Genomic DNA, 144,179 nt, shown 5'->3' on the forward strand with positions numbered 1-144,179 from the left:
TGTGTCAGTGTCCCGGTGTGTCAGTCTCCCAGTGTGACAGTGTCCCGGTGTGACAGTGTCCCGGTGTGACAGTGTCCCGGTGTGACAGTGTCCCGGTGTGACAGTCTCACAGTGTGACAGTGTCCCGGTGTGTCAGTGTCCCAGTGTGACAGTCTCCCAGTGTGACAGTGTCCCGGTGTGACAGTCTCACAGTGTGACAGTGTCCCGGTGTGACAGTCTCCCAGTGTGACAGTCTCCCAGTGTGACAGTCTCACAGTGTGACAGTGTCCCGGTGTGACAGTGTCCCGGTGTGACAGTGTCCCGGTGTGACAGTGTCCCGGTGTGTCAGTGTCCCAGTGTGACAGTCTCCCAGTGTGACAGTGTCCCGGTGTGACAGTGTCCCGGTGTGACAGTGTCCCGGTGTGACAGTGTCCCGGTGTGACAGTCTCACAGTGTGACAGTGTCCCGGTGTGTCAGTGTCCCAGTGTGACAGTCTCCCAGTGTGACAGTGTCCCGGTGTGACAGTCTCACAGTGTGACAGTGTCCCGGTGTGACAGTGTCCCGGTGTGACAGTGTCCCGGTGTGACAGTGTCCCGGTGTGACAGTCTCACAGTGTGACAGTGTCCCGGTGTGACAGTGTCCCGGTGTGACAGTGTCCCGGTGTGACAGTCTCACAGTGTGACAGTGTCCCGGTGTGTCAGTGTCCCAGTGTGACAGTCTCCCAGTGTGACAGTGTCCCGGTGTGACAGTGTCCCGGTGTGACAGTGTCCCGGTGTGACAGTGTCCCGGTGTGACAGTCTCACAGTGTGACAGTGTCCCGGTGTGTCAGTGTCCCAGTGTGACAGTCTCCCAGTGTGACAGTGTCCCGGTGTGACAGTCTCACAGTGTGACAGTGTCCCGGTGTGACAGTGTCCCGGTGTGACAGTGTCCCGGTGTGACAGTCTCACAGTGTGACAGTGTCCCGGTGTGACAGTGTCCCGGTGTGACAGTGTCCCGGTGTGACAGTCTCACAGTGTGACAGTGTCCCGGTGTGTCAGTGTCCCAGTGTGACAGTCTCCCAGTGTGACAGTGTCCCGGTGTGACAGTCTCACAGTGTGACAGTGTCCCGGTGTGTCAGTGTCCCGGTGTGACAGTGTCCCGGTGTGACGGTGTCCCGGTGTGACGGTGTCCCGGTGTGACGGTGTGACGGTGTCCCGGTGTGACGGTGTCCCGGTGTGACAGTGTCCCGGTGTGACAGTGTCCCGGTGTGACAGTGTCCCGGTGTGACAGTCTCACCGTGTGACAGTCTCCCGGTGTGACAGTCTCCCGGTGTGACAGTCTCCCGGTGTGACAGTCTCACGGTGTGACAGTCTCACAGTGTGACAGTCTCACAGTGTGACAGTGTCCCGGTGTGACAGTCTCACAGTGTGACAGTGTCCCGGTGTGACAGTCTCACAGTGTGACAGTCTCACGGTGTGACAGTGTCCCGGTGTGACAGTGTCCCGGTGTGACAGTGTCCCGGTGTGACAGTCTCACAGTGTGACAGTCTCACAGTGTGACAGTCTCACAGTGTGACAGTCTCACAGTGTGACAGTGTCCCGGTGTGACAGTCTCACAGTGTGACAGTCTCACAGTGTGACAGTGTCCCGGTGTGACAGTCTCACAGTGTGACAGTCTCACAGTGTGACAGTCTCACAGTGTGACAGTCTCCCGATATGACAGTGTCCCGGTGCGGCGGTGTACTGGTGTGATAGTATCCCGGTGTAACAGTCTCCCGGTGTGGCACAGTGCTGGTGTGACTGTGTCCCGGTGTGACAGTCTCACAGTGTGACAGTCTCACAGTGTGACAGTGTCCCGGTGTGACAGTGTCCCGGTGTGACAGTGTCCCGGTGTGACAGTCTCACCGTGTGACAGTCTCACCGTGTGACAGTGTCCCGGTGTGACAGTCTCCCGGTGTGACAGTCTCACGGTGTGACAGTGTCCCGGTGTGACAGTCTCCCGGTGTGACAGTCTCCCGGTGTGACAGTCTCCCGGTGTGACAGTCTCACAGTGTGACAGTCTCACAGTGTGACAGTCTCACAGTGTGACAGTGTCCCGGTGTGACAGTCTCACAGTGTGACAGTGTCCCGGTGTGACAGTCTCACAGTGTGACAGTCTCACGGTGTGACAGTCTCACAGTGTGACAGTCTCACAGTGTGACAGTCTCACAGTGTGACAGTCTCACAGTGTGACAGTCTCCCGATATGACAGTGTCCCGGTGCGGCGGTGTACTGGTGTGATAGTATCCCGGTGTAACAGTCTCCCGGTGTGGCACAGTGCTGGTGTGACTGTGTCCCGGTGTGACAGTCTCACAGTGTGACAGTGTCCCGGTGTGACAGTGTCCCGGTGTGACAGTCTCCCGATATGACAGTGTCCCGGTGCGGCGGTGTACTGGTGTGATAGTATCCCGGTGTAACAGTCTCCCGGTGTGGCACAGTGCTGGTGTGACTGTGTCCCGGTGTGATAGTCTCACAGTGTAACAGTCTCCCTGTGTAGCAGTCTCCATCTGTAACAGTGTCCTCCTGTGACAGTGTCACAGTGTGACTGTCTCCCCATCAAACACTCCCAGGAAAGGGACAGCAAGGAGTTACTCTCACTTTCTATCTTCCTCTCTGACTCCCTCTCCATCATCCTTTCCGACTGTCACTCTGTCTCACTCTCTGACTCACTGTCTATCCACCTCTCGTGGCTCACTATCTACCTCCCTCTGTCTGTCTTTCTCTCTCCTTCTCTCTCCCCTCACTTCTCTGAGTCTCTCTATCTCCCTCTCTGACTCACTCTCAATCTCCCTCTTTATAAAAATTGTTACTCACCGACACAGAAGGCAGAGATAATGAGCAGCTCACAAGCCCATCTCATATTAAAATTACACATCGCCATTGAGAGGGACAGAGAGGGAAGAGGAAACGTTTGAGATTGTGAAACAAGGAAGCGATTGGAGCGGAAAGACGAAATACAAGCAGCCTCTGAAAGAAAGTGCACCACACGGAGGCAAATACACTATAGCCCCCATACCGCAGCCTCTCGGTGCACTCTCTGTAGCCCTACATCTGAGTCACCCCCTCAGACTACCATCATCATTCGCTGTGGCTCCTGTCTCCATCCCAAAGCTGGGAGGAGGTCCTGTCCACTGCTGCAGTCGGGAGGTCAGGGGGGGCCTGCCCATAAGCAGCATGGATGAAAAGAAGGAGAAAGCGGGCAGAGAGAGTAAAAGGGGAGGGGAAGACAGGTTTGGGAGAGGAATTTTCGAACAGCCTTCAGTTTCAAGAAAAGAGACCATCAATTTTTCTGACAGGGCGGGCGAGGAGGCGTGAGCTGGTGTGAGTCAGGACTAATGTTTCAAAGTACTCCTAATGATGGAGGTCAGAGCCTTTGGGTGGCAGTCATTGAGGGACACTGCATGAGCTTCCTTTGGTATCAGGATGATGGTGGTCAGCTTGAAGCAGTTGGGGGACTTTGAATAGTAGCAAGGAGACGTTGAAGATGTCAGTCAAAATTCCCACTGTCTGGTACGCAGAATCCGAGTGCAGAGCCGGGGATAAAATCCGGGCCAGTCACTTCCTATGGGTTCACTCTTGGAAAGGCCGATCTGGCGTCTGCAGCAGGGGCCGAGGGTGAATACCTAGGCTCATGGTAAGGCCAGGAGATATCAAACTGCGTCACTCAATCATACATGTTTCACAGAATTAAATTATCTTGGGTGCAAGATAATTAGGGTGTATTTCTATCTGGAACATCCGAAAGCATGCCAAGTTGCCATGGAAGTGGAACGTGAGATGCGAAGTTTCTCTTGTTTAATATTGCTCGCTGTTTTTCACAGAAGACAGTTGAAAATTTGGAAATTGTGCAGTTCTCTTGGGCTAAATAGGAGAGTAGCTGCAAAATCCATCCAGCTTTGAATAGATTGAGAGCCTAAGACAACGTGGGATACCTGGATATAAAATGTGGGGATTGAAATATTTATGCTGTAACCTTAAATATTTGAAGGGGTTCTACAGTTCAGCAGATGGAGCTTTGACCCCAGGTATTAGAATGTATCTGCATGTTAGCAAGAAATAAATGACCAGTACAGCGGAGGTGGTAGACGCAGACACGTTAGTTATAATGAAGGATTGATGTTCTGGTCATATTCAGGGATTTGGGTTATGGTGATGTATTAAGGTTCCTGGTGAACATTTGGGGTTATAGTCAAGCATTGGTGTTCTGTGCGGGATTTAGGTTCTGGTGAGGAATATGGGTTACAGTCAGAGTTTGGGCTTTTGGTCTGAGATTGAGATTATGGATATATTTGGACAGGTACCTGGATGGGCAGTGAGCAAATGGACACAGACTGTTAGAAAATAGATGACAGGTTAGACAGAGGATCTTGATTGGTGCAGGCTTGGAGGGCCGAAGGGCCTGTTCCTGTGCTGTAATTTTCTTTGTTCTTTGTTCAGGCAAAGACTAAGGGACCATTTCACCTAGCCTCTTTGCCTGGCCCATAACAGCCAGCCTAACCTCCTAGCTTCTGTCAACTCTCCCCCCACACTCCCCCTCCAACATGTTCATCCTCAGCGTCCTCCAGTGTCACAGTGACTCGGAAAACAAATTTGAAGAACAACACCTTATCTTCCTCTACATCGCCGAGGCCAGACGCCAACTCTCCGACACCATCTCCTACCGCCCCCTCGATCATGAACCCACACCCGAGCACCAAACCATCATCTCCAACACCATTCACGACCTCATCACCTCAGGGGACCTCCCACCCACAGCCTCCAACCTCATTGTTCCCCAACCCCGCACGGCCCGTTTCTATCTCCTTCCCAAAATCCACAAACCTGCCTGCCCTGGTTGACCCATCGTCTCAGCCTGCTCCTGCCCCACCGAACTCATCTTCACCTATCTGGATTCCATTTTCTCCTCTTTGGTCCAGGAACTCCCCACCTACGTCCGTGACACCACCCACGCCCTCCACCTCCTCTAGGACTTCCAATTCCCTGGCCCCCAACACCTCATATTCACCATGGACGTCCAGTCTCTATACACCTGCATTCCGCATGCAGATGGCCTCAAGGCCCTCCACTTCTTCCTGTCCCGCAGGCCCGACCAGTCCCCCTCCACCGACACTCTCATCCGCCTAGCTGAACTCGTCCTCACCCTCAACAACTTCTCTTTTGACTCCTCCCACTTCCTACAAACTAAAGGGGTGGCCATGGGCTATGCCTGCCTCTTTGTAGGTTACGCGGAACAGTCCCTCTTCCGCACCTACACAGGCCCCAAACCCCACCTCTTCCTCCGGGACATTGATGACTGTATCGGCGCCGCCTCTTGCACCCCAGAGGAGCTCGAACAGTTCATCCACTTCACCAACACCTTCCACCCCAACCTTCAGTTCACCTGGGCCATCTCCAGCACATCCTTCACCTTCCTGGACCTCTCAGTCTCCATCTCAGGCAACCAGCTTGTAACTGATGTCCATTTCAAGCCCACCGACTCCCACAGCTACCTAGAATACACCTCCTCCCACCCACCCTCCTGCAAAAATTCCATCCCCTATTCCCAATTCCCCTGCCTCAGCCGCATCTGCTCCCACGATAAGACATTCCACTCCCGCACATCCCAGATGTCCAAGTTCTTGAAGGACTACAACTTTCCCCCCACGGTGATCGAGAACGCCCTTGACCGCGTCTCCCGTATTTCCCGCAACACATCCCTCACACCCCGCCCCCGCCACAACCGCCCTAAGAGGATCCCCCTCGTTCTCACACAGCACCCTACCAACCTCCGGATACAACGCATCATCCTCCGACACTTTCGCCATCTACAATCCGACCCCACCACCCAAGACATTTTTCCATCCCCACTCTTGTCTGCTTTCCGGAGAGACCACTCTCTCCGTGACTCCCTTGTTCGCTCCACACTGCCCTCCAACCCCACCACACCCGGCACCTTCCCCTGCAACCGCAGGAAATGCTACACTTGTCCCCACACCTCCTCCCTCACCCCTATCCCAGGCCCCAAGATGACATTCCACATTAAGCAGAGGCTCACCTGCACATCTGCCAATGTGGTATATTGCATCCACTGTACCCGGTGTGGCTTCCTCTACATTGGGGAAACCAAGCGGAGGCTTGGAGGCCGCTTTGCAGAACACCTCCGCTCAGTTCGCAACAAACAACTGCACCTCCCAGTCGCAAACCATTTCCACTGCCCCTCCCATTCTCTAGATGACATGTCCATCATGGGCCTCCTGCAGTGCCACAATGATGCCACCCCAAGGTTGCAGGAACAGCAACTCATATTCCGCCTGGGAACCCTGCAGCCTAATGGTATCAATGTGGACTTCACCAGTTTCAAAATCTCCCCTTCCCCTACTGCATCCCTAAATCAGCCCAGTTCGTCCCCTCCCCCCACTGCACCACACAACCAGCCCAGCTCTTCCCCCCCACCCACTGCATCCCAAAACCAGTCCAACCTGTCTCTGCCTCCCTAACCGGTTCTTCCTCTCACCCATCCCTTCCTCCCACCCCAAGCCGTACCCCCATCTACCTACTAACCTCATCCCACCTCCTTGACCTGTCCGTCTTCCCTGGACTGACCTATCCCCTCCCTACCTCCCCACCTACACTCTCTCCACCTATCTTCTTTACTCTCCATCTTCGGTCCGCCCCCCCCTCTCTCCCTATTTATTCCAGTTCCCTCTCCCCATCCCCCTCTCTGATGAAGGGTCTAGGCCCGAAACGTCAGCTTTTGTGCTCCTGAGATGCTGCTTGGCCTGCTGTGTTCATCCAGCCTCACATTTTATTACCTTATCTTCCGCCTGGGCTTCCTATAGCCTGGAGGACTCAACGTTGAGGTCCCCAAATTTCAAATAACCTATCCAGTCATCCTCCAGATCCCATTCCAGAGCCATCTCCTCCCTTCCATTCCGCCTTCTGACCCTCCCTTCCAGCCACCAACCAGATTCATCCCTCTCATCGACCAACCAGATTACCATTTCACTACCCCCCCTCCCACCCCTTTACCTACAGCTCCCCCTACCCCCACATCTAGTCTGAAGAAGTGTAGCACCCTAAACGTTGACTTCTCCTTTCTGCCAAATGCCGCCTGGCTTGCTGTGTTCTTCCAGCATCCTTACAGAATAGCAGACCTACTCTATAATCTCAATCTCAGACCAAAAGCCCAAACTATGACTTTAACCCATATTCCTCACCAGAAACACTAAATCCCACACAGAACACAAATGCTTGACTATAACCCCAAATGTTCACCAGGAACCTTAATACATCACCATAACCCAAATCCCTGAATATGACCAGAACATCAATCCTTCATTATACCTCCAAATACTCACTGTAACTTTAATCCCTTATCCAACAAATCCCTGATCATTACCAGAACACCAATCCTTGAATATAACCCCAATCCCTCATCATAACCTCAATACCTCACCATAACCAAATCCCTGACACTGATAAAAATAACAATCCTTGAATGTAACCCCAAACCTCCACTATAACCTTAATCCTTTGCCATGATCCCAATCCCTGAACAGATCCCCTGACAATAACTCCAGACCCTGACCAAAACCCTAATCATTGACCATACTCCAACCCTTCACCAGATCCCAATCTTTCAATGAAACCGCAATCTCTGACCTTGGCCATACCCCAACGTCACCAGTCCCCAATCCCTCACTCTAACCTCAATCCTTCACCATAAACTCAATCTCTGATTTTGATCATAACCCAGTTCCTCACCATAACAGCAATCACATTTCAGACCCTCACACTCCACGTAGCCCTCTTTCATCTCAGGTTCATCCTCCATTCAGACCTCTCCATTTCAGACCCTCACTGCTGGTTCCTCCCATCTCAGCTGCTACGAATTTTTCTGTGGCTATGAATGTGCTGGTTCCACCATCTCTCCCTGTCTGGATGATATCTTTCAGTGCAGTGTTTGCCAGGGTCAGAGAGGTGGAAGATACCTGACGAAGATGCATGCGAACAATCCATCCCATGACATCATAAGGATTGTTTCTGGAGCATAGACGCCAACATAGCTGGGTTGACCTCCTATTGCAAGACACGCGAATCCTCAGCAAAAAGCAAAAAAGAATCATTGTCTATGAGTGAACAAATAACATCAATTCATGCAGGACTCCTTTAATCCTGTAGCACCCAATGAAACACATTCACAACCTATGAACTGATGACAGCTCCACTTCTGAATTGTGAACCTCCAGTGCTCAGGGAACATTGTCAACCACACCAATATGGTATCTGAGCCAAGCAGCAATGCCTCAGGTCTCTACCTGCCATGGAAAATCTGTGATCCTCAACCACTTGAGGATAGCCTTGTTGAAGATGTGACCACTTAATTTCTCCACAAGTGGAATGTGAGGAACAGCTCAAATTATCTCTCAGGACAAGAATTCAGTGTGTAGGGCATCAACCTGACTGTGGCGATCACAGTCAGGTTGTTGCCCTACACACTGAACTCTTGACCCGAGAGATCCCTTCCTGGTCATTGCAAGCACTCACACTGAGTCAGCTGAAGCTGTTGGTTGAATCAAACTACTTCCCCAATCATACCAACTAAAACTTTACGGAAGGAGTATTCATTCCCCCCCACCCCACCATTGCCAATGCAGAGTAACAGAAAGGTCCAGGCCCCATCATCCTGTTGCTGAATAACACTGATCTTGACATCATCTGTTTGTACGTCTAACTTTGGTGGCTCCTACTCCCATCCTGGTTTCCAGTAATGTCCTGCACCGTCTTGCTTCACCTGGCCTTCAGTCAGACTGCCTACCAATGCTGACCTGAGGGGAAGAAGTGAGAATGCTCTCAAAATCGTAGTGAAGCCTTCCCTAGCCCAACATTCCAACCAATCTCACTCAAGTCCTCTTCTTCACAACTGAAAGTCTCTCCATGAGCTTCTTACTGAAAGGAAATGGACTGGGAAAATTGTTAGTCTGTATTTTGCTGGTATTTGTTTACTCAGTCTAGAATTTTATTCAGAGGAAGTGTTTGTGATTCTCTCTCTCTCTCTCATTTCAGTTTTGCTTCCCACTTGGGCTGATGTGTGGTTGTGATTTACTGGATTGGTCCCAGAAATGTGGGATTTTCTTTCATGCAAAGGGACCGCAGCCATTGGGATTGTTTTCCTTAGAACGGGGAAAGCTAAGGATGATTGCATTGAGGCACCTAACATAAGGAAGGGTCTTTCTTGATTATGTTAATAGGGCAACACCATTTCCAATGACAGGAGGGTTAGGAACCAGAGGAACACATTGGAGAGAATCAGTAAATGATCCCGAAGGGATGAGAGGAAATGTTTCGATCCAGTGAGTGGTTGTGATCGAGAATGTGGTACCTAAAAGGATGGTGGAAACAGATTCAGTGGGAACTTTCAAAAAGAGGGGATGCGTGGAAACATTCGAATGGGAGAAATTTGCAAATCAATGGGATAAGAGCAGAGAAATGTTGGGTTAATTAGAATACTCTACAACAGCCAGCATAGGCATGATGGGCTCAATGGCCTCTACCTGTTCTGGATAGTTCTATAAATTTAAATAATACCTTCCACATCTGAGCTTGTTTCTTTCATGCCCACTGACTGAGTTCACTTGTTCCTTCAGCTCAGAGTCAGGCCGCCTGTCCACTGGATCCCTGGGTCGATCAGACTCCTAAGCTCTGGAGCTCCCAGACATGTCAACGGATTATGAGGTTGTCTAGATAAGATCATCACATGACATCAAAATGGCAAGTGGGAATGTGAAATATTTTGGCACTAAAGGAGTTAAAGAAAAGGATACATTTTCATCCGGAGACCTCAATCTCTAAATCAATGACTTTCAGAGAGAGGACGGTGGGGTTTATGAGATGATTTAACAAAAGATTTAGGAATTTAAAATTAAGAATCAGTTCAACTGGCCGTGTGCAGTGAGTGAGCTTTTATCCGACAAGCCATGAACTGCAAGATAGAAATAGAAGGAGACCATTCTGCCCCGTCATATGTGTTCCACCCTTCAATAGGATCACGGCAGACATCCCCATATTTCTTGATTCCATTTGTGCCCAAAAATACTATTGCTGTCAATTTGAATGTACTCATCAACTGAGAATTCACAGCTCTTTTGAGTAGAGATTTACTCCTAGTGAATGAAGAACTTTCTCCTTATCACAGTCTGAAATGGTCAATCTCATATCCTTAGTCTGTGATTCCCACGCTCCCCACTCTCCAACCACAGGAAGCAGCCTCTTAGCATTGATTTTGTTGGACACTAAGAATTTTAAGCTAATCATTATACTAATCACTCACTAATTCCATATCGATGAATGGTTGAGTGGAATGACTTCTTTCTGTGCAGCAGCCATATGATTCTGTAAGTTGTCACTCCAAGTCTAGTATAGAGTTGGAGGATCTGGTCATGTTAATCAAAATAGATGAAACAACCTTGACATCTTGTGATATCAAGTAGTTGAAGTGTGAAGTCATGGTTTCTTCTTCACAATTCTTGACTCTCCGCACAGGGACCTTTAAATTAAAACGATCACATTTCCTCATTTATCTGTTCCCTTCCTAATGAGGAAGTTGCTGCTGATGATTTCACCCACAGCAACTTTTATTTTGCTAAGATTTGGAATCTGTCACTATCAACCTAAATAAACTGTGAATAGGCAGTTAACTTGTAGCACTACGAATAATAAATCGGACATGGAATACCAAATATAACAAAGATAGCCTTAACTGTCAGAGCTTCAGGGGAGACCGCTTGCCCATATGGCCCAAATTCAGCCGCACAGTACTGCTGAGCTTGGATCTTCCTCGGGCTAAATTCTAGCCCTTTTGCCTCAAGGATGTAGCAGATTCTGTATAGAAACTAGCTTCCATAGAAGTAGGGTTTCACCCATGCAACCTTCCAAAACCTACTCGTTAAAGTTCTGTCTGTTGAGGTGGTGTGGATGTGCGGAAATGCTTTTACATGGCATGCCATGGCTGATTCTGGACATCCAGTTGCTCAGAAACAAAAAAAACGTCAACAGTTGGGAGCATTCAATGCCTGTGAATCCAGATGTCTAATTCAGCTTACTCATTGCCTCTCCACTCTATCTCTTCTGTTTCTTCTGATCTGATTGTGACACTGCTTCTGCATTTAACTGTCCTTTATGTTGCAGTGAATTTGCTTCATATTTGGTATTTCTTTGAGGACTAGGTTTTGAAGGATTTTGCAGATGGCTGGATTTTTTTACTTCACAGCAGGTTTAAAAGATATTGGAATTTATGTCCAAGGCTTTTGGGAAATCATGTGATTTGTGCTAATTGCTGCTCTAGGTTGCTTGAACTCACTTAAGGAAACACACCTGACAGTTTAATTGCTATCCTGTTTGAACAGTGTTTGCAGAGTTGGGTTTGCTAATTTTGGAATTTGTTGGGAAAGTCTTCTGAGAACAACGTTCCCATACAGTGTCTTCTGCTCCAAAGCACCTTTGCAGTGAGTTTGGTGAGAAACCAGTTTGTGTTTCTGGTAGAGAGTCACTGAATGTCAGAAACCATTGTCAAGAAATAATGAAAGCCCATTAATTTACTTTGTAGGACACGTAGGAATCTGGAAGACTCAAGCACATGTAATTTGATATTTTTACAGGCCAGTTCTTCTCAAGAATGTGGTACAGTTTTGTAAAATGTGCAATATGTGACAGATGATGGGAAAATCAAAGAAGTGCAACCAGATTGGCACCTTATATTTCCATGCCAGTTTTTGAAGAACCATTTAGTAATGTGTTAGTAGTTTGTATGTGACCTTTGCTGAATTGAAATCAGGACATCAACATATTATTATGATTATGGATGTGTCTACTTGATTACTAGAAGTCACACCCCTGAGAACAATCATTGCTAAGATTGTGGAGAATTTAACCCAGTCCTTCACTGATACAAGTTACTGATGGAGATCCACTTTGTTCAAGATTCCTATTTAATGTTTTAGATTTTTCAAGAAGCTATGAGTACTCAGGCTATAACACAGGTAAAATCTTCAGCGTGCTACCCAAAGACACAACAGCTTTAAAAAAGGTTAGAATTGTGATCAGAGATAATGGGAGCTGCAGATGCTGGAGAATCCGAGATAACAAAGTGTGAAGCGGGATGAACACAGCAGGCCAAGCGGCATCCCAGGAGCGCAAAAGCTGACGTTTCGGGCCGAGACCCTTCATCAGCTCTCTCATCAGCTAAACACTAATTTACAGATTTTACAGATGTGCCATTGAAATCATACTGTCCAAGTGCATAGTGGCCTGGTACGGAGGCTTCTCTGTCCAGGACCATGAGAAACTACAGAAAGTGATGTGCACAGCCCAGACTATCAGAGAAACCAACCTTCCATCCATGGTGTCCATGTACACAGAACCTTGAAAGTTGCCACCCAGGTTGACAGGGCTGTTAAGAAGGCATACAGTGTTTTTGCTTTTATTAATAGAGGGATCGAGTTCCGGAACCAAGAGGTTATGCTGCAGCTGTACAAAACTCTGGTGCGGCCGCACTTGGAGTATTGTATACAGTTCGGGTCACCGCATTATAAGAAGGATGTGGAAGCTTTGGAAAGGGTGCAGAGGAGATTTACTAGGATGTTGCCTGGTATGGAGGGAAGGTCTTATGAGGAAAGGCTGAGGGACTTGAGGCTGTTTTCATGAGAGAGAAGAAGGTTCAGAGGTGACTTAATTGAAACATATAAAATAATTAGAGGGTTAGATAGGGTGGCTAGGGAGAGCCTTTTTCCTAAGATGGTGATGGCGAGCACGAAGGGGCATAGCTTTAAATTGACGGCTGAAAGATATAGGACAGATGTCAGAGGTAGTTTCTTTACTCAGAGAGTAGTAAGGGAATGGAACACTTTGCCTGCAACGTAGTAGATTCGCCAACTTTAAGTACATTTAAGTCGTCATTGAACAAGCATATGGACGTACATGGAATAGTGTAGGTTAGGTGGGCTTCAGATCGGCATGACAGGTCAACACAACATCGAGGGCCGAAGGGCCTGTTCTGTGCTGTAATGTTCTATGTTCTATGCTCTATGGACTCTACTTACATAGCTCGCTGCTGCGAATAGACAATAGACAATAGGTGCAGGAGTAGGCCATTCGGCCCTTTGAGCCAGCACCACCATTCATTATGATCATGGCTGATCATCCACAATCAGTATCCTGTTCCTGCCTTATCCCCATAACCCTTAATTCCACTATGTTTAACAGCTCTATCCACCTCTTTCTTGAAAGTATCTAGAGAGGTGGCCTCCACTGCCTTCTGGGGCAGAGCATTCCATATATCCACCACTCTCTGGGTGAAGAAGTTTTTCCTCAACTCTGTTCTAAATGGCCTACCCCTTATTTTTAAACAGTGTCCTCTGGTTCTAGACTCACCCATCAGCGGAAACATGCTTCCTGCCTCCAGAGTGTCCAATCCCTTAATAATCTTATATGTCTCAATCAGATTCAGAAACAAAGAAACCAAGAAACCTACAGCACAGGAACAGGCCCTTTGGCCCTCCAAGCCTGCGCTGATCAAGATCCTCTGTCTAACCCGACATCTATTTTCTAACGGTCTGTGTCCATTTGTTCCCTGCCCATCCATGTACTTGTCCAAATATATCTTAAAAGTCGCTAACATGTCTGTGTCTACCACCTCCACTGGCAACCCGTTACAGACGCCCACCACACTCTATGTAAAGAACTTTCCATGCATAGCTCCCTTAAACTTTCCTCCTCTCACTTTGAACTCATGACCCCTAGTAACTGAGTCCCCCACTCTGGGAAAAAGCTTTTTGCTATCCACCCTGTCTATACCCCTCATGATTTTGTCGACCTCAATCTGGTCCCCCCTCAATCTCCGTCTTTCTAATGAAAATAATCCTAGTCTATTCAACCTCTCTTCATAGCTAGCACCCTCCATACCAGGCAACATCCTGGTGAACCTCCTCTGCACACTCTCCAAAGCATCCACATCCTTTTGGTAATGTGGTGACCAGAACTGTACACAGTACTCCAAATGTGGCCGAACCAAAGTCCTATACAACTGCAACATGACCTGCCAACTCTTGTACTCAATACCCCGCCCAATGAAGGAAAGCATGCCATATGCCTTCTTGATCACCCTATTGACCTGCGTTGTCACCTTCAGGGAACAATGGACCTGAACACCCAGATCTCTCTGTTCATCAATTTTCCCCAGGATTTTTCCATTTATTGTATAGTTCGCCCTTGAATTTGATCTTCCAAAATGCATGACCTCGCATTTGCCTGGATTGAACTCCATCTGCCATTTATCTGCCCAACTCTCCAGTCTATCTATATTCTGCTGTAATCTCTGACAGTCCCCTTCACTATCTGCTACTCCACCAATCTTAGTGTCATCAGCAAACTTGCTGGCCAGGCCACCTACACCTTCCTCCAGATCATTTACATATATCACAAACAACAGTGGTCCCAGCACAGATCCCTGTGGAACACCACTGGTCACAGGTCTCCAATTTGAGAAACTCTCTTCTACTAGAACTCTCTGTTTCCTGTTGCCCAGCCAGTTTTTTATCCATCTAGCTAGCACACTCTCGACCCCATGTGACTTCACTTTCTCCATCAGCCTGCCATGGGGAACCTTATCAAACACCTTACTGAAGCCCATGTATATGACATCTACAGCCTTTCCCTCATCAATCAACTTTGTCACGTCCTCAAAGAATTCTATTAAGACATGACCTTCCCTGTACACAACCATGTTGCCTATCACTGATAAGCCCATTTTCTTCCAAATGGGAATAGATCCTATCCCTCAGTATCTTCTCCAGTAGCTTCCCTACCCCTGACATCAGGCTCACTGGTCGATAATTACCTGGATTATCCTTGCTGCCCTTCTTAAACAAGGGGACAACATTAGCAAGTCTCCAGTCCTCTGGGACCTCACCCGTGTCTAAGGATGCTGCAAAGATATCTGTTAAGGCCCTCGCTATTTCCTCTCTTGCTTCCCTCAGCAACCTGGGATAGATCCCATTCGGACCTGGGGACTTGTCCACCTTAATGTCTTTTAGGATACCCAACACTTCCTCCTTCCTTATGTCAACTTGAACTAGAGTAAGCAAACATCTATCCCTAACCTCAACATCCATCATGTCCCTCTCCTTGGTGAATACTGATGCAAAGTACTCGTTAAGAATGTCACCCATTTTCTCTGACTCAGCGCATAACTTTCCTTCTTTGTCCTTAAGTGGGCCAATCCTTTCTCTAGTTACCCTCTTGCTCTTTATATATGAATAAAAGGCTTTGGGATTTTCCTTAACCATGTTTGCCAGTAATATCTCATTCCCTCTCATCCTTCTAAACTCAAGTGTATATAAGCCCAGTCGCTCCAATCTTTCAACATATGATAGTCCCGCCATTCTGGGAAATCACCTCATGAACCTACGCTGCACTCCCTCAATAGCCAGATTGTCCTTCCTCAAATTGGAAGACCAAAACTGCACACAATATTCCAGGTGCAGTCTCACCAGGGCCCTGTACAGCTGCAGAATGACCTCTTTGCTCCTATACTCAATTCCTTTTGTGATGAAGGCCAGCATGCCATTAGCTTTCTTCACTGCCTGCTGTACCTGTATGCTTGCTTTCATTGACTGACGTACAAGAACACCTCGATCTTGTTGTACTTCCCCTTTACCTAACTTGACTCCATTTAGATAGTAATCTGCCTTCCTGTTCTTGCCACCAAAGTGGATAAGCACACATTTATCCACATTAAACTGCATCTGCCATGCATCCGTCCATTCACCGAGCCTGTCCAAGTCACCCTGTATTCTCATAACATCCTCCTCACATTTCACACTGCCACCCAGCTTTGTGTCATCAGCAAATTTGCTAATATTACTTTTAATGCCTTCGTCTATATCATTAACGTATATCGTAAACAGCTGCGGTCCCAGCACCGAACCTTGTGGTACCCCACTGGTCACTGCCTGCCATTTATCACTACCCTTTGCTTCCTGTCAGCCAGCCAATTTTCAATCCAAGCCAGTATTTTTCCCCCGGTACCATTGCCCTAATTTTGCTCACTATCTCCTATGTGGGACTTTATCAAAGGCTTTCTGAAAGTCCAGGTATACTACATTCACTGGTTCTCCCTTGTCCATCTTCATAGATATATCCTCAAAAAATTCCAGAAGATGAGTCAAGCACGATTTCCCCTTCGTAAATCCATGCTGACTCTGACCTATCCTGTTACTGCTATCCAAATGAGTTGTAATTTCATTTTTTATAATTGACTCCAGCATCTTTCCCACCACTGACATCAGGTTAACCAGTCTATAATTCCCTGTTTTCTCTCTCCCTCCTTTCTTGAAAAATGGGACAACATTAGCCACCCTCCAATCCATAGGAACTGATCCTGAATCTATAGAACCTTGGAAAATAATTATGAACGCGTCCACAATTTCTAGAGCCACCTCCTTAAGTACCCTGGGATGCAGACCATCAGGTCCCGGGGACTTATCAGCCTTCAGACCTAACAGTCTATCCAACACCATTTCCTGCCTAATATAAATACCCTTCAGTTCGTCCATTACCCTTGGTCCTCCAGCCACTACTGCATCTGGGAGATTGCTTGTGTCTTCCCTAGTGAAGACAGATCCAAAATACTATTCAACTCATCTGCCATTTCCCTGTTGCCCATAATAAATTCACCCGTTTCTGACTTCAAGGGCCCAATTTTAGTCGTAACCATTTTTTTTCTTTTCACATACCTAAAAAAGCTTTTTTGGTCAGTTTTCCTTCATACCTCATTTTTTCTCTGTGTATTGCCTTTTCAGTTATCCGCTGTTGCTCTTTAAAAGCTTCCCAGTCCTCCGGCTTCCCACTCATCTTTGCTATGTTATACTTCTCTTTTATCTTTATACAGTCCTTAACTTCCCTTGTCAACCACGGCCGCCCCTGCCTCCCCTTAGGATCTTTCTTCCTCTTTGGAATGAACTGATCCTGCACCTTCTGCATTATATCCAGAAATAACTGCCACTGTTGTTCCACTGCCATCCCTGTGAGGGTATTGTACCACTGAACTTTGGCCAGCTCCTCCCTCATAGCTCCATAGTTCCCTTTATTCAACTGCAATACTGACACTTCCGATTCTCCCTTCGCCCTCTCAAACTGCAGATTAAAACTTATCATATTATGGTCACTACCTCCTAATGGCTCCTTTACTTCGAATTCCCTGATCAAATCCGGTTCGTTGCACCGAAAAGGCAGCCAACATCGTCAAAGACCCATTGCAACCCGGTAATGATCTCCTAGGCAGAAGACACAGAAGCCTGAACATGCCTGAGCAGATTCAGGAACAGCTTCTTCCTGGCCATTATCAGACTGATGAATGGACTCTCTTGCCTCAAATAGCACTCATCTTGCTAACATTGATCTCGCCTTGCACATACCCTGTGCAATATAACCAGTATGCCTCTGTCTGAGTCTTTTTGATCCGTACGATAAGATCTTACTATGATTTGCCTGTACCGCTCGTAAACTGTATTTCAGTGCATGTGACAAAAAAATCAACAATCATGTAAAATGTTGGAGTAAAATTAAGACTTGAGAAATGTTAAGATTGCATAAGGTGGTATAAGGGGTAAGGAAGAGTGAATGTATTGTAATTCATGTTTTGTTGTTGGTCTATCACATATTTTGTAAAGAAATACATTTCTGAAATAGTATTTTATATATTTAGGGGTGATGGACTGTAAAGACGGTATAATTTTATTTTTACCAGATTTATTTATCATCATGGGCTAAAATGAGAAAAGAACTGTTTTAACAAAGCCAAGGATAGCTGTAGGTTTTGAAGGCAAGTCACTTGACTTGTTCGAGGAGTGGTTAAAGTTTGCAAATGAACTAGAGCTGAGGGGAAGCGTACTGATGGACTCTTGATTGGTGTAAGTAGCTGATTTATCAGTGGACTACTGGCCAGATATCAATGACACATTTTCCAACACCCATGTGTTTGGGGCTGTAAACAAGATACAGCAGAGTTATCAGGTTTCTACCAGCTCAGAAGGTCTATATGTTCTTTGACATAAAAGCCCATTTTGCCTGAAGAAAACCAGCTTATCTTTCCTTCAGCAAATTGTGACTTTTAACTCATATGTAAAAGACCTTCCATAAGTGAACCAGCCTTTCTGTGCATCTTGCAAAGCAGTGGAAGCATCTGGAGATGGATGGACGAGATACAGTGTTCTGACCAGCACCAGAATGACAAGAATCACCTCAGTAACCCTGAAGAGGAACCACTGAACTGCGATCCTGTACCCGCAGCACATTTTAATTAATGTCTTGTGTGTACCTGTGTGTGAGTATGTAAGTGGGAGTTTATAGGCTCAATTAAGTGGTTTTCCAACACGTATTGAATCTCTGTTCCCACCTGAGCTTGTTCTTTTTCTGACCTCAACTAATAGCATGCTATTTAATCAGTCCTGACTCCTCCACCGCCATCATGCTCAGCTAATGAACTACAACTAGGAGTATCGCTACAGATTAACTAGTCATTCCTGAAGAGAAACAGAAGTTGCTGTAAAAGCTCAGCTGGTCTAGTAGCATCTGTGAAGAAGAATCAGAGTTAATGTTTCTGATCTGGTGACCCTTCCTCAGAACTGATGGTAGCTAGGAAAATGTCAGTTTAGATGCAGAACATAGAGTGGTGGGAGGGGGTAAGAAGTAAATAATAGGTGAGAAGAAAGAGAGAGAAGAACAGTTAGACAAACAAAAGAGTTGATAACGATTTGGATAGGAGGGTGAATAGCTGTTAGTGAAGACACCAGACCTAAAACTTTAACTCTGATTTTTCCTGAAATGCTGCCGGAATTACTGAGCTTTTCCAGCAAATTCTGTTTTTGTTCCTGATTTACAGAATCTGCAGTTTTTTTTGGTTTTTAAATGAAGGACGGCTTAGTGACAGGATACCGGCCTCTGTGCAGTTATTTCGCGTCCTCAGCACTCTAACAGGACCCTCACATTCATTGTCCCTTCTCCAATTATGAGATCATGGTGCCTAATGGTCCCAGTATTTCTGTGTTAGTGTATAAAATTGCAAAAGGTTTTTTTTTGAGAACTTTCTCCTCCTTTTATCTCACTTTCATTATATCTGCCCTTCTTACCTTTAAACACACTTTCTCCTCCTCATCCTCTTGTCTAAAATGTTACCTTTTCTTTATGTTTATGTGACATAATCAATGCATCTTCTTGCAATCAGGAGTATTTATGAGATCAGTTACTTTACTGTCCCTTCAAACTACCTTTGAATTTTACTTTCAGCTGTTCACCTTGCGAAGGCAACAATACCAACAATTCATCTCCCATTTTGAGCATTCTGGGTGATGAATGTTTATCTGCCCATTCTCTTACTTTCATTTATGGAACTTCTAAATGTTCTCGTTCTGCTACCCTACTTATTACAGTCTTATGACTCCTTTGAGAAACATGGACTCAATCTAACATTAAAGGTTCACCTTATCAAGTCAAGGGCTTCTCCCTAATCAGTTTCAAATGGACCTCAAATCACATGACCACAATCAATTCAATCGGATAAAATCCGGTAGATTCCTTTGAACCTCTGGTAGCAGATAATAAGAAAGTCAGCTGTTAGTCATGCTCTTGAAAGTCTGATGTTCTGCCCGATTGTGGATGATAGACTTTTGACTTTCATTGTTTATATCTAAACTATTGATTTCCTGGAAAATATTAAACAATGTTTTTAATTCAATTTAATCATTCAATTGTAAACAAAATTAAAATTACAACTGTTAGGCTGTGTCTCAGTTGGTAGTCCATAATGAGTTTTAAAAAAACTTGTGTGCAGAAAAATCAAAAATTGGAGCAGGATTTTATCAGACTGATGCCTGGAATGACAAAGCTGCTATGTGAAGAGAGACTGGATTAGTTAGGATTATAATCACTGGAACAAAAACAATGTTGTTGGAAAAGCTCAGCAGGTCTGTGAAGAAGATATCAGAGTTAATATTTCAAGTCTGGTGACCCTTCCTCAGAACAGCCATTTCTGGGCATCTGCAGTTCTATTGGTTTTTATAATCACTGGAGTTTGGAAGAGAAGTGGTTGGTGGGGTACGCAGGGTCTCATAAAACTCTATGAGATTCTAACAGTACTGACAGGGTTAAGACAGGAAGGAAATTCCCAAAGATTAGGGTGACCAGTTTAAGGATATAGGTTATGCCGTTTAGAACTTAGATGAGAAAAATTTCTTTACCCGAGACTGATAAGCCTTTGAAACGATCAGCCATGAAAAGCGGTTGAGGCCAAAATATTGAATGTTTTCAAAAAGGAATTAGATATAGTTCTTAGGGATAAAGGAATCAAAAGGTGTGGGGAGAAAGTGGGAACAAGGTACTGAGTCAGTTGATGAGCTATTGCATTGAGTGGCGGAGCAGGCTAGAGGGCTAAACGGCCTACTCCTGCTCCTATTTTTCGTCTTTATGAAGTCTTGGCCTTCATGCCTGCATCTTCTGTATTCCCATGTGTCCTGTCATAGTAATTCTACTCACAATGCTTCATTATGATATCTGCACAGGAGCATTATTTGTTGAACAGTGGTCCGTTCTTCACCTTCAGGTCTGTGAAAATGTCTCCACTTCCTCATCAGACCTCTGTTTTTAACATAATAACACTCTGGGACTCATTCAGCCTCAGCTTCAGTGTGAGGTTTCTGTGCTATCTGTTTTAACTCTGGATCTACTTCCTGAGTCTCAATCCATGAAGATGTACCAAACACTTATTTTGAAATATCCTTATTCTTATGTAGAGTTTCAGCTCCCCTAACACCTTCATGTGGCATTACAGATACCTCTGGTGATGGACTTTGTCTTGCCATTGTTCTGAACGTAACACGGAAAAATGCTCAGAACATGTTCCTGCAACTGTTCTGTCTTTAGTTTCAACTGGAGTTTCCATGGGTTTTCATTTCTGCCAAATCAGTCCCAGGAGTAAATAAGCTGCATCCACAGATTATTTCTTAACTATTTCAATTATCACTAGTGCAGACAACAAGTTGCACTCCAATTGGACCTTGTAAGATGGAACAAGGATGTACTCTAACTCTCTCATTTACCAACACTTATGCTTTCATTGAACTCTGGAGTGAAAATGAAATCCTTCTTCAACAAAGAGAGTTGAGTAGCCAATGTGCCCCTTTGTGTAGTACCTTTAAAGAGAAAGGAGATGTATTCGTTTCTGACAAAAATCCTTCAAATCTCTCACTTACCCTTTGTATTTCTTCTGCACTCACCGCATTCTCTATCTATAGCGATTGTAACGAGGGCAGCCAGGTGGACCTCATAGAATATGAGTTTGCAGATTGGGGCTTTATTCTTGTCCAATCAGGGAGCCCTGGCTTACAAATATAAACAGGAGTGTTAGGCGTTCTGAACACTCTAGGAGCCTGCTTTGAGCTACTTAGGCCAGTGGTGCATGTTATGCATACATAAACAAAGGGTGACTTGGTGACAGTCTACCAGCATTTGTAGAGTTATTTCAGTGGTGATGAGAGAAAGACATTTCAGGCATCATGCCACTATTTGGGAAGAGTTAGTTGTTTGATTCTCCTGTCGAAGACTGGGCCCAGTATGTGGAAAAAATGCATTGTTTTGGGCAAATGACATTGGGGGAGGTGAAAAGCAGTGAATAATTCTCCTGACAGCTTGTGGGACCCACATTGTTTTCATTTGTTAAAAGCTTAACTAGGTTGTGGCACCAGATTATTAAATCTTTCAAGAGTTGACGGATTTAGCTCAGGAATACTCTGACTCCAAGCCTCCTCTAATTCTGCGACGCTATTGGTTTCATTTGGCAATTCAAAAACCAGGGGAATTTGTATCGGGATTTTTGACAAGATTAGGACAAGTGGCAGAGGCATATGATTTTGGTTTAACCCTAACAGATGCTGAGACACTGTTAAGTATGTGGGATATGCAAAAGCACCTGCCAACTGCAGCCCATCTGGACTTCAAATGGACACTACGACTGGCTTTGTCATTAGAAAATACAGAAGTGGAGCTTAACAGTTACCAGGTATTCCAACAGAAGTGGATATCCTTGCAAGGTCAGCTGAACTGGGGGAACACCACTTGAGTGAAAGCAATTAAACAGCCTCCTCAGGACAGAGGGACTCTAGGTCAGGCCACAGCAAGACACCAAAACAGAGCCAAGCCTCGCCAAATGATTAAAATTTTCTTCCGGGTCTGGGCCAACAGGCCATTGTAGTTGCTGCTGATATGTGGACGTGATACAGCAAAGAGTCCCACTAGGCCTGAATTCAGTAAGAGAACTCATAGACCAGTATCCAGGAGAGTGCATGCTCTGGAAAAACCTTCTACAGTTGGTTTGGAACAGTTAAATTGCTCAACAACATCCAAATCAGAACCAAGCAAAATAAACGTCTAGCTAAATGGTCACCTTCAAAGGAGGTCAATACCAGCGTGGCCGTATCAGTGATTGCGGAACCAGTCTTTACCAAGGTTTGTTCTGAATTCCAACTCTTAAGTTTCTGTGAGACCTCACGCAAGCTGAGAATCTAAACCAGGGAAACTTTACAGATCAAGGGTACTACTTCAATTCCAGTCCCTTAGCACAAGCAGCTGGCTCGGTTACCACTGATTGTAGTAAAAGGCTCAGGCCCAAACTCGATGGGGCAAAATTGGTTGAGAAAGATTCAACTTGATTGACTCAATATTTTTCAATTACAAAATGGCTGCCCGAGTGATGACCTGATGAAATACCCAGAAGTTTATCAGGAAGATCTAGGGATTATCAGTGGGGCCAAGGCCACCTTAAATGTTGACCAAGAAGAAATCCATGATTCTGCAAGGCCCGCTTAGTGCCATTTGCCTTATGGGCAAAGATAGAGACAGAAATCAGCAGGCTGGAAAAAGAAGGAATCGTGAAACCAGTCCAGTTTGTGGTGCGAGCAGCATCTGTCATACTGTTTGTGAAGCCCAACAGATCAGTTCACTTTTGTAGGGATTTCAAACAAACGGTAATCCACTTTTTGCAGCTGGATAAATACCCAGTCCCTAGCATAGAGGACTTAAGTTGCAAAACTGGCTGGGAGGTTTGGGGGTGGGGTGCCTGTCCTTCACAAAGTTGGATGTCAGCCATAAATACCTGCGATTGCAATTAGATGATGATTCCCAGAAGGATGCTACAAATACATAAAGGTTTATACCAACATACGAGACTGTCTTTTGGTATCATCAGCCTGTGCCATTTTCCAGTGGATGATGGAATACATTTCACAAGGTCTACCCGGGTCGCCATTTATCTAGATGATGTGCTAATACCGGAAAGATGAATAAAGAGAATTTAGAGAACTTGGACATAGTGCTAAATGTTTCTCCAAGGTGAGTGTATGCCTGAGGAGAGAAAAGTGTGTGTTCCAGGCATACCAAGTGATCTTCTTGGGCTACAGAGTTGACAAGACTGGGTTACACCAGTTGCAAAATAAAGTGAGGGCAATCAAACGTGCCCTGGCTCCCAGATCCACACCAGACCTTAGGTTTTTCCTTGGGTTGGTGAATTATTATGGAAAACTCCTATGTAACCTGGCCTCCATCCTGTCTCGCTTACACGATGTAGCCTTTAGAGAAATGAAAAAGGAGCTCTCATCATCTCAGATGTTGGCGTACTACGATCCCAAGCGAGATGTGGTGCTGGCATGTGATGTCTCCCCATATAGTATTGGGGTTGTCTTGGCTCACCGGTGGCCAAATGGAGAGGAATGCCTGATAGCATGTGTTTCCTGGACTTCGGCTGATTCTGAGTGAAGATATGCCCAGCTGGAGAAGGAAAGTTTGGTGGTCATCTATGGTGTGAGAAAATTCCATCAATTTCTTTACAAATGTAAATTTGTAATAGTAACTGACCACAAACCTCTGCTGGGGCTCCTTAAAAAGGGCAGATCCAAGTTACCCATAGCTTCAGGTCAAATTCAGCAGTGACTCTTATTCTGATGCAAACAATTAAAAGTTGGAAACCTATTCGGAAGACCAAGTGGCAAATGTGGATTACTTGAGCTACCCCAGCTGGTGAATGCTCCACCAGAAAAATCTGTTTTGATTTTAAACTTTCTGTACACCCTTATGATCACCATTGACAATTTCAGACTGCAGACACAAAATGATCCTATCCTGGCAAAACCAAACCAGCTGGTGGTGATGGGGAAATGAAAGGGCCATCACAGCCAGAATTGAAACCTTTCTGGACCTGGTGAGAGGAGATCACCGTAAAGAATGCAATATTATTATGGGTAGCAAGATTGATTGTCCTGAGCAAAGGTCACTGCCAGATAGTGGCTTAGTTCCATCAGAGTCATCCAAGAGTGTCCAAAATGAAGATGTTGTTGAGAAGTTATGTCTGGTGGCCAGGATTGGATGCCGACGTAGCAACATTGGTGGGCCAGTACCCAGAGTGCCAATAAGGACAAACATCACCACCAGCAGTTCCCCTATATCTATGGGAATGGTTGGGTATACCCTGGACTTGATTATGCATCGATGATACAGGTCCTTTCATGGCTTCCATGTTCTTAGTCATTGTGGATGTCCACTCAATGTGGTAGAACACGTGTAGAGTTCATTCATCAAACACAGGGATGATGATTTAAAAGTTGTAAGTATCTTTTGCAATGTGCAGACTCCTGGAGGTGTTGGTCACAGACAATGGGCCGTCATTTACCCACAGACAATTCAACTATCTCCCAAAGTTGAATGGCACTCAGCATGTAAGGATAGCTCCATACCTTCCATTGTCCAGTGGTCTGGCGGAAAGAGCATTCAAACTTTGAAGGCCGGCTTAAAGGAACAATCTATTGTTTCAATCAACTACAAACTGTCCTAGTTCCTGTTTGATTATTGGACCACACCTCATGCAAATAAAGGGACAGCTCCAACAAAGTTGCTAATGGGGGCAAGTTACCACACCAGGTTAAACCTGATCTTCCTGGACCTGGAGCGGAATGGGGGAAAGGTGAAACGGCATCAGGTATCCCAATGCCGGACACAAGGTGCATCTAAGCGAGAGAGGCAGCTTACTTCAAGGTGTGAAGTTTGGTGTTGATTCTGAACAAGGCCTCACACCCAACATGCATTGTCTGACCTAAAATGTCACCTCTTCTTTACGCTGATAAAAACCTTTCGTTCTCTCAGGACCATGACTTGAAAGGATCAAAGGTGTGGTCCTCGATACCCGCATCGCCCCCAGTAATGCCTTTCTCTTTGCAGGTTTTGTGGAACATTCTTCTTCCAATCCTAATTACTTTGCCATCTGTTTCTGGTTCAGAGACAGGAAAACAGGACTACTGGACTTTCAAAATGGCTTTCAGCTCATCAGTTTTTTGCGTATACATATTAATCAATTAAAATCTTCTAACTGATTAAAGATTTAACAGCTTCTTAGGTTTGTTCGTACATCCTCATCAATGATGTAAACCTTTTTTACCTCCAAATTCTGTATCTGATACTGTCTCTTTCACTTACACCTGAAGAAGGACTGAGGCTCTGAAGGCTTGTGTTTTCAAATAAACCTATTGACTATAATCTGGTGCCATGTGATTTCTGACCTCATCATAGGCTGTATTCAAATATGGACATTCTGGGTGTTCCAGAGATGTGGATCCAGAGGCTTACCTGTAGCCTGAGGTGCTGGGTGAGGAGGCCTGAGGAGGTGCTGGGTGAGGGGACCTGAGGAGGTGCTGGTTGAGGGGGCCTGAGGAGGTGCTGGGTGAGGGGGCCTGAGGAGGTGCTGGGTGAGGGGGCCTGAGGAAGTGCTGGGTGAGGAGGCCTGAGGAGGTGCTGTGTGAGGGGGCCTGAGGAGGTGCTGGGTGAGGAGGCCTGAGGAGGTGCTGGGTGAGGGGACCTGAGGAGGTGCTGGGTGAGGGGGCAAGAGGAGGAGCTGGGTGAGGAGGCCTGAGGAGGTGCTGGGTGAGGGGGCCTGAGGAGGTGCTGTGTGAGGGGGCCTGAGGAGGTGCTGGTTGAGGAGGCCTGAGGAGGTGCTGGGTGAGGGGGCCTGAGGAGGTGCTGGGTGAGGAGGCCTGAGGAGGTGCTGGGTGAGGAGGCCTGAGGAGGTGCTGGGTGAGGAAGCCCGAGGAGGTGCTGGGTGAGGGGGCAAGAGGAGGTGCTGGGTGAGGAGGCCTGAGGAGGTGCTGGTTGAGGGGGCCTGAGGAGGTGCTGGGTGAGGAGGCCTGAGGAGGTGCTGGTTGAGGGGGCCTGAGGAGGTGCTGGTTGAGGGGGCCTGAGGAGGTGCTGGGTGAGGGGGCCTGAGGAGGTGCTGTGTGAGGGGGCCTGAGGAGGTGCTGGTTGAGGGGGCCTGAGGAGGTGCTGGGTGAGGGGGCCTGAGGAGGTGCTGGTTGAGGGGGCCTGAGGAGGTGCTGGGTGAGGAGGCCTGAGGAGGTGCTGGTTGAGGGGGCCTGAGGAGGTGCTGGGTGAGGGGGCCTGAGGAGGTGCTGGGTGAGGAGGCCTGAGGAGGTGCTGGTTGAGGGGGCCTGAGGAGGTGCTGGGTGAGGGGGCCTGAGGAGGTGCTGGGTGAGGGGACCTGAGGAGGTGCTGGGTGAGGAGGCCTGAGGAGGTGCTGGGTGAGGAGGCCTGAGGAGGTGCTGGGTGAGGGGGCCTGAGGAGGTGCTGGGTGAGGAGGCCTGAGGAGGTGCTGGGTGAGGGGGCCTGAGGAGGTGCTGGTTGAGGGGGCCTGAGGAGGTGCTGGGTGAGGAGGCCTGAGGAGGTGGTGGGTGAGGAGGCCTGAGGAGGTGCTGGGTGAGGAGGCCTGAGGAGGTGCTGGGTGAGGGGACCTGAGGAGGTGCTGGGTGAGGGGGCCTGAGGAGGTGCTGGGTGAGGGGGCCTGAGGAGGTGCTGGGTGAGGGGGCCTGAGGAGGTGCTGGTTGAGGGGGCCTGAGGAGGTGCTGGGTGAGGGGGCCTGAGGAGGTGCTGGGTGAGGAGGCCTGAGGAGGTGCTGGGTGAGGAGGCCTGAGGAGGTGCTGGGTGAGGGGACCTGAGGAGGTGCTGGGTGAGGGGGCCTGAGGAGGTGCTGGGTGAGGGGGCCTGAGGAGGTGCTGGTTGAGGGGGCCTGAGGAGGTGCTGGGTGAGGGGACCTGAGGAGGTGCTGGGTGAGGAGGCCTGAGGAGGTGCTGGGTGAGGGGGCCTGAGGAGGTGCTGGTTGAGGGGGCCTGAGGAGGTGCTGGGTGAGGGGACCTGAGGAGGTGCTGGGTGAGGAAGCCCGAGGAGGTGCTGGGTGAGGGGACCTGAGGAGGTGCTGGGTGAGGGGGCCTGAGGAGGTGCTGGGTGAGGGGGCCTGAGGAGGTGCTGGTTGAGGGGGCCTGAGGAGGTGCTGGGTGAGGGGGCCTGAGGAGGTGCTGGGTGAGGGGGCCTGAGGAGGTGCTGGTTGAGGGGGCCTGAGGAGGTGCTGGGTGAGGGGGCCTGAGGAGGTGCTGGGTGAGGGGGCCTGAGGAGGTGCTGTGTGAGGGGGCCTGAGGAGGTGCTGGGTGAGGAGGCCTGAGGAGGTGCTGGTTGAGGGGGCCTGAGGAGGTGCTGGGTGAGGGGGCCTGAGGAGGTGCTGGGTGAGGGGGCCTGAGGAGGTGCTGGGTGAGGGGGCCTGAGGAGGTGCTGGGTGAGGGGGCCTGAGGAGGTGCTGGGTGAGGAAGCCCGAGGAGGTGCTGGGTGACATCGCAAGCTACAAGGTGAAGCAACGCCCCAACGCCCTGTGTTACTGACTGTATTTCTAATGGTGTTTACCCTGCATGCCTGGACTATAACTCAGCAACTGTTTTCTTGTAGAGTCCAGCTGCGTCCAGATATCACTTAGTAAATACACTCATCCAGTGTCCAACTGTATCTCCACTGATACTCATTTGGTGTTTCCTCACGCTATCACATCTAAGAAAACATTTACGTTCACCTGATCAACTTGAAAGATGACAGACACCCTTCAAACAACAATGCGTCATCTTCACTAACATCAAGCAAAGTGAGAAAAAAAACTTTCCACCTTGTGGTCTGGACTTTTAACTTTTAGAATTTTGTTCGCCCTGCCTCTATATTTTTATCCACCTATTGCATATGTGTGAAACCATTCAACTTCTGTCTGTCTGAGTTGGGATCTGTGTGCGTGTATTTTGGGTTTTAAAGTTACAGTAATTAAGGTGCATTCATTAGAAACAGTTTTATTTCTGCTCCTGTTGAAGTTGTGCACTTCCTGCAGACTAAAGGGGTGGCCATGGGCACCCGCATGGGCCCCAGCTATGCCTGCCTCTTTGTAGGTTACGTGGAACAGTCCCTCTTCCGCACCTACACAGGCCCCAAACCCCACCTCTTCCTCCGGTACATTGATGACTGTATCGGCGCCGCCTCTTGCTCCCAAGAGGAGCTCGAACAGTTCATCCACTTCACCAACACCTTCCACCCCAACCTTCAGTTCACCTGGGCCATCTCCAGCACATCCCTCACCTTCCTGGACCTCTCAGTCTCCATCTCAGGCAACCAGCTTGTAACTGATGTCCATTTCAAGCCCACCGACTCCCACAGCTACCTAGAATACACCTCCTCCCACCCACCCTCCTGCAAAAATTCCACCCCCTATTCCCAATTCCTCCGCCTTCGCCGCATCTGCTCCCACGATAAGACATTCCACTCCCACACATCACAGATGTCCATGTTCTTCAAGGACCGCAACTTCCCCCCCACAGTGATCGAGAATGCCCTTGACCGCGTCTCCCGCATTTCCCGCAACACATCCCTCACACCCCGCCCCCGCCACAACCGCCCAAAGAGGATCCCCCTCGTTCTCACACCACCCCACCAACCTCCGGATACAACGCATCATCCTCCAACACTTCCGCCATCTACAATCCGACCCCACCACCCAAAACATTTTTCCATCCCCACCCCTGTCTGCTTTCCGGAGATACCACACTCTCCGTGACTCCCTTGTTCGCTCCACACTGCCCTCCAACCCCACCACACCCGGCACCTTCCCCTGCAACCGCAGGAAATGCTACACTTGTCCCCACACCTCCTCCCTCACCCCTATCCCAGGCCCCAAGATGACATTCCACATTAAGCAGAGGTTCACCTGCACATCTGCCAATGTGGTATACTGCATCCACTGTACCCGGTGTGGCTTCCTCTACATTGGGGAAACCAAGCGGAGGCTTGGGGACCACTTTGCAGAACACCTCCGCTTGGTTCGCAACAGACAACTGCACCTCCCAGTCGCAAACCATTTCCGCTCCCCCTCCCATTCTTTACATGACATGTCCATCATGGGTCTCCTGCAGTGCCACAATGATGCCACCCGAAGGTTGCAGGAACAGCAACTCATATTCCTCTTGGGAACCCTGCAGCCTAATGGTATCAATGTGGACTTCATCAGCTTCAAACTCTCCCCTTCCCGCACCGCATCCCAAAACCCGCCCAATTCGTCCCCTCCCCACACTGCACCACACAACCAGCCCAGCTCTTCCCCTCCACCCACTGCATCCCAAAACCAGTCCAACCTGTCTCTGCCTCCCTAACGTGTTCTTCCTCTCACCCATCCCTTCCTCCCACCCCAAGCCGCACCCCCATCTCCTCCCTACTAACCTCATCCCACCTCCTTGACCTGTCCATCTTCCCTGGACTGACCTATCCCCTCCCTACCTCCCCACCTATACTCTCTCCACCTATCTTCTTTTCTCTCCATCTTCGGTCCCCCTCCCCCTCTCTCCCTATTTATTCCAGAACCCTCACCCCATCCCTCTCTCTGATGAAGGGTCTAGGCCTGAAACGTCAGCTTTTGTGCTCCTGAGATGCTGCTTGGCCTGCTGTGTTCATCCAGCCTCACATTTTTATTAACTATGAGAAGGAGTTGGTCAAAGCAGGAGGGTGCTGTACTTAAATGTGTGAATATAAAAAACAAGGTAAATGAATTTGTAGAGTGTGAGGCAGTATTGTAAGATTGCCACTGCAGAGGTGGATGCCAGGAATCACTATCAGATGCCAAATGTTCAATCAATTTCTGTCATGCCACTGCAGTTACGAATATAACACAATGGCACTGTCGTCATCATACATCTTGCAGGACTCACACTCAAAATATAAAAGGAGCTACAACTCTCAGCAGCTCACTGACATTTCATCGCAACAAGGAGAATGTGCACAGAGACAGGGACTCAAGTGCAAATGGTGACTTCTTGAATGTAACTCATTTTTGAGTGCAGCCCTGCTCAAATGCTCTGGTCAGATTTCCTGGCCTCAACCAATGTGACTGTTAACATCAAAAGGTTTTCAGCAGAAAGAAGCCACGATGCACATGATTGATGCTTCTCTTAAGCTGAACAGCATTGAGAGGCTTCATCTTAACACTCTAAGTGTTAATGCTAAATGATGGCTTAGTTATGAAAGAACTAGGTAACGAATGATGTTTGAATTAACTTAAGCTTGGAGAAGTCCAACCCACCAGATGTTACATATATTATGTTTGTGAATGGATCTGCTTCCCATTTTTGCCTCAATAGATTGAGTTTATGAACATAATCCCAGCTGCAATTGTATACAGCTTTGGTGAGACCAGACCTGGAGTACTGTGATTATTTTGCCTCATTAAAGAGGAAAGGATGTAACAATATTCTCTCAAGGGCGTAGATTGTCTCATGACATAATTCAATTAGAAGAGGTGTACAGTCTCAGGAGTTTCGAAAAATATGAGGTGAACTCATTGTACAGAATGCACAGAACAGAGCAGATGTGCTGAATGTTCTCTCACTGCTGTAATAACTTTGTGACTCTCCATTTTAATGAAGAAGTTGGGTGTGGAGATATCCTGTCTGACACACAGGAGACAGCAAATGGGCTGAATGATCTGTTTCTGTGCTGGGAACTCTACGTCAGCCCCCCACAGACTGGGACAGAGAGGGAACAATTTTTCTCACCCATAGGACTGCTACTGCTGAGTGTAATTAGGATCTTTCCACAATGAGACTTAAAACAGACATATTGTCGTCCATCTGTGACCTACAGAAACAGACCATTCGGGCCAACAAGTTCTTGCTTGTAGTCATGTTGTATTCTGGGGAGAGATTGATTGTTGAGGTTCGATGGTTTCATACATGTAAATATCATATGGTTTTGGATGTCTCTGGAGTTTAGAGGAATTTGAGGTGATGTCACAGAAACATGAAATTCTTATAGGGTTTGATGGAGTTGGTGGGGATGTTGAGTGTCTGTTTTATTCCCAACAAGAGAGCCTGGAACTGGGTAACAGGGAGGATGAAAAGGCAGTGGTTGCAGTATTAGGTAAGGGGTCATCGCTGATCACTATGATGAGGAAAAATATCTTCATCCATCAACAAGAAAACATTCATCAGCTAGTGAAGGTTACACTCATGTGATAGAGTCTCACTGACTCTGATGCTTCCTTTCCTGAGTCCAGTTCTACAATTGCCTTGTAATCCCCACATCTCCTTCCATCTGTCAATGATTTTGAGACTGACGTTTCTGGGATGAAGATTTGTCTGTTTCTTCTCCTCCTCAGTGCCATATTTCACTTGCCCACATGTGTATGGAGCTATTTTGATGCTGTATGAATATTGTTTCCAGACAGTCTCATCATCCATCAATCTGTTTGGAACGACAAGTGGTAGGGAGACTGGTTGACCCAGGGATGTATGCACAGAGGGACAGATGACTGTGAACTGAGGGAACACAAGGATACAGTTAGTCAGTGTGGAACAAGGCAAGCTCAGTCATGGAAGGCAATATTACATAAATAGAAAACTCCCTGTTGAATACCTCAAGAAAGGTTCACAAAGAATTACTTCTGAACTGAAGCCCCTGATAACAATGAGAGAAATTGTGGCAAGTAACTAATGCAGTGGTTAAGTAAAGAGGAGAATCATTCTGCATTGTCCCATCAAATAGTCCCAGGACAGGGACAGCACAGAATTCAATACTACATTGTCCGTATCAAACATTCCCTGGAAAAGTACAGCACAGGGTTAAATACAGAGTAAATCTCCATGTGTACTGTAACAAAAACAGAAATTGTTGGAGAAATTCAGCAGGTCTGGCAGCATCAGTGAATAGAAAGCAGAGTTAATGTGTCAGGTTCAGTGACCCTTCAAAACAGAATATTCTACTCGTACTCATATTCTAGTACTTCCATCCTTATTAATATTTTAGTGATTCGTCACTGTTTTATGTATTCTTTCCAATCTTCTGACTTGCTGCCCATCTTTATAGAATTATATGTCTTCTCTTTGAGTTTGATACTGTCTTTGTCTTTTGTAGTTAACTGCAAATGGAGGTCCATCCCTTGGAATTTTTCTTATTCATTGGAATGTATTTAGTCTGTGCATTTTGGAATATCTCCTTAAATGTTTTCCACTGCTCTCTATTGACCTATCCCTTAACCTAAATTGCCAGTTCACTTGTGCTAGCTTCGTTTTCATGCCTTCATAACTGGCCTAGTTTAAATTCAACATAGTATTCTTGGATCCACACCTCTCCCTTAAACTGTAAGTAATGTTCAGTCATATTATGGTCACTATTGCTCAGTGGCAATTTCACTACAAGGTCTGTAATTAATCCTATCTCACCGGTCAAAACTAGGTCCGCTATAGTCTGCTGTCAGGGTGCTGCCATATCATGATGCTCTAAGAAATTGTCCTGAAAACATTCAATGAATTCCTTATCTAAACTACTTTTTGCCCATCTTATGTTTCCAGTCTATATATTGGTCAAAATGCCCCATGATAATTGCTTACCCTTTTGACAAGCTCACCTTATTTCTTTCTTGATGCCTGTCCTACTACCAGAAGGGCTGTATACAACTGCCAAGTGACCGCTTACCATTGGTCATTTCTACCCGAACTGCTTCTGTATGCTGGTTTTCTGAATTTGGGTCATCCCCATCTATTGCACTAATAAAATCTTTAACTAACAGAGCCGTGACTTCGCCTTCTCCTAGCTTCCCGTTCTTTCTAAATGCTCTACCCTTCAATATTTAGGTCTCAGTCAAGGTCATTCTGCAGCCATTATCTCAGTAATAGCTACTAGCTCACACTTCTTTATCTCAATTTGTACTCTTAGTTCATCCATTTTATTTCAAATGCTACCTGTATTCAAATACAGTGCCTTAAGCTGTGTCCTTTTATTATTTCTGTCATCTCTAGCATATCTGCTGATTTGCTGTTACATCTATATTTTCTGTTCCTTCCTGTTACTGAATGTTTAACATTTCCCGCAGTAACTTTTTTTCCTGTGTTGCATTTTCCCCACTCCTCGACTCACCACAACATCCCAAATTTGGGCCTTCACACTCCCTAGTTATTTTAAAACCCATTCTACTGTTTAAGTTATGCAATTCAGGTATAGACAGTTTCACCATCACAGATCCTACTTTCTCCACTGTTGGTGTTAGAGTCCCACAACCTGGAGTCTGTTTCCCCCACACCAGTCTTTCAGCCACACATTCATCTCTCTAACCTTGTATACCCTGTACCAATTTGTATGTGAGTCCAGTAATAATCCAGAGGTCATTACTTTTGAAGTTCTGCTTCTTAATTTAGTGCTTAGATCCTCATACTGACTATGCAGAATGTCTTTCTGAGTTCTATCTATGTTATTGGTGCCTGCGACAGTTGGAACCCTCCCCTACCACTGCAAGTTCTTCTCCTGAATCATGGCACTGGGCAAACAACCCAACTAACTAGACTCATGCTCTTTGCCACAGCAAACAGTCTTTCCCTAGCTATGCGGTCCTGTTGACCTCTCCATTCCTTTTTGCTCCTGTCTGCTGGATGGCTTCCATAGTAACAAGGTCATTTCGCTCATCCGTCCCACATCACTGACCGCACCCCGCGCCCCCCTCCCCCGCACCCCCTCGCCCGCATCTAAATGACTTCATAGAACTTCATTATCCTTTGGAGAATTGAGAGGCTCACACTCCTGCACTTCTGTCCTCTGAGTCTACTCACCTGCCTTACTTGTAATCTGCTGTGCCTGACCACTGACCATATTAGAATATCCTACCCTAAGAGATGTGACTGACTCTTAGTACAAAGAATCCAGGAAATCTTCCCACTCCCTGATGCATAACAGTTTCTGTAGCTCAGTCTGCAGATCATAACTCTGAACTGAACTGCTCAAACGTCTACCATGCACAGCAGATATGTTTGCCCTGGATAATGATATTCTTGAGCTCCCGCATGTTGCAGCTTTGACACACCAGCTGTACTGACATTTTTCAGAATTTTTAATCAATTATTTACTTCGTTATTCAATTATTGATCTTGCATTTATGTCTTATGTTAACTCAACCACTAATGCATATGTCATTTAAAACTAGCGAACAGAATAGGTTTCAACCAGTTAAACAGGCGCTCATTGTTGATAAATGTTTGTGTCAATTCTGATGTTTGACCTTCCTGCCTTCAAATGCTGCTTTTCCAGTTTAATATAGAGTAAAGCTCCCTTGACACTGTCCTCATCGAACACTCCCAAGACAGGGACAGCTTGGGGTTAGATACAGAGTAAAGCTCCCTCTACTATTTGAAACTGAGCTGTCCCCATCAAACATTCCAAGGGCAGGAACAGCACAGTGTTAGATACAGTGTTTTTTTACTATTGTTGTTTCTGGCCTAGCCAAAGCTTAAAGAATCTAAGGGCTTCAAAATGTCTTGGAGATGGTTTTTCTTTACTACGTAAAGGTAAAGACACCTTAGCCCTGCTATCTTAATGGAGAGAGAAGACTGGTGGTGGTCTAACCAGAGGGTCACCCCACGTCAGGCAAGGGGAGAGGTTGAGAAGGAGACTCCTTCACGATAATCTCAGGCTCCACAGGAATTAACCTCAATTGTTGATGTCGTTTCTCCCTGATGCTAGCTCACAATGAAAAAACAAAAGTCTGAATAGCTGATTCTACACTGACAACCTGAAAAATGTCGTGGTTAAATCTGACCAAAATGGAGGTTGCTACGTGAACTTTTAGCAGTAAATGATGGCAGGAAGTAGTTGACATAAAGAAAAAAATGCAGAATGCAAGTGATCTTAAGGAGGAGCGAGGGAGAAATAGCGAAAGCAATAGATAGAGAGATGAACACAAAGTGGTTATAGGGACAGAGAGAGGATAGCAAAATGGGTCATTGCTCATTATTTCAGGGTGTAGGCTAGTAAAGCTACAAGTGAGTATGTGAAAACCTGATTGGCATCTCAACCAATTCCGTGCCTTTGGAAATGGAATGGGTTGTTGAAAGTTTTTTTTGTTATCAATAAAGGGAGCATGGAAAGTCACATAGAGTAAATGGAAAACTCTTCTTATATGTGAGTTTGACTTCATAAATACAGGCAGAGCTATAAGCAGTGGTAGGAAACTGAATAAAGGAACAGAATGCGTCATGTGTGGTTGGAGCAAAGTGTGTAAAGTAAAATTAAGAGAGATATGTCTACAATAGGCGTCACTCACAGAGAAGAGTATGAGGGAGGAGGAGTGGGTCTCTCAAACAGTACAGAGCGAATGAGGGGGTCACTCAAAACAGTAAGCGAAATGAGGTGTCACTCCATTAAAGGGGTACCGAGAAACCGAGATAGTCTGGCACAGAAGGAATCACATAATTGGCCGGATACGGGGAATGCTCCGAGAGGCTCTACACAGCCTGGGGTACGGGGATGGTATACTTGTCTAAGTAGGATACATTTTCTTTCAGATGCATACGTCTTTCCGTCTAACCTCTGATGAAGGGTCTAGGCCCGAAACGTCAGCTTTTGTGCTCCTGAGATGCTGCTTGGCCTACTGTGTTCATCCAGCTCCACACTTTGTTATCTTGGATTCTCCAGCATCTGCAGTTCCTATTATCTCTCCTCATTTTGCAGTCTGGTTACTTCCTCCTCTCTCTCGATGGCGATGTGTCATTTGAATCTGAGACGGGCTTGTGAGCTACTTATTATCTCTGCCTTCTGTGTTGGTGGGTAACAATTTTTATATCCATTTTAATTTAAAGATCAGCTCGCACATGTCCTGAACCTTTCCACTGCACATACATGTAAAGACTATTCCGCCCACTGTGCTTATCGAACTGGAGGATTTAACCTGGCAAATTGTCTAAAATCCATTCCGTCTCAGCTTCTCCTTTATTCCCTGTCTCTCTGGCTCCACCCATGGAACACTATAAGTTCCATCTTCAGCTCCATCACATTCAAATTCCTCATCCTTGATCACATCCTCCCTACGTAGGCTCAGCAAATAGGCTCTGTGTCATCTCAGGCCTGTGGTTTCTTGCTCTGCTTTGACCTGTTCATGCTGGACTAACTCTTCCATCACTGGGGCAGCACAGTGGCTCAGTCGTTAGCACTGCAGCCTCAAAGTGCCAGGGACCCAGGTTTGATTCCAGCCTCGGGTAACTGTCTGTGTGGAGTTTGCACATTTCCCTGTGTCTGCGTGGGTTTCCTCCGGGTTTCTCCCACAGTCCAAAGACGTGCAGGTTAGGTGGATCAGCCATGCTAAATTGTCCATAGTGTTCAGGAGTGTGTGGGTTATAAGGGGATGGGTCTGGGTGGGATGCTGCAAGGGGCAGTGTGTGGACTTGTTGGGCCAAAGGGCCTGTTTCCACACTGTAGGGAATCTAAATAGACCACATTAGTGAATGTGCAGGTGAACAGCTGTCTGATGTGGAAAGCTTTTTTTGGGGCCTGGGATGGAGGTGAGGTGGAAGGTGTAGGGGCAGGTGTAGCACTTCCTGTGGTTGCAGGGAAATGTGCCGGGGATGATGGAGCTAGTGGGGAGTGTGGAGTGGACAAGGGAGTCATAGAGAGTGGTCTCTCCGGAAGGCAGATAACGGTGGGGAGAGAAATATATCCTTCATAGTGGAGTCAGATTGCAGGTGGCAGAAGTGACAGATAATGATGTATTGAATCCGGAGGTTAATGGGGTGATATGTGAGGACACGGAGGATTCTGTCTTTACAGAGAGAGAGAGTTCTGTCTTTGTTTTCATTGCGAGGAGGGGGATGCGCTGTTCCCAATGTGGCCTCCTCTACATCTGTGAGACCAAACAGAGGCTTGGAGACTGCTTTGCAGAGACCTGTGTTGGGTTCACAATAAATGACAACACCTCTAGTTGCCAACCACTTCAACTCACCCTCCCACTCCCTGGACAACATGTCCATCCTGGGCCTCCTCCAGTATCACAACGATGCCACCCGGAAACTGAAAGAGCAGCACCTCATATCCTGCCTCGAGAGCCTACAATCCAATGGTCTCAATGTGGACTTTACTACCTTCAAAATCTCCCCAGTCCTGGCCTCATCCCATGACCAACCCTCCCCCTTATCCCTGCCTCCTTGATGTATCCATCGTCTCTCCCACCTATCCACTCTTCCAACCTCACTGACCAATCCCCACCACTGCCTATCTGCACTCACCTATCACCATCCACCTACCTTCCCCAGCCCAACCACCCCTCTGAGCCCCCTTCCCCTCCCCCATTTCTGAAGAAGGGTCCGGACCCGAAATGTCAGCTTTCCTGCTCCTCTGATGCTGCCTGGCCCGCTGTGCTCCTCCATCTCCAGACTGTGTTATCTCAGAATCCAGCATTGGCAGCTCTTACCATCTCTCAGTCGGCAGGGCGCCTGGTCTCTGATGCAGAGGAGCACTCACAATGTGCATTCAATTTCTGAACTGGCTCAGGTTTCCATTAAACTTCCTCATTGTTAACCTTGTCCCCCAGGTTAAAATACCACCAGTTATCATCCTCTCTCTCTCTCTCTCTCTCTCTATGAGGAGAGTCTTCACTTTGCATCTAACCCCGTGCTGTCCCTGTCCTGGGAGTGTCTGATGGGGGGGACAGTGTAGAGGGAGCTTTACTCCGTATCTAACACCGTGCTGCCCCTGTCCCTGGGAGTGTCTGATGGGGGGACAGTGTAGAGGGAGCTTTACTCTGTACCTAACCCCGTGCTGCCCCTGTCCCTGGGAGTGTCTGATGGGGGGACAGTGTAGAGAGAGCTTTACTCTGTATCTAACCCCATGCTGTCCCTGTCCCTGGGAGTGTCTGATGGGGGGACAGTGTAGAGAGAGCTTTACTCTGTATCTAACCCCATGCTGTCCCTGTCCCTGGGAGTGTCTGATGGGGGGACAGTGTAGAGTGAGCTTTACTTTGTATCTAACCCCATGCTGTCCCTGTTCTAGGAGTGTCTGATGGGGGGACAGTGTAGAGGGAACTTTACTCCGTACCTAACCCCATGCTGCCCCTGTTCTGGAAGTGTTTGATGGGGACAGTGTAGAGGGAGCTTTACTCTGTACCTAACCCCTGTGCTGCCCCTGTTCTGGAAGTGTTTGTTGGGGACAGTGTAGAGGGAGCTTTACTCCGTACCTAACCCCCGTACTGCCCCTGTTCTAGGAGTGTTTGATGGCGACAGTGTAGAGGGAGCTTTACTCCGTACCTAACCCTGTGCTGCCCCTGTTCTGGAAGTGTTTGATGGGAACAGTGTAGAGGGAGCTTGACTCTGCAATGATTAACTTGCCTGATTTCTGTACATTGTATCAATAATTAGATCCAAAGCAATTCTTGTCTTGTTCCACACTGACTGACCGTGTCCTCTTGTTCCCTCAGGTCAGAGTCAGTCCTTATATCTGCCTGTGAATGGATCCCTGGGCCAGTCGGTCTCCCTACCTGTAGAGGTGCCAAACAATACGACGGTTTCTGAGGTTAGCTGGACACAATCTTCAACCAAAACCAAAATTGTTGGATTGGCAAGAGGCAGCATTGAATATTTTGGCAGTGAAGAGTACAAGAAACGGATATATTTTCATCCTGGGAACTTCAATCTCCAAATCAGTGACTTACGGAGAGAGGATACTGGGCAATATGAGGTAACTGTAACTGTAACTTCAGGAAAACAAACATTTGAGACAGTTCAACTGGATGTTTACGGTGAGTAAAACTATCGAACCTGCCTTGCTTTCACCTCTTATGGACCCTGTTTCATGATGGGGGGAGGTGATTTCCTAGTGGTATTATCACAAGAGCGATAATTCAGACCCGGGTTCGAATTCCACAAACTTCTGGAATTAAGTCTAATGATGATCGGGAAACCATAGCGAATTGTCTGAAAAACCCATATTCGCTAATGTCTTTCTGTGATAACAAGGTGTGGAGCTGGACGAACACAGCAGTCCAGGGCAATGTGCCACTTTTAATTACCTGGAATGATCCTGCCATTATCTCTCTGCCTGTATATTCTGTGCCTGTGTGCCTCCCTCCACTTCACCTGACAAATGCTTGTGATGTTAAGCAAACCTGTTGGATTATAACGTGATGCGATGGGACTTCAGATTCTGGGTTTTCCATGTTTTACTAGGATCGTCTGGTCTCAGACGACCAGCTCCTTGCTCCTGGGGCTGGACATAAAGGAGACTGGGGTCCCAACCCCCAGGAACAGAAAAGGTTAAGGGACAGACAGTGGGAACTGCAGATGCTGGAGAATCTGAGATAACAAGGTGTGGAGCTGGATTAACACAGTAGGCCAAGCAGCATCAGAGGAGCAGGAAGACTGACGTTTCGGGTCTAGACCCTTCTTCAGAAATGGGGTCTTTCTGGAGAAGAGTCTAGACCCGAAACGTCAGCTTTCCTGTTCCTCTGATGCTGCTTGACCTGCTGTGTTCCTCCAGCTCCACACTGTGTTATCTCGGATTGCCCAGCATCTGCAGCTCCTGCTGTCTCTGGGTGTGTTTCTGCACCTTTTTGAGACTCTATTGAGATGAAACGTGTTACGAACCAGCGCAACGTTATCCTTCAACAGCAAACATGGGGAGGAAAGGTGAACAGCTTTCAGATGTTTGCAAAAGCGGTTGCAAACTAGCCCCTAGCAGTAGGAACCGACGCCAGGAAACATGTTCGCACTATTACATTTCGGTAACATTGACCTGCCCGAGACATTTCCCAGAGTTGTTCCCAGCAGTGAGGAGTTTGGGTCAGGAATATGCTTGCCCGAGACTATGGAGGAAGCTTTAAACAAAATACAGGGAAAGCACGAGGCTGTTGTAGAAGGGAGTCCGCGCCAGGCTACAGTTGGGGGGGTGGGGGGCGGTGGTGGGATTTCAGGGGCTGCCTTCCCTTGGGATTTTCCTGCTGCTGTGCAGATCTCCGATGCCTTTCCACTCCCACGATTTGCAGAGGCGATGGTCAACGTGAATGCCCGGCTTGAAGGAAGGATGCCGAGGAGAGGGGCCACAGCACGGACACCAGAGGCTGACCGGCCGGCCGCTCGCTGACAACGCTGCGAAAACGGGAGTCACAAATAAAACGGGAAACACAGCTCGCTGCTGAGCCCCGGCCACAGCGTCGCGGGCGTCGTGTCCTCCGAGTGACTCGCCCATCGCCAGCTCGGCCAAAAGCAAGTGATGCTGGGCCGAGCGAAACCACAAAACCCCCAGACACAGACCCAGTGCAAACACGGCAGCCAGGAGCATGAACGTAAAGGCGGCGGAGAGGCATAGCCCCATCAATTTGTCCACCAAACACCAGACAGAAAGGCATCAGTTCCTGCTCACACCAAGAAACAACTAGTAGCAAGCCACCCAAAAGACTGGCAACGTTTCAAACTGTTGAGTCTCCCTGGTCGGACGGAACTGTTCCAAGTTCCAGAAAAAAACAGCTAGAAAGGGAACGATGACAGGGTTCACCTGCAGACCAAGCTCCCTTGGACCTTCCGAGGAGGCAGGCTCAGCCAAAGGCAGGGGCTCGCTCCCCCCACCCACAGGGAAAGAAAGAGAGGAAGCAGCTTCTCAGTCCCACAGAGCCAGACAGAGAGGGTCTGCGTAAATCTACGGCAGACTCAGGAACATGAGACCTCATTGTTGTGCCGCCTGCTTAGTGCCAGGGTTTGAGACATCTGCTCAGGGCTGGAGAGCAGCTTCCATTGGGATGGGGAGGATACGGTCATCGTGGTCTTAGCCCATGCCAAGAATGTAGGCGAACAAAGAAGGGCATTCTGCATTGTCATAGTGAGGAAGTATGCGCCAAGTTAAGAACCTGAACCTCAAAGGCAATAATCTGTGAATTAATTCCTGAACCTTTGTATGTTGGCAGAGTGAAACTCAGCATGTGAGATGAATTTAATGCTCGAAGCCTGGTTTGGGAGAAGTGGTTTCCCTCTTTGGGTCATGGGTACAAACACTGGGAAATGTGAGAACTGTGCTGTTGTGTCAGTTCTCCACCTAAGTATATGGCTGTTCTAGTGACCACCAGAACTATGGAAGTAGAGAATATTTAAATTCGCATCGTGGCAGGGAAAAATCAAATTTGGGAACATATAAATAGAAGAAGGGAAGAGAGAGAGGCATCGACATGGCAAGTGAGAAACCTTACAAAATGATTATTTAAGAGTAAATCAACAACTAGAGGTGACAAAAATAATAAAATGGCCAAAACCAGATGCTTTGTACTTGAATGTATGTAGCATTCAAAACAAAACCGATGAAATGAGCGCATATATAGAAACACATAAATACAATCTGGTCAAATTTGTACAGAAATAGCTGGTGAAGGACATGAATGGGGAACTGAATGATGAAGAATAAAGGGCATTTAGGAAGGACAGAAAACTCAGAAGTGATGGAGAGGTGGCCCTGCTAATTGATGATGGAATGAGCACAAGAAAGAGGGATGAGTTTAATTTTAAAAGGAAGGACATAGAAGTGGTCTGGGTCAAGAGGAGAAAGGATAAATGCCAGAAATCACTGCAATGGCATGGTGGCTCAGTGGTTAGCGCTGCTGCCGGACAGTGTCAGGGACCTGGGTTTGATCCCAACCTTGGGTGACTGACAGGGTGGAGTTTGTACATTCTCCCTGTGTGTGCGTGCATTTCCATTGGGTGTTCCTCCCACAGGCTGGTTTCCTCCAACAGGCCAATGATGAGCAAGTTAGGTGGACTGGCCATGTTAAATTGTTTGTGGTGCTCAGGATGTGTAAGTTATGTGTGTTAGCTGCAGGGATAGGGTAGGGGGATGGCTCTGGGTGGAAAGCTTTTGGAGGGCCAGTGTGGGCATGTTGGGCACAATGGTCTGTTCCCATGCTGTGGGAATTCTGTGTTCTATGATCAGTGGCAGCGGTGTGCAGGCCACTAATAGCTACTAAACAGTAGGATCGAGAATGAGAGAAGAAGTGGAAACGTGTCAGAAAGGACATGGGAGATTTTATTCTGCATGTAGATTGAGCAATGGTATCATTGATTCAGTCTGTCTGATTAGCCATTAACCAACTCCAAGATAGTCAGCTCCCTCATTGGCTCAATGACATATTGCCCCAGGAAACAGTGCATAATGCTGTCTATGAATTTGTTGTAGGTTACTATTTCTTTCCAACTTGATTAACCCAATCAACATAAAGATTAAAGTCTCTCATAGTTATTGTTTTATCCTTTTCATAGGCTCCTTTATTTGTTGATTTATAGCCTATCCTGCAGAGTGGCTACTGTTTGGAGGTCTGTACACTCCTCCTAGCAACATCTTCTTTCTCTTGCTGTTTTCTCTCTCCACCTAAATGGACTGTACGTAGTTCGAGCTGAAATTATCTCAAACAATTGTCCTCATTTAATCTCTTATGAGTAATGCTCCCCCACCACCTTTTCATCCCTCCTGTCTGTCTGAGAGGTTGAATATCCCTGAATGTTAACTCCTCAGTTTTGATCTCCTTGTAGCCATGTTTCCATAACGGCTAAGAGTTCATATCCATTTATCTCAACTGGCATCAATTCATCCACTTATTCTGAATGTTTTGTGCAATAAGGTTTTAACGTTGTCTATCAGCATATTTCACCACACTTCTACGAGTCCTCATTGCAATGTGACATTCACACATTCTGTCCCTTTTTTCTGACCATAATCAGCCCCATCACTAACCTGCAATGCTCCCTTCTCCTTTACCTTTGGCTTTCTAATTTCCCATACAGCTGAACTCTCCAAAACTGGAGGCCAAAACAATGCACAGTTCTCCAAGTGTGGTCTAACTGAGAGATGTGGAGACCAAAACTGTGTACAATGCTTCAAGTGTAGTCTGACTGAAGAACATAGACGCCAAAACTGTGTACAATGCTTCAAGTGTAGTCTGACTGAAGAACATAGAGGCCAAAACTGTGTACAATGCTTCAAGTGTAGTCTGACTGAAGAACATAGAGGCCAAAACTGTGTACAATGCTTCAAGTGTAGTCTGACTGAAGAACATAGAGGCCAAAACTGTGTACAATGCTTCAAGTGTAGTCTGACTGAAGAACATAGAGGCCAAAACTGTGTACAATGCTCCACTGTAGCCTAATTGAAAGATGTGGAGCTCCTTAGAGTTGCTTCATGCTCCAAGTGTGGCCTTACTGAGGGAAATGGAGACCAGAGCTTCTCTGCTTTTCAATTCTCTCTATTGCTGAAGTGGATTTCAGTGCGGTAAGTTGTGAAGAGACCATATCTTTTTATTTCTCTGTTTTTAATTCTAGTCTGAAATGTGAAAAAAGGCCTATTTTAAGAACCAAAGATTGTTGAAGGATTGCTGCATTTTCTAAGACAATTTACCTGGCACCCATTGTTAGTACTGCTTATACTGCTGCTTGTTCAGGCAGTGGGGGGATGTCTAGTTACACACAGGCTGTGTGCAGATGAAGATTTAATCAGCAACAAGTAGATGCATGGTCGGTGAAGTGGCATGGTGGCAAGTTATTGATGGTAAAGGCCTCCTGCCTGCTGACAACGATGTGATTGGCTCTCATTTAGCTGAACAGGTTATGGATATGAAAGTTTCAGGAGAGGTCTTGTGATCTCTAAGAGAGAAGGAGCTGTCCCTTTTCTCTGTCGTAATAACTACCCCAAGCCTGAAGAAAGCCACGTGCTGTAACTTGTGAATTTTTTAACCAATATGTCAGAGACTTCATAAGTGTGAACCTGTCACATTGTACCTCCTGCACAGAAGAGAAAGTTACTAGAGGAGGAGAACCAAGGAGACAACGAAAGAATCAAATCCGACAAAACAAAAACTATTGAACTGCTGTTCCAGTCTTCACCATCACCCATAACCACCACGCTATTTTACGCCTGTCTGTGCATGTAAACAGAGGTGGAGTTTGTGAGTGGGAGTTAGAATTTGATGTTGTAGAGTTATATGTATGTAGTTCCTAATTGTATATCTGCAGTTGGAAACAATTTATGGATAAATATTATAACTGCTGTTAAGTAAAGCAACATGATCTGTGATTTTTATCCATGTGGTCCAAAAAACAGGTAAATTGAGGATTTTGTGAACTTTTAAAGAAAAATCTTTAACATCTTATGATGCCCCTGGGAGTAGTGGGGTGTGATTTCCAATGTGATAGCTCAGTGAGGTGTAACTATTGACAAAATCACAGCTTTACCAACCTGCATGAGTACAGTTAGAGGTGGTTCATGTGCACCTTGAGATCCCTTTGCTCAGCTATCAGCACCTCACAACTCACCAGATTGAAATTAATTTCTTTAAGAAATGCTGATATTGCTGGTGAAGTAAGTTCTGTGTAAGTGATGGTGCCATAATTTATGTTGCTCATAGTCACACACTCATTCACCCTTTGCGCATGAATTTACTCATAATGATACCTGTGACTTGTTTGAACTTAATGTATGAGGGAAAGTGTCAATGTGTCTGATGGAGAAATGAGCAGGAATGAAACTTTCCCTGGTGTCGGTTTGAAGTGGGGGGATTGTGCTAGGAATTGAGTTACAAACAAGGGTTTCCAGCGCTTCCTCATGTGTTTTTGCTTTTCAAACTGAATTTCAGAGGCTGTGACAGGAACAAACGTCAACATTGTAAACATTGCTAAGTGCAATGTGACGCTGAGGTGCTCCGTGAACGCAGGCAGTAACGTCAGCTTCACCTGGTGGAGGGGACAGGAAGCGTTGGGAAATGAGCTCACCCATCGTGTCTTTGAAAATGGAGAGAGTTCACAGCTTTTGTTCACAGCAGAGCCCAATGAGAGAGCTGTGAGATGTGAGGCCAGCAATCCAGCCAGTCACAAAACGGCAGAGATCAAACTGGAAGATGTCTGTAAGGGAAGTGTATCTGGTGAGTGTCACAGAAAGCAATAAGCTACTGCATTCAGGCATAAAGCCTGTCCTGGGAGTGTTTACTGGGGGACAGTGTAGAGGGAGCTTTACTCTGTATCTAATCTCGTGCTGTCCCTGTCCTGGGAGTGTTTGGTGGGGCCAGTGTAGAGAGAACTTCACTCTGTATCTAACCCATCTGTCCCTGTCCTAGCAGTGCTTAATTGGGACAGTGTAGAGAAAGCTTTACTCTGTATCTGACCCCCATGCTGTCCCTGTCCTGGGAGTGTTTGATAGGGGACATTGTAGAGGGAGCTTTACTCTGGATCCTACTCCATCCTGTCCCTGTGCTGGGAGTGTTTGATGGGGGACAGTTTAGAGAGAGCTTTACTCTGTATGTAATCCCATGCTGTCCCTGTGCTGGAAGTGTTTCGTGGGGCATTGTAGAGGGAGTGTTAGATTAGATTCCCTACAGTGTGGAAACAGGCCCTTCGGCCCACAAGTCCACACCGCCCCTTGCAGCATCCCACCCAGACCCATCCCCCTATAACCCACACACCCCTGAACACTACGGGCAATTTAGCATGGCCGATCCACCAAGCCTGCACATCTTTGGACTGTGGGAGGAAACCGGAGCACCCGGAGGAAACCCACTCAGACACGGGGAGAATGTGCAAACTCCAAACACATAGTTACCCGAGGCTGGAATCGAACCCGAGTCCCTGGTGCTGTGAGGCTGCAGTGTTAACCACTGAGCCACCGTGCTGCCCTTACTTCCAGGTCAAAAGAGTAGAGAGGGCTTCACTCAGTATCTAACCTTGTGCTGTTCCTGCTCTGGAAGCGTTTGATTGGGGCAGTGTAGAGGAAGCTTTATTCTGTATCTCACCCCTTGCTGTCCCTGTCCTGGGAGTATTTGATGGGGGATAGTGTAGAGGGTGCTTTAGAACATGGAGCATAGAACATTACAGCGCAGTACAGGCCTTTCGGCCCTCGATGTTGCACCGACCTGTGAAACCAATCTGAAGCCCATTTAACCTACACTATTCCATTATCATCCATATGTTTATCCAATAACTATTTAAATGCCCTTAAAGTTGTCGAATCTACGACCATTGCAGGCAGGGCATTCCACGCCCTTACTACTCTCTGAGTAAAGAATCTGCCTCTGACATCTGTCCTATATCTTTCATGCCTCAATTTAAAGCTATATCCCCTCATGCTAGCCATCACCATCCGAGGAAAAAGGCTCTCACTGTCCACCCTATCTAATCCTCTGATCATCTTGTATGTCTGTATTAAGTCACCTCTTAACCTTCCTCTCTCTAACGAAAACAGCCTCAAGGCCCTCAGCCTTTCCTAGTAAGACCTTCCCTCCAGACCAGGCAACATCCTAGTAAATCTCCTCTGCACCCTTTCCAAAGCTTCCACAGTCTTCTTATAATGCAGCGACCAGAACAGAATGCAATACTCTAAGTGTGGCCGCACCAGAGTTTTGTACAGCTGCAACATGACCTCATGGCTCCGAAACTCAATCCCTCTCCCAATAAAACCTAACACACTTTATGCCTTCTTAACAACACTCTCAACCTGGTTGGCAACTTTCAGGGATCTATGCACATAGACACCGAGATCCCTCTGCTCATGGAGTGTCGACAGTGTCGAGAGAGCTTCACTATCAGTTTAGTTTCAGCTTAAAAGGGTAGACAGAACTTCACTCTCTATCTGCCCCTCTGCTGCATCTACACTGCGAGTGTTTGCTGGGGATGGCGTGGAGAGAGCTTCACTTTCTGTTCACTTCCATTTTAAGACAGTGAAGCCAGTCTTGCTCTGTATCGATCCCTGTGCTGTCCATGTCTTAGAAGTGTTTCATGGGGGCAGTGTAGAGCGAGCTTTACGTTCCTTTAAAGAAACTGGAAGTAGCTTTACTCTGGATCTAACCTTGTGTTGTACCTGCTGTGGGAGTATGTGATCGGGTCAATGTTGAGAGCCCTTCGCTGTTACTTTACGTTAAGTTTAAAAGAGGAGAGAGATTCCCTGTGCTTTACCTGCCCTGGGAGGGTTTGATTTGAATGGTTTTTACCAAACGGTGGGGTATGTTTGGGAATGGCGGGGACGGTAGTAAAGAAAATGGAATGCAGTGTTCACCGCTAAAGTTGTTGAAGTCAATCTTGAATCGTGAATGCTGTAACGGGCCTGATGGTAAAGTGAGGAGCTATTCCTCCAACCTGCTTTCATCTTTGATAGCATGTGAGTGAGATAGTACGTTGAAATAACAACAGCCCGGAAATTTATTCTAGGACATATTAAAAAGACTGTGGCAGGAAGGGATAGAGGGGTGCTTCCCAAGGTTTTTCCATTCATAACCTCATTTTGAGGATTGAAAATTGTTGCAAACCCCTAATCCCAATTGGGAACTATAAAGGAAGGGAGAGAGACCGTGAGAGAGAGGTGGAGGTATGCTGTGTTGGTGTGGGCTTCTCTGTTAGTATGCAGCACACTTATTATAGCCTAGAACTGCATGACTGTCATTGCTTACTCGGGGGTGACGGCCCCAAAACATCTTCTGACCTGGCTTGGGTCTCAACACCCACTTAGGGAAGTGCCAACACATGATGTGCGAAGCTAAGAGTCAACCAACAGATCAGACAGAATTTAGAAAGAGACTAAAAGGATCAGAGTAACGGCTCTGTGCCTGAACGCATGTACCATTTGAAAGAAACAGATGAACTGGGAGGATAAACAGAAATGAATGAGCCTTACAGAGCCTGGGCTGCAGGATAACGTGGAATGGAACCTACAGGAAATTTAGGAATGGCTCAAAACTAGAAGAAGGTGGAGGGGTATCAGTGTTGGCAATGATGATATTAAACAATAGAACAGGATGGCCTAAGAGCAGGATGAAATTCTGAAGGCAGAGCTGGCTGAAGGGAGTTGACAAATTCGGTTATATGATAGGTCAAGACACGTGAGGTGGCAGGCGTTGCAGGGAATATTTCTGAATGTGCAAAATAGATCCATTGCAGTGAGTAAGTAAATTATCCAAGGCTATTACATTAATGCTCAAACCGCAACATTACAGTCAGTCTCCAACTGATAGCAAAAGGGTATAATTGTGCAAAAACAGGCAACAGATAAAATAAGGGAGTGTCAAGGGTTAAGTAGAAAAGGCAGGAATGTGGTGTGATGCAGTTCAGATTAGGTGCGATCATTTTGAATAGTGGAGCAGGCATGAGGAGGCAGATGGCCTATTCCTGTCCCTATTTCTTAAGGTCTGATTGTCTAAGTTTGGACACAGCACAAACACAAGAAAGAATGGCCATAAAATTAAGAAAATTCGTCAAGATACAATCATTAACACGGGGGGAAAGGAGGTGGAGAGAGAGAGGAGACAATGAGGGACAGTGTAAGAGAGCTAGAGTAACATCAGGAGGGATACAGTCACTAACACAGGGCGCTGGGGGGGAGAGGGGTTACTGAGTGACAGTGTGAGGGAGAGGGATTAACATCAGGAGGGATACAGTCAGTAACACAGCGCGCTGGGGGGGAGAGAGGTTACTGAGTGACAGTGTGAGGGAGAGGGATTAACATCAGTAGGGATACAGTCAGTAACACAGGGCGCTGGGGGGGAGAGGGGTTACTGAGTGACAGTGTGAGGGAGAGGGATTAACATCAGTAGGGATACAGTCAGTAACACAGGGCGCTGGGGGGGAGAGGGGTTACTGAGTGACAGTGTGAGGGAGAGGGATTAACATCAGTACAGATACAGTCAGTAACACAGGGCGCTGGGGGGAGAGGGGTTACTGAGTGACAGTGTGAGGGAGAGGGATTAACATCAGGAGGGATACAGTCAGTAACACAGGGCCCTGGGGGGGGAAGGGTTACTGAGTGACAGTGTGAGGGAGAGGGATTAACATCAGTAGGGACACAGTCAGTAACACAGAGCGCTGGGGGGGAGAGGGGTTACTGAGTGACAGTGTGAGGGAGAGGGATTAACATCAGTAGGGATACAGTCAGTAACACAGGGCGCTGGGGGGGAGAGGGGTTACTGAGTGACAGTGTGAGGGAGAGGGATTAACATCAGTACAGATACAGTCAGTAACACAGGGCGCTGGGGGGGAGAGGGGTTACTGAGTGACAGTGTGAGGGAGAGGTATTAACATCAGTAGGGATACAGTCAGTAACACAGGGCGCTGGGGGGGAGGGGGGTTACTGAGTGACAGTGTGAGGGACAGGGATTAACATCAGGAGGGATACAGTCAGTAACACAGGGCGCTGGGGGGGAGAGGGGTTACTGAGTGACAGTGTGAGGGAGAGGGATTAACATCAGCACAGATACAGTCAGTAACACAGGGCCTTGGCGGGGAGAGGGGTTACTGAGTGACAGTGTGAGGGAGAGGGATTAACATCAGGAGGGATACAGTCAGTAACACAGGGCGCTGGGGGGGAGAGGGGTTACTGAGTGACAGTGTGAGGGAGAGGGATTAACATCAGTAGGGATACAGTCAGTAACACAGGGCCCTGGGGGGGAGAGGGGTTACTGAGTGACAGTGTGAGGGAGAGGGATTAACATCAGTAGGGATACAGTCAGTAACACGGGGTGCTGGGGGGGAGAGGGGTTACTGAGTGACAGTGTGAGGGAGAGGGATTAACATCAGTATGGATACAGTCAGTAACACGGGGTGCTGGGGGGGGGAGAGGGGTTACTGAGTGACAGTGTGAGGGAGAGGGATTAACATCAGGAGGCATACAGTCAGTAACACAGGGCGCTAGGGGGCGAGAGGGGTTACTGAGTGACAGTGTGAGGGAGAGGGATTAACATCAGTAGGGATACAGTCAGTAACACAGGGCGCTGGGGGGGGAGAGGGGTTACTGAGTGACAGTGTGAGGGAGAGGGATTAACATCAGTAGGGATACAGTCAGTAACACAGGGCGCTGGCGGGGAGAGGGGTTACTGAGTGACAGTGTGAGGGAGAGGGATTAACATCAGGAGGGATACAGTCAGCAACACGGGGCGCTGGGCGGGGGAGAGGGGTTACTGAGTGACAGTGTGAGGGAGAGGGATTAACATCAGTAGGGATACAGTCAGTAACACAGGGCACTGGGGGGGAGAGGGGTTACTGAGTGACAGTGTGAGGGAGAGGGATTAACATCAATAGGGATACAGTCAGTAACACAGGGCCCTGGCGGGGAGAGGGGTTACTGAGTGACAGTGTGAGGGAGAGGGATTAACATCAGTCGGGATACAGTCAGTAACACAGGGCGCTGAGGGGGAGAGGGGTTACTGAGTGACAGTGTGAGGGAGAGCGATTAACATCAGTAGGGATACAGTCAGTAACACAGGGCGCTGGGGGGGGAGAGGGGTTACTGAGTGACAGTGTGAGGGAGAGGGATTAACATCAGTAGGGATACAGTCAGTAACACAGGGCCTTGGCGGGGAGAGGGGTTACTGAGTGACAGTGTGAGGGAGAGGGATTAACATCAGTAGGGATACAGTCAGTAACACAGGGCGCTGGGGGGGAGAGGGGTTACTGAGTGACCGTGTGAGGGAGAGGGATTAACATCAGTAGGGATACAGTCAGTAGCACAGGGCGCTGGGGGGGAGAGGGGTTACTGAGTGACAGTGTGAGGGAGAGGGATTAACAGCAGTCGGGATACAGTCAGTAACACAGGGCGCTGGGGGGGGAGAGGGGTTACTGAGTGACAGTGTGAGGGAGATGGATTAACATCAGTAGGGATACAGTCAGTAAAACAGGGCATGGGCGGGAGAGGGGTTACTGAGTGACAGTGTGAGGGAGAGGGATTAACATCAGTAGGGATACAGTCAGTAACACAGGGCGCTGGGGGGGAGAGGGGTTACTGAGTGACAGTGTGAGGGAGAGGGATTAACATCAGGAGGGATACAGTCAGTAACACAGGGCGCTGGTGGGGGAGAGGGGTTACTGAGTGACAGTGTGAGGGAGAGGGATTAACATCAGTAGGGATACAGTCAGTAAAACAGGGCATGGGCGGGAGAGGGGTTACTGAGTGACAGTGTGAGGGAGAGGGATTAACATCAATAGGGATACAGTCAGTAACACAGGGTGCTGTCGGGGGAGAGGGGTTACTGAGTGACCGTGTGAGGGAGAGGGATTAACATCAGTACAGATACAGTCAGTAACACGGCGCTGGGATGAGAGGGGTTACTGAGTGACAGTGTGAGGGAGAGGGATTAACATCAGGAGGGATACAGTCAGTAGCACAGGGCGCTGGGGGGGAGAGGGGTTACTGAGTGACAGTGTGAGGGAGAGGGATTAACATCAGTAGGGATACAGTCAGTAACACAGGGGGCTGGGGGTAGTGGGGTTAGAACATAGAACAGTACAGCACAGAACAGGCCCTTCAGCCCACAATGTTGTGCCGACCATTGATCCTCATGTATGCACCCTCAAATTTCTGTGACCATATGCATGTCCAGCAGTCTCTTAAATGTCCCCAATGACCTTGCTTCCACAACTGCTGCTGGCAACGCATTCCATGCTCTCACAACTCTCTGTGTATAGAAACCGCTTCTGACATCCCCTCGATACTTTACTCCAACCAGCTTAAAACTATGACCCCTCGTGTTAGCCATTTCTGCCCTGGGAAATAGTCTCTGGCTATCAACTCTATCTATGCCTCTCATTATCTTGTATACCTCAATTAGGTCCCCTCTCCTCATCCTTTTCTCCAGTGAAAAAAATCCGAGCTCAGTCAACCTCTCTTCATAAGATAAGCCCTCCAGTCCAGGCAGCATCCTGGTAAACCTCCTCTGAACCCTCTTCAAAGCATCCACATCTTTCCTATAATAGGGCGACGAGAACTGGACGCAGTATTCCAAGTGCGGTCTCACCAAAGTTTTATAGAGCTGCAACAAGATCTCACGACTCTTAAACTCAATCCCCCTGTTAATGAAAGCCAAAACACCATATGCTTTCTTAACAACCCCGTCCACTTGGGTGGCCATTTTAAGGGATCTATGTATCTGCACACCAAGATCGCTCTGTTCCTCCACACTGCCAAGAATCCTATCCTTAATCCTGTACTCAGCTTTCAAATTCGACCTTCCAAAATGCATCACCTCGCATTTATCCAGGTTGAACTCCATCTGCCACCTCTCAGCCCATCTCTGCATCCTGTCAATGTCCCGCTGCAGCCTACAACAGCCCTCTACACTGTCAACGACACCTCCAACCTTTGTGTCGTCTGCAAACTTGCTGACCCATCCTTCAATCCCCTCATCCAAGTCATTAATAAAAATTACATACAGTCGAGGCCCAAGGACAGAGCCCTGTGGAACCCCACTCACCACTGACTTCCAGGCAGAATATTTTCCTTCTACTACCACTCGCTGTCTTCTGTTGGCCAGCCAATTCTGTATCCAAGCAGCTAAGTTCCCCTGTATCCCATTCCTCCTGACCTTCTGAATGAGCCTACCATGGGGAACCTTATCAAATGCCTTACTGAAGTCCATGTACACCACATCCACAGCTCAACCCTCATCAACTTTTCTAGTCACATCCTCAAAGAACTCGATAAGGTTTGTAAGGCATGACCTACCTCTCACAAAGCCGTGTTGACTGCATTTGATCAAGCCATGCTCTTCCAGATGGTCATAAATCCTATCCCTCACAATCCTTTCTAACACCTTGCAGACGACAGACGTGAGACTTACTGGTCTGTAATTGCCGGGGATTTCCCTATTTCCTTTCTTGAAGAGAGGAGTTACATTTGCCTCTCTCCAGTCCTCAGGTACGAGTCCAGTAGAGAGCCAGGATGCAAAGATCTTCGCGAGTGGTGAAGCAATTGCAATTCTCGCTTCCCAAAGCAACCGAGGACAAATCTGGTCCGGGCCTGGCGACTTGTCAATCTTAATGTTTGACAAAATTTTCAGCACATCAGCTTCCTCTATCTCTATCCATTCCAGCATGCACACCTGCTCTTCAAAGGTTTCATTCACTACAAAGTTCGTTTCTTTCGTAAAGACAGAAGCAAAAAACTCATTTAGGGCTTCCACTACCTCCTCAGACTCCACACACAAGTTCCCTATGCTATCCCTGATCGGCCCTACTCTTTCCTTGACCATTCTCTTATTCCTCACATAAGTGTAAAATACCTTTGTGTTTTCCCGGATTCCTTCTGCCGAGCCTTTCTCGTGCCCCCTCCTGGCTCTCCTCAGACCATTTTTGAGCTTCTCCCTCGCCTGCGTGTAATCCTCTAGAGCTGAACTTGACCCTAGCTTCCTCCACCTTATGTAAGCTACCTTCTTCCTTTTCACTAGAAGCTCCACCGCTCTCATCATCCAAGGTTCCTTTATCTTACCCGATCTTGCCTGTCTCAGAGGGACATATTTACTCATCACTCGCAACAACTGTTCCTTAAACAGTCTCCACATGTCTATAGTGCCTTTACCATGGAACAATTGCTCCCAGTCCATGCTTCCTAACTCATGTCTAATCGCATCATAGTTTCCTCTTCCCCAATTAAATATCCTCCCATTCTGCCTAATCCTCTCCTTCTCCATAGCTATGTAGAATGTGAGGCAGTTAAGGTCACTATCACCAAAATGCTCTCCCACCACAAGATCGGATACCTGCCCCGGCTCGTTTCCGAGCACCAAGTCTAGAATGGCCTCTCCCCTCGTCGGCCTGTCAACGTACTGCGTTAGGAAACCCTCCTGAACACACCTTACAAAAACAGCTCCATTCAAATCTTCTGCTCGAAGGAGGTTCCAATCAATATTAGGAAAGTTAAAGTCACCCATTACAACAACCCTACTGCGTGCACACTTTTCCAAAATCTGTCGACCTATGCTTTCTTCAATCTCCCTGCTGCTATTGGGGGGCCTGTAGTAAACCCCTAACGAGGTGACTACTCCCTTGCTGTTCCTAATTTCCACCCATACTGACTCAGGCAGATCTTCCTCGACAATGGAAGCTTCTGTAGCTGTGATACCCTCTCTGATTAGTAGTGCTACACCCCCTCCTCTTTTCCCCCCTCCCTATTCTTTTTAAATGTTCTAAACCCTGGAACATCCAGCAACCATTCCTGCCCATGAGAAACCCATGTCTCTGTTATGGCCACAACATCATAGCACCAGGTACTGATCCATGCTCTAAGTTCATCACTTTTATTCCTGATACTCCTTGCATTAAAGCAAACACACTTTAACCGATCCCTTGGTTCCTTCCCAGGAAAATCCTTCCCACTAGCTGGTCTACCTCTTGCTATTGCCTCACCTACATCAACTCTCACCTCTGGTATACAGCTCAGGTTCCCACCCCCCTGCCATACTAGTTTAAACCTTCTCGAACTACTCGAGCAAACCTTCCACCCAGGACATTGGTCCCCTTCCAGTTCAGATGCAACCCGTCCTTCTTGTACAGGTCCCACCTTCCCCAGAAGGCATCCCAATTATCTACATATCTGAAGCCCTCCCTCCTACACCAGCTGCGTAGCCACGTGTTCAGCTGCGCCCGCTCCCTGTTCCTCACCTCACTATCTCGTGGCACCGATAGTAAACCAGAGAACACTACTCTGTTCGTTCTGCACTGCAGCTTCCATCCTAACTCCCTGAAATCACTTTTTATATCCTCAAACCTATTTCTGGCTATATCATTAGTGCCAATATGTAACACCATTTCTGGCTGTTCGCCCTCCCCTTTTAGAACCTTATACACCCGATCGGAGACGTCCCGGACCCTGGCACCAGGGAGGCAACATACCTTCCAGGAATCCCGATCCTGACCACAAAATCTCCTGTCGATTCCGCTAAATATCGAGTCCCCTACCACGAGTACTTTTCTATTCTGCCCCCTTCCCTTCTTTGCCACAGTGTCAGGCTCAGTGCCAGAGAACTGACTGAGTGTTACTGACTGACAGTGTGAGGGAGAGGGATTAACATCAGTTGGGATACAGTCAGTAACACAGGGCGCTGGGGGGGAGAGGGGTTACTGAGTGACAGTATGAGGGAGAGGGATTAACATCAGTAGGGATACAGTCAGTAACACAGGGCGCTGGGGGGGAGAGGGGTTACTGAGTGACAGTATGAGGGAGAGGGATTAACATCAGTTGGGATACAGTCAGTAACACAGGGCGCTGGGGGGGGAGAGGGGTTACTGAGTGACAGTGTGAGGGAGAGGGATTAACATCAGTCAGGATACAGTCAGTAACACAGGGCCCTGGGGGAGAGAGGGGTTACTGAGTGACAGTGTGAGGGAGAGGGATTAACATCAGTCGGGATACAGTCAGTAACACAGGGCGCTGGGGGGGAGAGGGGTTACTGAGTGACAGTATGAGGGAGAGGGATTAACATCAGTAGGGATACAGTCAGTAACACAGGGCGCTGGGGGGGAGAGGGGTTACTGAGTGACAGTATGAGGGAGAGGGATTAACATCAGTTGGGATACAGTCAGTAACACAGGGCGCTGGGGGGGGAGAGGGGTTACTGAGTGACAGTGTGAGGGAGAGGGATTAACATCAGTCGGGATACAGTCAGTAACACAGGGCCCTGGGGGAGAGAGGGGTTACTGAGTGACAGTGTGAGGGAGAGGGATTAACATCAGTCGGGATACAGTCAGTAACACAGGGCGCTGGGGGGGAGAGGGGTTACTGAATGACAGTGTGAGGGAGAGGGATTAACATCAGGAGGGATACAGTCAGTAACACAGGGCGCTGAGGGGGAGAGGGGTTACTGAGTGACAGTGTGAGGGAGAGGGATTAACATCAGTAGGGATACAGTCAGTAACACAGGGCGCTGGGGGGGGAGAGGGGTTACTGAGTGACAGTGTGAGGGAGAGGGATTAACATCAGTAGGGATACAGTCAGTAACACAGGGCGCTGGGGGAGAGAGGGGTTACTGAGTGACAGTGTGAGGGAGAGGGATTAACATCAGTCGGGATACAGTCAGTAACACAGGGCGCTGGGGGGGAGAGGGGTTACTGAATGACAGTGTGAGGGAGAGGGATTAACATCAGGAGGGATACAGTCAGTAACACAGGGCGCTGGGGGGGAGAGGGGTTACTGAATGACAGTGTGAGGGAGAGGGATTAACATCAGGAGGGATACAGTCAGTAGCACAGGGCGCTGGGGGAGAGAGGGGTTACTGAGTGACAGTGTGAGGGAGAGGGATTAACATCAGTCGGGATACAGTCAGTAACACAGGGCGCTGGGGGGGAGAGGGGTTACTGAATGACAGTGTGAGGGAGAGGGATTAACATCAGTAGGGATACAGTCAGTAACACAGGGCGCTGGGGGAGAGAGGGGTTACTGAGTGACAGTGTGAGGGAGAGGGATTAACATCAGTCGGGATACAGTCAGTAACACAGGGCGCTGGGGGGGAGAGGGGTTACTGAATGACAGTGTGAGGGAGAGGGATTAACATCAGGAGGGATACAGTCAGTAGCACAGGGCGCTGGGGGGGAGAGGGGTTACTGAATGACAGTGTGAGGGAGAGGGATTAACATCAGGAGGGATACAGTCAGTAACACAGGGCGCTGGGGGGGAGAGGGGTTACTGAGTGACAGTGTGAGGGAGAGGGATTAACATCAGGAGGGATACAGTCAGTAACACAGGGCCCTGGCGGGGAGAGGGGTTATTGAGTGACAGTGTGAGGGAGAGGGATTAACATCAGGAGGGATACAGTCAGTAACACAGGGTGCTGAGGGGGAGAGGGGTTACTGAGTGACTGTGTGCAGGAGAGGGATTAACATCAGTAGGGATACAGTCAGTAACACAGGGCGCTGGGGGGGGGAGAGGGGTTACTGAGTGACAGTGTGAGGGAGAGGGATTAACAGTACTTAATTACTTGGACTGAAGATGCAGAATGGTTGCCAAGTGAGTGTGTGAGAGAGGACTATTTGAGTAGATGCATATAGCAGCTTATTTGCAATTTGCATTGATCTAACTGAAATACTTTCTTTCCACCTACAGACTTTTCAACGTACTTACCTTATGTTGCACCTATTGTGGTTATACTATTTCTCTGTCCTGTGTGCTATGTTCTGAAGAGACAAGTTACTTTGTGGAAAACATCTTTGCATGATGAAGGCAAGTTTTGAAACCAAGTTTCCATGGCATGAGGGCTTCTGATGTTGGTTTGAGTGAGAATTCGGCAGTATCAATTCTGGGAAAGCAGGAATGAGGAGAAGGGGTCATTGAGGTTTGGGCAGGAATGATGGCAATTTGAACCAAAGGGTTCACTCTGCAGGGGAACTGAGATCCATTCACAGGCACACACGCAGACAGACAGGCCCTGAAAGACCCCATGCTCCAGTAGCGTCTGTCCCTCCCACCAGGCTGGAACCGAAGTAGGTACGATACCAGACAAGGGTAGCGGCCTGTACTGGCCACAGGAACTTTACACAGATTAGATAAGGAGTGGGTGGAGGTGAATAGAGTTGAAGTTCACCCAGGTTCATAATTCTCATCACTCTCCTGGCGAATCAAGTTATATTCTGAATAGAGAGGTAAGAAAGTGAAGACACCTGTAGTGGAATGGCAAACCTACAGATGGCAGTGAGTAAACTGAGTGCAAAGCAGAGTAAACTGACTCGACTGGAACTGAGTGCAGGTGGAGAGTTGGCGGGGGTGATCGGAGGAACGACAGGCTGTGAGCAAGTGCCCCGAATGGTGCGGCTCCATCAGTAAATGCCATGTCATTCACTGGTGTCTATTTTTCCATTTCAAAGCTTCAAAAAACCAGCAAAAAATGCAGCATGTTACGGATAACCCATCAACTGTTTACTCTCAAGTGCAACCGATATCTAGAAAACATGAAGAAAAATGACCTCCTCCAGAAGGAAATGAAATGGTAATGGATAAACAGGTGGAGTGGTGGGTGCGTTGGTGAGTTGGGGAACACATTTCACCCCCAGAAGCTGAGTGTTTACTGGTTCACTGAGACCCCTCCCGTCACAAAGACATTCTGTCTATCTGTATCCCAGCCCTAGAATTACACGTATCGCATAATCCTCCGTTTTCTAGTGGGGAAATGGCTGCCTTCCTTGACTAGATAAATTTCAGTGGTAGGAACACAATCATCTTCAAGCCCCATTCCTAAATCTTTGAGACACACGCCCGCACACACGTGCACGCACACATATTCCCTACTCCAATGAGGACAGAACATTACTTCACTTTCACTGGGTCAGACTCCCTGCAAATAGCACTGAGGGATGTTCAATAGCATTGACATTGGAATGAGGATGGAGGAGTGTATTTGTACTCAAAATAACAAACGATCACTTACACAGGTTTCCATATACTCAGTTTCCTGAATTTCTAATATAGACATCCATACATACCCACAATGCATCATCTTGTTGAGATGGATATCATCTGTTCTGTTGCAATGTTTCATTCAGTGTGACTCCCAATAGCAACTGAGAATCATTTCTATTACAAACTCGCCCAACACCATTGCCCCAGTGTAGGGTGAGTGAGTAGATTCACCAATTACACACCCTCAGATTTCACTGTACACACGCACACACGTACCATCCTCTACTGCCACTGTATCCAACTATCCCCGAGCCGGTCTGCTGGGCTTTCAACGGTATTACCAAAGCTGAATGCCCAGTATCAACACTCTAGGGATATGATTGACCAGAGCCTGAATTGGCTAACCATAGGACTAGAAGATGGGGATACTGCAGTGAGTAACTCACCTCCTGACTCCCCACAAAAGCCTGCCCCACCATCTACAAGGCACAAGTCAGGAGTATGATGGAATACTCCCCATTTGCCCTGGATGGGGCCAGCTCCAATAACACTCAAGAGGTTAGACACCAGCCAGGACAAAGCAGCCCCCACTCGATCGGCACCACATCCACAAACATCCCACTGCGCACCCCCCCCCTCCCCCCCCCCCGGCCCCACCACCACCACTGACGTTCAGTCGCAGCAGTGTGTACCATCTACAAGACGCTCTGCAGAAATTCACCAAAGATCCTCAGGCAGCACCTTCCAAACCCCACGACCCACTTCCATCCAAAAGGACAAGGGGCAGCAGATACATGGGAAGCCCACCCCCTGCAAGCTCCTCTCCGAGCCGCTCACCATTCCGGCTTGGAAATATACCGCTGTTCCTTCACTGTTGCTGGGTCAAAATCCTGGAATTCCCTTCCTAAGGGCATTGTGGGTCTAAGTATAGCACATGGACTGCAGCAGATCAAGAAGGCAGCCAATCATCACCTTCTCAAGGGGGGCAATTACGGACGGGGCAATAAATGCTCACCCTGTAAGCCGCGCCCTTGTCCCACAAAGGAATGAAAATGAATGTCTGTGCTTTTGTCGCAAACCCGACTTTTTGTTTTTTCTGCAGAGTGTAATACACAATGACACTTGTGAGTTACCGACCACAGTGTATGATACCATCAAGCCGCCTGGAAACTAGAGCCTACATCACAGGATTCAATTCAGGATAATCTCAGATCCCTGCCTGTTCTGTACTGTGAGGCCAACCCAGCCTGGGTGAACAAGGACGGAGGACAAGATTAGTCCTTAAGAGAGTCTGTGTGTGTGTGTTGTGGGAGAGAGTGTGTGTGTGTGAGAGAGAGTGTGTGTGTGTGTGTGTGTGTGTGTGTGTGTGTGTGTGTGTGTGTGTGTGTGTGTGTGTGTGTGTGAGAGAGTGAGTGTGTGTGTGTGGGAGAGCCTGTGTGAGAGAGTGTGTGGGAGGGATAGAGAGTGCGTGTGTGTGGGAGAGAGAGTATCTGTGGGAGGGAGAGTGTGTGTGTGAGAGAGAGTGTGTGTGAGAGAGAGAGAGTGTGTGTATGAGAGAGTGTGTGTGAGAGAGAGTGTGTGTGTGAGAGAGAGTGTGTGTGTGTGTGAGAGAGAGTGTGTGTGTGTGTGTGTGTGGGAGAGTGTGTGTGTGTGAGAGAGTGTGTGTGTATGAATGTGTGTGTGGGAGAGTGTGTGTGTGTGAGAGAGTGTGTGTGTATGAATGTGTGTGTGTGAGAGAGTGTGTGTGAGAGAGTGTGTGTGTGCCTTTTATGTGTGTGCACATGAATGTGAGACAGTGTGTGTGTTTCTCAATGTGTGTGTGTTATCTCAAACCATCCTTTGGCAGATTTCTAAGGGTCTGGTTTGGCTACTTTCTGGTCATGAAGAACAAAAGCTGTTCATTTCGCTGCCTGATGTGCACAATTATACATTACCGAGGACACCGAGCCCATTGAATCTACCAGCAAAAGTACTTCACAAGCTACTCCAGGCCCATAGCCTTGAATCTTATGACACTTTTTAAAGGTTGCCAGGTTTCCTCCCTTAACTATCCTTCAAGGTGATGAATTCCAGACCCTTAACACTGTCTGCGGGAGAAACAATTTCCTCAAATCCTTTCACTTTGAAAAGATGCTCTCTTGTTACTGACCCTTTGACTGACTGGAACAGCTGCTTTCTATCCACCCATTCGATCCCCCTCAGAGATCCTATGCCCCTCATTTGATAATCTTTGATCAGCAAGCAAGATGTCGGGGAAGTAGAGCGCACCAGCCGGAGCTTGTCTACTCTACCCGTTCTTTTCCTTCCTTATTTCTCCCCGATTCCGTCTAGCCGGACACTCAACCTTGAACACCCAGTCAGGACAGGCTGCCAGCAACCAGGGGCACGGAGTGAGGTCGACAGTGACGAGAGACTGCCTGGAACAAGGAGACCAGTGACCAGGGAGTGCCTGGAATGGGGATATCAGTGACCAGAGAGTGCCTGGAACGGGGATGGCACTGACCAGAGAGTGCCCGGAACGGGGATGGCACTGACCAGAGAGTGCCTGGAACAAGGAGACCAGTGACCAGAGAGTGCCTGGAACGGGGATGGCACTGACCAGACAGTGCCTGGAACAGGGATGGCACTGACCAGAGAGTGCCCGGAACGGGGATGGCACTGACCAGAGAGTGCCCGGAACGGGGATATCAGTGACCAGAGAGTGCCCGGAAGGGGGTTGGCACTGACCAGAGAGTGTCCGGAACGGGGATGGCACTAACAAGAGAGTGCCTGGAACGGGGAAGGCACTGACCAGAGAGTGCCCGGAACGGGGATGGCACTGACCAGAGAGTGCCCGGAACAGGGATGGCACTGACCAGAAAGTGCCCGGAACGGGGATATCAGTGTCTAGGGAGTGTCCGGAACGGGGATGGCACTGACCAGAGAGTGGATTGGAGCAGGACAATGGCTCAGTGCACACCATCATGGCAGTAGTCTCAGTATTACCCCTAACCCAGCACCTCCTCAGGCCCCTCACCCAGCACCTCCTCAGGCCCCTCACCCAGCACCTCCTCAGGCCCCTCACCCAGCACCTCCTCAGGCCCCCTCATGCAGCACCTCCTCAGGCCTCCTCACCCAGCACCTCCTCAGGCCCCCTCACCCAGCACCTCCTCAGGCCCCCTCACCCAGCACTACCTCAGGCCTCCTCACCCAGCACCTCCTCAGGCCCCCTCACCCAGCACCTCCTCAGGCCCCCTCACGCAGCACCTCCTCAGGCCCCCTCACCCGGCACCTCCTCAGGCCCCCTCACCCAGCACCTCCTCAGGCCCCTCACCCACCACCTCCTCAGGCCCCCTCACCCACCACCTCCTCAGGCCCCCTCACCCGGCACCTCCTCAGGCCCCCTCACCCGGCACCTCCTCAGGCCCCCTCACCCAGCACCTCCTCAGGCCCCTCACCCACCACCTCCTCAGGCCCCCTCACCCAGCACCTCCTCACACAAACACACTCTCTCATACACACACTCTCACACACACTCTCTCACACACACTCTCTCTCTCACACACACACTCTCTCACACACACACACTCTCTCACACACACACACACACTCTCTCACACATACACACTCTCTCATACACACTCTCTCACACACCCTCTCTCTCTCACACACACACTCTCTCTCACACACACACTCTCTCTCACACACACACTCTCATACACACTCTCTCACACACTCTCTCTTACACACACTCTCTCTCACACACACACACTCTCATACACACTCTCTCACACACACTCTCTCTCTCTCACACACACATTCTCTCCCACACACATACTCTCTCACACACACTCTCTCACACACAGACTCTCCCACACACACACTCTCATACACACTCTCTCTCTCACACACACACACTCTCTCACACACACACTCTCTCTCACACACACACACACTCTCTCTCTCACACACACACTCTCTCTCTCCCTCACACACACTCTCTCCCACACATTCTCTCACACACAGACTCTCCCACACACACACTCTCATACACACTCTCTCTCACACACACACTCTCTCCCACACACACACTCTCTCCCTCCCACAGATACTCTCTCTCCCAAACACACGCACTCTCTATCCCTCCCACACACTCTCTCACATAGACTCTCCTACACACACACTCACTCTCTCCCACACACACACAAACACAGACTCTCTCTCACACACACACACGCTCTCCCTCCCACAGATACTCTCTCCCACACACACGCACTCTCTATCCCTCCCAAACACTCTCTCACACAGACTCTCCCACACACACACTCACTCTCTCCCACACACACACAGACTCTCTCTCACACACACACACTCTCTCCCCCAACACACTCTCTCCCTCCCACAGATACTCTCTCTCCCACACACACACTCTCTCCCTCACACATACACACTCTCTCAAACACACCCACAAACACACACTCACATACATTGGCAGATCGCATGTTCATGTTTAGTATGGTGATGAAGGTTGATGGAAAAAGGAGTGTGATACTGTGCTATGGAAGAAACAGCTTTCCACAGCACAATGTGTTATAGGTATCACTAACAGCTCTCACATGGCATTGCTCCCAGTTTGTGCGATGATCAGTGTCAATGGGAGAAACAGCTTTCCACAGCACAATGTGTTATAGGTATCACTAACAGCTCTCACATGGCATTGCTCCCAGTTTGTGCGATGATCAGTGTCAATGGGAGAAACAGCTTTCCACAGCACAATGTGTTATAGGTATCACTAACAGCTCTCACATGGCATTGCTCCCAGTTTGTGCGATGATCAGTGTCAATGGGAGAATGTGCTTTATGCCATGGAATGTGTTATAGGTATCACTAACAGCTCTCACATGGCATTGCTCCCAGTTTGTGCACTGATCAGTGTCAATGGGAGAATGTGCTTTATGCCATGGAATGTGTTATAGGTATCACTAACAGCTCTCACATTGCAGACATCAATAATATACAATACGTCACTAAATGAAAACATTTAGCTGTTTGAATTATGTTCACCTTTAAATAGCAGATTGTTGACAGTGATATGTATGGATTTAAACATATTTATTAAAAACTTCCATAAAAGTAACAAAATACTGATGATTTTACAAAAAACACATTCATAGCTGGTCATGCTACGCAAGGCAGAAGCATCAAACATAGCGGACTCAGCAGTAATCAGAAGTGATTATCTGAGATAATGGGGACTGCAGATGCTGGAGAATCCAAGATAACAAAGTGTGGAGCTGGATGAACACAGCAGGCCAAGCAGCATCTCAGGAGCACAAAAGCTGACGTTTCGGGCCTAGACCCTTCATCAGAGAGGGGGATGGGGTGAGGGTTCTGGAATAAATAGGGAGAGAGGGGGAGGCGGACCGAAGATGGAGAGAAAAGAAGATAGGTGGAGAGAGTACAGGTGGGGAGGTAGGGATTTCAAGGCCGAAGAGATTACAAGAGAGTTGCAATGGGAGAGAGATTCCCTGAGGTTGGTCCGGAGGGAGGAGGGTAAATTTTTCAGGTTGGGCATCCCTGGAAGAGGCTTCACAGTGAGGTTAAAATAGTATCAGAGATAATGGGAACACAGCTACCTAGAATACGCCTCCTCCCACCCACCCTCCTGCAAAAATTCCATCCCCTATTGCCAATTCCTCCGCCTCTGCCGCGTCTGCTCCCACGATAAGACATTCCACTGCCGCACATCCCAGATGTCCAAGTTCTTCAAGGACCGCAACTTTCCCCCCACAGTGATCGAGAACGCCCTCGACCGCGTCTCCCGTATTTCCCGCAACACGTCCCTCACACCCCGCCCCCGCCACAACCGCCCAAAGAGGATCCCCCTCGTTCTCACACACCTCCCCACCAACCTCCGGATACAACGCATCATCCTCCGACACTTCCGCCATCTACAATCCGACCCCACCACCCAAGACATTTTTCCATCCCCACCCCTGTCTGCTTTCCGGAGAGACCACTCTCTCCGTGACTCCCTTGTTCGCTCCACACTGCCCTCCAACCCAACCACACCCGGCACCTTCCTCTGCAACCGCAGGAAATGCTACACTTGCCCCCACACCTCCCCCCTCACCCCTATCCCAGGCCCCAAGATGACATCCCACATTAAGCAGAGGTTCACCTGCACATCTGCCAATGTGGTATACTGCATCCACTGTACCCGGTGTGGCTTCCTCTACATTGGGGAAACCAAGCGGAGGCTTGGAGACCGCTTTGCAGAACACCTCCGCTCAGTTCGCAACAAACTACTGCACCTCCCAGTCGCAAACCATTTCCACTCCCCCTCCCATTCTTTACATGACATGTCCATCATGGGCCTCCTGCAGTGCCACAATGATGCCACCCGAAGGTTGCAGGAACAGCAACTCATATTCCGCCTGGGAACCCTGCAGCCTAATGGTATCAATGTGGACTTCACCAGTTTCAAAATTTCCCCTTCCCCAACTGCATCCCTAAACCAGCCCAGTTCGTCCCCTCCCCCCACTGCACCACACAACCAGCCCAGCTCTTCCCCCCCACCCACTGCATCCCAAAACCAGTCCAACCTGTCTCTGCCTCCCTAACCGGTTCTTCCTCTCACCCATCCCTTCCTCCCACCCCAAGCCGCACCTCCATCTACCTACTAACCTCATCCCACCTCCTTGACCTGTCCGTCTTCCCTGGACTGACCTATCCCCTCCCTACCTCCCCACCTATACTCTCCTCTCCACCTATCTTCTTTTCTCTCCATCTTTGGTCCGCCTCCCCCTCTCTCCCTATTTATTCCAGTTCCCTCTCCCCATCCCCCTCTCTGATGAAGGGTCTAGGCCCGAAACGTCAGCTTTTGTGCTCCTGAAATGCTGCTTGGCCTGCTGTGTTCATCCAGCCTCACATTTTGTTGTAGAAGTGATTATCTGCCCTGATTGGTCATGAAAAGCAGCTAATATTCTGTGTGGCACCGTGTTAAAGCAAATTCACATTGTTCAATCCTTGCAGGATTGTGTGCTTTGTCATATCAGATTGGTAAACACACACAGCTATCAGGATCATGTTGGGGAATTTTCCATTCGTCATCAAATATCATGAATGATATCTTCAGACAAACGTTCCTTCCTTGAATAACTGTAAGCATCAGACTGAGAGGTCTTTTGTTCCCTGAGAGATATAAAAACTATGGCGGGGTGGGGGGTGGACTTTGGATTTTTGGTAAAAGATCAGCCTTGATCCTTAAAAACCAAAAGAACTGCAGATGTTGTAAATGAGGAACAAAAGCAAAGTTGCTGGAAAAGCTCAGCAGGTCTAGCAGCATCTGTGGAGGAGAAAACAGAGTTAATGGTTCTGAGGAAGGGTCACCGGACTGAGCTTTTCTAACAACTTCTGTTTTTGTCAGCCTTGATCCTTATTGTTTGCAGTTCAAGCTCCAGGAGCTGAATAGCCTCCTCCTGCATCTTTGCTCTTTGTTAAAAAGTAAACATAAAAATAAAGCAATAAATTTCTCTCTTTCTGTCTGATCTAAGTATATTCAATGGCCGCATTTTCAGATTCATTTGACTTTTCTGAACACAGATCGAGATAATTACAGAAAGAAAGTTAGAAAGAAATGTAAAATACTCAGCAAAGGTACCTAATAAAACCTAGCACAGGCGAGATGGGTAGAGTGATATTTTCTTTGTTCTGTGGCTAAGGACTAATCTTGTCCTCCGTCCTTGTTCACCCAGGCTGGGTTGGCCTCACAGTACAGAACAGGCAGGGATCTGAGATTATCCTGAATTGAATCCTGTGATGTAGGCTCTAGTTTCCAGGCGGCTTGATGGTATCATACACTGTGGTCGGTAACTCACAAGTGTCATTGTGTATTACACTCTGCAGAAAAAAACAAAAAGTCGGGTTTGCGACAAAAGCACAGACATTCATTTTCATTCCTTTGTGGGACAAGGGCGCGGCTTACAGGGTGAGCATTTATTGCCCCGTCCGTAATTGCCCCCCTTGAGAAGGTGATGATTGGCTGCCTTCTTGATCTGCTGCAGTCCATGTGCTATACTTAGACCCACAATGCCCTTAGGAAGGGAATTCCAGGATTTTGACCCAGCAACAGTGAAGGAACAGCGGTATATTTCCAAGCCGGAATGGTGAGCGGCTCGGAGAGGAGCTTGCAGGGGGTGGGGGTCCCATGTATCTGCTGCCCCTTGTCCTTCCGGATGGAAGTGGGTCGTGGGGTTTGGAAGGTGCTGCCTGAAGATCTTTGGTGAATTTCTGCAGAGCGTCTTGTAGATGGTACACACTGCTGCGACTGAACGTCAGTGGTGGTGGTGGGGCCGGGGGGGGGGGAGGGGGGGGGGTGCGCAGTGGGATGTTTGTGGATGTGGTGCCCATCAAGTGGGGGCTGCTTTGTCCTGGCTGGTGTCTAACCTCTTGAGTGTTGTTGGAGCTGGCCCCATCCAGGGCAAATGGGGAGTATTCCATCATACTCCTGACTTGAGCCTTGTAGATGGTGGGGCAGGCTTTTGTGGGGAGTCAGGAGGTGAGTTACTCACTGCAGTATCCCCATCTTCTAGTCCTATGGTTAGCCAATTCAGGCTCTGGTCAATCATATCCCTAGAGTGTTGATACTGGGCATTCAGCTTTGGTAATACCGTTGACAGACCAGTAGACCGGCTCGGGGATAGTTGGATACAGTGGCAGTAGAGGATGGTACGTGTGTGTGTGTGTACAGTGAAATCTGAGGGTGTGTAATTGGTGAATCTACTCACTCACCCTACACTGGGGCAATGGTGTTGGGCGAGTTTGTAATAGAAATGATTCTCAGTTGCTATTGGGAGTCACACTGAATGAAACATTGCAACAGAACAGATGATATCCATCTCAACAAGATGATGCATTGTGGGTATGTATGGATGTCTATATTAGAAATTCAGGAAACTGAGTATATGGAAACCTGTGTAAGTGATCGTTTGTTATTTTGAGTACAAATACACTCCTCCATCCTCATTCCAATGTCAATGCTATTGAACATCCCTCAGTGCTATTTGCAGGGAGTCTGACCCAGTGAAAGTGAAGTAATGTTCTGTCCTCATTGGAGTAGGGAATATGTGTGCGTGCACGTGTGTGCGGGCGTGTGTCTCAAAGATTTAGGAATGGGGCTTGAAGATGATTGTATTCCTACCACTGAAATTTATCTAGTCAAGGAAGGCAGCCATTTCCCCACTAGAAAACGGAGGATTATGCGATACGTGTAATTCTAGGGCTGGGATACAGATAGACAGAATGTCTTTGTGACGGGAGGGGTCTCAGTGAACCAGTAAACACTCAGCTTCTGGGGGTGAAATGTGTTCCCCAACTCACCAACGCACCCACCACTCCACCTGTTTATCCATTACCATTTCATTTCCTTCTGGAGGAGGGCATTTTGCTTCATGTTTTCTAGATATCGGTTGCACTTGAGAGTAAACAGTTGATGGGTTATCCGTAACATGCTGCATTTTTTGCTGGTTTTTTGAACCTTTGAAATGGAAAAATAGACACCAGTGAATGACATGGCATTTACTGATGGAGCCGCACCATTCGGGGCACTTGCTCACAGCCTGTCGCTCCTCCGATCACCCCCGCCAACTCTCCACCTGCACTCAGTTCCAGTCGAGTCAGTTTGCTCTGCTTTGCACTCAATTTACTCACTGCCATCTGTAGGTTTGCCATTCCACTACAGGTGTCTTCACTTTCTTACCTCTCTATTCAGAATATAACTTGATTCGCCAGGAGAGTGATGAGAATTATGAACCTGGGTGAACTTCAACTCTATTCACCTCCACCCACTCCTTATCTAATCTGTGTAAAGTTCCTGTGGCCAGTACAGGCCGCTACCCTTGTCTGGTATCGTACCTACTTCGGTTCCAGCCTGGTGGGAGGGACAGACGCTACTGGAGCATGGGGTCTTTCAGGGCCTGTCTGTCTGCGTGTGTGCCTGTGAATGGATCTCAGTTCCCCTGCAGAGTGAACCCTTTGGTTCAAATTGCCATCATTCCTGCCCAAACCTCAATGACCCCTTCTCCTCATTCCTGCTTTCCCAGAATTGATACTGCCGAATTCTCACTCAACCCAACATCAGAAGCCCTCATGCCATGGAAACTTGGTTTCAAAACTTGCCTTCGTCATGCAAAGATGTTTTCCACAAAGGAACTTGTCTCTTCAGAACATAGCATACAAGACAGAGAAATAGTATAACCACAATAGGTGCAACATAAGGTAAGTACGTTGAAAAGTCTGTAGGTGGAAAGAAAGTATTTCAGTTAGATCAATGCAAATTGCAAATAGGCTGCTATATGCATCTACTCAAATAGTCCTCTCTCACACGCTCACTCGGGAACCATTGTGCAACTTCAGCCCAAGTAATTAAGTGCTGTTACTCCCTCTCCCTCACACTGTCACTCAGTAACTCCTCTCCCACCCAGTGCCCTGTGTTACTGACTGTATCCCTACTGATGTTAATCCCTCTCCCTCACACTGTCACTCAGTAACTCCTCTCCCACCCAGTGCCCTGTGTTACTGACTGTATCCCTACTGATGTTAATCCCTCTCCCTCACACTGTCACTCAGTAACCCCTCTCCCCCCCAGCGCCCTGTTTTACTGACTGTATCCCTACTGATGTTAATCCCTCTTCCTCACACTGTCACTCAGTAACCCCTCTCCCCCCCAGTGTCCTGTGTTACTGACTGTATCCCTGCTGATGTTAATCCCTCTCCCTCACACTGTCACTCAGTAACCCCTCTCCCCCCAAGTGCCCTGTGTTACTGACTGTATCCCTCCTGATGTTAATCCCTCTCCCTCACACTATCACTCAGTAACCCCTCTCCCCCCCAGCGCCCTGTGTTACTGACTGTATCCCTCCTGATGTTACTCTAGCTCTCTTACACTGTCCCTCATTGTCTCCTCTCTCTCTCCACCTCCTTTCCCCCCGTGTTAATGATTGTATCTTGACGGATTTTCTTAATTTTATGGCCATTCTTTCTTGTGTTTGTGCTGTGTCCAAACTTAGACAATCAGACCTTAAGAAATAGGGACAGGAATAGGCCATCTGCCTCCTCATGCCTGCTCCACTATTCAAAATGATCGCACCTAATCTGAACTGCATCACACCACATTCCTGCCTTTTCTACTTAACCCTTGACACTCCCTTATTTTATCTGTTGCCTGTTTTTGCACAATTATACCCTTTTGCTATCAGTTGGAGACTGACTGTAATGTTGCGGTTTGAGCATTAATGTAATAGCCTTGGATAATTTACTTACTCACTGCAATGGATCTATTTTGCACATTCAGAAATATTCCCTGCAACGCCTGCCACCTCACGTGTCTTGACCTATCATATAACCGAATTTGTCAACTCCCTTCAGCCAGCTCTGCCTTCAGAATTTCATCCTGCTCTTAGGCCATCCTGTTCTATTGTTTAATATCATCATTTGCCAACACTGATACCCCTCCACCTTCTTCTAGTTTTGAGCCATTCCTAAATTTCCTGTAGGTTCCATTCCATGTTATCCTGCAGCCCAGGCTCTGTAAGGCTCATTCATTTCTGTTTATCCTCCCAGTTCATCTGTTTCTTTCAAATGGTACATGCGTTCAGGCACAGAGCCGTTACTCTGATCCTTTTAGTCTCTTTCTAAATTCTATCTGATCTGTTGGTTGACTCTTAGCTTCGCACATCATGTGTTGGCACTTCCCTAAGTGGGTGTTGAGACCCAAGCCAGGTCAGAAGATGTTTTGGGGCCGTCACCCCCTAGTAAGCAATGACAGTCATGCAGTTCTAGGCTATAATAAGTGTGCTGCATACTAACAGAGAAGCCCACACCAACACAGCATACCTCCACCTCTCTCTCACGGTCTCTCTCCCTTCCTTTATAGTTCCCAATTGGGATTAGGGGTTTGCAACAATTTTCAATCCTCAAAATGAGGTTATGAATGGAAAAACCTTGGGAAGCACCCCTCTATCCCTTCCTGCCACAGTCTTTTTAATATGTCCTAGAATAAATTTCCGGGCTGTTGTTATTTCAACGTACTATCTCACTCACATGCTATCAAAGATGAAAGCAGGCTGGAGGAATAGCTCCTCACTTTACCATCAGGCCCGTTACAGCATTCACGATTCAAGATTGACTTCAACAACTTTAGCGGTGAACACTGCATTCCATTTTCTTTACTACCGTCCCCGCCATTCCCAAACATACCCCACCGTTTGGTAAAAACCATTCAAATCAAGCCCTCCCAGGACAGGTAAAGCACAGGGAATCTCTCTCCTCTTTTAAACTGAACGTAAAGTAACAGCGAAGGGCTCTCAACATTGACCCCATCACATACTCCCACAGCAGGTACAACACAAGGTTAGATCCAGAGTAAAGGATGCAGAGATGGGCTGAGAGGTGGCAGATGGAGTTCAACCTGGATAAATGCGAGGTGATGCATTTTGGAAGGTCGAATTTGAAAGCTGAGTACAGGATTAAGGATAGGATTCTTGGCAGCGTGGAGGAACAGAGGGATCTTGGTGTGCAGATACATAGATCCCTTAAAATGGCCACCCAAGTGGACAGGGTTGTTAAGAAAGCATATGGTGTTTTGGCTTTCATTAACAGGGGGATTGAGTTTAAGAGTCGTGAGATCTTGTTGCAGCTCTATAAAACTTTGGTTGGACCGCACTTGGAATACTGCGTCCAGTTCTGGGCGCCCTATTACAGGAAAGATGTGGATGCTTTGGAGAGGGTTCAGAGGAGGTTTACCAGGATGCTGCCTGGACTGGAGGGCTTATCTTATGAAGAGAGGTTGACTGAGCTCGGTCTCTTTTCATTGGAGAAAAGGAGGAGGAGAGGGAACCTAATTGAGGTATACAAGATAATGAGAGGCATAGATAGAGTTGATAGCCAGAGACTATTTCCCAGGGCAGAAATGGCTAGCACGAGGGGTCATAGTTTTAAGCTGGTTGGTGGAAAGTATAGAGGGGATGTCAGAGGTAGGTTCTTTATGCAGAGAGTTGTGAGAGCATGGAATGCGTTGCCAGCAGCAGTTGTGGAAGCAAGGTCATTGGGGTCATTTAAGAGACTGCTGGACATGTATATGGTCACAGAAATTTGAGGGTGCATACATGAGGATCAATGGTCGGCACAACATTGTGGGCTGAAGGGCCTGTTCTATGCTGTACTGTTCTATGTTCTATGTTCTATGTTCTAAAGCTACTTCCAGTTTCTTTAAAGGAACGTAAAGCTCGCTCTACACTGCCCCCATGAAACACTTCTAAGACATGGACAGCACAGGGAACGATACAGAGTAAGACTGGCTTCACTCTCTTAAAATGGAAGTGAACAGAAAGTGAAGCTCTCTCCACGCCATCCCCAGCAAACACTCGCAGTGTAGATGCAGCAGAGGGGCAGATAGAGAGTGAAGTTCTGTCTACCATTTTAAGCTGAAACTAAACTGATAGTGAAGCTCTCTCGACTCTGTCGACACTCGATGAGCAGAGGGATCTCGGTGTCTATGTGCATAGATCCCTGAAAGTTGCCAACCAGGTTGATAGTGTTGTTAAGAAGGCATAAAGTGTGTTAGGTTTTATTGGGAGAGGGATTGAGTTTCAGAGCCATGAGGTCATGTTGCAGCTGTACAAAACTCTGGTGCGGCCACACTTAGAGTATTGCATTCTGTTCTGGTCGCTGCATTATAAGAAGACTGTGGAAGCTTTGGAAAGGGTGCAGAGGAGATTTACTAGGATGTTGCCTGGTATGGAGGGAAGGTCTTGCTAGGAAAGGCTGAGGGCCTTGAGGCTGTTTTCGTTAGAGAGAGGAAGGTTAAGAGGTGACTTAATACAGACATACAAGATGATCAGAGGATTAGATAGGGTGGACAGTGAGAGCCTTTTTCCTCGGATGGTGATGGCTAGCATGAGGGGATATAGCTTTAAATTGAGGCGTGAAAGATATAGGACAGATGTCAGAGGCAGATTCTTTACTCAGAGAGTAGTAAGGGCGTGGAATGCCCTGCCTGCAATGGTCGTAGATTCGACAACTTTAAGGGCATTTAAATAGTTATTGGATAAACATATGGATGATAATGGAATAGTGTAGGTTAAATGGGCTTCAGATTGGTTTCACAGGTCGGTGCAACATCGAGGGCCGAAAGGCCTGTACTGCGCTGTAATGTTCTATGCTCCATGTTCTAAAGCACTCTCTACACTATCCCCCATCACATACTCCCAGGACAGGGACAGCAAGGGGTGAGATACAGAATAAAGCTCCCTCTACACTGCCCCAATCAAACGCTTCCAGAGCAGGAACAGCACAAGGTTAGATACTGAGTGAAGCCCTCTCTACTCTTTTGACCTGGAAGTAAGGGCGGCACGGTGGCTCTGTGGTTAGCACTGCAGCCTCACAGCACCAGGGACTCAGGTTCGATTCCAGCCTTGGGTAACTATGTGTTTGGAGTTTGCACATTCTCCCCGTGTCTGCGTGGGTTTCCTCCGGGTGCTCCGGTTTCCTCCCACAGTCCAAAGATGTGCAGGCTTGGTGGATCGGCCATGCTAAATTGCCCCTAGTGTTCAGGGGTGTGTGGGTTATAGGGGGATGGGTCTGGGTGGGATGCTGCAAGGGGCGGTGTGGACGTGTGGGCCGAAGGGCCTGTTTCCACACTGTAGGGAATCTAATCTAACACTCCCTCTACAATGTCCCCACGAAACACTTCCAGCACAGGGACAGCATGGGATTACATACAGAGTAAAGCTCTCTCTAAACTGTCCCCCATCAAACACTCCCAGCACAGGGACAGGATGGAGTAGGATCCAGAGTAAAGCTCCCTCTACAATGTCCCCTATCAAACACTCCCAGGACAGGGACAGCATGGGGGTCAGATACAGAGTAAAGCTTTCTCTACACTGTCCCAATTAAGCACTGCTAGGACAGGGACAGATGGGTTAGATACAGAGTGAAGTTCTCTCTACACTGGCCCCACCAAACACTCCCAGGACAGGGACAGCACGAGATTAGATACAGAGTAAAGCTCCCTCTACACTGTCCCCCAGTAAACACTCCCAGGACAAACTTTATGCCTGAATGCAGTAGCTTATTGCTTTCTGTGACACTCACCAGATACACTTCCCTTACAGACATCTTCCAGTTTGATCTCTGCCGTTTTGTGACTGACTGGATTGCTGGCCTCACATCTCACAGCTCTCTCATTGGGCTCTGCTGTGAACAAAAGCTGCGAACTCTCTCCATTTTCAAAGACACGATGGGTGAGCTCATTTCCCAATGCTTCCTGTCCCCTCCACCAGGTGAAGCTGACGTTACTGCCTGCGTTCACGGAGCACCTCAGCGTCACATTGCAGTTAGTAATGTTTCCAATGTTGACGTTTGTTCCTGTCACAGCCTCTGAAATTCAGTTTGAAAAGCAAAAACACATGAGGAAGCGCTGGAAACCCTTGTTTGTAACTCAATTCCTAGCACAATCCCCCCACTTCAAACCGACACCAGGGAAAGTTTCATTCCTGCTCATTTCTCCATCAGACACATTGACACTTTCCCTCATACATTAAGTTCAAACAAGTCACAGGTATCATTATGAGTAAATTCATGCGCAAAGGGTGAATGAGTGTGTGACTATGAGCAACATAAATTATGGCACCATCACTTACACAGAAATTACTTCACCAGCAATATCAGCATTTCTTAAAGAAATTAATTTCAATCTGGTGAGTTGTGAGGTGCTGATAGCTGAGCAAAGGGATCTCAAGGTGCACATGAACCACCTCTAACTGTACTCATGCAGGTTGGTAAAGCTGTGATTTTGTCAATAGTTACACCTCACTGAGCTATCACGTTGGAAATCACACCCCACTACTCCCAGGGGCATCATAAGATGTTAAAGATTTTTCTTTAAAAGTTCACAAAATCCTCAATTTACCTGTTTTTTGGACCACATGGATAAAAATCACAGATCATGTTGCTTTACTTAACAGCAGTTATAATATTTATCCGTAAATTGTTTCCAACTGCAGATATACAATTAGGAACTACATACATATAACTCTACAACATCAAATTCTAACTCCCACTCACAAACTCCACCTCTGTTTACATGCACAGACAGGCGTAAAATAGCGTGGTGGTTATGGGTGATGGTGAAGACTGGAACAGCAGTTCAATAGTTTTTGTTTTGTCGGATTTGATTCTTTCGTTGTCTCCTTGGTTCTCCTCCTCTAGTAACTTTCTCTTCTGTGCAGGAGGTACAATGTGACAGGTTCACACTTATGAAGTCTCTGACATATTGGTTAAAAAATTCACAAGTTACAGCACGTGGCTTTCTTCAGGCTTGGGGTAGTTATTACGACAGAGAAAAGGGACAGCTCCTTCTCTCTTAGAGATCACAAGACCTCTCCTGAAACTTTCATATCCATAACCTGTTCAGCTAAATGAGAGCCAATCACATCGTTGTCAGCAGGCAGGAGGCCTTTACCATCAATAACTTGCCACCATGCCACTTCACCGACCATGCGTCTACTTGTTGCTGATTAAATCTTCATCTGCACACAGCCTGTGTGTAACTAGACATCCCCCCACTGCCTGAACAAGCAGCAGTATAAGCAGTACTAACAATGGGTGCCAGGTAAATTGTCTTAGAAAATGCAGCAATCCTTCAACAATCCTTGGTTCTTAAAATAGGCCTTTTTTCACATTTCAGTCTAGAATTAAAAACAGAGAAATAAAAAGATATGGTCTCTTCACAACTTACCGCACTGAAATCCACTTCAGCAATAGAGAGAATTGAAAAGCAGAGAAGCTCTGGTCTCCATTTCCCTCAGTAAGGCCACACTTGGAGCATGAAGCAACTCTAAGGAGCTCCACATCTTTCAATTAGGCTACAGTGGAGCATTGTACACAGTTTTGGCCTCTATGTTCTTCAGTCAGACTACACTTGAAGCATTGTACACAGTTTTGGCCTCTATGTTCTTCAGTCAGACTACACTTGAAGCATTGTACACAGTTTTGGCGTCTATGTTCTTCAGTCAGACTACACTTGAAGCATTGTACACAGTTTTGGCCTCTATGTTCTTCAGTCAGACTACACTTGAAGCATTGTACACAGTTTTGGCGTCTATGTTCTTCAGTCAGACTACACTTGAAGCATTGTACACAGTTTTGGCCTCTATGTTCTTCAGTCAGACTACACTTGAAGCATTGTACACAGTTTTGGCGTCTATGTTCTTCAGTCAGACTACACTTGAAGCATTGTACACAGTTTTGGTCTCCACATCTCTCAGTTAGACCACACTTGGAGAACTGTGCATTGTTTTGGCCTCCAGTTTTGGAGAGTTCAGCTGTATGGGAAATTAGAAAGCCAAAGGTAAAGGAGAAGGTAGCATTGCAGGTTAGTGATGGGGCTGATTATGGTCAGAAAAAAGGGACAGAATGTGTGAATGTCACATTGCAATGAGGACTCGTAGAAGTGTGGTGAAATATGCTGATAGACAACGTTAAAACCTTATTGCACAAAACATTCAGAATAAGTGGATGAATTGATGCCAGTTGAGATAAATGGATATGAACTCTTAGCCGTTATGGAAACATGGCTACAAGGAGATCAAAACTGAGGAGTTAACATTCAGGGATATTCAACCTCTCAGACAGACAGGAGGGATGAAAAGGTGGTGGGGGAGCATTACTCATAAGAGATTAAATGAGGACAATTGTTTGAGATAATTTCAGCTCGAACTACGTACAGTCCATTTAGGTGGAGAGAGAAAACAGCAAGAGAAAGAAGATGTTGCTAGGAGGAGTGTACAGACCTCCAAACAGTAGCCACTCTGCAGGATAGGCTATAAATCAACAAATAAAGGAGCCTATGAAAAGAATAAAACAATAACTATGAGAGACTTTAATCTTTATGTTGATTGGGTTAATCAAGTTGGAAAGAAATAGTAACCTACAACAAATTCATAGACAGCATTATGCACTGTTTCCTGGGGCAATATGTCATTGAGCCAATGAGGGAGCTGACTATCTTGGAGTTGGTTAATGGCTAATCAGACAGACTGAATCAATGATACCATTGCTCAATCTACATGCAGAATAAAATCTCCCATGTCCTTTCTGACACGTTTCCACTGTTTCTTCTCTCATTCTCGATCCTACTGTTTAGTAGCTATTAGTGGCCTGCACACCGCTGCCACTGATCATAGAACACAGAATTCCCACAGCATGGGAACAGACCATTGTGCCCAACATGCCCACACTGGCCCTCCAAAAGCTTTCCACCCAGAGCCATCCCCCTACCCTATCCCTGCAGCTAACACACATAACTTACACATCCTGAGCACCACAAACAATTTAACATGGCCAGTCCACCTAACTTGCTCATCATTGGCCTGTCGGAGGAAACCAGCCTGTGGGAGGAACACCCAATGGAAATGCACGCACACACAGGGAGAATGTACAAACTCCACCCTGTCAGTCACCCAAGGTTGGGATCAAACCCAGGTCCCTGACACTGTCCGGCAGCAGCGCTAACCACTGAGCCACCATGCCATTGCAGTGATTTCTGGCATTTATCCTTTCTCCTCTTGACCCAGACCACTTCTATGTCCTTCCTTTTAAAATTAAACTCATCCCTCTTTCTTGTGCTCATTCCATCATCAATTAGCAGGGCCACCTCTCCATCACTTCTGAGTTTTCTGTCCTTCCTAAATGCCCTTTATTCTTCATCATTCAGTTCCCCATTCATGTCCTTCACCAGCTATTTCTGTACAAATTTGACCAGATTGTATTTATGTGTTTCTATATATGCGCTCATTTCATCGGTTTTGTTTTGAATGCTACATACATTCAAGTACAAAGCATCTGGTTTTGGCCATTTTATTATTTTTGTCACCTCTAGTTGTTGATTTACTCTTAAATAATCATTTTGTAAGGTTTCTCACTTGCCATGTCGATGCCTCTCTCTCTTCCCTTCTTCTATTTATATGTTCCCAAATTTGATTTTTCCCTGCCACGATGCGAATTTAAATATTCTCTACTTCCATAGTTCTGGTGGTCACTAGAACAGCCATATACTTAGGTGGAGAACTGACACAACAGCACAGTTCTCACATTTCCCAGTGTTTGTACCCATGACCCAAAGAGGGAAACCACTTCTCCCAAACCAGGCTTCGAGCATTAAATTCATCTCACATGCTGAGTTTCACTCTGCCAACATACAAAGGTTCAGGAATTAATTCACAGATTATTGCCTTTGAGGTTCAGGTTCTTAATTTGGCGCATACTTCCTCACTATGACAATGCAGAATGCCCTTCTTTGTTCGCCTACATTCTTGGCATGGGCTAAGACCACGATGACCGTATCCTCCCCATCCCAATGGAAGCTGCTCTCCAGCCCTGAGCAGGTGTCTCAAACCCTGGCACTAAGCAGGCGGCACAACAATGAGGTCTCATGTTCCTGAGTCTGCCGTAGATTTACGCAGACCCTCTCTGTCTGGCTCTGTGGGACTGAGAAGCTGCTTCCTCTCTTTCTTTCTCTGTGGGTGGGGGGAGCGAGCCCCTGCCTTTGGCTGAGCCTGCCTCCTCGGAAGGTCCAGGGGAGCTTGGTCTGCAGGTGAACCCTGTCATCGTTCCCTTTCTAGCTGTTTTTTTCTGGAACTTGGAACAGTTCCGTCCGACCAGGGAGACTCAACAGTTTGAAACGTTGCCAGTCTTTTGGGTGGCTTGCTACTAGTTGTTTCTTGGTGTGAGCAGGAACTGATGCCTTTCTGTCTGGTGTTTGGTGGACAAATTGATGGGGCTATGCCTCTCCGCCGCCTTTACGTTCATGCTCCTGGCTGCCGTGTTTGCACTGGGTCTGTGTCTGGGGGTTTTGTGGTTTCGCTCGGCCCAGCATCACTTGCTTTTGGCCGAGCTGGCGATGGGCGAGTCACTCGGAGGACACGACGCCCGCGACGCTGTGGCCGGGGCTCAGCAGCGAGCTGTGTTTCCCGTTTTATTTGTGACTCCCGTTTTCGCAGCGTTGTCAGCGAGCGGCCGGCCGGTCAGCCTCTGGTGTCCGTGCTGTGGCCCCTCTCCTCGGCATCCTTCCTTCAAGCCGGGCATTCACGTTGACCATCGCCTCTGCAAATCGTGGGAGTGGAAAGGCATCGGAGATCTGCACAGCAGCAGGAAAATCCCAAGGGAAGGCAGCCCCTGAAATCCCACCACCGCCCCCCACCCCCCCAACTGTAGCCTGGCGCGGACTCCCTTCTACAACAGCCTCGTGCTTTCCCTGTATTTTGTTTAAAGCTTCCTCCATAGTCTCGGGCAAGCATATTCCTGACCCAAACTCCTCACTGCTGGGAACAACTCTGGGAAATGTCTCGGGCAGGTCAATGTTACCGAAATGTAATAGTGCGAACATGTTTCCTGGCGTCGGTTCCTACTGCTAGGGGCTAGTTTGCAACCGCTTTTGCAAACATCTGAAAGCTGTTCACCTTTCCTCCCCATGTTTGCTGTTGAAGGATAACGTTGCGCTGGTTCGTAACACGTTTCATCTCAATAGAGTCTCAAAAAGGTGCAGAAACACACCCAGAGACAGCAGGAGCTGCAGATGCTGGGCAATCCGAGATAACACAGTGTGGAGCTGGAGGAACACAGCAGGCCAAGCAGCATCAGAGGAACAGGAAAGCTGACGTTTCGGGTCTAGACTCTTCTCCAGAAAGACCCCATTTCTGAGAGAAGAGTCTCGGCCCGAAACGTCAGTCTTCCTGCTCCTCTGATGCTGCTTGGCCTGCTGTGTTAATCCAGCTCCACACCTTGTTATCTCAGATTCTCCAGCATCTGCAGTTCCCACTGTCTGTCCCTTAACCTTTTCTGTTCCTGGGGGTTGGGACCCCAGTCTCCTTTATGTCCAGCCCCAGGACCAAGGAGCTGGTCGTCTGAGACCAGATGATCCTAGTAAAACATGGAAAACCCAGAATCTGAAGTCCCACCGCATCATGTTATAATCCAACAGGTTTGCTTAACATCACAAGCATTTGTCAGGTGAAGTGGAGGGAGGCACACAGGCACAGAATATACAGGCAGAGAGATAATGGCAGGATCATTCCAGGTAATTAAAAGTGGCACATTGCCCTGGCCTGCTGTGTTCGTCCAGCTCCACACCTTGTTATCACAGAAAGACATTAGCGAATATGGGTTTTTCAGACAATTCGCTATGGTTTCCCGATCATCATTAGACTTAATTCCAGAAGTTTGTGGAATTCGAACCCGGGTCTGAATTATCGCTCTTGTGATAATACCACTAGGAAATCACCTCCCCCCATCATGAAACAGGGTCCATAAGAGGTGAAAGCAAGGCAGGTTCGATAGTTTTACTCACCGTAAACATCCAGTTGAACTGTCTCAATTTTTTGTTTTCCTGAAGTTACAGTTACAGTTACCTCATATTGCCCAGTATCCTCTCTCCGTAAGTCACTGATTTGGAGACTGAAGTTCCCAGGATGAAAATATATCCGTTTCTTGTACTCTTCACTGCCAAAATATTCAATGCTGCCTCTTGCCAATCCAACAATTTTGGTTTTGGTTGAAGATTGTGTCCAGCTAACCTCAGAAACCGTCGTATTGTTTGGCACCTCTACAGATAGGGAGACCGACTGGCCCAGGGATCCATTCACAGGCGGATAGAAGGACTGACTCTGACCTGAGGGAACAAGAGGACACGGTCAGTCAGTGTGGAACAAGACAAGAATTGCTTTGGATCTAATTATCGATACAATGTACAGAAATCAGGCAAGTTAATCATTGCAGAGTCAAGCTCCCTCTACACTGTTCCCATCAAACACTTCCAGAACAGGGGCAGCACGGGGTTCGGTACGGAGTAAAGCTCCCTCTACACTGTCGCCATCAAACACTCCTAGAACAGGGGCAGTACGGGGGTTAGGTACGGAGTAAAGTTCCCTCTACACTGTCCCCATCAAACACTTCCAGAACAGGGGCAGCATGGGGTTAGGTACGGAGTAAAGTTCCCTCTACACTGTACCCCCATCAGACACTCCTAGAACAGGGACAGCACGGGGTTAGATACAGAGTAAAGCTCCCTCTGCACTGTCCCCCCATCAGACACTGCCAGAACAGGACAGCATGGGGTTAGATACAAAGTAAAGCTCACTCTACACTGTCCCCCTATCAGACACTCCTAGAACAGGGACAGCATGGGGTTAGATACAGAGTAAAGCTCCCTCTACACTGTCCCCCCATCAGACACTCCCAGGGACAGGGGCAGCACGGTGTTCGATACGGAGTAAAGCTCCCTCTACACTGTCCCCCCCATCAGACACTCCCAGGACAGGGACAGCACGGGGTTAGATGCAAAGTGAAGACTCTCCTCATAGAGAGAGAGAGAGAGAGAGGATGATAACTGGTGGTATTTTAACCTGGGGGACAAGGTTAACAATGAGGAAGTTTAATGGAAACCTGAGCCAGTTCAGAAATTGAATGCACATTGTGAGTGCTCCTCTGCATCAGAGACCAGGCGCCCTGCCGACTGAGAGATGGTAAGAGCTGCCAATGCTGGATTCTGAGATAACACAGTCTGGAGATGGAGGAGCACAGCGGGCCAGGCAGCATCAGAGGAGCAGGAAAGCTGACATTTCGGGTCCGGACCCTTCTTCAGAAATGGGGGAGGGGAAGGGGGCTCAGAGGGGTGGTTGGGCTGGGGAAGGTAGGTGGATGGTGATAGGTGAGTGCAGATAGGCAGTGGTGGGGATTGGTCAGTGAGGTTGGAAGAGTGGATAGGTGGGAGAGACGATGGGTACATCAAGGAGGCAGGGATAAGGGGGAGGGTTGGTCATGGGATGAGGCCAGGATTGGGGAGATTTTGAAGGTAGTAAAGTCCACATTGAGACCATTGGATTGTAGGCTCTCAAGGCAGGATATGAGGTGCTGCTCTTTCAGTTTCCGGGTGGCATCGTTGTGATACTGGAGGAGGCCCAGGATGGACATGTTGTCCAGGGAGTGGGAGGGTGAGTCGAAGTGGTTGGCAACTAGAAGGTGTTGTCATTTATTGTGAACCCAACACAGGTCTCTGCAAAGCAGTCTCCAAGCCTCTGTTTGGTCTCACAGATGTAGAGGAGGCCACATTGGGAACAGCGCATCCCCCTCCTCGCAATGAAAACAAAGACAGAACTCTCTCTCTCTGTAAAGACAGAATCCTCCGTGTCCTCACATATCACCCCATTAACCTCCGGATTCAATACATCATTATCTGTCACTTCTGCCACCTGCAATCTGACTCCACTATGAAGGATATATTTCTCTCCCCACCGTTATCTGCCTTCCGGAGAGACCACTCTCTATGACTCCCTTGTCCACTCCACACTCCCCACTAGCTCCATCATCCCCGGCACCTTTCCCTGCAACCACAGGAAGTGCTACACCTGCCCCTACACCTTCCACCTCACCTCCATCCCAGGCCCCAAAAAAAGCTTTCCACATCAGACAGCTGTTCACCTGCACGTTCACTAATGTGGTCTATTTAGATTCCCTACAGTGTGGAAACAGGCCCTTTGGCCCAACAAGTCCACACCGAACCTCAGAGCATCCCACCCAGACCCATTCCCCCTATAACCCACCTAATCTACACATCCCTGAACACTAAGGGCAATTTAGCATGGCCAATCCACCCTAACCTGCACATCGTTGGACTGTGGGAGGAAACTGGAGCACCCGGAGGAAACCCACGCAGACACAGGGAGAATGTGCAAACTCTGCACATGCAGTTGCCTGAGGGTGGAATCGAACCCTGGTCCCTGGCGCTGTGAGGCTGCAGTGCTAACCGCTGAGCCACTGTGCTCCCCCTATTGTAGCCACTGTTCTGGATGTGGCCTCCTCTACATCAATGAGACCAAGCTTGGAGACCACTTTGTAGAGGACCTACGCTTGGTTCGCGACAAACGATAACGCCTTCCAGATAACTACTACAATTCTCCCTCCCACTCCCTGGACGATATTTCCTTCCTCCAGTGTCACAACAATGCCACCTTAAAGCTGGAGGAGCAGCACCTCATATTCCGCCTCAGGAGCCCACAATCCAATGGTCTCAATGTGGACTTTACTAGCTTCAAAGTCTACCCACCTCATCCCACATCCAACCCCTCCCTCTTATCCCTGCCTCCTTGATCTGTCCATCTTCTCTCCCACCTATCCGCTCCTCCCAGCTCACTGACCAATCCCCACCACTGCCTACCTGCACTCACCTATCACCATCCACCTACCTTCCCAAGTCCCCTTCCCCTCCCCCATTTCTGAAGCAGGGTCCTGACCCAAAATGTCAGCTTTCCTGCTCTCTGAAGATGCCTGGCCTGCTGTGTTCCTCCAGCTCCTCACTGTTTTAGCCCAGCCAGCTGAGCTAACCAACACCAGCACGTGGTTAGATACTGAGTGAAGCCCTCTCTACTCTTTTGAACTGAACGTAGCACTCTTCTACACTGTCCCCATGAAATTGTTCCAGAACGGGCACAACACGGGGTTAGATACAGAGTAACGGTCTCTGCACTGTCCCCATCAAACACGCCCAGGACAGATACAGCACGGTGTTAAATACAGAATAAAGCTCCTTCTCCTCTTTTAAACTGAAAGGACACTGACCACTGACTCAGGACACGTTAGTTGGAGTTAGACACAGAATTCATACTTGAAATTTGTCTATGTAAGTCTCCACGACCTTCAATAACCTCGCGTATCTAAAAAAAATAACGGTAACTGTTCAGTTTAGATTAGATTCTTTTAGATTAGATTCCCTACAGTGTGGAAACAGGCCCTTTGGCCCAACGTGTCCACACACTGCCCCTTGCAGCATCCCACCCAGACCCATCCCCTTATAACCCACACACTCCTGAACACTATGGACAATTTAGCATGGCTGATCCACCTAACCTGCACGTCTTTGGACTGTGGGAGAAACCCGGAGGAAACCCACGCAGACACAGGGAAATGTGCAAACTCCACACAGACAGTTACCCGAGGCTGGAATCAAACCTGGGTCCCTGGCACTTTGAGGCTGCAGTGCTAACGACTGAGCCACTGTGCTGCCCCAGTGATGGAAGAGTTAGTCCAGCATGAACAGGTCAAAGCAGAGCAAGAAACCACAGGCCTGAGATGACACAGAGCCTATTTGCTGAGCCTACGTAGGGAGGATGTGATCAAGGATGAGGAATTTGAATGTGATGGAGCTGAAGATGGAACTTATAGTGTTCCATGGGTGGAGCCAGAGAGACAGGGAATAAAGGAGAAGCTGAGATGGAATGGATTTTAGACAATTTGCCAGGTTAAATTCTCCAGTTCGATAAGCACAGTGGGCGGAATAGTCTTTACATGTATGTGCAGTGGAAAGGTTCAGGACATGTGTGAGCTGATCTTTAAATTAAAATGGATATAAAAATTGTTACCCACCAACACAGAAGGCAGAGATAATAAGTAGCTCACAAGCCCGTCTCAGATTCAAATGACACATCGCCATCGAGAGAGAGGAGGAAGTAACCAGACTGCAAAATGAGGAAGCGGTTAGACGGAAAGACGTATGCATCTGAAAGAAAATGTATCCTACTTAGACAAGTATACCATCCCCATACCGCAGGCTGTGTAGAGCCTCTCGGTGCATTCCCCGTATCCGGCCAATTATGTGATTCCTTCTGTGCCAGACTATCTCGGTTTCTCGGTACCCCTTTAATGGAGTGACACCTCATTTCGCTTACTGTTCTGAGTGACCCCCTCATTCGCTCTGTACTGTTTGAGAGACCCACTCCTCCTCCCTCATACTCTTCTCTGTGAGTGACGCCTATTGTAGACATATCTCTCATAATTTTACTTTACACACTTTGCTCCAACCACACATGACGCATTCTGTTCCTTTATTCAGTTTCCTACCACTGCTTATAGCTCTGCCTGTATTTATGAAGTCAAACTCACATATAAGAAGAGTTTTCCATTTACTCTATGTGACTTTCCATGCTCCCTTTATTGATAACAAAAAAAACTTTCAACAACCCATTCCATTTCCAAAGGCACGGAATTGGTTGAGATGCCAATCAGGTTTTCACATACTCACTTGTAGCTTTACTAGCCTACACCCTGAAATAATGAGCAATGACCCATTTTGCTATCCTCTCTCTGTCCCTATAACCACTTTGTGTTCATCTCTCTATCTATTGCTTTCGCTATTTCTCTCTCGCTCCTCCTTAAGATCACTTGCATTCTGCATTTTTTTCTTTAGGGTCAACTACTTCCTGCCTTCATTTACTGCTAAAAGTTCACGTAGCAACCTCCATTTTGGTCAGATTTAACCACGACATTTTTCAGGTTGTCAGTGTAGAATCAGCTATTCAGACTTTTGTTTTTTCATTGTGAGCTAGCATCAGGGAGAAACGACATCAACAATTGAGGTTAATTCCTGTGGAGCCTGAGATTATCATGAAGGAGTCTCCTTCTCAACCTCTCCCCTTGCCTGACGTGGGGTGACCCTCTGGTTAGACCACCACCAGTCTTCTCTCTCCATTAAGATAGCAGGGCTAAGGTGTCTTTACCTTTACGTAGCAAAAGAAAAACCATCTCCAAGACATTTTGAAGCCCTTAGATTCTTTAAGCTTTGGCTAGGCCAGAAACAACAATAGTAAAAAAAACACTGTATCTAACACTGTGCTGTTCCTGCCCTTGGAATGTTTGATGAGGACAGCTCAGTTTCAAATAGTGGGGGGAGCTTTACTCTGTATCTAACCCCATGCTGTCCCTGTCCTGTGAGTGTTTGATGGGGACAGTGTAGAAGCAGCTTTACTCTGTATCTAACCCCATGCTGTCCCTGTCCTGCGAGTGTTTGATGGGGACAGTGTAGAGGCAGCTTTACTCTGTATCTAACCCCAAGCTGTCCCTGTCTTGGGAGTGTTCGATGAGGACAGTGTCAAGGGAGCTTTACTCTATATTAAACTGGAAAAGCAGCATTTGAAGGCAGGAAGGTCAAACATCAGAATTGACACAAACATTTATCAACAATGAGCACCTGTTTAACTGGTTGAAACCTAATCTGTTCGCTAGTTTTAAATGGCGTATGCATTAGTGGTTGAGTTAACATAAGACATAAAATGCAAGATCAATAATTGAATAACGAAGTAAATAATTGATTAAAAATTCTGAAAAATGTCAGTACAGCTGGTGTGTCAAAGCTGCAACATGCGGGAGCTCAAGAGTATCATTATTATCCAGGGCAAACATATCTGCTGTGCATGTTTGACGTTTGAGCAGTTCAGTTCAGAGTTATGATCTGCAGACTGAGCTACAGAAACTGTTATGCATCAGGGAGTGGGAAGATTTCCTGGATTCTTTGTACTAAGAGTCAGTCACACCTCTTAGGGTAGGATATTCTAATATGGTCAGCGGTCAGGCACAGCAGATTACAAGTAAGGCAGGTAAGTAGACTCAGAGGACAGAAGTGCAGGAGTGTGAGCCTCTTCAATTCTCCAAAGGACAATGAAGTTCCATGAAGTCATTTAGGTGAGGGCGAGGGGGAGCGGGGTGGGGGGCGGGGGTGCGGTCAGTGATGTGGGATGGATGAGCGAAATGACCTTGTTACTATGGAAGCCATCCAGCAGGCAGGAGCAAAAAGGAATGGAGAGGTCAACAGGACCGCATAGCTAGGGAAAGACTGTTTGCTGCGGCAAAGAGCATGAGTCTAGTTAGCTGGGTTGTTTGCCCAGTGCCATGATTCAGGAGAAGAACTTGCAGTGGTAGAGGAGGGTTCCAACTGTCGTAGGTACCAATCACATAGATAGAACTCAGAAAGGCATTCTGCATAGTCAGTATGAGGATCTAAGCACTAAATTAAGAAGCAGAACTTCAAAAGTAATGACCTCTGGATTATTATTGGACTCACATACAAATTGGTACAGGGTATACAAGGTTAGAGAGATGAATGTGTGGCTGAAAGACTGGTGTGGGAGAGACAGACTCCAGGTTGTGGGACTCTAACACCAACAGTGGAGAAAGTAGGATCTGTGATGGTGAAACTGTCTATACCTGAATTGCATAACTTAAACAGTAGAATGGGTTTTAAAATAACTAGCGAGTGTGAAGGCCCAAATTTGGGATGTTGTGGTGAGTCGAGGAGTGGGGAAAATGCAACACAGGAAAAAAGTTACTGCGGGAAATGTTAAACATTCAATAACAGGAAGGAACAGAAAATATAGATGTAACAGCAAATCAGCAGATATGCTAGAGATGACAGAAATAATAAAAGGACACAGCTTAAGGCACTGTATTTGAATACAGGTAGCATTTGAAATAAAATGGATGAACTAAGAGCACAAATTGAGATAAAGAAGTGTGAGCTAGTAGCTATTACTGAGACAATGGCTGCAGAATGACCTTGACTGAGACCTAAATATTGAAGGGTAGAGCATTTAGAAAGAACGGGAAGCTAGGAGAAGGCGAAGTCACGGCTCTGTTAGTTAAAGATTTTATTAGTGCAATAGATGGGGATGACCCAAATTCAGAAAACCAGCATACAGAAGCAGTTCGGGTAGAAATGACCAATGGTAAGCGGTCACTTGGCAGTTGTATACAGCCCTTCTGGTAGTAGGACAGGCATCAAGAAAGAAATAAGGTGAGCTTGTCAAAAGGGTAAGCAATTATCATGGGGCATTTTGACCAATATATAGACTGGAAACATAAGATGGGCAAAAAGTAGTTTAGATAAGGAATTCATTGAATGTTTTCAGGACAATTTCTTAGAGCATCATGATATGGCAGCACCCTGACAGCAGACTATAGCGGACCTAGTTTTGACCGGTGAGATAGGATTAATTACAGACCTTGTAGTGAAATTGCCACTGAGCAATAGTGACCATAATATGACTGAACATTACTTGCAGTTTAAGGGAGAGGTGTGGATCCAAGGATACTATGTTGAATTTAAACTAGGCCAGTTATGAAGGCATGAAAACGAAGCTAGCACAAGTGAACTGGCAATTTAGGTTAAGGGATAGGTCAATAGAGAGCAGTGGAAAACATTTAAGGAGATATTCCAAAATGCACAGACTAAATACATTCCAATGAATAAGAAAAATTCCAAGGGATGGACCTCCATTTGCAGTTAACTACAAAAGACAAAGACAGTATCAAACTCAAAGAGAAGACATATAATTCTATAAAGATGGGCAGCAAGTCAGAAGATTGGAAAGAATACATAAAACAGTGACGAATCACTAAAATATTAATAAGGATGGAAGTACTAGAATATGAGTACGAGTAGAATATTCTGTTTTGAAGGGTCACTGAACCTGACACATTAACTCTGCTTTCTATTCACTGATGCTGCCAGACCTGCTGAATTTCTCCAACAATTTCTGTTTTTGTTACAGTACACATGGAGATTTACTCTGTATTTAACCCTGTGCTGTACTTTTCCAGGGAATGTTTGATACGGACAATGTAGTATTGAATTCTGTGCTGTCCCTGTCCTGGGACTATTTGATGGGACAATGCAGAATGATTCTCCTCTTTACTTAACCACTGCATTAGTTACTTGCCACAATTTCTCTCATTGTTATCAGGGGCTTCAGTTCAGAAGTAATTCTTTGTGAACCTTTCTTGAGGTATTCAACAGGGAGTTTTCTATTTATGTAATATTGCCTTCCATGACTGAGCTTGCCTTGTTCCACACTGACTAACTGTATCCTTGTGTTCCCTCAGTTCACAGTCATCTGTCCCTCTGTGCATACATCCCTGGGTCAACCAGTCTCCCTACCACTTGTCGTTCCAAACAGATTGATGGATGATGAGACTGTCTGGAAACAATATTCATACAGCATCAAAATAGCTCCATACACATGTGGGCAAGTGAAATATGGCACTGAGGAGGAGAAGAAACAGACAAATCTTCATCCCAGAAACGTCAGTCTCAAAATCATTGACAGATGGAAGGAGATGTGGGGATTACAAGGCAATTGTAGAACTGGACTCAGGAAAGGAAGCATCAGAGTCAGTGAGACTCTATCACATGAGTGTAACCTTCACTAGCTGATGAATGTTTTCTTGTTGATGGATGAAGATATTTTTCCTCATCATAGTGATCAGCGATGACCCCTTACCTAATACTGCAACCACTGCCTTTTCATCCTCCCTGTTACCCAGTTCCAGGCTCTCTTGTTGGGAATAAAACAGACACTCAACATCCCCACCAACTCCATCAAACCCTATAAGAATTTCATGTTTCTGTGACATCACCTCAAATTCCTCTAAACTCCAGAGACATCCAAAACCATATGATATTTACATGTATGAAACCATCGAACCTCAACAATCAATCTCTCCCCAGAATACAACATGACTACAAGCAAGAACTTGTTGGCCCGAATGGTCTGTTTCCGTAGGTCACAGATGGACGACAATATGTCTGTTTTAAGTCTCATTGTGGAAAGATCCTAATTACACTCAGCAGTAGCAGTCCTATGGGTGAGAAAAATTGTTCCCTCTCTGTCCCAGTCTGTGGGGGGCTGACGTAGAGTTCCCAGCACAGAAACAGATCATTCAGCCTATCTGCTATCTCCTGTGTGTCAGACAGGATATCTCCACACCCAACTTCTTCATTAAAATGGAGAGTCACAAAGTTATTACAGCAGTGAGAGGACATTCAGCCCATCTGCTCTGTTCTGTGCATTCTGTACAATGAGTTCACCTCATATTTTTCGAAACTCCTGAGACTGTACACCTCTTCTAATTGAATTATGTCATGAGACAATCTACGCCCTTGTGAGAATATTGTTACATCCTTTCCTCTTTAAAGAGACAAAATAGTCACAGTACTCCAGGTCTGGTCTCACCAAAGCTGTATACAATTGCAGCAAGACCCTCATTCTCATACTTCAAGGCTGACATAAACAGAATTTTAATCCTTAGGGAATGTAGGGGTGTGAGGAAATTGGAGTTGTGAATATCAGACCAGCACAATCTCACTGAATGGTAGAGCAGACTCGGTGGTTAAATGGCCTACTTTTGGTCCAAAGTCTTTTGGTTACGTCTGGCCTTATATTCAACGTAATGAGGGTGATAGTACCACTTACTTTCACCATGTCATCCTGAACTCTTCACATTAATTCTTTGCATTTGACGGCGCAAGAGCACACAAATCTCCACATTTAATAAATTCCCAATATTTAACAAATGTTTCGTTTTTAAAAATTTTCCTACCAAACTAGATCACCTCACACTTCTCCACACTATATTCTATTTGTTGCTCACTCACTTAACCCGTCTGTATCTTTTTGTTACCTTTTGTGTTTGCCTCCTAGCTTCTCTTTCCTGAGTTTTCTATTGTCAGCAAACTTATGTACATTACTTGCTGTGTCTTGTCAAAATCATTTACAGCACATTGTAAATTTATGAGACCCAAGCACTGGTCCTTGAGGAATTCCATGGTTTACAGCTTGCCACCCTTAGAACGTCCTATTTAACCTGACTTCCTGTCCATTAACCAATTCCCTTTCCATGCCGAGATGTTCACTGCATTCCCGTAAACCCTGATTTCTCTAGAGTACGGGAGTCTTGTGAATTTTGACTAGGTGATGTTAAACTCACTTGTTTGAACACACGAGGGAGAAAAGAATGAAAGGTTATGGCAATGGCGTATTTCCCTGCGAAAGGGTTAAACCTTTGCTGTGAAGTTCTCAAGACAATACAGGTAGGTTGAGCTTACTGAGATAATGGGAACTACAGATGCTGAAGAATTCCAAGATAATAAAATGTGAGGCTGGATGAACACAGCAGGCCAAGCAGCATCTCAGGAGCACAAAAGCTCCTGAGATGCTGCTTGGCCTGCTGTGTTCATCCAGCCTCACATTTTATTATATTAGGTTGAGCTTACTGATTGTCATCTTTGGAGCTTCTTTTGCATTCATTAGCATGTCATGAGTACTCATTCACACCTCAGCCAGCTGGGATTATGTTCATAGACTCAATCTATTGAGGCAAAAATGGGAAGCAGATCCATTCACAAACATAATATATGTAACATCTGGTGGGTTGGACTTCTCCAAGCTAAAGTTAATTCAAACATCATTCGTTACCTAGTTCTTTCATAACTAAGCCATCATTTAGCATTAACACTTAGAGTGTTAAGATGAAGCCTCTCAATGCTGTTCAGCTTAAGAGAAGCATCAATCATGTGCATCGTGGCTTCTTTCTGCTGAAAACCTTTTGATGTTAACAGTCACATTGGTTGAGGCCAGGAAATCTGACCAGAGCATTTGAGCAGGGCTGCACTCAAAAATGAGTTACATTCAAGAAGTCACCATTTGCACTTGAGTCCCTGTCTCTGTGCACATTCTCCTTGTTGCGATGAAATGTCAGTGAGCTGCTGAGAGTTGTAGCTCCTTTTATATTTTGAGTGTGAGTCCTGCAAGATGTATGATGACGACAGTGCCATTGTGTTATATTCGTAACTGCAGTGGCATGACAGAAATTGATTGAACATTTGGCATCTGATAGTGATTCCTGGCATCCACCTCTGCAGTGGCAATCTTACAATACTGCCTCACACTCTACAAATTCATTTACCGTGTTTTTTATATTCACACATTTAAGTACAGCACCCTCCTGCTTTGACCAACTCCTTCTCATAGTTAATAAAAATGTGAGGCTGGATGAACACAGCAGGCCAAGCAGCATCTCAGGAGCACAAAAGCTGACGTTTCAGGCCTAGACCCTTCATCAGAGAGAGGGATGGGGTGAGGGTTCTGGAATAAATAGGGAGAGAGGGGGAGGGGGACCGAAGATGGAGAGAAAAGAAGATAGGTGGAGAGAGTATAGGTGGGGAGGTAGGGAGGGGATAGGTCAGACCAGGGAAGACGGACAGGTCAAGGAGGTGGGATGAGGTTAGAAGGTAGGAGATGGGGGTGCGGCTTGGGGTGGGAGGAAGGGATGGGTGAGAGGAAGAACAGGTTAGGGAGGCAGAGACAGGTTGGACTGGTTTTGGGATGCAGTGGGTGGGGGGGAAGAGCTGGGCTGGTTGTGTAGTGCAGTGGGGGGAGGGGACGAACTGGGCTGGTTTAGGGATGCAGCAGGGGAAGGGGAGAGTTTGAAGCTGATGAAGTCCACATTGATACCATTAGGCTGCAGGGTTCCCAAGAGGAATATGAGTTGCTGTTCCTGCAACCTTCGGGTGGCATCATTGTGGCACTGCAGGAGGCCCATGATGGACATGTCATCTAAAGAATGGGAGGGGGAGTGGAAATGGTTTGCGACTGGGAGGTGCAGTAGTTTGTTGCGAACCAAGCGGAGGTGTTCTGCAAAGCGGTCCCCAAGCCTCCGCTTGGTTCCCCAATGTAGAGGAAGCCACACCGGGTACAGTGGATGCAGTATACCACATTGGCAGATGTGCAGGTGAACCTCTGCTTAATGTGGAATGTCATCTTGGGGCCTGGGATAGGGGTGAGGGAGGAGGTGAGGGGGCAAGTGTAGCATTTCCTGCGGTTGCAGGGGAAGGTGCCGGGTGTGGTGGGGTTGGAGGGCAGTGTGGAGCGAACAAGGGAGTCACGGAGAGAGTGGTATCTCCGGAAAGCAGACAGGGGTGGGGATGGAAAAATGTCTTGGGTGGTGGGGTCGGATTGTAGATGGCGGAAGTGTCGGAGGATGATGCGTTGTATCCGGAGGTTGGTGGGGTGGTGTGTGAGAATGAGGGGGATCCTCTTTGGGCGGTTGTTGCGGGGGCGGGGTGTGAGGGATGTGTTGCGGGAAATGCGGGAGACGCGGTCAAGGGCGTTCTCGATCACTGTGCGGGGGATGTTGCGGTCCTTGAAGAACATGGACATCTGGGATGTGCGGGAGTGGAATGTCTTATCGTGGGAGCAGATGCGGCAAAGGCGGAGGAATTGGGAATAGGGGATGGAATTTTTGCAGGAGGGTGGGTGGGAGGAGGTGTATTCTAGGTAGCTGTGGGAGTCGGTGGGCTTGAAATGGACATCAGTTACAAGCTGGTTGCTTGAGATGGAGACTGAGAGGTCCAGGAAGGTGAGGGATGTGCTGGAGATGGCTCAGGTGAACTGAAGGTTGGGGTGGAAGGTGTTGGTGAAGTGGATGAACTGTTCGAGCTCCTCTTGGGAGCAAGAGGCGGCGCCGATACAGTCATCAATGTATCGGAGGAAGAGGTGGGGTTTGGGGCCTGTGTAGGTGCGGAAGAGGGACTGTTCCACGTAACCTACAAAGAGGCAGGCATAGCTGGGGCCCATGCGGGTGCCCATGGCCACCCCTTTAGTCTGCAGGAAGTGCACAACTTCAACAGGAGCAGAAATAAAACTGTTTCTAATGAATGCACCTTAATTACTGTAACTTTAAAACCCAAAATACACGCACACAGATCCCAACTCAGACAGACAGAAGTTGAATGGTTTCACACATATGCAATAGGTGGATAAAAATATAGAGGCAGGGCGAACAAAATTCTAAAAGTTAAAAGTCCAGACCACAAGGTGGAAAGTTTTTTTTCTCACTTTGCTTGATGTTAGTGAAGATGACGCATTGTTGTTTGAAGGGTGTCTGTCATCTTTCAAGTTGATCAGGTGAACGTAAATGTTTTCTTAGATGTGATAGCGTGAGGAAACACCAAATGAGTATCAGTGGAGATACAGTTGGACACTGGATGAGTGTATTTACTAAGTGATATCTGGACGCAGCTGGACTCTACAAGAAAACAGTTGCTGAGTTATAGTCCAGGCATGCAGGGTAAACACCATTAGAAATACAGTCAGTAACACAGGGCGTTGGGGCGTTGCTTCACCTTGTAGCTTGCGATGTCACTGCCACCTCCTCAGGCCCCCTCACCCAGCACCTCCTCAGGCCCCCTCACCCAGCACCTCCTCAGGCCCCCTCACCCAGCACCTCCTCAGGCCTCCTCACCCAGCACCTCCTCAGGCTTCCTCAACCAGCACCTCCTCAGGCCCCCTCACCCAGCACCTCCTCAGGCCCCCTCACCCAGCACCTCCTCAGGCCCCCTCACCCAGCACCTCCTCAGGCCCCCTCAACCAGCACCTCCTCAGGCCCCCTCACCCAGCACCTCCTCAGGCCCCCTCAACCAGCACCTCCTCAGGCCCCCTCACCCAGCACCTCCTCAGGCCCCCTCACCCAGCACCTCCTCAGGCCTCCTCACCCAGCACCTCCTCAGGCTTCCTCAACCAGCACCTCCTCAGGCCCCCTCACCCAGCACCTCCTCAGGCCCCCTCACCCAGCACCTCCTCAGGCCCCCTCACCCAGCACCTCCTCAGGCCCCCTCAACCAGCACCTCCTCAGGCCCCCTCACCCAGCACCTCCTCAGGCCCCCTCACCCAGCACCTCCTCAGGCCTCCTCACCCAGCACCTCCTCAGGCTTCCTCAACCAGCACCTCCTCAGGCCCCCTCACCCAGCACCTCCTCAGGCCCCCTCAACCAGCACCTCCTCAGGCCCCCTCACCCAGCACCTCCTCAGGCCCCCTCACCCAGCACCTCCTCAGGCCTCCTCACCCAGCACCTCCTCAGGCTTCCTCAACCAGCACCTCCTCAGGCCCCCTCACCCAGCACCTCCTCAGGCCCCCTCACCCAGCACCTCCTCAGGCCCCCACACCCAGCACCTCCTCAGGCCCCCTCAACCAGCACCTCCTCAGGCCCCCTCACCCAGCACCTCCTCAGGCTTCCTCAACCAGCACCTCCTCAGGCCCCCTCACCCAGCACCTCCTCAGGCCCCCTCAACCAGCACCTCCTCAGGCCTCCTCACCCAGCACCTCCTCAGGCCTCCTCAACCAGCATCTCCTCAGGCCCCCTCACCCAGCACCTCCTCAGGCCCCCTCAACCAGCACCTCCTCAGGCCCCCTCACCCAGCACCTCCTCAGGCCCCCTCAACCAGCACCTCCTCAGGCCTCCTCACCCAGCACCTCCTCTTGCCCCCTCACCCAGCACCTCCTCAGGTCCCCTCACCCAGCACCTCCTCGGGCTTCCTCACCCAGCACCTCCTCAGGCCTCCTCACCCAGCACCTCCTCTTGCCCCCTCACCCAGCACCTCCTCAGGTCCCCTCACCCAGCACCTCCTCGGGCTTCCTCACCCAGCACCTCCTCAGGACCCCTCACACGGCACCTCCTCAGGTCTCCTCACCCAGCACTTCCTCAGGCCTCCTCACCCAGCACCTCCTCAGGCCCCCTCACCCAGCACCTCCTCAGGCCCCCTCACCCAGCACTTCCTCAGGCCCCCTCACCCAGCACCTCCTCAGGCCTCCTCACCCAGCACCTCAGGCTACAGGTAAGCCTCTGGATCCACATCTCTGGAACACCCAGAATGTCCATATTTGAATACAGCCTATGATGAGGTCAGAAATCACATGGCACCAGATTATAGTCAATAGGTTTATTTGAAAACACAAGCCTTCAGAGCCTCAGTCCTTCTTCAGGTGTAAGTGAAAGAGACAGTATCAGATACAGAATTTGTAGGTAAAAAAGGTTTACATCATTGATGAGGATGTACGAACAAACCTAAGAAGCTGTTAAATCTTTAATCAGTTAGAAGATTTTAATTGATTAATATGTATACGCAAAAAACTGATGAGCTGAAAGCCATTTTGAAAGTCCAGTAGTCCTGTTTTTCTGTCTCTGAACCAGAAACAGATGGCAAAGTAATTAGGATTGGAAGAAGAATGTTCCACGAAACCTACAAAGAGAAAGGCACTACTGGGAGCGATGCAGGTATCGAGGACCACACCTTTGATTCTTTCAAGTCATGGTCCTGAGAGAACGAAAGGTTTTTATCAGCGTAAAGAAGAGGTGACATTTTAGGTCAGACAATGCATGTTGGGTGTGAGGCCTTGTTCAGAATCAACACCAAACTTCACACCTTGAAGTAAGCTGCCTCTCTCGCTTAGATGCACCTTGTGTCCGGCATTGGGATACCTGATGCCGTTTCACCTTTCCCCCATTCCGCTCCAGGTCCAGGAAGATCAGGTTTAACCTGGTGTGGTAACTTGCCCCCATTAGCAACTTTATTGGAGCTGTCCCTTTATTTGCATGAGGTGTGGTCCAATAATCAAACAGGAACTAGGACAGTTTGTAGTTGATTGAAACAATAGATTGTTCCTTTAAGCCGGCCTTCAAAGTTTGAATGCTCTTTCCGCCAGACCACTGGACAATGGAAGGTATGGAGCTATCCTTACATGCTGAGTGCCATTCAACTTTGGGAGATAGTTGAATTGTCTGTGGGTAAATGACGGCCCATTGTCTGTGACCAACACCTCCAGGAGTCTGCACATTGCAAAAGATACTTACAACTTTTAAATCATCATCCCTGTGTTTGATGAATGAACTCTACACGTGTTCTACCACATTGAGTGGACATCCACAATGACTAAGAACATGGAAGCCATGAAAGGACCTGTATCATCGATGCATAATCAAGTCCAGGGTATACCCAACCATTCCCATAGATATAGGGGAACTGCTGGTGGTGATGTTTGTCCTTATTGGCACTCTGGGTACTGGCCCACCAATGTTGCTACGTCGGCATCCAATCCTGGCCACCAGACATAACTTCTCAACAACATCTTCATTTTGGACACTCTTGGATGACTCTGATGGAACTAAGCCACTATCTGGCAGTGACCTTTGCTCAGGACAATCAATCTTGCTACCCATAATAATATTGCATTCTTTACGGTGATCTCCTCTCACCAGGTCCAGAAAGGTTTCAATTCTGGCTGTGATGGCCCTTTCATTTCCCCATCACCACCAGCTGGTTTGGTTTTGCCAGGGTAGGATCATTTTGTGTCTGCAGTCTGAAATTGTCAATGGTGATCATAAGGGTGTACAGAAAGTTTAAAATCAAAACAGATTTTTCTGGTGGAGCATTCACCAGCTGGGGTAGCTCAAGTAATCCACATTTGCGACTTGGTCTTCCGAATAGGTTTCCAACTTTTAATTGTATGCATCAGAATAAGAGTCACTGCTGAATTTGACCTGAAGCTATGGGTAACTTGGATCTGCCCTTTTTAAGGAGCCCTAGCAGAGGTTTGTGGTCAGTTACTATTACAAATTTACATTTGTAAAGAAATTGATGGAATTTTCTCACACCATAGATGACCACCAAACTTTCCTTCTCCAGCTGGGCATATCTTCACTCAGAATCAGCCGAAGTCCAGGAAACACATGCTATCAGGCATTCCTCTCCATTTGGCCACCGGTGAGCCAAGACAACCCCAATACTATATGGGGAGACATCACATGCCAGCACCACATCTCGCTTGGGATCGTAGTACGCCAACATCTGAGATGATGAGAGCTCCTTTTTCATTTCCCTAAAGGCTACATCGTGTAAGCGAGACAGGATGGAGGCCAGGTTACATAGGAGTTTTCCATAATAATTCACCAACCCAAGGAAAAACCTAAGGTCTGGTGTGGATCTGGGAGCCAGGGCACGTTTGATTGCCCTCACTTTATTTTGCAACTGGTGTAACCCAGTCTTGTCAACTCTGTAGCCCAAGAAGATCACTTGGTATGCCTGGAACACACACTTTTCTCTCCTCAGGCATACACTCACCTTGGAGAAACATTTAGCACTATGTCCAAGTTCTCTAAATTCTCTTTATTCATCTTTCCGGTATTAGCACATCATCTAGATAAATGGCGACCCGGGTAGACCTTGTGAAATGTATTCCATCATCCACTGGAAAATGGCACAGGCTGATGATACCAAAAGACAGTCTCGTATGTTGTATAAACCTTTATGTATTTGTAGCATCCTTCTGGGAATCATCATCTAATTGCAATCGCAGGTATTTATGGCTGACATCCAACTTTGTGAAGGACAGGCACCCCACCCCCAAACCTCCCAGCCAGTTTTGCAACTTAAGTCCTCTATGCTAGGGACTGGGTATTTATCCAGCTGCAAAAAGTGGATTACCGTTTGTTTGAAATCCCTACAAAAGTGAACTGATCTGTTGGGCTTCACAAACAGTATGACAGATGCTGCTCGCACCACAAACTGGACTGGTTTCACGATTCCTTCTTTTTCCAGCCTGCTGATTTCTGTCTCTATCTTTGCCCATAAGGCAAATGGCACTAAGCGGGCCTTGCAGAATCATGGATTTCTTCTTGGTCAACATTTAAGGTGGCCTTGGCCCCACTGATAATCCCTAGATCTTCCTGATAAACTTCTGGGTATTTCATCAGGTCATCACTCGGGCAGCCATTTTGTAATTGAAAAATATTGAGTCAATCAAGTTGAATCTTTCTCAACCAATTTTGCCCCATCGAGTTTGGGCCTGAGCCTTTTACTACAATCAGTGGTAACCGAGCCAGCTGCTTGTCCTAAGGGACTGGAATTGAAGTAGTACCCTTGATCTGTAAAGTTTCCCTGGTTTAGATTCTCAGCTTGCGTGAGGTCTCACAGAAACTTAAGAGTTGGAATTCAGAACAAACCTTAGTAAAGACTGGTTCCGCAATCACTGATACGGCCACGCTGGTATTGACCTCCTTTGAAGGTGACCATTTAGCTAGACGTTTATTTTGCTTGGTTCTGATTTGGATGTTGTTGAGCAATTTAACTGTTCCAAACCAACTGTAGAAGGTTTTTCCAGAGCATGCACTCTCCTGGATACTGGTCTATGAGTTCTCTTACTGAATTCAGGCCTAGTGGGACTCTTTGCTGTATCACGTCCACATATCAGCAGCAACTACAATGGCCTGTTGGCCCAGACCCGGAAGAAAATTTTAATCATTTGGCCGAGGCTTGGCTCTGTTTTGGTGTCTTGCTGTGGCCTGACCTAGAGTCCCTCTGTCCTGAGGAGGCTGTTTAATTGCTTTCACTCAAGTGGTGTTCCCCCAGTTCAGCTGGCCTTGCAAGGATATCCACTTCTGTTGGAATACCTGGTAACTGTTAAGCTCCACTTCTGTATTTTCTAATGACAAAGCCAGTCGTAGTGTCCATTTGAAGTCCAGATGGGCTGCAGTTGGCAGGTGCTTTTGCATATCCCACATACTTAACAGTGTCTCAGCATCTGTTAGGGTTAAACCAAAATCATATGCCTCTGCCACTTGTCCTAATCTTGTCAAAAATCCCGATACAAATTCCCCTGGTTTTTGAATTGCCAAATGAAACCAATAGCGTCGCAGAATTAGAGGAGGCTTGGAGTCAGAGTATTCCTGAGCTAAATCCATCAACTCTTGAAAGATTTAATAATCTGGTGCCACAACCTAGTTAAGCTTTTAACAAATGAAAACAATGTGGGTCCCACAAGCTGTCAGGAGAATTATTCACTGCTTTTCACCTCCCCCAATGTCATTTGCCCAAAACAATGCATTTTTTCCACATACTGGGCCCAGTCTTCGACAGGAGGATCAAACAACTAACTCTTCCCAAATAGTGGCATGATGCCTGAAATGTCTTTCTCTCATCACCACTGAAATAACTCTACAAATGCTGGTAGACTGTCACCAAGTCACCCTTTGTTTATGTATGCATAACATGCACCACTGGCCTAAGTAGCTCAAAGCAGGCTCCTAGAGTGTTCAGAACGCCTGACACTCCTGTTTATATTTGTAAGCCAGGGCTCCCTGATTGGACAAGAATAAAGCCCCAATCTGCAAACTCATATTCTATGAGGTCCACCTGGCTGCCCTCGTTACAATCGCTATAGATAGAGAATGCGGTGAGTGCAGAAGAAATACAAAGGGTAAGTGAGAGATTTGAAGGATTTTTGTCAGAAACGAATACATCTCCTTTCTCTTTAAAGGTACTACACAAAGGGGCACATTGGCTACTCAACTCTCTTTGTTGAAGAAGGATTTCATTTTCACTCCAGAGTTCAATGAAAGCATAAGTGTTGGTAAATGAGAGAGTTAGAGTACATCCTTGTTCCATCTTACAAGGTCCAATTGGAGTGCAACTTGTTGTCTGCACTAGTGATAATTGAAATAGTTAAGAAATAACCTGTGGATGCAGCTTATTTACTCCTGGGACTGATTTGGCAGAAATGAAAACCCATGGAAACTCCAGTTGAAACTAAAGACAGAACAGTTGCAGGAACATGTTCTGAGCATTTTTCCGTGTTACGTTCAGAACAATGGCAAGACAAAGTCCATCACCAGAGGTATCTGTAATGCCACATGAAGGTGTTAGGGGAGCTGAAACTCTACATAAGAATAAGGATATTTCAAAATAAGTGTTTGGTACATCTTCATGGATTGAGACTCAGGAAGTAGATCCAGAGTTAAAACAGATAGCACAGAAACCTCACACTGAAGCTGAGGCTGAATGAGTCCCAGAATGTTATTATGTTAAAAACAGAGGTCTGATGAGGAAGTGGAGACATTTTCACAGACCTGAAGGTGAAGAACGGACCACTGTTCAACAAATAATGCTCCTGTGCAGATATCATAATGAAGCATTGTGAGTAGAATTACTATGACAGGACACATGGGAATACAGAAGATGCAGGCATGAAGGCCAAGACTTCATAAAGACGAAAAATAGGAGCAGGAGTAGGCCGTTTAGCCCTCTAGCCTGCTCCGCCACTCAATGCAATAGCTCATCAACTGACTCAGTACCTTGTTCCCACTTTCTCCCCACACCTTTTGATTCCTTTATCCCTAAGAACTATATCTAATTCCTTTTTGAAAACATTCAATATTTTGGCCTCAACCGCTTTTCATGGCTGATCGTTTCAAAGGCTTATCAGTCTCGGGTAAAGAAATTTTTCTCATCTAAGTTCTAAACGGCATAACCTATATCCTTAAACTGGTCACCCTAATCTTTGGGAATTTCCTTCCTGTCTTAACCCTGTCAGTACTGTTAGAATCTCATAGAGTTTTATGAGACCCTGCGTACCCCACCAACCACTTCTCTTCCAAACTCCAGTGATTATAAAAACCAATAGAACTGCAGATGCCCAGAAATGGCTGTTCTGAGGAAGGGTCACCAGACTTGAAATATTAACTCTGATATCTTCTTCACAGACCTGCTGAGCTTTTCCAACAACATTGTTTTTGTTCCAGTGATTATAATCCTAACTAATCCAGTCTCTCTTCACATAGCAGCTTTGTCATTCCAGGCATCAGTCTGATAAAATCCTGCTCCAATTTTTGATTTTTCTGCACACAAGTTTTTTTAAAACTCATTATGGACTACCAACTGAGACACAGCCTAACAGTTGTAATTTTAATTTTGTTTACAATTGAATGATTAAATTGAATTAAAAACATTGTTTAATATTTTCCAGGAAATCAATAGTTTAGATATAAACAATGAAAGTCAAAAGTCTATCATCCACAATCGGGCAGAACATCAGACTTTCAAGAGCATGACTAACAGCTGACTTTCTTATTATCTGCTACCAGAGGTTCAAAGGAATCTACCGGATTTTATCCGATTGAATTGATTGTGGTCATGTGATTTGAGGTCCATTTGAAACTGATTAGGGAGAAGCCCTTGACTTGATAAGGTGAACCTTTAATGTTAGATTGAGTCCATGTTTCTCAAAGGAGTCATAAGACTGTAATAAGTAGGGTAGCAGAACGAGAACATTTAGAAGTTCCATAAATGAAAGTAAGAGAATGGGCAGATAAACATTCATCACCCAGAATGCTCAAAATGGGAGATGAATTGTTGGTATTGTTGCCTTCGCAAGGTGAACAGCTGAAAGTAAAATTCAAAGGTAGTTTGAAGGGACAGTAAAGTAACTGATCTCATAAATACTCCTGATTGCAAGAAGATGCATTGATTATGTCACATAAACATAAAGAAAAGGTAACATTTTAGACAAGAGGATGAGGAGAAGAAAGTGTGTTTAAAGGTAAGAAGGGCAGATATAATGAAAGTGAGATAAAAGGAGGAGAAAGTTCTCAAAAAAAAACCTTTTGCAATTTTATACACTAACACAGAAATACTGGGACCATTAGGCACCATGATCTCATAATTGGAGAAGGGACAATGAATGTGAGGGTCCTGTTAGAGTGCTGAGGACGCGAAATAACTGCACAGAGGCCGGTATCCTGTCACTAAGCCGTCCTTCATTTAAAAACCAAAAAAAACTGCAGATTCTGTAAATCAGGAACAAAAACAGAATTTGCTGGAAAAGCTCAGTAATTCCGGCAGCATTTCAGGAAAAATCAGAGTTAAAGTTTTAGGTCTGGTGTCTTCACTAACAGCTATTCACCCTCCTATCCAAATCGTTATCAACTCTTTTGTTTGTCTAACTGTTCTTCTCTCTCTTTCTTCTCACCTATTATTTACTTCTTACCCCCTCCCACCACTCTATGTTCTGCATCTAAACTGACATTTTCCTAGCTACCATCAGTTCTGAGGAAGGGTCACCAGATCAGAAACATTAACTCTGATTCTTCTTCACAGATGCTACTAGACCAGCTGAGCTTTTACAGCAACTTCTGTTTCTCTTCAGGAATGACTAGTTAATCTGTAGCGATACTCCTAGTTGTAGTTCATTAGCTGAGCATGATGGCGGTGGAGGAGTCAGGACTGATTAAACAGCATGCTATTAGTTGAGGTCAGAAAAAGAACAAGCTCAGGTGGGAACAGAGATTCAATACGTGTTGGAAAACCACTTAATTGAGCCTATAAACTCCCACTTACATACTCACACACAGGTACACACAAGACATTAATTAAAATGTGCTATGGGTACAGGATCGCAGTTCAGTGGTTCCTCTTCAGGGTTACTGAGGTGATTCTTGTCATTCTGGTGCTGGTCAGAACACTGTATCTCGTCCATCCATCTCCAGATGCTTCCACTGCTTTGCAAGATGCACAGAAAGACTGGTTCACTTATGGAAGGTCTTTTACATATGAGTTAAAAGTCACAATTTGCTGAAGGAAAGATAAGCTGGTTTTCTTCAGGCAAAATGGGCTTTTATGTCAAAGAACATATAGACCTTCTGAGCTGGTAGAAACCTGATAACTCTGCTGTATCTTGTTTACAGCCCCAAACACATGGGTGTTGGAAAATGTGTCATTGATATCTGGCCAGTAGTCCACTGATAAATCAGCTACTTACACCAATCAAGAGTCCATCAGTACGCTTCCCCTCAGCTCTCGTTCATTTGCAAACTTTAACCACTCCTCGAACAAGTCAAGTGACTTGCCTTCAAAACCTACAGCTATCCTTGGCTTTGTTAAAACAGTTCTTTTCTCATTTTAGCCCATGATGATAAATAAATCTGGTAAAAATAAAATTATACCGTCTTTACAGTCCATCACCCCTAAATATATAAAATACTATTTCAGAAATGTATTTCTTTACAAAATATGTGATAGACCAACAACAAAACATGAATTACAATACATTCACTCTTCCTTACCCCTTATACCACCTTATGCAATCTTAACATTTCTCAAGTCTTAATTTTACTCCAACATTTTACATGATTGTTGATTTTTTTGTCACATGTACTGAAATACAGTTTACGAGTGGTACAGGCAAATCATAGTAAGATCTTATCGTACGGATCAAAAAGACTCAGACAGAGGCATACTGGTTATATTGCACAGGGTATGTGCAAGGCGAGATCAATGTTAGCAAGATGAGTGCTATTTGAGGCTAGAGAGTCCATTCATCAGTCTGATAATGGCCAGGAAGAAGCTGTTCCTGAATCTGCTCAGGCATGTTCAGGCTTCTGTGTCTTCTGCCTAGGAGATCATTACCGGGTTGCAATGGGTCTTTGACGATGTTGGCTGCCTTTTCGGTGCAACGAACCGGATTTGATCAGGGAATTCGAAGTAAAGGAGCCATTAGGAGGTAGTGACCATAATATGATAAGTTTTAATCTGCAGTTTGAGAGGGCGAAGGGAGAATCGGAAGTGTCAGTATTGCAGTTGAATAAAGGGAACTATGGAGCTATGAGGGAGGAGCTGGCCAAAGTTCAGTGGTACAATACCCTCACAGGGATGGCAGTGGAACAACAGTGGCAGTTATTTCTGGATATAATGCAGAAGGTGCAGGATCAGTTCATTCCAAAGAGGAAAAAAGATCCTAAGGGGAGGCAGGGGCGGCCGTGGCTGACAAGGGAAGTTAAGGACTGTATAAAGATAAAAGAGAAGTATAACATAGCAAAGATGAGTGGGAAGCCGGAGGACTGGGAAGCTTTTAAAGAGCAACAGCGGATAACTGAAAAGGCAATACACAGAGAAAAAATGAGGTACGAAGGAAAACTGACCAAAAATATAAAGGAGGATAGTAAAAGCTTTTTTAGGTATGTGAAAAGAAAAAAAATGGTTACGACTAAAATTGGGCCCTTGAAGTCAGAAACGGGTGAATTTATTATGGGCAACAGGGAAATGGCAGATGAGTTGAATAGGTATTTTGGATCTGTCTTCACGAGGGAAGACACAAGCAATCTCCCAGATGCAGTAGTGGCTGGAGGACCAAGGGTAATGGACGAACTGAAGGGTATTTATATTAGGCAGGAAATGGTGTTGGATAGACTGTTAGGTCTGAAGGCTGATAAGTCCCCGGGACCTGATGGTCTGCATCCCAGGGTACTTAAGGAGGTGGCTCTAGAAATTGTGGACGCGTTCATAATTATTTTCCAAGGTTCTATAGATTCAGGATCAGTTCCTATGGATTGGAGGGTGGCTAATGTTGTCCCATTTTTCAAGAAAGGAGGGAGAGAGAAAACAGGGAATTATAGACTGGTTAACCTGATGTCAGTGGTGGGAAAGATGCTGGAGTCAATTATAAAAAATGAAATTACAACTCATTTGGATAGCAGTAACAGGATAGGTCAGAGTCAGCATGGATTTACGAAGGGGAAATCGTGCTTGACTCATCTTCTGGAATTTTTTGAGGATATATCTATGAAGATGGACAAGGGAGAACCAGTGAATGTAGTATACCTGGACTTTCAGAAAGCCTTTGATAAAGTCCCACATACGAGATAGTGAGCAAAATTAGGGCAATGGTACCGGGGGCAAAATACTGGCTTGGATTGAAAATTGGCTGGCTGACAGGAAGCAAAGGGTAGTGATAAATGGCAGGCAGTGACCAGTGGGGTACCACAAGGTTCGGTGCTGGGACCGCAGCTGTTTACGATATACGTTAATGATATAGACGAAGGCATTAAAAGTAATATTAGCAAATTTGCTGATGACACAAAGCTGGGTGGCAGTGTGAAATGTGAGGAGGATGTTATGAGAATACAGGGTGACTTGGACAGGCTCGGTGAATGGACGGATGCATGGCAGATGCAGGTTAATGTGGATAAATGTGTGCTTATCCACTTTGGTGGCAAGAACAGGAAGGCAGATTACTATCTAAATGGAGTCAAGTTAGGTAAAGGGGAAGTACAACAAGATCGAGGTGTTCTTGTACGTCAGTCAATGAAAGCAAGCATGCAGGTACAGCAGGTAGTGAAGAAAGCTAATGGCATGCTGGCCTTCATCACAAAAGGAATTGAGTATAGGAGCAAAGAGGTCATTCTGCAGCTGTACAGGGCCCTGGTGAGACTGCACCTGGAATATTGTGTGCAGTTTTGGTCTTCCAATTTGAGGAAGGACAATCTGGCTATTGAGGGAGTGCAGCGTAGGTTCATGAGGTGATTTCCCAGAATGGCGGGACTATCATATGTTGAAAGATTGGAGCGACTGGGCTTATATACACTTGAGTTTAGAAGGATGAGAGGGAATGAGATATTACTGGCAAACATGGTTAAGGAAAATCCCAAAGCCTTTTATTCATATATAAAGAGCAAGAGGGTAACTAGAGAAAGGATTGGCCCACTTAAGGACAAAGAAGGAAAGTTATGCGCTGAGTCAGAGAAAATGGGTGACATTCTTAACGAGTACTTTGCATCAGTATTCACCAAGGAGAGGGACATGATGGATGTTGAGGTTAGGGATAGATGTTTGCTTACTCTAGTTCAAGTTGACATAAGGAAGGAGGAAGTGTTGGGTATCCTAAAAGACATTAAGGTGGACAAGTCCCCAGGTCCGAATGGGATCTATCCCAGGTTACTGAGGGAAGCAAGAGAGGAAATAGCGAGGGCCTTAACAGATATCTTTGCAGCATCCTTAGACACGGGTGAGGTCCCAGAGGACTGGAGACTTGCTAATGTTGTCCCCTTGTTTAAGAAGGGCAGCAAGGATAATCCAGGTAATTATCGACCAGTGAGCCTGATGTCAGGGGTAGGGAAGCTACTGGAGAAGATACTGAGGGATAGGATCTATTCCCATTTGGAAGAAAATGGGCTTATCAGTGATAGGCAACATGGTTGTGTACAGGGAAGGTCATGTCTTAATAGAATTCTTTGAGGACGTGACAAAGTTGATTGATGAGGGAAAGGCTGTAGATGTCATATACATGGGCTTCAGTAAGGTGTTTGATAAGGTTCCCCATGGCAGGCTGATGGAGAAAGTGAAGTCACATGGGGTCGAGAGTGTGCTAGCTAGATGGATAAAAAACTGGCTGGGCAACAGGAAACAGAGAGTTCTAGTAGAAGAGAGTTTCTCAAATTGGAGACCTGTGACCAGTGGTGTTCCACAGGGATCTGTGCTGGGACCACTGTTGTTTGTGATATATGTAAATGATCTGGAGGAAGGTGTAGGTGGCCTGGCCAGCAAGTTTGCTGATGACACTAAGATTGGTGGAGTAGCAGATAGTGAAGGGGACTGTCAGAGATTACAGCAGAATATAGATAGACTGGAGAGTTGGGCAGATAAATGGCAGATGGAGTTCAATCCAGGCAAATGCGAGGTCATGCATTTTGGAAGATCAAATTCAAGGGCGAACTATACAGTAAATGGAAAAATCCTGGGGAAAATTGATGAACAGAGAGATCTGGGTGTTCAGGTCCATTGTTCCCTGAAGGTGACAACGCAGGTCAATAGGGTGATCAAGAAGGCATATGGCATGCTTTCCTTCATTGGGCGGGGTATTGAGTACAAGAGTTGGCAGGTCATGTTGCAGTTGTATAGGACTTTGGTTCGGCCACATTTGGAGTACTGTGTACAGTTCTGGTCACCACATTACCAAAAGGATGTGGATGCTTTGGAGAGTGTGCAGAGGAGGTTCACCAGGATGTTGCCTGGTATGGAGGGTGCTAGCTATGAAGAGAGGTTGAATAGACTAGGATTATTTTCATTAGAAAGACGGAGATTGAGGGGGGACCAGATTGAGGTTGACAAAATCATGAGGGGTATAGACAGGGTGGATAGCAAAAAGCTTTTTCCCAGAGTGGGGGACTCAGTTACTAGGGGTCATGAGTTCAAAGTGAGAGGAGGAAAGTTTAAGGGAGCTATGCATGGAAAGTTCTTTACATAGAGGGTGGTGGGCGTCTGTAACGGGTTGCCAGTGGAGGTGGTAGACACAGACATGTTAGCGACTTTTAAGATATATTTGGACAAGTACATGGATGGGCAGGGAACAAATGGACACAGACCGTTAGAAAATAGATGTCGGGTTAGACAGAGGATCTTGATCAGCGCAGGCTTGGAGGGCCAAAGGGCCTGTTCCTGTGCTGTAGGTTTCTTGGTTTCTTTGTTTCTGAATCTGATTGAGACATATAAGATTATTAAGGGATTGGACACTCTGGAGGCAGGAAGCATGTTTCCGCTGATGGGTGAGTCTAGAACCAGAGGACACTGTTTAAAAATAAGGGGTAGGCCATTTAGAACAGAGTTGAGGAAAAACTTCTTCACCCAGAGAGTGGTGGATATATGGAATGCTCTGCCCCAGAAGGCAGTGGAGGCCACCTCTCTAGATACTTTCAAGAAAGAGGTGGATAGAGCTGTTAAACATAGTGGAATTAAGGGTAATGGGGATAAGGCAGGAACAGGATACTGATTGTGGATGATCAGCCATGATCATAATGAATGGTGGTGCTGGCTCAAAGGGCCGAATGGCCTACTCCTGCACCTATTGTCTATTGTCTATTCGCAGCAGCGAGCTATGTAAGTAGAGTCCATAGAGCATAGAACATAGAACATTACAGCACAGAACAGGCCCTTCGGCCCTCGATGTTGTGTTGACCTGTCATACCGATCTGAAGCCCACCTAACCTACACTATTCCATGTACGTCCATATGCTTGTTCAATGACGACTTAAATGTACCTAAAGTTGGCGAATCTACTACCGTTGCAGGCAAAGTGTTCCATTCCCTTACTACTCTCTGAGTAAAGAAACTACCTCTGACATCTGTCCTATATCTTTCAGCCGTCAATTTAAAGCTATGCCCCTTCGTGCTCGCCATCACCATCTTAGGAAAAAGGCTCTCCCTAGCCACCCTATCTAACCCTCTAATTATTTTATATGTTTCAATTAAGTCACCTCTGAACCTTCTTCTCTCGAATGAAAACAGCCTCAAGTCCCTCAGCCTTTCCTCGTAAGACCTTCCCTCCATACCAAATCTCCTCTGCACCCTTTCCAAAGCTTCCACATCCTTCTTATAATGCGGTGACTAGAACTGTACACAATACTCCAAGTGCGGCCGCACCAGAGCTTTGTACAGCTTCACCATAACCTCTTGGTTCCGGAACTCGATCCCTCTATTAATAAAAGCTAAAACACTGTATTCCTTCTTAACAGCCCTGTCAACCTGGGTGGCAACTTTCAAGGATCTGTGTACATGGACACCATGGATGGAAGGTTGGTTTCTCTGATAGTCTGGGCTGTGCACATCACTTTCTGTAGTTTCTCATGGTCCTGGACAGAGAAGCCTCCGTACCAGGCCACTATGCACTTGGACAGTATGATTTCAATGGCACATCTGTAAAATCTATAAATTAGTGTTTAGCTGATGAGAGAGCTGATGAAGGGTCTCGGCCCGAAACGTCAGCTTTTGCGCTCCTGGGATGCCGCTTGGCCTGCTGTGTTCATCCAGCTTCACACTTTGTTATCTCGGATTCTCCAGCATCTGCAGCTCCCATTATCTCTGATCACAATTCTAACCTTTTTTAAAGCTGTTGTGTCTTTGGGTAGCACGCTGAAGATTTTACCTGTGTTATAGCCTGAGTACTCATAGCTTCTTGAAAAATCTAAAACATTAAATAGGAATCTTGAACAAAGTGGATCTCCATCAGTAACTTGTATCAGTGAAGGACTGGGTTAAATTCTCCACAATCTTAGCAATGATTGTTCTCAGGGGTGTGACTTCTAGTAATCAAGTAGACATATCCATAATCATAATAATATGTTGATGTCCTGATTTCAATTCAGCAAAGGTCACATACAAACTACTAACACATTACTAAATGGTTCTTCAAAAACTGGCATGGAAATATAAGGTGCCAATCTGGTTGCACTTCTTTGATTTTCCCATCATCTGTCACATATTGCACATTTTACAAAACTGTACCACATTCTTGAGAAGAACTGGCCTGTAAAAATATCAAATTACATGTGCTTGAGTCTTCCAGATTCCTACGTGTCCTACAAAGTAAATTAATGGGCTTTCATTATTTCTTGACAATGGTTTCTGACATTCAGTGACTCTCTACCAGAAACACAAACTGGTTTCTCACCAAACTCACTGCAAAGGTGCTTTGGAGCAGAAGACACTGTATGGGAACGTTGTTCTCAGAAGACTTTCCCAACAAATTCCAAAATTAGCAAACCCAACTCTGCAAACACTGTTCAAACAGGATAGCAATTAAACTGTCAGGTGTGTTTCCTTAAGTGAGTTCAAGCAACCTAGAGCAGCAATTAGCACAAATCACATGATTTCCCAAAAGCCTTGGACATAAATTCCAATATCTTTTAAACCTGCTGTGAAGTAAAAAAATCCAGCCATCTGCAAAATCCTTCAAAACCTAGTCCTCAAAGAAATACCAAATATGAAGCAAATTCACTGCAACATAAAGGACAGTTAAATGCAGAAGCAGTGTCACAATCAGATCAGAAGAAACAGAAGAGATAGAGTGGAGAGGCAATGAGTAAGCTGAATTAGACATCTGGATTCACAGACATTGAATGCTCCCAACTGTTGACGTTTTTTTTGTTTCTGAGCAACTGGATGTCCAGAATCAGCCATGGCATGCCATGTAAAAGCATTTCCGCACATCCACACCACCTCAACAGACAGAACTTTAACGAGTAGGTTTTGGAAGGTTGCATGGGTGAAACCCTACTTCTATGGAAGCTAGTTTCTATGCAGAATCTGCTACATCCTTGAGGCAAAAGGGCTAGAATTTAGCCCGAGGAAGATCCAAGCTCAGCAGTACTGTGCGGCTGAATTTGGGCCATATGGGCAAGCGGTCTCCCCTGAAGCTCTGACAGTTAAGGCTATCTTTGTTATATTTGGTATTCCATGTACGATTTATTATTCGTAGTGCTACAAGTTAACTGCCTATTCACAGTTTATTTAGGTTGATAGTGGCAGATTCCAAATCTTAGCAAAATAAAAGTTGCTGTGGGTGAAATCATCAGCAGCAACTTCCTCATTAGGAAGGGAACAGATAAATGAGGAAATGTGATCGTTTTAATTTAAAGGTCCCTGTGCGGAGAGTCAAGAATTGTGAAGAAGAAACCATGACTTCACACTTCAACTACTTGATATCACAAGATGTCAAGGTTGTTTCATCTATTTTGATTAACATGACCAGATCCTCCAACTCTATACTAGACTTGGAGTGACAACTTACAGAATCATATGGCTGCTGCACAGAAAGAAGTCATTCCACTCAACCATTCATCGATATGGAATTAGTGAGTGATTAGTATAATGATTAGCTTAAAATTCTTAGTGTCCAACAAAATCAATGCTAAGAGGCTGCTTCCTGTGGTTGGAGAGTGGGGAGCGTGGGAATCACAGACTAAGGATATGAGATTGACCATTTCAGACTGTGATAAGGAGAAAGTTCTTCATTCACTAGGAGTAAATCTCTACTCAAAAGAGCTGTGAATTCTCAGTTGATGAGTACATTCAAATTGACAGCAATAGTATTTTTGGGCACAAATGGAATCAAGAAATATGGGGATGTCTGCCGTGATCCTATTGAAGGGTGGAACACATATGACGGGGCAGAATGGTCTCCTTCTATTTCTATCTTGCAGTTCATGGCTTGTCGGATAAAAGCTCACTCACTGCACACGGCCAGTTGAACTGATTCTTAATTTTAAATTCCTAAATCTTTTGTTAAATCATCTCATAAACCCCACCGTCCTCTCTCTGAAAGTCATTGATTTAGAGATTGAGGTCTCCGGATGAAAATGTATCCTTTTCTTTAACTCCTTTAGTGCCAAAATATTTCACATTCCCACTTGCCATTTTGATGTCATGTGATGATCTTATCTAGACAACCTCATAATCCGTTGACATGTCTGGGAGCTCCAGAGCTTAGGAGTCTGATCGACCCAGGGACCCAGTGGACAGGCGGCCTGACTCTGAGCTGAAGGAACAAGTGAACTCAGTCAGTGGGCATGAAAGAAACAAGCTCAGATGTGGAAGGTATTATTTAAATTTATAGAACTATCCAGAACAGGTAGAGGCCATTGAGCCCATCATGCCTATGCTGGCTGTTGTAGAGTATTCTAATTAACCCAACATTTCTCTGCTCTTATCCCATTGATTTGCAAATTTCTCCCATTCGAATGTTTCCACGCATCCCCTCTTTTTGAAAGTTCCCACTGAATCTGTTTCCACCATCCTTTTAGGTGCCACATTCTCGATCACAACCACTCACTGGATCGAAACATTTCCTCTCATCCCTTCGGGATCATTTACTGATTCTCTCCAATGTGTTCCTCTGGTTCCTAACCCTCCTGTCATTGGAAATGGTGTTGCCCTATTAACATAATCAAGAAAGACCCTTCCTTATGTTAGGTGCCTCAATGCAATCATCCTTAGCTTTCCCCGTTCTAAGGAAAACAATCCCAATGGCTGCGGTCCCTTTGCATGAAAGAAAATCCCACATTTCTGGGACCAATCCAGTAAATCACAACCACACATCAGCCCAAGTGGGAAGCAAAACTGAAATGAGAGAGAGAGAGAATCACAAACACTTCCTCTGAATAAAATTCTAGACTGAGTAAACAAATACCAGCAAAATACAGACTAACAATTTTCCCAGTCCATTTCCTTTCAGTAAGAAGCTCATGGAGAGACTTTCAGTTGTGAAGAAGAGGACTTGAGTGAGATTGGTTGGAATGTTGGGCTAGGGAAGGCTTCACTACGATTTTGAGAGCATTCTCACTTCTTCCCCTCAGGTCAGCATTGGTAGGCAGTCTGACTGAAGGCCAGGTGAAGCAAGACGGTGCAGGACATTACTGGAAACCAGGATGGGAGTAGGAGCCACCAAAGTTAGACGTACAAACAGATGATGTCAAGATCAGTGTTATTCAGCAACAGGATGATGGGGCCTGGACCTTTCTGTTACTCTGCATTGGCAATGGTGGGGTGGGGGGGAATGAATACTCCTTCCGTAAAGTTTTAGTTGGTATGATTGGGGAAGTAGTTTGATTCAACCAACAGCTTCAGCTGACTCAGTGTGAGTGCTTGCAATGACCAGGAAGGGATCTCTCGGGTCAAGAGTTCAGTGTGTAGGGCAACAACCTGACTGTGATCGCCACAGTCAGGTTGATGCCCTACACACTGAATTCTTGTCCTGAGAGATAATTTGAGCTGTTCCTCACATTCCACTTGTGGAGAAATTAAGTGGTCACATCTTCAACAAGGCTATCCTCAAGTGGTTGAGGATCACAGATTTTCCATGGCAGGTAGAGACCTGAGGCATTGCTGCTTGGCTCAGATACCATATTGGTGTGGTTGACAATGTTCCCTGAGCACTGGAGGTTCACAATTCAGAAGTGGAGCTGTCATCAGTTCATAGGTTGTGAATGTGTTTCATTGGGTGCTACAGGATTAAAGGAGTCCTGCATGAATTGATGTTATTTGTTCACTCATAGACAATGATGCTTTTTGCTGAGGATTCGCGTGTCTTGCAATAGGAGGTCAACCCAGCTATGTTGGCGTCTATGCTCCAGAAACAATCCTTATGATGTCATGGGATGGATTGTTCGCATGCATCTTCGTCAGGTATCTTCCACCTCTCTGACCCTGGCAAACACTGCACTGAAAGATATCATCCAGACAGGGAGAGATGGTGGAACCAGCACATTCATAGCCACAGAAAAATTTGTAGCAGCTGAGATGGGAGGAACCAGCAGTGAGGGTCTGAAATGGAGAGGTCTGGATGGAGGATGAACCTGAGATGAAAGAGGGCTACGTGGAGTGTGAGGGTCTGAAATGTGATTGCTGTTATGGTGAGGAACTGGGTTATGATCAAAATCAGAGATTGAGTTTATGGTGAAGGATTGAAGTTAGAGTGAGGGATTGGGGACTGGTGATGTCGGGGTATGGCCAAGGTCAGAGATTGCGGTTTCATTGAAAGATTGGGATCTGGTGAAGGGTTGGAGTATGGTCAATGATTAGGGTTTTGGTCAGGGTCTGGAGTTATTGTCAGGGGATCTGTTCAGGGATTGGGGTCATGGCAAAGGATTAAGGTTATAGTGGAGGTTTGGGGTTACATTCAAGGATTGTTATTTTTATCAGTGTCAGGGATTTGGTTATGGTGAGGTATTAAGGTTATGATGAGGGATTGGGGTTATATTCAAGGATTGGTGTTCTGGTAATGATCAGGGATTTGTTGGATAAGGGATTAAAGTTACAGTGAGTATTTGGAGGTATAATGAAGGATTGATGTTCTGGTCATATTCAGGGATTTGGGTTATGGTGATGTATTAAGGTTCCTGGTGAACATTTGGGGTTATAGTCAAGCATTGGTGTACTGTGCGGGATTTAGAGTTTCTGGTGAGGAATATGGGTTAAAGTCATAGTTTGGGTTTTTGGTCTGAGATTGAGATTATAGAGTAGGTCTGCTATTCTGTAAGGATGCTGGAAGAACACAGCAAGCCAGGCGGCATTTGGCAGAAAGGAGAAGTCAACGTTTAGGGTGCTACACTTCTTCAGACTAGATGTGGGGGTAGGGGGAGCTGTAGGTAAAGGGGTGGGAGGGGGGTAGTGAAATGGTAATCTGGTTGGTCGATGAGAGGGATGAATCTGGTTGGTGGCTGGAAGGGCGGGTCAGAAGGCGGAATGGAAGGGAGGAGATGGCTCTGGAATGGGATCTGGAGGATGACTGGATAGGTTATTTGAAATTTGGGGACCTCAATGTTGAGTCCTCCAGGCTATAGGAAGCCCAGGCAGAAGATAAGGTAATGAAATGTGAGGCTGGATGAACACGGCAGGCCAAGCAGCATCTCAGGAGCACAAAAGCTGACGTTTCGGTCCTAGACCCTTCATCAGAGAGGGGGATGGGGAGAGGGAACTGGAATAAATAGGGAGAGAGGGGGAGGCGGACCGAAGATGGAGAGTAAAGAAGATAGGTGGAGGGAGTATAGGTGGGGAGATAGGGAGGGGATAGGTCAGTCCAGGGAAGACGGACAGGTCAAGGAGGTGGGATAAGGTTAGTAGGTAGATGGGGGTGCGGCTTGGGATGGGAGGAAGGGATGGGTGAGAGGAAGAACAGGTTAGGGAGGCAGAGACAGGTTGGACTGGTTTTGGGGTGCAGTGGGTGGGGGGGAAGAGCTGGGCTGGTTGTGTGGTGCAGTGGGGGGAGGGGACGAACTGGGCTGATTTAGGGATGCAGTAGGGGAAGGGGAGACTTTGAAACTGGTGAAGTCCACATTGATACCATATGGCTGCAGGGTTCCCAGGCGGAATATGAGTTGCTGTTCCTGCAACCTTCGGGTGGCATCATTGTGGCACTGCAGGAGGCCCATGATGGACATGTCATCCAGAGAATGGGAGGGGGAGTGGAAATGGTTTGCGACTGGGAGGTGCAGTTGTTTGTTGCGAACTGAGCGGAGGTGTTCTGCAAAGCGGTCCCCAAGCCTCCGCTTGGTTTCCCCAATGTAGAGGAAGCCGCACCGGGTACAGTGGATGCAGTATACCACATTGGCAGATGTGCAGGTGAACCTCTGCTTAATGTGGAATGTCATCTTGGGGCCTGGGATAGGGGTGAGGGAGGAGGTGTTGGGGCAAGTGTAGCATTTCCTGCGGTTGCAGGGGAAGGTGCCGGGTGTGGTGGGGTTGGAGGGCAGTGTGGAGCGAACAAGGGAGTCACGGAGAGAGTGGTCTCTCCGGAAAGCTGACAGGGGTGGGGATGGAAAAATGTCTTGGGTGGTGGGGTCGGATTGTAGATGGCGAAAGTGTCGGAGGATGATGCGTTGTATCCGGAGGTTGGTAGGGTGGTGTGTGAGAACGAGGGGGATCCTCTTTGGGCGGTTGTGGTGGGGGCGGGGTGTGAGGGATGTGTTGCGGGAAATACGGGAGACGCGGTCAAGGGCGTTCTCGATCACTGTGGGGGGAAAGTTGCAGTCCTTCAAGAACTTGGACATCTGGGATGTGCGGGAGTGGAATGTCTTATCGTGGGAGCAGATGCGGCGGAGGCAGGGGAATTGGGAATAGGGGATGGAATTTTTGCAGGAGGGCGGGTGGGAGGAGGTGTATTCTAGGTAGCTGTGGGAGTCGGTGGGCTTGAAATGGACATCAGTTACAAGCTGTATCAGAGATAATGGGAACTGCAGATGCTGGAGATTCCAAGATAATAAAATGTGAGGCTGGATGAACACAGCAGGCCAAGCAGCATCTCAGGAGCACAAAAGCTCTGATGAAGGGTCTAGGCCCGAAACGTCAGCTTTTGTGCTCCTGAGATGCTGCTTGGCCTGCTGTGTTCATCCAGCCTCACATTTTATTATCAGTTACAAGCTGGTTGCCTGAGATGGTGACTGAGAGGTCCAGGAAGGTGAGGGATGTGCTGGAGATGGCCCAGGTGAACTGAAGGTTGGGGTGGAAGGTGTTGGTGAAGTGGATGAACTGTTCGAGCTCCTCTGGGGAGCAAGAGGTGGCGCCGATACAGTCATCAATGTATCGGAGGAAGAGGTGGGGTTTGGGACCTGTGTAGGTGCGGAAGAGGGACTGTTCCGCGTAACCTACAAAGAGGCAGGCATAGCCCATGGCCACCCCTTTAGTCTGTAGGAAGTGGGAGGAGTCAAAAGAGAAGTTGTTGAGGGTGTGGACGAGTTCAGCTGGGCGGATGAGAGTGTGGTGAAGGGGGACTGGTCGGGCCTGCGGGACAGGAAGTGGAGGGCCTTGAGGCCATCTGCATGCGGAATGCAGGTGAATAGAGACTGGACATCCATGGTGAATATGAGGTGTTGGGGGCCAGGGAATTGGAAGTCCTAGAGGAGGTGGAGGGCGTGGGTGGTGTCACGGATGTAGGCGGGGAGTTCCTGGACCAAAGGGGAGAAAATGGAGTCCAGATAGGTGAAGATGAGTTCGGTGGGGCAGGAGCAGGCTGAGACGATGGGTCGACCAGGGCAGGCAGGTTTGTGGATTTTGGGAAGGAGATAGAAACGGCCGTGCGGGGTTGGGGAACAATGAGCTTGGAGGCTGTGGGTGGGAGGTCCCCTGAGGTGATGAGGTCGTGAATGGTGTTGGAGATGATGGTTTGGTGCTCGGGTGTGGGTTCATGATCGAGGGGGCGGTAGGAGGTGGTGTCGGAGAGTTGGCGTCTGGCCTCGGCGATGCAGAGGAAGATAAGGTGTTGTTCTTCAAATTTGTTTTCCGAGTCACTGTGACACTGGAGGACGCTGAGGATGAACATGTTGGAGGGGGAGTGTGGGGGGAGAGTTGACAGAAGCTAGGAGGTTAGGCTGGCTGTTATGGGCCAGGCAAAGAGGCTAGGTGAAATGGTCCCTTAGTCTTTGCCTGAACAAAGAACAAAGAAAATTACAGCACAGGAACAGGCCCTTCGGCCCTCCAAGCCTGCACCAATCAAGATCCTCTGTCTAACCTGTCATCTATTTTCTAACAGTCTGTGTCCATTTGCTCACTGCCCATCCAGGTACCTGTCCAAATATATCCATAATCTCAATCTCAGACCAAAAGCCCAAACTCTGACTTTAACTCATATTCCTCACCAGAATCTAAATCCCGCACAGAACACCAATGCTTGACTATAACCCCAAATGTTCACCAGGAACCTTAATATATCACCATAACCCAAATCCCTGAATATGACCAGAACATCAATCCTTCATTATAACTAACCTGTCTGCGTCTACCACCTCCGCTGGCAACACGTTCCAGGCACCCAGCACCCTCTGTGTGAAGAACTTTCCACGCATATCTCCCTTAAACTTTCCTCCTCTCACTTTGAACTCATGACCCCTAGTAATTGAGTCCCCCACTCTGGGGAAAAAGCTTTTTGCTATCCACCCTGTCTATACCCATCATGATTTTGTCGACCTCAATCTGGTCCCCCCTCAATCTCCGTCTTTCTAATGAAAATAATCCTAATCTACTCAACCTCCCTTCATAGCTAGCACCCTCCATGCCAGGCAACATCCTGGTGAATCTCCTCTGCACACTCTCCAAAGCATCCGCATCCTTTTGGTAATGTGGCGACCAGAACTGTACACAGTACTCCAAATGTGGCCGAACCAAAGTCCTATACAACTGCAACATGACCTGCCAACTCTTGTACTCAATGCCCTGCCCAATGAAGGAAAGCATGCCATATGCCTTCTTGATCACCCTATTGACCAGCGTTGTCACCTTCAGGGAACAATGGACCTGAACACCCAGATCTCTCTTTTCATCAATTTTCCCCAGGATTTTTCCATTTACTGTATAGTTCGCCCTTGAATTTGATCTTCCAAAATGCATGACCTCACATTTGCCTGGATTGAACTCCATCTGCCATTTATCTGCCCAACTCTCCAGTCTATCTATATTCTGCTGTAATCTCTGACAGTCCCCTTCACTATCTGCTACTCCACCAATCTTAGTCTCATCTGCAAACTTGCTGATCAGACCACCTACACCTTCCTCCAGATCATTTACATATATCACAAACAACAGTGGTCCCAGCACAGATCCCTGTGGAACACCACTGGTTACAGGTCTCCAATTTGAGAAACTCCCTTCTACTAGAACTCTCTGTTTCCTGTTGCCTCGCCAGTCTTTTTTATCCATCTAGCTAGCACACCCTGGACCCCATGTGACTTCACTTTCTCCATCAGCCTGCCATGGGGAACCTTATCAAATGCCTTACTGAAGTCCATGTATATGACATCTACAGCCTTTCGCTCATCGATCAACTTTGTCACGTCCTCAAAGCATTCTATTAAGTTGGTAAGACATGATCTTCCCTGCACAAAACCATGTTGCCTATCACTGATAAGCCCATTTTCTTCCAAATGGGAATAGATCCTATCCCTCAGTATCTTAATTGAAACATATAAAATAATCAGTGGGTTAGATAGGGTGGATAGGGAGAGTCTTTTCCCTAGGATGGTGTTGGTGAGCACGAGGGGGCATAGCTTTAAATTGAGGGCTGAAAGATATAGGACAGATGTCAGAGGTAGTTTCTTTACTCAGAGAGTAGTTAGGGAATTGAACGCTTTGCCTGCAACGGTAGTAGATTCGCCAACTTTAGGTACATTTAACTCGTCATTGGACAAGCATATGGACGTACATGGAATAGTGTAGCTTAGATGGGCTTCAGCTCGGTATGACAGGTCGGCACAACATCGAGGGCCGAAGGGCCTGTACTGTGCTGTAATGTTCTATGTTCTATATTCTAGCTTCTCCAGTAGCTTCCCTACCCCTGATGTCAGGCTCACCGGTCAATAATTACCTGGATTATCGTTGCTGCCCTTCTTAAACAAGGGGACAACATTAGCAAGTCTCCAGTCCTCTGGGGCCTCACCCATGTCTAAGGATGCTGCAAAGATATCTGTTAAGGCCCTCGCTATTTCCTCTCTCGCTTCCCTCATTAACCTGGGATAGATCCCATCCGGACCTGGGGACTTGACCACCTTAATGTCTTTTAGGATACCCAACGCTTCCTCCTTCCTTATGTCAACTTGAACTAGAGTAAGCAAACATCTATCCCTAACCTCAACATCCGTCATGTCCCTCTCCTTGGTGAATACCGATGCAAAGTACTCATTAAGAATGTCACCCATTTTCTCTGACTCAGCACATAACTTTCTTTCTTTGTCCTTAAGTGGGCCAATCCTTTCTCTAGTTACCCTCTTGCTCTTTATATATGAATAAAAGGCTTTGGGATTTTCCTTAACCATGTTTGCCAGCAATATCTCATGTCGTCTCTTAGCCCTCTCAATCCCTCGTTTCAGATTCGCTCTACATTCCTGATATTCTTGCAAAGCCTCGTCTGTCTTCAGTCGCCTAGACCTCATGTATGCTTCCTTTTTCCTCTTGGCTAGTCTCACAATTTCACCTGTCATCCATGGCTCCCTAATCTCACCTTTTCTATTCCTCATTTTCACAGGAACATGTCTGTCCTGCATGCTTATCAACCTCTCCTTAAAAGCCTCCTGCATATCAAATGTGGATTTACCTTCAAACAGTTTCTCCCAATCTACATTCCTCAGATCCTGCCGAATCTTGGTATAGTCAGCCTTCCCCCAGTTTAGTACTCTTCCTTTAGGACCACTCCTATCCTTGTCCATGAGTATTGTAAAACTTATGGAATTGTGGTCGCTATTTCCAAAGTAATCCCCTACTGTAATATCAACCACCAGGCTGGGTTCAATCCACAACTCTGGGTCCAATATGGCCCTTTCCCGAGTTGGACTACATACATACTGCTCTAGAAAACCCTCCTGGACACACCTTACAAATTCTGCTCCATCTTGACCCCTAACAGGAAGTGAATCCCAGTCAATGTTGGGAAAATTAAAATCTCCCATCACCACCACCCTGTTTCTCCTACACCTTTCCATTATCTGTTTACATATTTGTACCTCTATCTCACACTCGCTGTTGGGAGGCCTGTAGTACAGCCCCAAAATTGTTACTGCATCCTTCCTATTTCTGAGTTCCACCCATATTGCGTCACTGCTTGAGTCCTCCATGGGGCCCTCCTTCAGTGCGGTTGTGATATCGTCTTTGGCCATTACTGCAACTCCTCCACCCCTTTTACCTCCCTCTCTATCCCGCCTGAAGCAGCGATATCCTGGGACAACTAGTTGCCAATCATGCCCTTCCCTCAACCAAGTCTCAGTAATAGCAATAACATCATACCTCCAGGTACCGATCCAAGCCCTAAGCTCATCTGCCTTGTCTACTACACTTCTCGCATTAAAACAAATGCACCTCAGACCACCTGTCCCTTTGTGTTCATCATCTGCTCCCCGGCTACTATTCCCTTTAGTCACACTGACTTCATTATCTAGTTCCCTACAGGCTTTCGTTTCTACCTCTTTTCTGTCCAATATTTGGTTCCCATCCCCCTGCCACATTAATTTAAACCCTCCCCCACAGCATTAGCAAAAGCACCCCCAAGGACCTTGGTTCCAGTCTGGCCCAGGTGTAGACCGTCCAATTTATAATAGTCCCACCTTCCCCAGAACCGGTTCCAATGTCCCAAAAATCTGAACCCCTCCATCCTACACCATCTCTCAAGTCACGCATTCATCCTAGCTATTCTTTCATTTCTGGTCTGACTAGCACGTGGCACTGGTAGCAATCCTGAGATTACTACCTTTGAGGTCCTACTTTTTAACTTGGCTCCTAACTCCCTAAATTCTGCTTGTAGGACCTCATCCCGTTTTCTGCCTATACCGTCGGTGCCTATATGCACCATGACAACTGGTTGTCACCCTCCCCCTTCAGAATGATCTGCAGCCGATCGGAGACATCCCTGACCCGTGCACCTGGGAGGCAACATACCATTCGGGAGTCCCGTATTCAACCGCAGAACCGCCTATCTACGCCCCTTACAATTGAATCCCCAATGACTATCGCCCTTCCACTCTTTTACTGCCCTTCTGTATAGCAGAGCCAGCCATGGTGCCTGGCTACTGCTGCCTTCCCCTGGTGAGCCATCTCCCCCAAGAGTATCCAAAACGGAATACCTGTTTTGCAGGAAGATGACTGCAGGGGACACCTGTACTGCCTTCCTGCTCTTCCTCTGCCTTTTGGTCACCCATTCGCTATCTCCCTCAGCAATCCTAATCTGCGGTGTGACCAAATTGTTAAATGTGCTATCCACGACCCCCTCAGCATTGCATATGCTCCAAAGTCCTTCCGCAGCTCCAGAGCCGTCATGCGGTCTAACAAGAGCTGCAGCTGGACACACGTCCTGCACATGAAGGAGTCAGGGGCATCAGCCCTGCCCCTGAGCTCCCACATTGAGCAAGAGGAGCACAACACAGGTGTGAGATCTGCTGACATTATTAAACTTCTTAGATAAATGAAAAAGGAACCAAAAGGTTTTTGGCAATCACGCGATATATATAAAGAAATGTGAAATAGAAAAAGCCTTACCTTATCTACACACTACTGAATCTTTTTTTTGGCTAGAGGAGGAGGGCAGGTGGGAGACGCTAAACGTGTAGTGTCTCTGGTTCAGCCGCTGCCCAAATAAATGAAGACCGCTCCCGCTCGAGGTAAGCTTTTTAAAGTGGGGGAAAAAAGCCTTACCTTCCCAGCAGCCTCCTGGTGCTCTCTCTGCCTCTCTCTCTCGCTCTCCACCCGAAAAATAGTCTCACAGATGGAGAGAGGACCACTTCGGAAGCACTGGACGCAATAGACTATTGGAGGAGATGCAGGTGAAGTTCAGTCTCACCTGGAAGGTCTCTTTAAGGCCCTGGATGGAGGTGAGGGAGGTGGTGTGTCGGCAGATGTTGCATCTGTTATGGTGACAGGCAAAAATGCCAAGTGGGTTAGAGTGGTTGGTGGGGAATGTGGTGCAAACTAAGGAGTGGCAAAGGGAACGGTTCTTGTGGAAGGCAGAGAGGGGTGGGGAGTGGAAGATGCTCTGGGTAGTGGGGTCTAATTGGGAGTTGGCAGAAGAGTTATCCTCAAACTCTTCTGGACTCAGAGGCAAGTGGGGTAGAAAGTGAGGACAAGAGGCACCCTATCTTTATTATGTTTGAAGGAACTGGGTGGTTGAGAGATGCAGAGCAGAGAATGGAGGAGGCACGGTGGAGGGTTGTCTGGATGAGAGAATGGGGAAAAGAGCATTGTTTGAAAAAGGCAGGCATTGGGATGCTTGGGGGTGGAACATCTCCCTTTCAGACCGGATATGACTGAGACGGAGGAATTGTGAAAATGGGATGGAGTTTTCGCAGGATATGGGGACGGAGGTGTAGTCTAGGCAGCTATGGGAGCCTGTTGGTTTATAGTAAATGTCAGTCCGTAAACTGTCGTCAGAAATGGAAACAGAAAGATCAAGAAAGGTGAGGGAAGTGTCTTAGATGGACCAAGTGAATTTGAGGGCAGGGTGAAAATTGTTAGCAAAGTCAATGAACTGCTCCAGTTCAGCCTGGGTGCAGGATGCAACACAAATGCAGTTGTCAATGTAACAGCAGAAGAGTTGGGGAACAGTACTGGGGTACATACTGAAGAGACTGTTTAACGTAACCAACAAACAGGCAGACGTAGCTGGTGCTGATGTGAGTACCCATGGCAAACCCCTGGATTTGGAGAAAGTTGGAAGAACTGAAGGAAATGTTATTGAGGATAAGGGCTAGTTCAGTGAAGCAGATGAGGATATTGGTGGGGGGGGGGGGTGGTTAGTACTGGATGGGTCTGTTGGAGACCAAAAAAACTGAAGGCCTGTAGGTTGTCCTCGTGGAGTATGGATGTCTATAGGGATTGCATGTCCATTTGTAAAGATGAAGCGCCAGGGGTCAGGGAACTGGAGGCTTCCAAAGAGATGGAGGGCATGGTTTGAATCCTGGATGTAGGTGGGGAGTGCCTGGACCAAGGGGGAAGAATGGAGTCAAAGTAGGAAAAGATGAGTTCAGTGGGCAGCAGCAGGCAGAGATAATGGGTCGGCCAGGGTAGTTGGGCTTGTGGATCTTGGGGAGCTGGTAGAACTGAGCAGCGCGAGGCTGGGGGACTATAAGGATGGAGGTAGTTAGGAGGAAGTCACCAGAAGCGATGAGGTCATAGACAGTGTGGGAGACAGTGGCTTAATGGACCGTGGTGGGGTCATGGTCAAGTGGGAGGTACGATGTGGTGTCAGAAAGTTGGTGTTCAACCTCTGCAACTGGATTGGCATCAGGACTGGTGGTATGGTCAGGGATGAAAGTCAGGTTCAGGAATTGTGCTGATGGTCAGGAGTCAGCTTGTTTTTTGGTCAGCATCAAACATTAAAGTCAAATATTCGACACTGGTCTACAGATGGCTTCACAAAAGCTTTGCATATCATGATAGTCAATACAAGGTCGAATTGCTCGTGTGTTTTCTTTCCACTACATGTCCTTAATGTTCCAGCCTTCTTGACTTGTGACCTTGATTTGTTCAGTTAGGCCACAAAGGGTGCTTAATTTTGGTCAGGAAGTGATAAATAACATCATTATTTTCATCCACACAGTGTCGACGACGATGCTGACAAAACACAATTGTCTGATGCGGGAGTCAAAGCAGACTTAATTTGATCCTGCTGTCCAGAAATTAAGTTGGATCCAGATTGGTAGTGACCTGCACTTAGTCTCTTCAGTCAAACAACTTGAGGGCTGAGAACTGAGGTGTCCGATGTTTGATGGTTGAGTGTCTGTGACCAGACAAGATGCTGCCCTTCCCAGCAGGCATCAGTAGCTCACGTAGATTGATTGATATGGATATCACTTAGACCATTGCAATTTGTGATTACAGCCTGATTGGACAGTTTAGGGCATTTTAAGGATAAGATCAGGCTTTGTGGCTCAACCAGAGTTTAGGGGCTTAGCGTAGAAATGTGGAGTTATAATCAGGGTCAGGGTTTAGTGATAGGTCTAGGGCCACGATTGAAGTTTTGGGGGGAGTTGCAATCTGTATTAGTTAGTGTTCCGGGATGTGGTCACAATCGAAGCATGATCAAGCTTTCTGGTTTGGGCTTACTATCTGACTTTGTAGTTGTCAGGTTTGGGGTTTGTCTTCAGTGTCCATTGTTGGGGGTCAGGGTCAGCTTTTGAAAGATAAGTTCAGACATGTGCAGACATGTTGTGAGAATCAGTACCTGCTCACAAATTCAGCCTGAGACAAAGCCTTGGAAACAAGACAATTTTATTCTGTATGATCTTGCAAGAAAGGGTGTCTGCTAGACAGGCACACATTACAAAGCGTGTTAAACATTCTTATACAGTTTACAAGTTGCGGAATCACGCCTCCCTGCTCCCATTGGTCTTATCCTATCATTCCCCGTCCTGTCGGACAGCCCTTGTTTATTGTTCCCTTTTCTGCCGGCCGAAGGCCCCATTCCCTTTTTTTTTAACTGCAATCCTTATTTGCTATCCTAAAGAGCACTAGACATGCTGTACATGCGAATCGCCAGGTTTGCAGAAATAACCCTCTGCTACAACACCCTTATCTCTACCATGTCCTTGTCTGCAGAAAGAATGTTTCTGGTCGTGCTAACTGCCATCTTTGCAGAACCTAATCTCTGGTTAATGATAAAACTTTCTGCTACAAAATCTTGTGACTATAATGGTCTGCTTTTGCAAGACCCACCATTCATCCTTACCTGCAGAAACAACATATTTCATTTCTCACAATGTGATGGTGAGAGTCAGCTTTTAACGTCTGGCTTAAGGTTCCTCAGGTCAGAATTAGGGGGTTAAATTCAAGGAAAAAGGGTTAAGAGCTGGGGTTCTAAGTTTGGCTTCAGGGTGGAGTTTTATGGAGTTAGACATGGCTTGTAGAGGCTATAGTTTGGTTCGGAGGCTAAGAGTTGGATTTGTTTCAAGGTTGAGGTCAGGTCTGATGTTTTTTAGTTTGTTTTTGAGGTTAAGGTCAGGTTTGTGGATTTGGCATTTTGGGATAAACTTGGCTGCTGAGTTTTCCCATTTGGGGTGCATGGATTGGGATTTCAGGTTACAGCTGAGGTGTAAAGATAACGTGGTGTAAAGGTAACGATCTCTCCCTTAACATCAGCAAAACTACAGAGCTGATCATCGACTTTAGGAAGCAAGGTGGAAGGCATGCCCTGTCTACACCAATGGAGCTGAGGTAGAGATGGTCGATCTGTCCTGGTCCACTCATATTGACTCAACGGTCAAGAAAGAACAACAACTCCTCTTCTTTCTCAGGAGGCTTTGGAAATTCAGCATGTCCACAAAAACTCTTACCAATTTTTAAAGATGGACCACAGAAAGCATTCTGTCCGATGCATCACGGTTTGGTACAGCAGTTGATCTGCAAAGAAACATAAGAAAGTAGAGAGAGTTATGAACACAGCCCAGTCCATCACTCAACCCAACTTTCCATCTATTGACGCCATCTATACTTCTCGCTGCCTCGGGAAGGCAGCCAACATCAGCATCATCATCATCATCAAAGACCCCTCCCAGCCTGGTTATAATCTCTTCCATTCTTTTCCGTCCGGCAGAAGATACGAAAGCTTAGACATGCACCGACAGGTTCAAGAACAGCATCTCCCCCGCTGTTCTCAGACTTCAGCATGGGCCTTTCAAATCTTAAAAGCTAATCTTGATTTTCGTGCACCTTTTCTGCAGCAGTAACATTGTATTCCTCACTGTTCAGTCCCCTATGACCTTTGCAGTGGTATGATCTGCCTGCATTGCACGCAAAACAGAACTTTTCACTGTACTCAGGTACACATGACAAGAATAAATCAAATCCAGTTCAGGGTTTCCAGGTCTGACTTTTGGGCAGTTGGGTTCAGGATTAATGTTTTGTCTGCCAAATTGATTTTTGAGGTTCACGCTGGGGTTGGGTGTTTAGTTTTGGGGGATTACATCATTTAGGGTGTTTGAACTGGGTTTGCATTGGTTCTGGTGGAATGCTCGGATTGCATTTGGGTTGAAAGGTTTGGAGGTGTTAGGATTGGCTATCAGAGTGTTAGTGTTGGGAATGGGACAGTAGGAGGGTTTGAACTAGCATTGCCATTGGGCTTCACTGATGGGCTGCAAGGCGGAATAAGGGAAAAGGAGATGCGCTTCAGCTCCAGGATCGAGCCGTTATTGACCGTTAACGGCCGTTATTGAGCAACTCCCCCACGTGCCGTTTGAACTCGAAGCGCGAGCGCTTTTCAAATGCGGCGCGGGACGGGACGGGGGAGGGGGGGGGAAGGCGACCGACCGTTCAGCCTCCGCCTGATTGGTCCGGGTTTGGACAGGAACCAATCCGAGAAAAGTGCCCGGCGTACCCTGCGGACAGATCCTCCCCCTCCCACGTGGGAGAAGAACCCAGTTTTCAGGCGGGCGCCGTCGATCCGAGCGGTCTGATTGGCCGGCCGGGCCTTGCTCCCGCCCCCTCCACCTCCGCGGACGGCCTTGGAGCTGTCTGATTGGTGAGGATCCACGTGGGGGTGGGGTCCGGAGGTCGGGTTGATGTGACCGGCTTGGTCGGATCGCATCCTCATCACTCCCTCCGCGGGATGGGAGCGGGTCGTGTGTGCGGGGAATGGCAGTGGCTGGGGAACTGCTGTTCTTGTTATTGCTTCAGATTCATGGCTTCCTCGTGAGGATGGGTATATGAGGGAAGGAGCAAGGGATGGGACAAGAAGAATCAAAAGGGTTTGGTTGGAGGGGGGAGTGCGGACCGAATCTGAAAGGGCTGGACATAGGATGGCTGTGACGGAGGGCCGAAGGGTGGTATGGGGCGGGGCCAGGTGGTGGGCGGAGCCAGGTGTAGTGGGCGGGTCTTTGAGGGAATGGGAGCCGCCTGAGGTTGGAGAGTCGAGTGGCAGGGGCGAAGGGCAGAGCAGTTTGAGGGGGAGGATGTTTGAGGGACTGTGGATGATGAGTGTGAATGGGAGAGGTAGTGGGGTTGGAGGGTCAAGGAGTTTGAGTGCCAGAGGTCTGAGGTAGGTGTTTAAAGAAGTGGCAGTGGAGGCTTCAAAGAGTTTCACTGGGACGAGCCTGTGGGGAAGTGGCTGTCTGAGGAACTTGCCTTAGTGTGGAGGAGTTTGAATGGAAGTGGCTTTAGGGGCAGGGTCTGGAGTTTGAGTAGGAGAACTCTAGGGGAGGGTTTTGACAGAATGATGCTCCAATAGAGTTGAGTTTGAGTGGGAGTGGAGTCTTTTGAGGAGGGCGGGTTCTAATGGAGAATGGTGTTTCAGTGGGAGTAATCTGAAGGAGAGGTTTTGTAGATGTGTTTGATTGGGAAGAGCCTGGGGGTTAGTCAAGTGGGAGGAGCATGAGGGCGGAGAATTTTTGAAAAAGGGACTGGGAGTCAGTTGATTGGTCTGTAAGGGAGCGGTTTGAGTGGGAGGATTCTGAGGGAGACATGTCTGAGGTGTAATTGAGTGGGAGAAGTTAGTAATGGAGGGTTCAAAGAGGGGCATGATCTGGAGGAGAGTGTAGGGCAGGGTTGAAGTGAGTAGCGGAAGGGTCTGAGCTGGATAGTTTGAGTGAGAGGAGTCTGAGAGGGAGCAGTAAAAGAGAGTAGAGCTATGATGAAGTTTTGTCCGAGTAGTAAGCATTTAAAGGGGAGGGTTCAGGGGTTTGATTTGGGCCAGTCCATTGCAAAGGGGGTCTGAGGGGGCAGGAAATGCCTTCAGGGACATATCTGAAAATAAGGATTTGAACTGTAGGGGTCAAAATGAGAGTCTGAAATATTTGCAATTTGTTCTTTAGAAGGGGTTACAAGTGCCAAGATTGAGGGGATATTGCCAGTAGGCAGGGGAAAGCATTAAGGAGAATCAATTATTCTGAGGAGTAGTTAGTGTTAGAATGGGGAAGGGGGGTGAATTTGAAATTGGAAGGTGAACTGTATTGTTGGCATGGTCTTCCCTTGAACCATGAAGAGACCAGTGTTCTGAAAGTTGTCTGACTATGTTGATAGAGATGAGGGAAAATGTGAAAAATGTGAAGAGAGAGGGGACAAGGGCAACTGAATTAGCTAGAGTAAGTGAAATGATAAAGTGTAGCAGGATGGGACAAGGTGTAAATAAGCATGTTCTGGAAGACAAAGCTAGATTTTGTAAAAATAGATTCATAAGAAAATGCATGAATTGACAGCTTAAGTAGAAATAAACATGTATGATTGGGCAGTCATTACTACACAGCTGTAAAATGACGCAAGATAAGACCTGAATATTCAAGAGTTGATGATATTTTGGAAGGATCTGAAGGTCAGAAAAGGTGTTAATTCATAATTGCCTCGGTACAATGGAGAGATTACATGATTTTACTGCACGACAGCTACAGGAGAAATGCAGAGAAAAGAGTCGAATCTATGCAAGGCCCTTCTTCAAAGGCCTTTAACACCATCGACCAAGATGGCTACACCATGAAATCTGTCATTCTTCACCTGCTCCACAATGGCATGGAAATTATGGTAATAACAAATGGTTCCACCGCCGACTCAATCCCTATTCGGACGGATGTCAGTCAGGGCTGTGTCATCACCCCAACGCTGTTCTCGGTCTACCTCACTGCGAGGCTTCACCTCGCAGCCAAGAAGCTCCCTGCTGGATTGGCACTAACCTACAGAACCAGTGGGAAATTGTTCAGTCTCTGCTGCCTCCAAAACCGAAGTAAACCTAACCAGTGTCATTGAGCTGCTCAATGATGTTTGCATATGTACAAATTCAGAGGATGAAGTTTGGACTATCATCTGCATCTTTATGGAGGCATATCAGAGCATGGGTGTCACCCTGAAAATCTGCAAGACGAAGGTCCTCCATCAACCTGACCCAGCATTGTGGTGCGAACCCCAATCTTCAACCTCCACAGAGAGCATTGTCACTTCCAATATCTCGGGAGTTTCTTATCAACCAAAACAGATATTGATAAAGAGATGCAGCATTGCCTGCAGTATGCTAATGCAGTCTTTCGTCACCTGAGGAAGAGGGTGTTCAAGGACAATAATAACAGATTTGACACTAAGCTCATGATATACAGACCTGTGGCAGTTCCTGGTCTCATATGCACTGAGACATGAACTGTCTATAGCAGACGCCTTAAGGTGCTGGTGTACTAACACCAGCGTTGCTGGTGTAAGCTGCTGTGAATCCACTGGGAAACAAGATGCACCAATATCAGCATCTTCAATGAGACCACCATCCAATGGGCTGAGCACATCGTCTGCACGACCGACATGATACTCCCGAAGCAGCTGCTCTATTCGCAGCTCTGAAACAGCGATGAGCCCCAGGGGGACAGAGGAAACGCTTCAGGGATATCCTCAACTGGTGAAGTGAGTCTGTCCCAACAGATGCCTGGGAATCAGTGCCCCCAAGACCATGCAAAGTGGAAAAGGAGCATCTGGGAAGGCATTGAGCACTACGCGACTCGCCGCCATCGGGATAAAACGGAAGCTAGGTGGAAACAGCATAAGGATCGCGCTGCCACACCCAACCCTTCCCATAGTCACCTTCTGTCCCAACTGTGACAGAGTCTATGGAAGCCCCATCAATCTCTACAGCCACCTACAGACTACTCTGAGGGTGGGCGAGGGTCATCTTGGTCTCTGTGGGAGCACCAATGATCCTGAGAGAGAGCGAGAGAGATTACATTGGTTCTTAAGATCAGAAACCAAGAATTGTGATTTGTAGATTTAGAAAATGTGATTTTTTTATTGAATTGTAGAGCAGATGAACCAGGAAGAGTGGGAGATGAGAATGTAAGATGTTTTTGTCAAAGGTTTCACAGACAGTATATATCCAATGACATGCACGGGTCAGGCTTAATTAATGACCCCACAGAAATGGAGATCCTAGATTTTCATAAAATCCCAACTGTGCAGAAGCAGGCTGTTGGCCCGTCTAGTCAATACTGACCTTATGAAGAGCGGCCCACTCAGACCCACCCCCTTACTCGATTTCTGTAACCCTGCATTTTCCCATGGCTAATACACCAAACCTGCACATCTTTGGGTTGTAGCAGGGAACGTGTGCAGACGTGGGAGGAATATGCAAACTCCATGCAGTTGCCCAGGGTAGAACCAAACCTGGGTTCCTGGTCCATCATATGATCATAGTAATATGATTGAGTTTTGCATTCAGTTTGAAGGAGAAAATCATAGGCCTAACTAATGTTTTAAAATTATGCAAGGGATATAATGAGGTTGTGAGGACAGACTGGGCTAATATGAACTGAGAAATTAGGATAAGGGATGGGCCAGTAGAAATGATTTTAAATTGTAGATTTTAAGAAACTATCTCACAACACTCAGCAAAGATACATTCTATTGAGAAAGAAGTAGCTCCAGCAGAAGGGCGCACCCTTATGAAGAAAGTTGGTTAATGCAGTAGGGACATGATTTTGAACTGACTGTGACAGTTGGTGAAATTAGAAGTTAATAAGTAATCTGGAATTAAAAAGTAGCCTAGTAGTAACCATATAACCACTGTTGATTGTTGTAAAATCCCATCTGGTTCACTAATGTCCTCTTGGAAGGAAATCTGCCATTTTCCCCTGATCTAACCTAGTGTGACTCCTGCTCCAGAGCAGTGTAGTTTACCGTTAGATTAGATTACTTACAGTGTGGAAACAGGCCCTTTGGCCCAACAAGCCCACACCGCCCCTTGAAGCATCCCACTCAGACCCATACCCCTATAACCCACACACCCCTGAACACTACAGGCAATTTAGCATGGCTGATCCACCTAGCCTGCACATCTTGGGGCTGTGGGAGGAAACCAGAGCACCCGGAGGAAACCCACACAGACAGTCACCTGAGGCTGGAATCGAACCCGGGACCCTGGCACTGTAAGGCTGCAGTGCTAACCACTGAGCCACCGTGTAGCCTTTTGAAATAGCCCTATCAAGCCACTCGGCTCAGGGACAATAAGTGCTACCCCAGTCACATCCCATCAATGAATGAAAAAGATTAAATTGAAGGCAAACACATAAAATGCTGTGATTAGTGACAGGTCATAATATAAACAAAACCATGATTATAAAAATAATGTGGAAGAAATTAGTTTATAAAGAGAAAGCTGGCTAGAAATATAAAAGCTGTAGCAATTATGTAAATTTTTAAAAAAGGAAAGAAACTAAAATGAGATTTGGTCCTCAAGAGAGTGTCCACTCAATTGGTAATGGAAAGTAAGGAAATAGTGGATGAATTGAACAGATATTTTCTCTCTATCTTCATTATAGAGGATAGAAATATCATCAAAATCATTGCGCATGAGGAGGTCAAAGAGAGGGAGAAACCTGCAATCATTAATATCAGCAGAGAATGGATGCTGAGAAAATAGATTGGAAAATTATAAATGTAACTTCTCCCTTCCCTGAAGGAAGGAAATAGAGTGCGGGAGACTACAGGCTGGTTAGTCTAACAGGTAGCACAGGAAAGATGTTGGAATCTGTTATTAAGGAGGTTATAGCAGGGCATTTAGGAAATCTCTATCCAGTCAGACAGTGTGAACATGAACGTATGGAAAGGAAATCATCTGGTGTTCTTTGAATGAATTATTTATTGTTACATGTATTTTATAGTGAGAAAAACATTAAAATACAGTGAACAGCTTTCATTCTTTGCCACAATACAGTGACATTGGGTTGTTTAAGAATAAGAGAAAATTGAAAAGATATAGCTTAAAGAGAAGTCCATCTACATTTGAGTTCTGAGCCAGCTCATGGAGAAGTTGTTGATGTGATGTACTTTGATTTCCAGAAGGCGTTTGATATAATGTGATGTGAAAACTTGCTACGCAAGCTAAAAGTCGTTATTGGCGTACAAAACATGTCACTTGAATTGAGGCATAAAATGTGTCATTTTGAGGTTGGCTGGATGTTACAGGTGGAATACCGCAGGGGTCAGTGTTGGGTTCAACTGTTTACATATAAATAGATGAAGGAAGGATGGTAGACCAATATAAGTAGGGAAGTAAGTTGAAAAGGATGGTTTAAAGAATCTTTGAAGTGATATGGATGGGTAAAGTGAATGGGCAAAAATTTAGCAGTTGGAATATAATGTGGGAAAATTTGAACCTGTCCACTTGAGCAGGAAGAATGAAAAAGCATATTATACAGGTGGGGAGAGATTGCAGATCTGTGGTTTAGAGGAATCTCGATCCAGTTCACAAAGTCACAATAAGTGATGTGGAAGGGAATTGGAATGTTGGTGCTTATTGCAAAGGGATGGAATATAAAACTAGGGAAGTTTTGTCATATTTGAAAAGGGCTTTGGTGAAACCACACATCTGGAGTACTGGGTGCTGTTCTGATCTCCTTATTTAAGCACCGATGTAAATGTGTTAAAATCATTTCAGAGAGGGTTCATAACTGATTCCTGAGATGGTAGGTAGGGAGAGGTTATTTTAGAAAAAAATTAGACTGTTTGGAGTGTAGAAGAATGAGGTGTGATTTCAAAGAAATTTACAAAATCCTGAAGAGACTTGATGGATCAGAACTAGAATCACCATTTAAAAATCAAGTGTCTCCCTTTCAAGATGAGGATGAAAAATAATTTTCTTCGTAGAGTGTTGAGAATCTTTTGAACTTTCTTCCCTCTAAGTGAGCCAGTGATCATCAGGGCCAGGCAGGAAATTGGAGTTGAGGCCACAGTCAGATCATACGTGACCTTATGTGATGGTGGAACATGCTCAATGGATTGAATGTCTTATTCATGCTCCTAATTCACATGCCTGTACCTTCTCAAAGAGGTGGTGAAAGCAGCGGACTGTCTGGCCCTGGGTCCACTGGTCAGATGGGAGGGGTAGGGTGTGAGGAGGTGGGATTACAGGGGGACAGATGGGAACTGTGGGTGAGGAAAGGGGAATTGTCTCCATCATTCATGCTGCCTCTCAATCTCCCTGTTTACAGGCCAGGGTCAGGCCATCTGGACACCAACTGAGACCATCAACGCTACGCTTGGGCAGCCGATAAAGTTATCTCCTGGCTTGAAGGCACACCCTGAAATCATCCAGTGGGGATACCGCACATCTCAGCGCGGTGCCTCAGTTGTCCTGTGTGAGAAACTGGGAAACCAATCCCGGACGTGTTTATCGCCATTTGCCACCCGGATGGAGTTGTCACCCTTATTCGAGCTCATCATCTTCTCAGTGGTCAAGTCAGATGAGGGCATTTATCGTGCGGTCATCTGGTACATCTGGGATGAGATGAATAGTAAAGTGATTGATCTCACTGTCTTTGGTAAGTGCCACGTTACTGCTGTGCCACCCTCCTTCTCCTACGCACGTACACACAGAAGTGCGTGGTGGACATTTAAATATCCCTAAATGCAAACACCCCCATCCAACACACATGCACACTCATTCCCAACACATTGATAAACACACCCGTGAAAACCCTACCCCAGACAGATGCAACTACCCATATATACAACCCCTCTACACCACACTGCAATGCATAGACTTTATCTCACATCCTAATCTGCTCTCTCCTGGTGTGACATGAAAACCTCATTGCAAGACACGCTTGAGTCAATGAGGCGATGTCTTACAATTTTGGAGGGACGATACGGAGAGCATCCTGGGCAGGTCAATACTGAGGAATCACTGCGTTGCTGGAGCATGATTACTGAAGGAGTGCTACAGTACTGGAGTTTCAGTCATGAGGGAGTATGGCATTGTCAGAGAGTTAACACTGAGGGAGAATTACACTATTAGAGGATCTGAATGGAGGAGGTACTCCATGTCAAGAGGATTGGTACAGAAGGCATTTAGACAGACACACAACCAGACAGGGAACAGAGGGACAGAGACCATATGGAGATGAAGTCCCTCCTTCACAGTCAGACTAGCCTCCATCAGGTTGTATGCTAAATGGGACAGACATAGAACAGGTCTAACATCTCAAGACTGGGCATCCGTGAGGCGCAATGGGCCATCAACAGCAGCTGAATTCTGCTGCAATCTGCAGTCTCATGGCCTGGCATATCCTCCACTCAAGCATTACTATCAAGCCACGGGATCGACCTTGGTTCAGTGGAGAGTACAGGACGGCATGCCAAGATCAGAACCAGATATATGAAAGAAAAAGTGACAACCTGATAAACCAAGACACCTTATGTGTCAAACACCATCAGCAGCACGTAATAGTGCTGAGCGCGCCCACAACCAACAGATCTGATCAAAACTCTGCTATGCTGCCACAACGACTAGTGAAATGGTATTTTTGGTAGGGACAGTGAGGGCTTCTGAACTGGCATGCTGCAGTCCAGCTACATCCATCTCTCTCCCTCCCCCACCTTCCGTCTTTCTCTGTCTTTTCTTTCATCTTCTGACATTGTGAGGAAATCTGAGCGGGGATGGAGGGTTGTTGGTAGCAATAATGGCCGTGTCCAGGTCAAGGATTCCTGGGTTCACTAGGCCTGGAACCTCGACTCAAACTCATTGGGTTGTCAGCTATGGTGGAGCTTGATGCTTGGAATGGGGCTGCTATAGGCCCAGAGCAGGAGCGGATGGGTTGCTGGCTGCAGCAGTGCTCGATGCGCGGTAGGTCATCGTCTGCGGTGGAGCTTGGTGCCTTGAGCGGGGCTGCATACTTTTTGCAGTATAAAGGTTGAGTTTGATGCAGTCTGGAGAAGGGGCCTAGTGTGAATCTGGAGGAAAGGCTGGATGCAGCCTGCTTGAAGGACTGTAATGCTGAACGTTTAATTTCTTTATTTTTCCAATTTATTGTTAAGATGCTATATCTGTACTTTTGTACCTAAGATGGTGCCATAACTGACAGCTTTGTTAACTTTTCACTGAACTCATGTCAGTACATCTGACAATAAACCTAATTATAATTAAACAACTCACTAGAAGAGGAGGGTCTGCAAATATCCCTATCCTCAATGGTGGAAGAGTTCAGTACATTAGTACAAACAATAAGGCTGAAGCATACGCAGCAATCTTTACCTAGAAGCGCCAAATGGATGATCAGTCTTGGCCTCCTCTGGTGATCCCCAGCATCACAGATATCAATCTTCAGCTAATTCAATTCACTTTCCATGATATCAAGAAAAGGTTGGAGACACAACATACTGGCAATAGTACTGAAGACTTGCTGCTCCCCTAACCAAGCCCTTCAAGTGTAGTTACAATACTGGCATCTACATGATAATATGGAAAATTGCCCAGTTAGGTCCTGTACATAAAAAGCAGAACAAATCCACCCCACTCCATCAGTCCACTCTTGATCAACAGTAACATGAGGGTAGGTGTCATCAACTGTCTATCAAGCACCACCTGCTCAGCAGTAATCTGCTCAGTGATGCTGAGTTTGGGTTCTGCCAGGCCCAGTCAGCACCCGACCTCATTACAGCCTTGGCTCAAACATGGACAAAAGAGCTGAATCCCAGAGGTGAGGTGAGAGTGACAGCCCCTAATGTACACACGATATAGATGCCAGGCTATGATCATCACCAGTAAGAGATAATCTGACCATCACTCCTTGACATTCAATGGTGCTACCATCATTGAATCTCCCACTATCAGCATCCTGGAGGTTATCCAGAGCTTGTCACATAAACAGTGGCTACAAGAACAGATCAGAGGCTAGGAGTACTGTGGCGAGTAACTCACCTCCTGACTCCCAAAAGCCTGTCCACCATCCACAAAGCACAAGTCAGTATGATGGAATACTTCCTACTTGCTTAGATGTGTGCAGCGCAAACAACACTGAAGAAGTTCGACACTATCCAAGACAAAATGGCCTACTTGATTGGTATCACATCCACAAACATGCTGTCCCTCTGCCACCGACGCTCAGTAGCAGTGGTGCGTACCACCCACAAGATGCACTGTAGAAATTCACCAAAGATCCTCAGACAGCACCTTCCAAACTCATGGCCATTTCCATCTAGAAGTGCAAGAGCAGCAGATACATGGAAATATCACCATCTACAAGTTTTACTCCAAGCCATTCACCATCTTGACTTGTATCACAATTCCTCACCATTGCTGGTCAAAATCCCTAATGGAGTTGTTGATCGACCTACAGCACATGCACTGCAGTGATTTAAGAAGGCAGCTCACCGCAAGCTTCTCGAAGGCAATTAGGGAGGGACAATAAATCCTGGCCAGCCAGCAATTCTCGCATCCCAAAACATATTTTTAAAAAGGCAGATTAGTTTAGAACAGCACCATGGTTGGCGTAGACATGGTGGACCAAAGGGCCTGTTCCTCTGCTGTACTGTTCTATGTTCTGTGAGGGTGCACAGCGCAGTTGGACGATTAATACTGTGCAACAAGGCTACATATGTGGTCTCAATAACGTTCTGTATAACTGAATTGTAACTTCCCTATTTTATATTTACTTGCCTGTGTAATTCTGTAGGTTGTTTTTCTGTTAATTTGCTGTACTTACATACAGTGGCTCAGTGGTTAGCACTACAGCCTCACAGCACCAGGGACCCGGGTTCGATTCAGCCTCGGGTAACTGGCTGTGCGGAGTTTGCACGTTCTCCCCGTATCTGCGTGGGTTTCTTCCCACGGTCCAAAGATGTGCAGGCTAGGTGGATTGGCCATGCTAAATTGCCCGTAGTGTTCAGGGCTGTATGGGTTATGGGGGATGGGTCTGGGTGGGATGCTCCAAGGGGCGGTGTGGACTTGTTGGGCCGAAGGGCCTGTTTCCAAAATGTAGAGAATCTAATCTAAATGTAATACATGTACTGGGGCACAGAAATATCTCTGCATTTCAGAGCTCCATCTCTATTTTTATACCAATCTCTTTATACAAAGACTTTTTTAGGAAGAAAATAAAAAAGCACACATTGATGTTTTTGCATTTCCCCATTTTATATTTGGTGTTAACTTTTTGCTCACTCACTTAAAGAGTCTGACAAATATAGATAATTTAAGTCCTCTTCACGACTGACAACCAATACTTCTGTCATCAGCAAATTTGACCACTATAGCTCTGTCCCTTCATCCAAGTTCAGTAATCAGTTCAGGTCCCAATACCAATCCCTGTGTCATGCCACTCATTACAGCTTCCCAATCAGAAAATGACCTATTCGTGTCTACTGTTTCTGGTAGCTAGCCAATCTTCTGTCCACCAATATATCACTCTTCCTCTCATGAGTTTTATTTTCTGTAAAACAAACCTTGGCAACACTTTATTAAGTGCCTTCTGGATGTCTGGGTACTAATTCCACAGCATGTGTTATTTCCTCAAATAACTCCAATAAATTGGTTAAACATAGATTTTCATTTAGAAAACTGTGTTGACTCTAACTAATTACCTTGAACTTGTCTAAATTGATTGTGATAACTTCATTAATAATAACTTGTAATATTTCCCCTATGCCAGATGTTACGCTAACAGGCCTGTACTTTCCTGCTTTCTGTCTCACTCCCTTTTTCAGTAAAAAAAGTTGCGTTTGCCATCTCCAAATCTGATGAAACCTGCTTTGAATCCAGTGGTTATTACAGAATTAAAACCAATGCATCAACTATTTCACTAGCCACTTCTTTTAACACCTCACCAGGGTAGCATGCTGGAAATCAAGTTCTACTGTTTCTTGAGTCATCGTAAAATTAGCGATTCCACAAGGTAAATGAAATCCCCAATTTACCTGTTTTGTTGACTGAGGTTGACAGAAAGCAAGAATAGATTTCTATGCTCAGCAAAAATTACTGAAGTATTCTTTTCACTTTGTTACAGAGTCATTGAGTCATACAGCATGGCAACAGACCCTTTGGTCCAACCAGTTCATACCCAGTATAATCCGAAACTAAACTAGCCCCACCAGCCTACTCCTGGCCCATATCCCTCCAAACCTTCCCCATTTATGCAAATGTCTTTTAAACCTTGTAATTGTACCCACCTCCACCACTTCCTCAGGAAGTTCTTTCCACACAGCAACCAGCCTCTGTCTAATAAAAAATTGCCCCCATGTCTTTTCAAAATCTCTCTCCTCTCACCATTAAAAATATGCCACCTATGTTGAAAACACCATCCTAGGGGGAAAAAAACTAATTATTGAAATGGCATTAGGAATGCTAGTGCCAGACACGAGACTCCGCTAAGTGAGAGAGACAGTTTACTTCATGTAACAAAGTTTAGTGTAGGAACCACAGGAATGTCCTGCATCAGTAAGAGGCATGATCAACATGATGTCAGATCCAGTGACTAAGTTTGGGAGGTGCGACGATCCTGAACAAGCACATGGACCACAGAAAATCTGCAAACTCGCAAACGGTGCGGGAGCAAAACATGCCCAACTCCTCGACAGCTTTTTGAACTGTTCCGGAACCTGTGAGTTCTCCCTGTCAATAAACCATTGAAGATACCACAGAATCTGAGAAGGACATGGTGACTGTCGCTGCATTGATGCCTTTGTTGCCTGAACAAGAGAATTAATTTCTTCTAAGATGCTCTGGATGCAAGAGATGAGCTATTATGCATTATGTGGCACCTGGATCAGAGGCAGAGTTCAAGGAACCTGACCCAAAGCTAAAATGCCCCGGGGAGCTACAAAACTAAAAAGAATGAGCCTATGCTGTTGGACTCAGAGTGGGAGGGATGTAGTAGTCATAACAAAGTCAGCCTGGTAGACCTCAGAATATGAATACCCTGATTGGACCACATTAACAGCCCCTATCAGGAAGCCCTAGCTGACAGAAAGGAAACAGGAATATCAGACATCCTATTGACTCTGAGAACTGGTTTTGACGGAGCTGGATTCAAGGACTCTCCATGTGTAAATAAAGGGTAACTTGGAGACAGGATGCCAGCCGATGGGTTCTCTGACTCAGTTTAGGTCCAGTGGGACTCTTGCTGTCTTGAGTCCAGCCTGGATCCTGATGGATTAGTCTCACCACGGTGGGATTTGTTTTATGGTTTTGCTGTGGACTGACCTGGAGTCCTCTTCAGGATATGCCCTGAGTGAGGCTATGCAATTGCCTTCATGCAATTGATGTTCCCCAAGCTTCAGTTGGACTGGCGAGGGTGGCCACTTCCACTGGAATTGCTTGCAACTCATATGCTTCCACTTGCCACATTTTCCAATGATAAAGCCACTTGTACTGCCTGAAGTCCAATTGGGCTTCACCACTTAGGCGCTTCTGTATGGTGACATCATTAATCCCACATACTTAACGGTCTCTCAGCATCTCAGAAAGGGTTAAACCAAAGTCACATGCCTCTGCCAGTCATCTTAACCTTGTGAAAAATCCTGATACCGATTCCCCGGTTCTTGAATTGCCAAGTAAAACCTATGGCACCTCAGAATTAGAGGAGGCTTTGGGTCGTAACATTCCTTAACTAAATCCATCAATTCTTGAAAGGTTTTAGTATCGGGTGCCCAGGGAAAGTTAGGGTCCTAATAACCAAAAAAAGCTGTGGGCCCACAAGCCGTCGGGAGAATTACTTGTTGCCTTTTGTTTGCCCCAATGCCATTTGCCTGGGAAAAATAACACATCTTTTGCACACATTGGGGCCAATCTTCAAGGACAGAATCAAATAAGTTAAGCTTCCCAAATAACAACATGACATCAGAAATGCTTACCCCAGCTCAAAAGACGCTTATTGCAAGCGGATTTCCCCAGGAACATGCTTTTCTCTCATCACCACTGAAATAACTTCACAGAGGCTGGTATCCCATCACTGTTCATTTACATTTGGGGAGTTCTTGACACTGATCCAACTCCCTTAGAGACAGCTCTCAGAGTGGACAGGATGGTTGATACTCTTTATCTGTCAACCAAAGCTTTCTGATTGGACCAGAATCTGGTTCAGATACCTGGACTCAGTTGTTTACAGCGGGTATCAACCCTGTGACTACAGTATGTACTACTACCATTTTGATTTCCTCAGTTAAATTGTTTCCTGTACTGTGATACCCTGGACAGTTATTTCATGCACCCTGCAAAACTCAGCGCCTCCCCCCTCTCTCCCACTCTTGTGCAAAGAAAATGAAAGAACTAAATACGGTTGGACAGTTGTAACAGCTGAGTAACTTGCAGTCCTGCCTATAGGGCCCATTTACATTGATGCAATATCTGGGATCTTGGAGTTGTTTCCTTATGAATGGCCAAGCAAGACCTCAGAACAAGACCCAGCTGATCAGATTAAAGCCTCAGGAGAGATCTTCTGGGCAAGCGAAAACGGAATTCATACCACTGACATTTTGTTTGTTCTAAAACCAGCATGAAGCCATAGTGGCAGGTCGATATCAGTTATATAGTTTAGCTGCAGACAACATTATTGCTATTCCAGTAAACCTGTCAAATGCAGTTTGTTGCAATGACCCAAGTGTTCCTTTACATCTACAAAGCCTCTTTGGGCACACTGTTACACTCACGGCATGGACAGTCTTCAAAAATGCACAAACATAAACATTTTAATATGCGTAGCCAAAAAAAGTGACAGGCTAACCTCAAATTACTAAACATTTCATGTTGTCAATCTCACACACCATGCTGATAGCATTAGGCAATCAGAAGCTTTTCATTACCATCTCCAAAAGGCGGGTCAATGCACCCTAAAAGCCAAAATTGACACAAGGACTAGTGCCAGAATATTACCACCATGCATCTTGAAGGATATGTACCTCAACAAGCGAGGTTGTATACTATTGCCGGTGGCAGTGTAACTGACAACCAACTTAGTGATGGGCTTTTTGACCTGCATCAGTTTATTGCTAACTGATGAGATGATAATTATGATAGGTCTAATATAGGTAGACACGAATACTGAAAAGTTCACGTATCTTTCTAAATGCTTCTTAAATGTAGCTATCGCATCTGCTTCTACCACCTCCACAGCAGTGCATTCCAGAGGCCTCCCACCCACTCTACAAAAAAAAACTTGCCTGGCATATGTCCTTTAAACATTCCCCCTCCCGTCTTAAACCTGTCCCCACACTGGGTGGCGTGGTGGCCCAGTGGTTAGCACTGCTGCCTCACAGTGCCAGGGATTTGGGTTCAATTCTATCCTTGGGCAACTGTTTGAGGGGAGTCTCGACATTCCAGCTGTATCTGTGTGGGTTTCCTCCAAGTGCTCTGGTTTCATCCCACAGTACGAAGATGTGCAAGTTAGGTGGATTGGCCATGTAAAATTAAGGGATGGATAGGTTAGGTGCATTAGCTGTGGATAATGCAGGGTTACAGGGTTAGGGTGGGGTCTGGATGGGATGCTGTTTGGAAAATCGGTGTGGACTTGTTGGGCTGAATGGTCTGTTTCCACACTGTAGGGATTCTGTTTAAAAAAAATCAGTGACTGCCTGTACCGATTTCTCTCAATAACTTTCAGTGTGGCACATTGGCTCAATGATTAGCACTGCTGCTTTGCAGTGCCAGGGACCTGGGTTCAATTCCAGCCTCTGGTGATTGTGGAGTTCTGCACCTTCTCCCCAGGTCTGCATGGGTTTCCTCCAGTTTCTTCCCACAGTCTAAAGATGTGCAGGTTAGGTGGATTGGCCATGCTAAATTGCCCATAATGTCCAGGGATTTGTAGGTTACCTGGATTAACCATGGGAAATACAGGGTTACAGGAATAGGTTAGAGGAATGAGTGCGGTGGGATACTGTTCGGAAAGTTGGTATGGACTTGTTGGGCTGAATGGCCTGTTTCCACACTGTAGGGTGATTCTGTGATGTTTATTAAAGATCTTAGAATTTATATAAATTACAATCACAGTGACTGCAGTATCTGAGTTAGAACATAGAACACAGGAATAATACAGTACAGGAATATGCCCTTCAGCTGACCGTGACGCCATTCTAAACTAATCCCATCTGCCTGTACATAATCCATATTCCTCTATTCCCTGCCTGTTCATGTGGCTGTCTAAATGCCCCTTAAACATTGTTATGGCATCTGCTTTTACCACCTTCCCAGTAGTGCATTCCAGAGGCCTGTCACCCACTCTATAAAAAAAAATTGCCTCACAGTTCTCCTTTAAACTTTCCCCCTCTCGTCTTAAACCTGTGCCTAGTAGTATTTGACATTTCCACTCTGGGAAAACGACTCCAACTATCCATGCCTTTCATAATTTTATCAACTTCCAATAGGTCGCCCCTCAACTTCTGATGCTGAAGCAAAAACAATATAGGTTTGCCCAACTCCCTCACAGCTAATTAACTCTGATACACCTAACATCCTAATTACCTTCTTTTGCACATTTTGAAAGCCTCCACATCCTTGCTATAGTGTGGCAACCAGAACTACACACAATACTCCAAATATGGCCTACCTAAAGTTTTATACAGCTGTAACATGACTTGCTAAAATTTATACTTAATGCCGCGACTGATAAAGGTAAGCATACCACACACCTTTACCACCTTGTGCTGATGTGTTCCCACTTTCGGCAAGCTATGGACTTGCAACCTAAGATCTCTCTGTATATCAATTCTCCTGAGGGTTAATATTTACTGTGCACTTGGCTCTTGCATTTGGTGTCTCACGATGCATCACCTCACACTTGTCTGGATTAAACTCCATCGGTCATTCAGTAAATTCAACTATTTCCAATGTGCTGACGGCAGTTTTTTGTATGTGGAACCTTGTAGCAACACTGACTCTAATTGAAAGGAAACTCCAACTTCACATTTCTGTGGAAACAAGTACTGAAGCAGAGACTTCAACTTTCTGGTGAAACTGATGCTGATCATGACTGGAAAAATGACATAATGTCATTTCAGTTGAAGTGATACAGTAGTCCAGTTGAAAAATGTGAATAAGGAGGTTTATGTCTATAGGAACAGAAAAAGAATAGAGTTTAGGGAATTAATTTAGGGAAGTGAAAAAAGTACTCCATAGGTTTGTTTTGACTAACTTTTCACGACTACAGGAATTGGTTCTTACTCTGCTACGGAAAAATAAGCTAGTTATCCAGTAAGTATTCTGATAAATGAATAAGGTTTATTTTATTCCTGTGGTTCAAAACGAACAGCTAGTCAGGTTAATAAAATACATAAAAACATTAGTATGTAGTTAAATAAATTAATTAGAACACATTGAGAATGCAAAGTCAGTTGATGTGTCATAACTGCAGCATGTAGGAGCTTCTAAATGCTAGTTTGACCCAGGGCAAGTCTGTCTGCAGTAAGTGTTTGAAGCTTGAGCCATTTGGTTCAGAGTTTAAAAGCTAATGGCTGAACTATAGACAGGATCACACATCAGGGAAGGGGAAGGTTACCCAGATCCTTTATACCAACAACATAAAATTAGCAGTAGGCCATTCAGCCCCTCGAGCCTGTTCTGCCACTCATTCAGATCATAGCTGATCTGTGCCCTAACTCCACGGGCCCATATCTCTTGATAACTTTGCTCAACAAAAATGTGTCCAGCTCAGATTTAAATTTATCAACTGAATTATGTTATTTGAAGAATTCCAGACTTCCACTCCTCTTTGTGTGTAGAACTGTTTTGTAATGTCTCTTCTGAACGGTCTGCTTCTAATTCTTAGCCTATGTGCCATATTTTAGAACTTTCAGCCAGTGGATTTTTTTTTACACACGCTGTCTTTCCTTGTTAATATCCTAAAGACCTTGATTAGATTATTCCCTAACTTCCAAATTCTAAAGAATGAAGGCCTAATTTGACTAATCTCTCCTCATAACTTAATCCCTGAAGTCCAGGTATCATCCTCGTAAACCTGCATTGAACTCCCTCCAGGACCAAAATATCCTTCCTAAAGTGTAATGCTCATATCTGCTCATAATACTCCCTGGGGTCTAACTAAGGTTTTTGCAAAACTGCAGTATATCATCTGCATTCTTACACTCCAGCCCTTTACATATGAAGGCTAGCATTCCATTAGCCTTAAATATTTTCTGTACCTGTTTATTGCATTTTAAAGACTTATGCACCTGAATCCTCAAACCCAGTTGAATATCCACTGTATTTAACTTCGTGCCTTCTTAAAAATACTCTGATCTATCCTTTTCAGTCTGAAATGGATAACCTCACACTTGCTTATATTAAAACCCATTTGCCACAGCTTTGTCATTCACCTCACCTATCTTGTAATTTTCTGCTCGTCCACACTGTCCAATTTTGTGTTGTCACTTTTTATACCACTATACAAGTCATTAATGAATATTGTGAATAATTGAGGCCCCAATACAGATCCCCAAGGGACACCACTAGCAAATTTGAGGACTTATCCATTATTTCAACTCTGTTTCCTGCCATCAATTTCCTATCTATGTCAGTAATTTGCCTCAAATTCTGTGGGCTTCCATGTTAGCTGACAGCCTCTTCTGTGGGACTTTAACAAAAGCCTTCTGGAAGTTCACATAAACAATAATTATAGATTCACCTCTGTCCATAACTTCTGTCACCTCTTCAAAGACTTCGAGGTTTGTCAGGTATGACTATCCTTTATGAATCCGTGCTGACTTCCCCAGTTAATTGGAATTTTTTGAGGTGACCAGTTACCCTATCCTTGATTATAGATGCTAACAATTTCCCTCTCACATGTGTAAGGTTAACTGGTCTGTAATTCCCTGGTTTCTCTCTGTCACCCTCCTTAAAGAGCAGTGACATAAGAACATTTCCAAGCCAGACATGCAACTACTGAATTCACAGATCTCTGAAGGATTATGGAGAGGGCACATTTGCAATGTGCTCTCCTCCCTCTTTTAACACTCATGGATGAAAACTATCAGGTCCTGGGGATTTTTCACGCTTCAGTTCCCCTAATCCTCTTAATTTCTTTGGGAATTCTGACACGTTAACCTCCTTTTCCGCTGGGAATACTGAAGTAAAATAATCCTTCAATATGTCTGCCATTCCTACGGTCATTGACAACATCCCCACTCTCAGACTGAAGGGTCTAGGCCTGAAACATCAGCTTTTGTGGTCCTGAGATGCTGCTTGGCCTGCTGTGTTCATCCAGCTTCACACTTAGTTATCTAGTATTCTTAACCAGCCACTTTCCCTTTATATAACTGTAAATCTCTTATAAGTTTCCTTAGTAAACCGCTTCAGAGAGCTTAGTTGATGTTTGTATTTGTGTCCTATT

The 144,179-nt window shown here is 46.7% G+C and overlaps 3 protein-coding genes across 11 annotated transcripts in view; 1 reads left to right on the forward strand and 2 right to left on the reverse strand.

Annotated features, from left to right (window-relative positions):
* LOC132207373 (SLAM family member 5-like) overlaps positions 1-2,899 on the reverse strand; it is a 14,264-nt gene extending 11,365 nt beyond the window's left edge. The window contains exon 1 of the mRNA XM_059642789.1: positions 2,811-2,899. Within this exon, the coding sequence (XP_059498772.1) occupies positions 2,811-2,877 (67 nt within the window). The 5' untranslated portion in view covers positions 2,878-2,899. The remainder of the gene's footprint in view (positions 1-2,810) is intronic.
* Positions 2,900-18,141: 15,242 nt separating this feature from the next.
* On the forward strand, positions 18,142-59,668 carry LOC132207392 (SLAM family member 5-like). Of its 5 annotated transcripts, none has more exons than XM_059642891.1 (8): positions 18,142-18,362; positions 27,831-28,020; positions 35,735-35,992; positions 38,635-38,955; positions 44,818-45,102; positions 57,027-57,143; positions 57,785-57,906; positions 59,419-59,668. In XM_059642891.1, the coding sequence occupies exons 3-7, from the start codon at positions 35,806-35,808 to the stop codon at positions 57,880-57,882; spliced, it is 1,008 nt and encodes a 335-aa protein (XP_059498874.1). In that variant the 5' UTR covers positions 18,142-18,362; positions 27,831-28,020; positions 35,735-35,805; the 3' UTR covers positions 57,883-57,906; positions 59,419-59,668. The 5 variants fall into 5 exon arrangements, with proteins under 5 accessions (XP_059498874.1, XP_059498879.1, XP_059498877.1 ...); XM_059642896.1 differs by having other exon boundaries at positions 35,901-35,992; XM_059642894.1 differs by having other exon boundaries at positions 18,142-18,354.
* Positions 59,669-65,211: 5,543 nt separating this feature from the next.
* LOC132207386 (SLAM family member 5-like) lies at positions 65,212-102,128 on the reverse strand. 5 transcript variants are annotated; one of them, XM_059642867.1, is made up of 7 exons: positions 101,959-102,128; positions 92,852-93,041; positions 83,772-83,863; positions 79,702-80,022; positions 73,449-73,733; positions 67,712-68,591; positions 65,212-66,197 (listed from the first exon to the last, which is right to left on the reverse strand). In XM_059642867.1, the coding sequence occupies exons 3-6, from the start codon at positions 83,836-83,838 to the stop codon at positions 68,464-68,466; spliced, it is 801 nt and encodes a 266-aa protein (XP_059498850.1). In that variant the 5' UTR covers positions 83,839-83,863; positions 92,852-93,041; positions 101,959-102,128; the 3' UTR covers positions 65,212-66,197; positions 67,712-68,463. The 5 variants fall into 5 exon arrangements, with proteins under 5 accessions (XP_059498850.1, XP_059498848.1, XP_059498849.1 ...); XM_059642865.1 differs by lacking the exon at positions 92,852-93,041 and having other exon boundaries at positions 83,772-83,904; XM_059642866.1 differs by lacking the exons at positions 92,852-93,041; positions 101,959-102,128 and adding an exon at positions 83,951-84,124.
* Between the last annotated feature and the right edge of the window lie 42,051 nt (positions 102,129-144,179).

This window comes from Stegostoma tigrinum, chromosome 46 (assembly GCF_030684315.1).
Source record: "Stegostoma tigrinum isolate sSteTig4 chromosome 46, sSteTig4.hap1, whole genome shotgun sequence".
Classification (NCBI taxonomy): domain Eukaryota; kingdom Metazoa; phylum Chordata; class Chondrichthyes; order Orectolobiformes; family Stegostomatidae; genus Stegostoma; species Stegostoma tigrinum.

Coding starts and splice junctions, on each gene's coding strand:
- LOC132207392 (XM_059642891.1), top strand. CDS start 35,806: ATGCTGCTTGGCCTACTGTGTTCATCCAGCTCCACACTTTGTTATCTT. Junction 45,103..57,026: donor CTGTAAGGGAAGTGTATCTG/GTGAGTGTCACA, acceptor TTCCACCTACAG/ACTTTTCAACGTACTTACCT. Junction 57,144..57,784: donor AACATCTTTGCATGATGAAG/GCAAGTTTTGAA, acceptor TCCATTTCAAAG/CTTCAAAAAACCAGCAAAAA.
- LOC132207386 (XM_059642863.1), bottom strand. CDS start 84,094: ATGAGGGGGTCACTCAGAACA. Junction 73,734..79,701: donor AGTTCAACTGGATGTTTACG/GTGAGTAAAACT, acceptor ACTGAATTTCAG/AGGCTGTGACAGGAACAAAC. Junction 68,592..73,448: donor CTGTAAGGGAAGTGTATCTG/GTGAGTGTCACA, acceptor TTCCACCTACAG/ACTTTTCAACGTACTTACCT.